We start from the raw sequence: 144,179 nt of genomic DNA, 5'->3' as shown, positions 1-144,179 counted from the left end.
AACCTCATTGGTTCTTGCTGAAGCTCAAACATGATGCGTAACACGAGAATAAACCTCATTGGTTCTTGCTGAAGCTCAAACGTTCTGCGTAACACGAGAATGAACCTCATTGGTTCTTGTAGAAGCTCAAACGTGCTGCGTAACGAGAATGAACCTCATTGGTTTTTGCTGAAGCTCAAACGTGATGCATAACACAAGAATGAACCTCATTGGTTCTTGCTGAAGCTCAAACGTGCTGCGTAACACGAGAATGAAACTCATTGGTTCTTGCTGAAGCTCAAACATGATGCGTAACATGAGAATGAACCTCATTGGTTCTTGCTGAAGCTCAAACGTGCTGCGTAACACGAGAATAAACCTCATTGGTTCTTGCAGAAGCTCAAACGTGCTGCGTAACACGAGAATGAACCTCATTGGTTCTTGCTGAAGCTCAAACATGATGCGTAACACGAGAATAAACCTCATTGGTTCTTGCAGAAGCTCAAACGTGCTGCGTAACACGAGAATGAACCTCATTGGTTCTTGCTGAAGCTCAAACATGATGCATAACACAAGAATGAACCTCATTGGTTCTTGCTGAAGCTCAAACGTGATGCGTAACACGAGAATAAACCTCATTGGTTCTTGCTGAAGCTCAAACGTACTGCGTAACACGAGAATGAACCTCATTGGTTCTTGCAGAAGCTCAAACGTGCTGCGTAACACGAGAATGAACCTCATTGGTTCTTGCTGAAGCTCAAACGTGATGCGTAACACGAGAATAAACCTCATTGGTTCTCGCTGAAGCTCAAACGTGCTGCGTAACACGAGAATGAACCTCATTGGTTCTTGCTGAAGCTCAAACGTGCTGCGTAATACGAGAATGAACCTCATTGGTTCTTGCTGAAGCTCAAACATGATGCGTAACATGAGAATGAACCTCATTGGTTCTTGCTGAAGCTCAAACGTGCTGCGTAACACGAGAATAAACCTCATTGGTTCTTGCAGAAGCTCAAACGTGCTGCGTAACACGAGAATGAACCTCATTGGTTCTTGCTGAAGCTCAAACATGATGCGTAACACGAGAATAAACCTCATTGGTTCTTGCAGAAGCTCAAACGTGCTGCGTAACACGAGAATGAACCTCATTGGTTCTTGCTGAAGCTCAAACATGATGCATAACACAAGAATGAACCTCATTGGTTCTTGCTGAAGCTCAAACGTGATGCGTAACACGAGAATAAACCTCATTGGTTCTTGCTGAAGCTCAAACGTACTGCGTAACACGAGAATGAACCTCATTGGTTCTTGCAGAAGCTCAAACGTGCTGCGTAACACGAGAATGAACCTCATTGGTTCTTGCTGAAGCTCAAACGTGATGCGTAACACGAGAATAAACCTCATTGGTTCTAGCAGAAGCTCAAACGTGCTGCGTAACACGAGAATGAACCTCATTGGTTCTTGCAGAAGCTCAAACGTGCTGCGTAACACGAGAATGAACCTCATTGGTTCTTGCTGAAGCTCAAACATGATGCGTAACACAAGAATGAACCTCATTGGTTCTTGCTGAAGCTCAAACGTGCTGCGTAACACGAGAATAAACCTCATTGGTTCTTGCAGAAGCTCAAACGTGCTGCGTAACACGAGAATGAACCTCATTGGTTCTTGCTGAAGCTCAAACGTGATGCATAACACAAGAATGAACCTCATTGGTTCTTGCTGAAGCTCAAACGTGCTGCGTAACACGAGAATGAACCTCATTGGTTCTTGCTGAAGCTCAAACATGATCCGTAACACGAGAATGAACCTCATTGGTTCTTGCAGAAGCTCAAACGTGCTGCGTAACACGAGAATGAACCTCATTGGTTCTTGCTGAAGCTCAAACGTGATGCGTAACACGAGAATAAACCTCATTGGTTCTTGCTGAAGCTCAAACGTGCTGCGTAACACGAGAATGAACCTCATTTGTTCTTGCTGAAGCTCAAACATGATGCGTAACACGAGAATGAACCTCATTGGTTCTTGCTGAAGCTCAAACGTGCTGCGTAACACGAGAATAAACCTCATTGGTTCTTGCTGAAGCTCAAACATGATGCGTAACACGAGAATAAACCTCATTGGTTCTTGCAGAAGCTCAAATGTGCTGCGTAACACGAGAATAAACCTCATTGGTTCTTGCTGAAGCTCAAACATGATGCGTAACATGAGAATAAACCTCATTGGTTCTTGCAGAAGCTCAAACGTGCTGCGTAACACGAGAATGAACCTCATTGGTTCTTGCAGAAGCTCAAACGTGCTGCGTAACACGAGAATAAACCTCATTGGTTCTTGCAGAAGCTCAAACGTGCTGCGTAACACGAGAATGGACCTCATTGGTTCTTGCTGAAGCTCAAACGTGATGCGTAACACGAGAATAAACCTCATTGGTTCTTGCAGAAACTCGAACATGCTGCGTAACACGAGAATGAACGTCATTGGTTCTTGCAGAAGCTCAAACATGCTGCGTAACACGAGAATAAACCTCATTGGTTCTTCCTGAAGCTCAAACATGATGCGTAACATGAGAATGAACCTCATTGGTTCTTGCTGAAGCTCAAACGTGCTGCGTAACACGAGAATGAACCTCATTGGTTCTTGCAGAAGCTCAAACGTGCTGCGTAACACGAGAATGAACCTCATTGGTTCTTGCTGAAGCTCAAACATGATGCGTAACATGAGAATGAACCTCATTGGTTCTTGCTGAAGCTCAAACGTGCTGCGTAACACGAGAATAAACCTCATTGGTTCTTGCAGAAGCTCAAACGTGCTGCGTAACACGAGAATGAACCTCATTGGTTCTTGCTGAAGCTCAAACATGATGCGTAACACGAGAATAAACCTCATTGGTTCTTGCAGAAGCTCAAACGTGCTGCGTAACACGAGAATGAACCTCATTGGTTCTTGCTGAAGCTCAAACATGATGCATAACACAAGAATGAACCTCATTGGTTCTTGCTGAAGCTCAAACGTGATGCGTAACACGAGAATAAACCTCATTGGTTCTTGCTGAAGCTCAAACGTACTGCGTAACACGAGAATGAACCTCATTGGTTCTTGCAGAAGCTCAAACGTGCTGCGTAACACGAGAATGAACCTCATTGGTTCTTGCTGAAGCTCAAACGTGATGCGTAACACGAGAATAAACCTTATTGGTTCTCGCTGAAGCTCAAACGTGCTGCGTAACACGAGAATGAACCTCATTGGTTCTTGCTGAAGCTCAAACGTGCTGCGTAATACGAGAATGAACCTCATTGGTTCTTGCTGAAGCTCAAACATGATGCGTAACATGAGAATGAACCTCATTGGTTCTTGCTGAAGCTCAAACGTGCTGCGTAACACGAGAATAAACCTCATTGGTTCTTGCAGAAGCTCAAACGTGCTGCGTAACATGAGAATGAACCTCATTGGTTCTTGCTGAAGCTCAAACGTGATGCGTAACACGAGAATGAACCTCATTGGTTCTTGCAGAAGCTCGAACATGCTGCGTAACACGAGAATGAACCTCATTGGTTCTTGCAGAAGCTCAAACATGCTGCGTAACACGAGAATAAACCTCATTGGTTCTTCCTGAAGCTCAAACATGATGCGTAACATGAGAATGAACCTCATTGGTTCTTGCTGAAGCTCAAACGTGCTGCGTAACACGAGAATGAACCTCATTGGTTCTTGCAGAAGCTCAAACGTGCTGCGTAACACGAGAATGAACCTCATTGGTTCTTGCTGAAGCTCAAACATAATGCGTAACATGAGAATAAACCTCATTGGTTCTTGCTGAAGCTCAAACATGATGCGTAACATGAGAATGAACCTCATTGGTTCTTGCAGAAGCTCAGACGTGCTGCGTAACACGAGAATAAACCTAATTGGTTCTTGCAGAAGCTCAAACGTGCTGCGTAACACGAGAATGAACCTCATTGGTTCTTGCTGAAGCTCAAACGTGATGCATAACACAAGAATGAACCTCATTGGTTCTTGCTGAAGCTCAAACGAGCTGCGTAACACGAGAATGAACCTCATTGGTTCTTGCTGAAGCTCCAACATGATGCGTAACACGAGAATGAACCTCATTGGTTCTTGCTGAAGCTCAAACGTGCTGCGTAACACGAGAATAAACCTCATTGGTTCTTGCTGAATCTCAAACATGATGCATAACACGAGAATGAACCTCAGTGGTTCTTGCTGAAGCTCAAACGTGCTGCGTAACACGAGAATGAACCTCATTGGTTCTAGCTGAAGCTCAAACGTGATGCGTAACACAAGAATGAACCTCATTGGTTCTTGCTGAAGCTCAAACGTGCTGCGTAACACGAGAATGAACCTCATTGGTTCTTGCTGAAGCTCAAACATGATGCGTAACACGAGAATGAACCTCATTGGTTCTTGTTGAAGCTCAAACGTGCTGCGTAACACGAGAATGAACCTCATTGGTTCTTGCTGAAGCTCAAACGTGATGCGTAACACGAGAATAGACCTCATTGGTTCTTGCAGAAGCTCAAACGTGCTGCGTAACACGAGAATGAACCTCATTGGTTCTTGCAGAAGCTCAAACGTGCTGCGTAACACGAGAATGAACCTCATTGGTTCTTGCAGAAGCTCAAAGGTGCTGCGTAACACGAGAATAAACCTCATTGGTTCTTGCAGAAGCTCAAACGTGCTGCGTAACACGAGAATAAACCTCATTGGTTCTTGCAGAAGCTCAAACGTGCTGCGTAACACGAGAATAAACCTCATTGGTTCTTGCAGAAGCTCAAACGTGATGCGTAACACGAGAATGAACCTCATTGGTTCTTGCAGAAGCTGGTTCTTGCTGAAGCTCAAACGTGATGCGTAACACGAGAATGAACCTCACTGGTTCTTGCTGAAGCTCAAACGTGCTGCGTAACACGAGAATGAACCTCATTGGTTCTTGCAGAAGCTCAAACGTGCTGCGTAACACGAGAATGAACCTCATTGGTTCTTGCTGAAGCTCAAACGTGCTGCGTAACACGAGAATGAACCTCATTGGTTCTAGCTGAAGCTCAAACATGATGCGTAACACAAGAATGAACCTCATTGGTTCTTGCTGAAGCTCAAACGTGCTGCGTAACACGAGAATGAACCTCATTGGTTCCTGCAGAAGCTCAAACGTGATGCGTAACACGAGAATGAACCTCATTGGTTCTTGCTGAAGCTCAAACGTGATGCATAACACGAGAATGAACCTCACTGGTTCTTGCTGAAGCTCAAACGTGCTGCGTAACACGAGAATGAACCTCATTGGTTCTTGCTGAAGCTCAAACGTGATGCATAACACAAGAATGAACCTCATTGGTTCTTGCTGAAGCTCAAACATGCTGCGAAACACGAGAATGAACCTCATTGGTTCTTGCTGAAGCTCAAACGTGATGCGTAACACGAGAATGAACTGAAGCTCAAACGTGCTGCGTAACACGAGAATGAACCTCATTGGTTCTTGCAGAAGCTCAAACGTGCTGCGTAACACGAGAATGAACCTCATTGGTTCTTGCTGAAGCTCAAACGTGATGCATAACACAAGAATGAACCTCATTGGTTCTTGCTGAAGCTCAAACATGCTGCGAAACACGAGAATGAACCTCATTGGTTCTTGCTGAAGCTCAAACGTGATGCGTAACACGAGAATGAACTGAAGCTCAAACGTGCTGCGTAACACGAGAATGAACCTCATTGGTTCTTGCTGAAGCTCAAACGTGCTGCGTAACACGAGAATGAACCTCATTGGTTCTTGCTGAAGCTCAAACGTGATGCATAACACAAGAATGAACCTCATTGGTTCTTGCTGAAGCTCAAACATGCTGCGAAACACGAGAATGAACCTCATTGGTTCTTGCTGAAGCTCAAACGTGATGCGTAACACGAGAATGAACTGAAGCTCAAACGTGCTGCGTAACACGAGAATGAACCTCATTGGTTCTTGCTGAAGCTCAAACGTGCTGCGTAACACGAGAATGAACCTCATTGGTTCTTGCTGAAGCTCAAACGTGCTGCGTAACACGAGAATGAACCTCAATGGTTCTTGCTGAAGCTCAAACGTGCTGCGTAACACGAGAATGAACCTCATTGGTTCTTGCTGAAGCTCAAACGTGCTGCGTAACACGAGAATGATCCTCATTGGTTCTTGCTGAAGCTCAAATGTGCTGCGAAACACAAGAATGAACCTCATTGGTTCTCACAGAAGCTAAAACATGCTGCGTAACACAAGAATGAACCTCATTGCTTCTCGCTGAAGCTCAAACGTGCTGCGTAACACGAGAATGAACCTCATTGGTTCTTGCTGAAACTCAAACGTGCTGCGTAACACGAGAATGAACCTCATTGGTTCTTTCACACCAAGCAAGCAAGATTGAGCTTCCATTTATCATAACTGATGTGTGCGTTGATGAACATGTGAATAAAAGCCTAAATTTAATCTGTTCATCATAAAGTGACCATGTTTGTTCAGATTTTTTTTTACTAAACCGCTCAATTCATATGGATTAGTTTACGATCTCTTTATAAACTTTTTGAAGCATCAAAGTGGTAGTTTCGTAGCTGTCAATGGAGGGACAGAAATCGCTCAGATTTCATTAAAATATCTTCATTTGTGTTTCAAAGATGAGCAAAAGTCTTACGGGTTTGGAACAACATGAGGGTGAGTAAATGATGACAGAAATTTTATTTTTGGGTGAACTAACCCTTTAAGCTCTAAGGGGGCATATCTTTATGATCTATGCAGTTATACAATACAGAGAACAAAGACAGCATTAAACTAAAACAGAGCGCCTTGCAGTGTAGTTAACTACTTTTTCAAAAAGAAGTTTGCCTGTCAAACACTGTCAGTTTTGAGTAGATAGCAAACTACGTTCATAACTGCATTTAACATTAAGTAAAAAAAAAAAGAAGAAGTTTATTTTACATTAATTGTTTTTAAAAGAAAATTAGTTTGAATTCCGTTACCAGCCTCCTCTTTTCTACAAAACATTAAAAACAAACAGACAGCCAGAGAGTTAAAGATGAAGTTAATCAAGTGAGGGTTTCGGAGTGCTATGTGAACTTTGTTTTCAGTTGGTGGGGTTTCATCGCTCATTTTCATGTCTTTTGAAAAAGGACCCCTGCCATGCCACACAATTCACAGAAAAAAAAGTGAAGGAAATTCATGGCCATTTCTGTGGCGTACCGACCTCAGTTAGGATTACACCGTTACAGCTGGAAAGAGACGGATAAACAGACAGGCTAAAAAGGGGTGGGAGCCGGGGATGGAATATACTAGAGCATGGGGTTTTCCTTTTCCCCAGTCTCCCTCTGTTTAGTAGCGAGTGATGAAAGGATAATTTTCCCCTTGCCCTTTAAGCGCAGCATTGTCACAGAGTTCAACGGCCCTAGCGACAGATGAGTTTGAGCCCCCGAGGGCCCCGCTCTAGCCTCCATCTCGTGGGCTTTGTCAAGGGCCAAGCCACTGTCATATGAAACAGACATCTAATAGGTAAGCCTTTGTGTCCACCCCTTCACATCTGCTGACCCGCCCAGCCCCCAAAGAGCACTGGCGTTCTGCGAGGGAAGACAAACTCAGAAAGAGTTCACAAAGGGCCCTGGAGAGCTGATAAAGCCATGCCAGTGTTATTTCTGAATTGCGACCGCGCTCTGTGGTTTAAGGTTCATTAAAATTAAACCACAGGACGGCATTGTCTCATAAAAGCGTATAGTTCAAATACGCCTGGCAGTGTTGTGTAAGCATATTTTGGGTGGTATCTGTTGTTGTTGTTCTGTGCTATTTTAGGTGAAAGTACAAAAAAAGTGTTTAATCGCTGATGGTTTTGGAGGGTGTTTCAGTAGTTTTTGTTGTTCTCCCTGGAGTGCTGTGTGTGTATGTGTGGTAAGGTGGTGAGAGACTGTGAACTTGTGGTTCAAGTTTCTTTATTACTTCCCAACTAACATGGAACGTTCTCAGAACTTTGGCTAACGTGTTGCAAGGTTCTCTATGAATAATTATAATAATTAGACAATTACAGATTTTTTTTTTCCTGAAACATTACAGTTTTATTTGTTTCAGAATGTTCAGAGAGCGTTCAAAAGTAATGTTCTCATTATGCTAAGTTATAAAATTGAACGTTCCCTTAACGTTCGCATTTTTAAAACATTTAAAAAACAGTACGATTTGAACGTTCAGAGAACATTCAGAAATAACGTTTTCCTAATTTAATGGGAACATTAGAACTCATTCTTAGAACATACTTTTGTTAGCTGCATAGATCCAAATGCATGCCTTGAGATTTATTTTGAATTTAAGCCTGAAATTATATGCTCTGTCATAGTTATTTTAAATAGTTGTGATTACACGAGAACTGCACGAGTACACAAAGGCAGATGTGAATGTGTTACCAATGCATTGCCATTCACATACATTGTGATCCTTACATTTTTGTGGCACTAACAAATTCAGTACTCAGAGGGCAACAGAGTTACCTTCAAATGCCTGTGCTATTAAACTGTATGTTTTATTGGGTTAGTAGTTGTAGCATCCCTTGCGGCAACATTAATATTGCAATGTGTACTTGTGTTGCGTTATAAAGTGTAGTATTCACCGCTGTCAAACTGACAATAGAAGAAAACAATTTATGCTGTTTCTGTTTCCTTCTATATTGCCCATGGCATGTTGATAATGTGATGTGTGATTGTGTTGCATTATGAAATGTGTTCAAACTGCAACAATGGGTGAAATCGTGCTTGCGTATGCATTCAAAGTCTGATAAAGCCTGATACAGTTATCAGGCTGATAACATATGCTGTTTTATTGTGATAGATGACTATCCAGGTGACATACAGTCAAACCAAAAATTATTCAGACACCAGATATAATTTTTGATATTTGTTTTTACTAGTGGGTGCAGGACACTATAGTTCATTTATGTAAGTGAGGATAGCAAAATAAAGTAAACTGTGACATTATTATATATATTATATATTATACCCAGAAATTCTTCATACAGTGACTACCAGTAACATTTATATAAATTTGGGACCAAAAATGATTCAGAGACTTTGACCTGACCATGTTCTGCTGAAGTGTTTTTTCTTTAATTGCTAATGCTCTTTTTACACACAGACTGAACAAAATGAAGCATTGCTTGGTGATTGGTTTAGCTAAACTGGTATTATCTAATTGTGTAGTTAAATTTAACAGCTGACAGATATTCAACATAATTCATTTGTGAGACAGTCTAACAGAAGGATGGACAAAACCAGTGAAATATCAACTGATCTGATAAGAGTTCTTGTCATATTGTATTACTATATTCTATAGCCAATAAACTGTGATAATGTGATAAATGTTGAAGGTGCCTGAATAAATTTTGGTTTGACTATATATGATGTTTTTTTTGTTTTGTTTTGTTTTTTTTACAATATCCCCTTCTCCCAAAACCCGTGTGCATGTATGAACAAGGTACCTCGTGATTGTGAGCACCTCACCTGCAGAGCAATGAGAATATTGGGCAGCGCTTGACCGTAAGTGTCGTGGCAGTGCACCGCCAGTGCGTCGACGGGCACCTCTGTCAACACATCGCTCAGCATCTTGGCCATGGAGCCCGCGGTTCCTACGCCAATGGTGTCCCCCAGGGATACCTCATAACAGCCCAGCTCAAACAACCGCTTTGCCACCTGGGCCGGAACAGAGGAAAGCCATGAAAACACTATCCCCTCTGGAAATATAAACAAGATGAAGGCCTGCACACAGAGAGCTCATTCTGAGCGGTAGAAAAGCACTGCCGTGTTTCAAGCGTCATGCAGGCTTTTTAGCAAACATCGTAATAAGGGCCTTGTGGGACTATGAAAATTGTGGGAAGAAAAAAAATATGCAGAGAGCTCAACACCCAGTGAGATTTATCACATACTGGAAGTCCCATTTAATTTCGCTTCGGGCTGTTATACACTGAACAGTTCTATTCGGACCGAACGATGCAACGTCAATACCTTTGTGACTTGTGACGGTTTTACTTGTCCCTCATACGGACAGCCGAGAGCACAGGAAACGTACCTGGAAAGAAGAGAAAGAGCTGTGAGAGGTGAAGTTCAGCAGTTGTAGGACATATAGCTTCGTGCTCTTGTGCTTTGACAGTTCAAGCAGTCATGCGACATAGGGGAAACAATGCCAAGTGCTGTTTCATTGCAACCACAAGTAGAACAGTCCACAGCGGCCAGAACTGCTCTTGCAACGGATTACATCTATCACGGAATAAAACAAAATGTTCAGGAGCAGGCTAAACATATGGTCGGTGCCAAACGGTTGTGACAAATAGTACCAATAGTGTTGACAGTAGGAATGAGAAATTGTGGAGAGCAACGTACAAGCTATATGTGCTTTCCATATGTGACGGAAACATGTTCTGCTAGAAACAGTGAACAAATAAGTGAAAAGTTGAAAATGTTTCTCTTGGGCTTGTGGTCGTCAGACGATACTTCTGTGTGCTACCAGGATTTCCGTGGAGTCTCTTCTTGAACATTAGGCGTTGAGTCACATTTGCCAGAATGAGTTCGTCAGACTGAAGTGACTGCTCTCCGTCGTTCTTGTTTTTTATTCCGTAAAAAGCAGAGACTAAAAACTCTGCACACATCTGGACTTGTACTTGTAACTGATACAAAGCACCACACTGCATGCACATCTGGAACTTGAATTATTTACTCATTAATTCTGGAATAATTTCATGCTGCTCTGGTGCCCCATCTCAAAACCTCAGAGGAGAACAGTCCAAAAATATAAGTACAACAATAAAAGAAACCACTGGTTAAACCAAAGGAACTTGCTTATATAACGAATGGCTCCTGAAATGTCTCTACTCCAGTTATTCAGCACAGAGACAATCACCTGTATCAAGTGTCTTACTCAGTGTCATTATATTTTAGCTTGATTTATGAAGCATTCAGTTACTAATAGGAATTATGATTTTGCAGGAAAATCCTAACAATCAGCATTGCAGAACATACAATCAAGTGAGCAAGGGTCAAACCTACAGCCATCCAGTAACTACTCCAGACCTTCAGTTTGCCAAACCACCCCTTTGATTAACGGTGTACACAAAAAGCTCTGCCAATTTTGAAAAACATGCCATTTTCAAAGTTCCTCCAAGGGGGTTTTCAAAACCTGCTGACAAATCCAGCACGAATTCCATGTTGGTCCAGGTTGGTTTATGCTGGTTAGAACTGGTATAGAGCCGGTCTAGCTGCTCCGCCAACGGTCCCACTCCCATGCTGGGAACCAGCAAAGCAGCATCCCATGCCAAACATACCTTATGATGGTGATCAGCAGTGCTGGATTTTTCAGCAGAGATAGTCAATTCTGTTTTTAGCTGTTACATTATCCCTTACACTGATTATGAGTTTACAGTCTTACATTCCTTTACCAGTCCAGATCATTATTTGCTTTGAGTAACTATAATCTACAACACTATCCTTTCTTCCAGTCAACCAGTTTCTGCATTGGCTTTTGTATCATTGGCAGATTGTTGGCCTGATTGTCATTCAAAATTAGCGTTAAAGTGCACGTAATGAACACTAGCTTAGTCCTCAAAGAAAATACTGGGTCTATGAAGAAAACCCAACATACATGTCTTCCTGTTTGGTTGCAATGAAATGAATTGTTACACCAAAGATGAATTTCCAGAAACTGCTCATAAAAACAAATGTTTTCTCCTGTCTTAGTTAAGTAGTGTCTCAGTACAGGTGACTATCCCTGTGGCGTACAGTGGTGGCAGCTTATGGACAGACTCTGAAAGAAATCTGCAGAGCTTTATTTCTGCAAAAATGCAAAGTTCTACACATCCCTTGCACTTTCATTTATTAAAAATTCTGTAAACTTTGATTGTGTTCAATAGGAATGCTCTGGTTGATGCATTTACCATGTTTCATCTGTGCCCCCAGATATCCCTGTTCATCCATTTTTCTCTTCTTAAATATTAATGGTTAACAAATTTGGCTTTCTATCCTCAAAGGAGGCTCGAACCCGAGGCTCGGTTCAAGCTCAGAGCTCAACCCCCCTTTAACAGTACTACGTAGAGGGAGAATGAGAGAAATAGAGGAGGAGATGCGGACGTGGAGGGATGCCAGAAGAATTGTCGCTGGGACAGAGCAACAATTATATACGCTTGTAATTATGATTGACAGGACTGAATGATTAGGCTTCTCCCGAACCTACATTTGGAACTACTTTTAAATACATTCCTGGTCATTACCAGGATCGGAATCAGTACCTGACGAATGCTGACCAGGTTTTCCCAAAACCATCGTTCTAACAAACATTCACAAACAGCATCGCAAAGTTGTGTGTTTGGAGCGACAGCTCTTGACCTGTGGTTAGAAGCAGAGTTTCTTGTTTTCATGACATGTGGACTCAATAAATCCTTGTCTTGAGTAAAATAAGCAAGCTGACATTCAGTACCATCTATATCTCTTATTTAGAATACATACAAATGTAATTTACGTCTTTTAGTTTGTCAAGAGATTTAAAGTGTAGTTTTTGAAGAGTGTGCTTGAGCGAACGTGCTCTAGTGTGTAAGAACGAGCCTATGATTGATCCTGGAAAAAAAGCAAAATAACTTTATAAAATTTATAGCAAAACATTTAGCATTAATTCGTTCTCAAACAAATTAATTAACAGTACTTATTACTCCACCACCTGCGTGACATCATTAACCAACGTGGTTGAACGACCACTTTGCGACAATATGGTTTCAGGAAACAGTCGTGACTAGCTGGTTGATTTCTTCAACGATGCATCGTACTACGGTAGTGAAGCAGCGAGTTATGTTGTTGTACAGGAAACACACCTCTGATTTGCTTTCGATATTAGTGTCAAAGTGGAAGTGCACATAATGAGCACTGGCCTAAATACTTAGAAGGAAGCTGGTGTCCACTGAACACACCCGCGCACTGGAATGCCTTCATGTTTGGCTGCAGAGATGACCTGCTCGAACCTCTGTAGACTCTCCTCTATAGAGCAGTTGATGTTCTTCCAGCTAAAAGTCTCCGAGGCAGAACCAAACACTGCCACTTCAGTAGCTCCTGCTGCAACCTTTAACAGGAAACATTTAATCAAGTCTGTGCTTATAGATGTTGGCTTGTGAGTACAACTTGCTTGATTAGCAAGGAAAGCAATTAACAGAAATGGGCTAAACATTTACAAATAAATGGTACAAGATGCAAAGGTTGCTCACTTATGTAAGGTAAAGGGGCAGTGGACGCGTAGGCAGAGCGCATGCATAAATAAAGTGGTTTATTATACACGAAAAACATCATTGACCTGGCATGGAAGGTAAATTGGAAATGTCACTTGTAAATACATGTAAATGATGCAAATATTTACTTACAGCTGCCTGGAAGCCCTGAATATTGGGAGTCAGAACCGGGTATCTTACATCAGGAGACCTTTTAATCCCTTTCAACACTGCACTGTGGTCTGCCATCTGAAAAACAAACCGACAAGAAATTATGCTCAAACTTTATCCCACAAATACCGTTTTTTGAACTCGAATACCAAACCCAGTGCTTTTGTGCGGATAGAAAAGCCAAAATGCCAACACGGTCCCGAGGACCAACGCTGCACCTTATTACCTGAGCAACCCACTTTGAAGACACAAAGCTAGTGGCTTCGATGACAGGCAGACCGGTCTGAGAGAGCATGTCTATCAGCTGGATTTTGACTTCTGTCGGCACTATTTCCTGCAGAAACACAATGACACAAAAGTCTTGGGTTTCTATGAACACATCCAGGGAGCGTGCACATCTGTGAGCCACAACAGCACCACACTATTGAGATGAATAATTTATTTTCCACTATGACTGAATGAATCGTTTTCCTGTGAATATATACAATAAGACAGTACCTGCTAAACTCAAACCAGGCTCAATGGAAAAACATGCCTGTGGCAACATTTCTGAAAAATGATACAACATTGCTTCATGCCCATTCACAACACTTTCACAGTGAAATGTCCAGTGAGTGATGCCGTAAGCGTGTTCATTTTTATAAGTGCACATACAAATTTATATTAATATGTTCACAGCAGTTTAGAAATGAAATGTTAATGCTTTATCGCATTTAAAAAGAGACAACCTACATTAAACCCTACACTCTTAAAAATAAAAGTTCTATATTTGCATCCATGGTTCCCAGTGTTGGCGGCATCGCATTACAAGTAACTTGAGTTACCTAATCAGATTACTTTTTTCAAGTAACTAGTAAAGTAACGCATTACTTTTAAATTTACAACAAAATATCTTGAGTTACGTTTTCAAATAAGAAATAAGTTTTCCCATGTATTGACTGACAGCTCTCTTGTCCCCATGCTGAGAGGATCGTGAGTACTGAGGCGTTGTGTGTGAACATGATTGTTATTGTAGTTCTAGACTAATTGAGAGCTGGCATTTACTCATCTCACTTGCAAAAAAACAACAACAAAAAAACTAAAAAAAACAATCAGTATTACTCAAAATGAATAAAAACAGTGAAATGCAATCTCAGAATATTATACAAACCTAATTAAATATATTAAATTACACTAATATCCTTTATGTTCTTATTCTCACTTTATTAACTATGTATTTTCTGCTGGCCTTCGATGATCCACTTCAATCATACTAATAAGCAAAAATGACTTTAGATGAACATCAAATCTGTGTTTCATTTAAAAAAAAAAAAAAATTGGATTACTTAAGTCATTTTTTCTTTTTCTTTTTTAAACTGCACCCTCTACCGTACAGCTGTGAATTTGCATTTCCTTCAGCCTGAGGCTTATTTATTTCACTTCTGGTGTGAAAGGGCCTTTACATTTGCCAAAAATATAACTTTTTTGTTGTTATTAAAAAACAAACAAGCAAGCCCAGCCCAGGTGAGAAAAAGTAAGCAAAAGTAATATAACATATTACCATAAAAAGTAACTAAGTAACGTAATTAGTTACATTTTTATGGAGCAACACAATATTGTAAAGCATTACTTTTACAAGAAACTTTCTCTGACAGTGATAGTTCCATAAAGAACATCCATAGAATCTTTCCAATGCACAGAAAATCAAAATGGCATCTTCTAATGGCATTGTCATGAAAACCAAACATTTAGAGCTGGTTATGTGATACAAATGTCAAAAGCTATTCGTTTTCCAATCATTGCATTATGGTAAAAGTGTTTTAAGGTTATAATGTGAAATGCATAGTGTATTGAATGCAAAAATGAAGGTAGAGGCACATTTTTCCAATAAGCCTGTCTTGGCTAAATCATTCTAAAGATGTGTCAGAATAAAATATGTAATAAATGAGCTATCTGGTGGAAGTACATCATGTTTCCTCTATGTTTTGTGCTCACCAATGTCTTTATCATGTGAACCAGGTGTGATTCTCTGTTTGACACAACTGCTCAATACATTTATGCCTTTGGGTTTATGTTTCCATTTTTATTTTATTTGAAAGGAGAATGCTAATAAAACACATGCTACAAGCATTTTAGAATTGTGAAATCTCTACCTTCTCATTTTGAAGCCCATCTCTTGGTCCAACCTCCACAATTTTGACATGAAGTGGAAGCTTAGGCAGTTCTGAACACTGTAAATTGAAAAACAATGAGGAAGGAAGGACCATATAACAATTTCACAGAGCTGTACGGAAAATCTGAGATGTGGATTAAGACACTTCCTTTGTCAAATGGTGCGTTCAACTTCATGTTTTAAATCTGGTCTTAAAAAATCCTTGCCAGGTCATTTATGACATAATGTGCATTGGACACAAGCACTTCCTCTCTTTCAATGGTAAAACCAAAGCTTAACCTTTGAATTCGTTGAGTAGCATTACCACGGGCCAATGCTGTGTTTATAGAAGATTTGAATGGCTATAAAATCTTAGCCTCTTGATACTGAAACACTCACTTTGAGGAACCGCACAGTTTCTTTAGAGCCGAGTTTGATTTAATTGTGCTGTCATGGAGGGAGGAAATGGATGTGTGAAAGGAACGATAAAAAGTTCTTTGTAAGAAGTTTCTGGCAGAGGAGAACCGATGAGGTTTGTCCCGTTATCACCCCAGGCCTGCAGTTAGGACAGCCTATTAAATTCACTCATGAATCAAACTCGATCTCTTTTAACTCGCCGCTCAAGTCAGAAATACAGGCTCCACTAGAAATGGATCAAGCTTTTTCTTCTTATCAACTTAATAAATTAAACCAAGAAACTGTAGCTGTCTTTTGTATTTTTAAAACATTTCTGGTCTGCGTTTTCAAAAAGAACTTTCAATAAAAAATTTGAAAAAATTTGAAAAAAGTGAAATGACCGTAATTTTTATATTGGTCTAATCGAAAATCATGGTTTCTGGTTTAAACCTGTTTTGTTCAGTTTGTAAAAAAAAAAAAAAAAAAAGAGAATAATAGTAACACTCCCTATAGAAAAAAAAGAAAACATTCTGTTTAAATTGTATTTTTGCTTGACACTGTGTGCAGAACATATACTGGCTAGACTATACAACATATTTTCGTTTGTTTATTTAATTATTGTTTTTTGTTAGTACATAAAAGAAAATATGATGCATAATAAAAAGACATCACAAGAAATATTAAGGTCTTTCGAAGACAATATTCCTGTCTTTATCTATGCACTAAATAAATCATTGATAAAAAAATATATATTTTAGTTTTTTCTATTTGAAAATTCTGCTTCCATATTATAGCTAATTTATATTTTGTTTATGGTGAAATTAAGTTGAAAAAGTATAATTTACATCTGATTAATGTAATTCTTTCAAATCTGAATCAATCAAGTACTCACTGAAACTGTAGTTCCCTTTCATGGTCACTCCGAGTTACGTCATGAAGACGAATGGGGTTTCACTTAGAAAGCCTCTTACCTTCGAGTATACAAAATGAGGCAATGGCAAGAAAATGCCATGGGTCTGCGGAATTTGCATAGCGTAACTCCGCCCCACCTCGTGGGTATATCAGGAAGTATGCTGGCAACATGCAGTTATGTTTTCGCTTCGGAGCCAAGAGTTTTCTTCACTCCCACAAGCCATTCTGAATTATCTTCACTCTACGAGACGAGCGGCTCTCCAGTGTGTTGGTGCAACGGCGCGTTCCAGCGAGATCACATTGCCTGCTGCTGATCTGTGCAGTGATCTGCCGACAGTGTGTGTGCTTCTCCCTGGGCGCTTCAGCACTCTGCTGAGCTTTTTCCTCTCTCTAAAAGAGCTGCACGCGGCACGTCTTTTTCAAGACGGTTCGCCCGTGTGTTTTCTGGATGTGGGCGCGTGATCCATCTGCCTAATGGTCACGAGCGCAGTTTGGCATGTTGGGCTAAATCACGCTCGGTAGTGCTCATGGATGAGTCATGTTTTCATTGCGGGAACATGACCATCACGATGTTTAGATCGAGACTCAGTGATCTCCGTGTGGGTAGAGTCCCCCCCTGGATACTTTGGCTGGTGGCCAGGGTGATCTGAGGGTTACGGTGTGGCATAATAACCGACGAGTCTTCCTCGGGCAACGCCCCCCTCCACATCGCAAACCGTGGAGCTTCTGTGTGTGCCTGGTTCCTCTCGGGGACCCAGTGTTTTCATTCGGGGCTCCGGCGGATGATGTCATGTCACTCACAGCATCACAAGGCAGGCTTGATTCCTCTGGTTTCCTTAGTCTGCTTCCTGCCGAGGCCTTCTCCCCGAGCAGGAGGAGGTCGCAGGAGGGCACCACCCGTCTCCGCCCCTTAGCCGGCCAAACTCCAGGCTAAGCAGCACTCCTGAGACGGGCAGCTTGGAATTAGAGCTCAGTTCCTCTCAGGAGCTGGTAGCAGGAACACTCCTTCCCCCGGCCCTCTCCCCCACCGGGGGAGAATCTTCTGTTTTCTAAGAATGGATGCCCCTTCCTCTGAGCCCCAAGAGGCCATGGATGGCAGTGTGCGACGCTCTGCCTCGCCACTCTCGTCTACTTCTGTCGCCAGACCCCTGTCAGAGCAGGCCCCCGTGGAATGCTTGTCCTTCCCTGGCCTACTCTGTCAGGACGCGGCTTATGACCGTGCCCCCACACCGGGATGCTATGCCTCCCATGTCTGGGTCAGTCATTCCGCCTCGCTGCCCCATCGAGGGTACGTCTGTGGTTCGCATGACCTCGCAGGATCAGTTCTTGGGAACTTGGTTAGAGCTTCCCATTCTGTCTCGCTGGGCGATGAGAAACTTCAGTTTGCATGGTCTCCTCCCCACTTCCGGGGAGTGCGCTATACCATGGTTGGTGGCTATGCCCCTGTCATGCATGCGGAAGTCGCCACCCTACTGGCGAAGGGCGCGATCGAGATTGTCCCTCCAGCCGAAATGAAGTCCGGCTTCTTCAGCCCCTACTTCATTGTACCCAAGAAAACCGGTGGGTTATGGCCAATCCTGGACATGTGCGTCTTGAACCGATCCCTTCATAGGCTTCCGTTCAAGATGTTGACAGCGAAACGCATTTCCGAATGTGTTCGTACGGTGGATTGGTTACAGCGATCGACCTGAAGGACACCTACTTTCATGTCTCCATTCTTCCTCGATACAGACCGTTTCTACAGTTTGCTTTCGAGGGGCGTGCATATCAGTACGCGGTTCTCCCGTTCGGGCTAGCCCTGTCTCCTCGCATCTTCACAAAGTCAGTGAGGCAGCCCTTGTGCCGCTACGGTAACACGGGGTTCGCATCCTGAATTATCTTGACAACTGGCTGATCCTAGCTCACTCTCGAGACCAGGTTTGCGAACACAGGGCCCTACTGCTCTGGCACCTAGCCCACCTGGGCCTTCGGGTCAACTGGGAAAATAGCAAACTCTCCCCCGTGCAGAGGATCTCTTTTCTCGGTATGGAAATCGGCTCGGTCGCCATGTGCGCGCAGCTTACAAGCGAGCACGCGCAGTCACTGCTGACTTGCCTGAGACAGTTCCACTGAAGTTATTTCAGAGGCTCCTGGGGCATATGGCATCCGCAGCCGCAGCTACGCCGCTCGGGTTGCTTCATATTAGTCAATTGCCTCGAGTTGCTGGCGGTGCGTTTGGCTCTGCACCGCTTCCGTGCGTTGCACAATAATCAACACGTACTAGTCCGCTCAGACAATAACGCGACAGTAGCGTACATCAACCGACAAGGTGGTCTACGCTCCAGCCATATGTCACAACTCTCCCGTCACCTCCTCCTATGGAGTCAGAAGCATCTGAGGTCGCTTCGAGCCATTTATATCCCAGGAGACCTGAATCGTGCAGCTGACGAGCTCTCACGGTTTCAGCCTCTTCCTGGAGATTGGAGACTCCATCCCCAGACGGTTTAGCTGATTTGGGAACAGTTCGGCGACGCACAGGTAGATCTGTTTGCCTCAGTACATCAGTATCGTGCTTTCCTTCCTGCAAGATGGGTTGGAGCGAAGGCTGTCTCCCTCCACCATCAAAGTGTATTTTGCCGCTATCGCCGCACATCACGACGCAGTTGATGGTAAGTCCGTGGGGAAGCATGACCTGGTCATCAGGTTCCTGAGGCGAGCGAGGAGACTAAATCTTCCTTGCCTTCCTCTCGTACCCTCTTGGGACCTCACAGTGGTTCTATCTGCCCTGCAGAGTGCTCCCTTTGAGCCTTTGCAATCAGTCAAGCTTAAGTTCCTGTCATTGAAGACAGCGCTCCTGGTTGCATTGGCCTCCATCAAGAGGGTAGGGGACCTGCAGGCATTTCATTTGACGAAGCGTGCCTGGAATTCGGGCCGGCCTATTCTCACGTGATCCTGAGACTTAATTAGAGCTCAGTTCTTCTCAGGAGCTGGTAGCAGGACCACTCCTAAGTGACCACTCCGTGCCCAAGGTTCCCACCACTCCCTTTCGAGATCAGGGGGTGAATCTGCAAGCGCTGCCCTTGGAGGAGGCAGACCCAGACCCATTGCTCTGTCCAGTACGCGCCCTCCGTGCTTACATAGACAGAACGCAGTGTTTCAGGACCTCAGACCAGCTCTTTGTCTGTTATGGTGGGAAGCTGAAGGGAAAGGCTCTCTCCATGCAAAGGTTGTCTCACTGGATAGTGGACATCATTGCTTTGGCATACCAGCAGCAAGGTCGACCATGCCCCCTTGGTGTGAAGGCACACTCCACCCGGAGTTACGCTATGCAAATTCCGCAGACCCATTGGCTTGTTTTGTATACTCGAAGGTGAGAGGCTTTCTAAGCGAAACCCCATTCGTCGTCACGACATAACGTCTCCGTTCCCTACTCAGGGAACGGGGGTTACATATGTAACCAGGACGTTCCCAGCGCGCGCGCGTGTGTGTGTGTGTAAGATAAGAAAAGGGGGAGACTTGATAATGTTTAATGTTCAATCATGTTGTGATTGCAGCATTTTCTTAGGCTGAGGACATAAAGAATATGTTATTGCTGCTTAGTGCTTACTATACTTAAAATTGTGGACTTTGCATTTAGTATTCTAACACAGTATGTGCAATTGCTTGTAAACAGCCAGCTAGCTAATTGGATTAATGAAATCCTGCTTGGGGACCTTATCAAATCACTTTGAGACAACTTCATTTGATCACCTAACACTAACTTCATTTGATGATGTATGAAGTTATATTAACAAACTGTGATTATTTAAATAGTGTAAATCCAACACACTTTTTTTTCCACTGTATAGCCTTTATAAATAATAATTTTACTCAGTATGAATAAAAATGTTGGTCTTCAGGAAAATAAATATTTTTTTAATTAATATTGAATCAAAATGTAAGGTTTGAACAAATCTATAAATGCACCTTGAGAAAAAAAACAATCAAAAATCTTTTCTTTTTTTTTATTAAAAATAAATTTTTTTTCAGTGTTTCAATCCCAGATGAACCCTGTAAATGACTTCTGGGTATAGACCTGCCACCTTGTCATTAAACAGTGAAAATGCATAACTTTTGAAGTGGGAAACAATGGCATTTGGCATAAATAACATTGCACCTACTTGTGGAAAAGCACCATTTTGTAATTAAACACAAGTACAAAGAACATTTGAGAGCTCCAGTGGAGATGGAAAGTGAATAAAACTGATATATGCACAAATTATGCATATAATGTGTAGTTTTCTGCCTAACACTGTGTTTTACGAGGGTCAGATCATTTTCAGCTGCTCCTTTACGCAACTCCATTGCTATATTTCCATGTATAAATCTTGCACATGCAAAAACAGACCCCACCTTCTCTTCCCACAGGAGCCGTGGCAACCAGGGATGATCCCGCAGGAAAGTCTCATAGCTCAGACAGTGCTTGACCGCAGTGGAAACGTTACCCATCCGGCTAGCACGACTCGCTAGCCCAGCGCTGTTCCCGGATGACACCTGTAGAGATCAGAGCGCATATGCCTTTCAGCATCGCTTCAACGGGCACAGGATGACTCAGCTGTTACCATGGCAACCGCATCCCTGCCTCCTGCGCACAGTGATGTCAGGAGGGGGAGGGAAGAAGACGTTACACAGCATTTTGTTGGCTTTAGACTGACAGCTCCATGTGAAGTACGAGCCCCGCTGGGATTCTCGGCTCTACAATAAGGCTAACCACAAGCTGCTTATGTTCCTGCCTTCGGCTCCCCTTCCCAGCGGAAATCTCCAGCTCGAGGGAAATACGCTCTCTTCATTGATCTCCTGTGACTGAGGAGCTCATGCTTCTCAATGGCCGGCCGTGGCTCTCTTGCCAATGTCAACTGTGCTCTGTTATAAAATCTCTCTGTAAATCCCGGCCGCAATTTACTTGTGAAAGAGCCATTCTTCCTGGCCCAGGTGCTCACAATAGAGAGGTTTAAGGAAGCTCTTGTGCTGAACTCGTCCTCAGTAAGACGCTGGTGTGTGTCGTGAGAGGGTGTGTGTGTGTGTGTGTCGTGAGAGGGTCTGGCCTCTCTCTCACGGGGGGGAATGCAACCGGACGCATTTATTAGGTATCAGCATTTCTCGCATGGCAGAGGCTGATAAATCATAAAGAATATCATAACATGTTTGTGGTTCATCACTTCTTGGACAATGAATACATTTTCATTAAGTTTTTTTTTTAAATATAATTTAGATTTTCAAGTCACTGCGACCTGTAAACCACTTTGAAGACTCACTATGTTTGCAAAAAAAATGTATGCTGGACAAGATTTTGTGAAACCTTTTGTAACTAAGCAAGCTCGACGTGTGCTTTTAGTTGCATTAAATGTGCACTTAATATCTTATTTTTAAAAAACTGCAGATAACTTGCAGAAACAAAAGGCCACATAAGTGTCTATTGAAGTGTAAGTGTTAGAGAAAACACTTTCATGGCTGTTTCTAAGCAAACAAAGTGCATTTTGTTGCAGTCAAATTAAAAATGTTGCTTTAAAATTATTTTAAATCATTGTTTTAATAATCTTTTGTCTTGATTTAAAAAAGTACACTTATTTTGATTTATTGACTAACTAAAGCACAAGTCCTTGAATGTAATGTCATTCAATATTACATTTAAAGTTAATATGTTTTAAATTGCGACTTCATCATTACACCTACCTAAGTAGGTAAAAAAAAAAAAAAGTTTCAGCTATTTGCATTTAGTATAAATATAAACAGTAACACTTTCTATGAAGTCCATGCTTAAAACAAATTATAGCCCCATTTATACTTATTATAGTATTACTATTCTATAAATATATTATAAAGACTCATTAAGACCTATACTCATTAGTTAGTTACATTTATATATTTTTTATAATTACTTTTAAGTCATACATTTGCTTTTTCAGTGCACATGCTCATAATCCATTATACACTGATTTAAAAAATGATCAAATATAAAATAGATCCAGAGACACTTGCTGTACCAGTTAGTTATCAATTTGCCCCAAAATCCTTGGATCCACGAAAACGACTAAAAACGGTGTATTATTCATGCCAGGCCAGTAGATGGCGATGTCACTTTGTAAAGTAACGCTATGCGCCCATAGACTCAATGCATACTACACATACACATGAAGTCCTGGTTTTAACTAAATGTAACGGATTATTATTATAAACCCATCTTCAAAAGTTTGCATTTTCAGGCCCCGAAAACGCCATTGTCATGTAAGTCAATGGCCAAACGCATAAAAATGTGAACGTTTTTAGTTGAGAATGGTGTCGTGTAAACGGCCCCTTTGAGTTGTCACAACAATATTTGCTTGGCCAATGATATGAGGTTTAGGCGGGACAATCTGTTTGTCTGACATCACAAATTTTTTTATTGAATGCAAGGACAAACCATTATTCTTCTTAATTGCATTTACATATATAGTCTACATACTAATTTGCACAGACTTTCCTGTTTATCTATGAAAGCATGTGATCCAGCTGAGCCGGAGCTGCCGGGACCCTTCTGTGACGGGGTGTGTGTGTGTGATTCAGAATTGCCCCCAGGAGTTTGCCGTATTAGATCTGTGTCCCTACCGAACCATTTAGCGTTTCCTTTCCTTGAATGCTCTCTAACTAAAAGGACAAAAAGTGGACATTCATCTTGACAAATACCAGCTGTCGAGGTTTACTTCAAAGAGGTGAGCTGCACCTTCAGGGCATCCTGGGTAATGTAAAGTAACACAGCACAGGTGAGCGAGTGTGGGGGCTTTTCCCAACTTCTTTTATCATCCCAAACGGACTCTTGTCAACATTTAGCCGGTGAGCATGACAGCAGGATGAAATGTTAAATAAAGCACAATTTCATTAGCCATTACCTGAAAGCATGGGTTATTTTTGCTGTACCAGATGTTCGCCTCTTTTTACCGTATTCCCCTTGCAATTGTAGATGATTTAGGAGCAGACTCCTATGCGATGGCCTGCGTTTTGCACAAACAAATCCTGCTGGGTTAGCTTCGGGCCTCTCGCGAATTAACCTTTGCCTCTGTGAACTTAAATAGGTAAAATATTTATGCTTTGCTGTCTCTTGTAGAGTAATCACTGGTGGACTATCTATGGGGCGCACCGTGTGTTTTCCCCGCGGGCCGGTAGATTTGTGGGCTGGCTGTAGACACCGAATTTAGATACAAAGTAAATATGTAAAGATTTTAAAGGGATAAAAGGTCAGACATCACCAGGCTGGGCGACTGAAACCACAGTAGCGGATCCACAATCTTCTACATGCACTCTATCACACATTTGTGGCAGTTTTACGGGATTGTAAGGTTTGAATTTATGGACATTTTATTGCTTTTGTACACTATATAAAAGTTGTACTATGTTGGATCCATATTAAAGTGGTGATGATATGGATTTTTTATTTTTTTTATTTAAAATGTTTCTTGAGGTTCACTTATAATGTTAATAAAGTTTAAACAAATATATATATATGTGGAAAAACTATTATTTTCAACTCTCATTCTGATCGTCTGTCTGGAATGATCCGTTTTTAAGGCGCGGCTCCTTTAAGGCTTGTCAGTAAACGCCCACTGTTGTGAATAGCTAACGTCATTGCATAGAAAACAGTATCAACTCCCACTCTCTGTTGCAGTGAGAAAGTGATTTGAAAATATTATCCATATAAAATTGTAATTTATAGTTAAAGCATTATGAAATCATTTACTTTTTTGGCTGCTTCATCTTTCAACAAAAGTTTCTTAGTGACTCTCCATTACACTGGGCCTCGTTTACATGCAAAATGCTCAAGGGGGTAATCTTTCAGAAAAAACTGAAGCTTCCCCGGGCGCCGCCATTGATTAGCAGACCATCACCTGCTGTTAGCATTCCATTGACTCCCATTCATTTTGGCGTCACTTTGACAGCGAATAACTTTACATCTGAGGTGTTTAAAGACTCCATTTGTCCATTATTTATTTCTAAAGAAACACAAAAATGTATAAAAGGCTCCATTACCTTGTATTTTACATTATGGCCCCGTAGAAGCTGTTTTGGTAAAAATAGGCTAACGATTGCGTCATAACCACGCGACTCTCTGTCGCACAGTAGAGAGATTACCGTATAGACAGGAGGAGAAGCTCGCGGGCAATCGGGGGGACGTGGAGGTAAAATGACAAAATAATTAATCAGAATACTTAGCAAAAGTTGCTCCTGCTGCTGCTCATGGACAGCTCCTACTCACACTCTCCGTCTCTGCAAGATTCGGAAGGGAATGATTCAGATTTCTCTCGGCACAGCTACTAGAAGACAGACGGGTTGCTCACGTCACATCTACGTCGTCAAGCTCAGTTTGAGTCTGCGCAGTACGCTCAGCCATTAGGAAGTGAGTGCTTCTAATTGACTTCACTTTTCTCTGTTGAATCCAATGGGGTCGCTGTGTCCATTTCTTTTACTGTCTAAGAAAATGCTCAGAAAAACATATAATTTCCCAGTGTATAGGCAAATGTCAGCCATTAATCGACTGAACGCCAGTGGGTGGGGCCTGTGGTGCGATAATGTATAACTATTGGTCATTGTCCTGCTCTGGAGGTGGGCATATGCAAATGTATTTGCCCATGTGACGTCACAGATCCCCCTGTATCCAAACGAGTTGTTTTTAGAGCTTGATTAAATGCTTTGTTTATAATGGAGGACGTTTTAAACTATGAAACTTGCAGGATGATTTCTCATGTTATGACCCCTTTAAAATCTGTCAATTAAAACCACTAACGAACCATTGAACTGGGTAACAGGGCTGTTGACGAAGGCTGGCCCTGTAATGAGGAGGAACATAGTCATTGAGGGTCCACCCATAACATTTTGTGAACTGAAGCAATAGTTTGTGTTCCCGGCCGGTGAGTGTAACTGATGACATCACAGTGAGTCACACTCTCAGTCATTTTCACTCAATTTTTCACTCAAAGATTGCTTGTAAATTTCACAAACAATTACCAATAAATGGCAAGTAACACTTTAAGTCAAAGTGGCATTTAGAAGTAGAAAACCTGAAATAGTACAGGAGTGAGCAGGGCACAACCTAACACAGGGTTAGTTGTAACACACTTGTTTTAAATGCTTCCACACATGCCAGCATGACGGATCTTAGTGTATTTACTAGTTGCCATACACTACTGTATATAGGGAAAAAATTGTGCCAAAATGTAGCCATATTTAACCAAACATTTATTTAACCATAGCAAAAGTACATTTCTTACTTGTGTTAATTTTTCATCTCTGTTTTTTGTGTTTATTTAAAATTAGACAAGTCTGATATTATTTTAATCTCCAATCTGTTATTTAACAGTTGAGATCTTTCTCTAATGCTGATCTAACCAGCAGAAGACACTCGCCGGGTTTAAACCCCAGTTGCGCAGGTGGGGCATGTTGTCACACTGCGTTACAATGAGCCCCTATTAGAACTATTATATCTCAATTCTATTGAGAAACCATGAGAAAATGGTGAATAAAGACTGAGAGTCAATGTTCAAAAAATTATTGTACAGCTGTGGTTTCCAGTGTGTTCATTGTCAAACTGATTTTTTTTTTTTCATTTTTAATTATTAAAAATTGCCATTGTTTAATATGAAAAAGTTAATAATTGTATTTCATTGAGAAAATATTTTAGTTTGTCTTGGATAATTTTTTGATTAGCTCAGAAAACATTTTAACCTGTTATATGGTCGTTACAATTTACCCCACCTATGGGGCATGTTGTCACAGTTCACTTCCATTCTTTCGGGGTAAATCAAGAAAAAAGTATACACTGTACTAATGAAGCAAAACCACATAATTGTACTAGACATGTGTGAAATTAATGCTGGAAAAAATAAATACTCAGAACCCTAAGTAGGTTTACACACACTGAGAAAGTCAAAAAGTGTTAGGTTGTGCCCCGCTCTCCCCCAATAATCTTTGTTTTATTTACAACTTTAAAAAAAAAAAAAAATTCTGTGAGACACTTCCAGGGTTTGGGTGCTGGATCTCCAACTAAAAATAAAATGCTGTTAACAGGGACAAAACTCTTTCATTGTCTCCCAGAGCATTAGTTCCAGTGAAATCTAGTAAACAACACCGTAACAAACTTTCCCCATGACTAAACCTGGCTTTCAAATCGGTCGGAAGACTTTAATGAGGGAAGAAATGGAGCCGTGGATGAATTGAAAGATAAATGGCAGATGCGACGAAGCCTTCTTTGGATGTTTTATTTGGAGTGCTGGTGTAATCTGTACCATTATGTCAGTGAAAGAGTTTAGTTCTTCCCTTTTTCATCCTTAGCATGGAAACAGATGTGAGAAATATGCGTTACGGGGAACAGGTTTAGATGAAGCATCAAAGAGGTTTTAAGCCATCAGATAAATCCTGAAAACATAGTGAACTGCTCAAAACTCAAGTCAGATTTGATCAATTTGCGTCCATACGATTTCAATTGTCCCATAGAAGCTGCTAGAATAGATTCAAGCTTTGATTGTAACTTCAAAAGCTCAGTGTGTCCACTTGTGGGGAGTGTGTGGACACTGCAGGCTGTATTCGGTAAGAGCTTGTGGTGAGTTCATTGTAACAAAAGTGTTAAATGCAGGTTTACACCTAAAGCAATGAAGAGTATTTCTGGCAGGTATGTTTAGAATGATGTGATTTTTCTCTTATGAAGCAAATCTAATGAAGCCTATAAAAAAAGTTTTTCTTTAAGGTTGGTCTGTAAATCAGTTGTTTGGCTAGAGCAAGACTCCCTAGATTAAATATGAAATCGGACATTTACTCATTGACATAGTTATTTTGAAGCATGACATTGACTGCGTTTACATGTCCACCAATATTGCGTTTTTTTGTTTGTTTTGTTTTTTAATCTCTTAATCTCAGTAAGATGTTTACATGACACGAGCAAAACTCTTCACTCTTGTTTACATGCAATGTTCATTATTATGATTATTAAAAGGGGGGGAGGTTACCACCATTATTGGCATACCCTAATGCACAGCAGGAATGATGAACTCACATACAGTAGGTCTGTCACTGGCCACTGAGATGCAACAATACGGAGCCCCTAAAGGGACATGTGGTGGAAAAATTATATTATACGGGAGGAAAAATAATTAGACAATTCTTTTGCATTCTCGCAAATGTTTTTCAATCCCCCGAGAAACTTTACGTTTGCGAGCGAACAAAGTTTCTCAGGGGAGCGCAATTGTTTGGCGAGCGAACGAAAAAGTTTTAAAATAAATATTTTTCCAGCCATCTCATATTTTTTTCCCACAGGGAAAATTTCAGAATAATGTTTTTTAGTTTGAGTTTAGGAACAGTGTACAAGCATACCAAATCCTTCTCTGATAAGAACCAGAAAATGCTTATATATCTTTCCGCCTATAGTCTCTAATGGCCTAACATGAAAAACTACCAAACCTGCCATGCTTATTAGTTTCAGTGACATTTATTCATTCATTTTATTTTATTTTACTCAACAAACTCTCTGTTTAATCTGTTTTTAGGAAGGTTTCACAACTATTGTTTCAGAAATTCAATTCATTTAGTTGGTTTTATGTTGTGTAAGTTAGCTTTAGGAAAATACATATGACTATTTCAAAAGAAAATTTTATTTTTAAAGTAGTTTTAGGTAAATTATCAGTAAAATTGTTTGATTCAGATTCAGTTAGACGGTCAGTTAACACCCAGATGGTGCAACTTACCCACTGACTCGGATCAACACACCCCTAATCTGGGGTAAATTGAGCCACAGGAACTCTTTATTTATAAGAAGCCATATTTTTAGAACCCTTTGTCATAGATGTATTCTGATCATTTAAAATGATAGGAAACATCCTGAAATTTCTTTAGATACTTTCATTGAACTTCTGCCTAATTTTCTCTTATCTAAGGACCACATAAGTAAAAAATGGCTCATCTTACCCCACTCTCCCCTGTGCATGTAAATGTAGTCAATGCTGATTGGCACAGCGCAGTCAAATACTAAACATTTCATATAATATCTGAATGCATATATGCATTTTTGGTTACTGCTGTCAAATACATTTTGAATTCCCCAACATAATTTGTGATAATGGACCTCTGTATTACACTACAATGTGTTCACCTGTTCATCCATATGGTTTACCTCTCCAAAAAAGCTCTTTTTCGATCCTGTCAAGCATGTGTGGAAGTCCAGCTGGTTCTGAAAAACTAATAAAAATGTAACTTTCTGTGTCCACCACATCACAGATTGACCATAACATTCTGCATAGTTTGCTTTTGGATTTTTGGATTACTTCGCTAGAACACTGGGTGTTAACACATTTTGACATTGATACATGTGGACAGATGTTTTAATGTGCTTCTAGATGTATCGCTTGGAACTTTTAATTGCACCATTGAGAGATCCTGCTGGCTCGCTCCACACAAAGTACAAATCCAATAAGTTCAAAAAGGTTTCAGATATATTTCAGCACTCCATTTACAGGAGCGATGTGAAAAAATGAAAGAAAAAAAACAGCTGCCAACGGCTGAAGTGTGAAAAAGTAACTCTATACAGAAAAGGTCTTTTCCTGATCATGCTAAAGTATTTAGACCAAATATTAATCAGCCGGACGGCTTTAACTTCAGAATAATATACGGCCCTCTTGGAATGAAATGTAGAGCGCAGCTGAGTGTGAACCATCTAATTTAATGATGTTTGCATGAAATAAAGAATCAAAGTTTTAAAGAGCGGCACAGAGAATTCCATGGAAAGTCCCTTCTCAACTCCAATGTGCAGTGAAAACATACGCGCATGAGAGGGAAAGTAAACAATGCGGAAAACGTGAACCCTTCCACATGGGATGTGAGGTAATATTTTTGTCTGCCTGCCCTTTTTGAAAGGACTCTTGTCTGCGCTGCCACGGCTTTACTCTTAACGCGCAACGCTAAACATAGACACACAGGCCTGGTTTCACAGACAGGGCTTAGATTAAGTCAGGATTAGGCCTTAGTTCAATTTAAGTAGCTTTTAAAAATGTGCCTTAGAAGAAAAAAAAAAGCATTACTGGTGTGACATGGGACTAAAACCTAAAACTACTTACCTCAAGCTCCATTTGCAAGATTGGCATGCCAAGTTGGCCTCCATTCCCAATCCATGACCTCGTTCATATATATTCCTTTTTCACATCCTCCTCTATTTTTTCAGATTCATCTTGCATTTGTTTAACACTAGCACATGCCGATAACATTTTATTCTTCTATACTAACTTGCTTCGTAGCCTACGATTCAATGGGTGTCATCATCGTGCGTACATATGTCGATACCCAAGTTTATTAGATCCATGTCGTACAGTGTGATTTGTAATGATCTTATAGGAAATCTGTAGCAATCACTGGGAATCAGCGGATGAAAGGCCGGCGAATACAGGTGTTTCTTTTTACACAGATTGAATGAGACTTCTGGGGTCAAATGTAGTCTTCTCTCGCCTCTTTCTCACCAAAACAAGCGTGCGCACACACATACAAATAACCCTGGACTCAGAACACATCCTCCGTATTCTGAGCCGTGACCTTATCCTGGTAACTAGCGTGTAAAAAATGTGACCCAGATGGTTGACTTGCTCAGGGACGTCTGATTGAGCTGTAATAAGGGTCTAGCCCACCCACTGAAGCCAAATTAGAAAAAGGGTATGTGGAAAGATGAAGAAAGTAAACTGGAAAACATTTTGATTAGATCGAGTTTCAGCAGCGTTGTGGGCCGACTGCAAGCGGACACTTTCAAAATAAACTATGAGGCCAGAGAAAAGAAAAATGTTCTAGCTTAGGATAGGGTAAAGCAATGGGAGAAGAATTTCACAAATAAATATGACAACGTTGATACTTTACGAGAGTGATTGACATTTGATTTATTTGTGTCACCAGTTTTTTTTGTTTTCATTAATTGGCCACAAACAAAACAAGAAAAAAGTCGTTTTTTTACTGTGTAAAATCACAAAACAAACTCTTCCCTGCCTTTAGGTGTTTCACATATTTCTACTAATGTCACGTGGGTTAAGAATCATGTGTTTTCCATTCATTTAAACAAAGCTTTGCACGTGTGGAGATTGTGTTCTCTTGGGGTGTAGTGTCCTAAATATTTACCTAACAAGATAAAACACATCCCTAATCATGTTAATGTGTACGGAACAACAGAACTGCATTTTTAGCAGCGTTTCGTGTGTAGTCCACTGTAGGTTGTGGTTTTATTTCAGCGTAACATGAACATGACTGACAATCACCCCTTTGAAAACACAAAACAACGAGCATATGAAGTTCATTACTACAATGAACTCGAAAAGCAGAAACAGCGTGGCAATTTGAGCAAGAATCGAAACGTATGAGGCACAGATTTGCGGTGCGGTGTGAGTGTCCACTGGTTTTATGGTTCAAAAAACATAAAATCCAAACTCTGAACAATTTCATCAAGCATGTTTACACGCACAGCATTTTCCGATTAACTTCCATAGTCGGGTTAAGCCTTTAATCTGGGGGAAAAAAGTTTAAAAAATAGTCTCCTCTTTGCTCTAAAAATGACCTGGATCTGTAATTTTTCACAGCTGCCTGTGCCTTGAGTCACAGCACTCATAATCACTTTCATTTGGACACGCACAGATTTAAATAAACAGTTGATATTCTGGTAACACTTTAGGAACTCATTTGTTAACAGGTAATGTATTGGCTAAAATGAATTAAAAATGATCAATATATTTGGGAACACTTTATTTCGATTGTCCACTTTAGATATATTCTACTAACTAGAAGTACTGCTTAATATCTGCTAACACTTTATTTTGATGCTTAACAACAGACATTCTACTGACCAGAAGTAACTACGTCAACTTCTTCTATTAACCCTAACCTTAACCTAACAGTCTACTCTAATGAGAGTTAGATGACATGTAGTTGACAACTTACTCACAGTTAGTAGAACGTCTAAAGTGGACCATCAAAATAAAATGTTATCATATTTTTTTAAAGCATTAATAAATCTTTGTTAATGTTAGTTCATTGTTTGTTCATGTTAGTTCACAGTGAATTAATTTTGTTAACAAATTTTAATAGTGTATTAGTAAATGTTGAAATTAGCATTAACTAAGATTAATAAATGCTGTAGAAGTGTTGTTCATTGTAAGTTCATGTCAATTGTTACCAGAATATCCGTTGTTTATTTAAATCTGTGCGTGTCCAAATGAAAGTAATTATGAGAGCTCTGACCCGAGGCACAGGCAGCTGTGAAAAATCACAGATCCGGGTCATTTTTTAGAGAAATAATGAGACAGACTACTTTATTTTATGTGTTCCACTAGTTATTGATATTCATTGACATGTTTACGTGACACGACATGACTACACGACAATTGGGTTAATATGTTTCAAACATGACAGCTCTCAGAGTGAATTATTTAACCAGCATTTATTGGCAAATGCTTGATATTGGCGTACGAGATCTGCTGCTGCTAAGCACATATACAAGAATTTGCTCAGCTTAGTGAAATAACAGGCATAAAGGACATTCTGCTGCATGAAGATACTGTATTAAACCCCAGTAGCAGATCTCTACAGGTGGTGCTGGGGAGGAGGAGGGGTAAACGCAGCAGGCTAGGGAACGGCCACGTGGTTTCGTACATCTGGTTGGCTAATCCACGGCAGTAGAGGAAACAATCAGTGCTAGGTTAGAGATTCATGACTGAAAGTATACAAACCAGTCTGATATTAATCATGTAAACGTTGTTATTTAGGTCGAGCGTGAAGATCAGTGTGCAAAACCTGAAGAGCCCCAGTCTGATCAATCGTGTGCATTCGTGTGCTGCTCTCTGCAGGGAACGGGACAGTAAATCCATCTCTTTCCCCTTTCATGTGGCCACAGGGCTTATACTAAGAGAGCCTGCTCACTGGCACAGGATTCCCTAAAATAGCAGCATTCATACTGGGCCTGCTGTTGTAGAAAGGAAGACATTTAGTGGAATTGGACGGAATCCATGATATTAAACAGTAGATGGGATTGTGAAGCAGCGGGAGTAACCGTGCAGGGCAGCAGGCCGCAGGAATGCAAATCATCCACACCGCTAGAAGTGAGGTTAGCAGGTGGCCTCCGCTATTCATGGGACGTCAACACTCTTTTTAGATCGGGACCACATAACCCTGACCACTGCTTTGAATTAAGTCAAATACAGTCATTCAGTTTTCTGGCATTCAGCAAAAAATGTACTTCATAAAAATCTTTGTGATCAGCACAGATTTGCATGAAAACATATGTCTAAATTATTTCGCCACAGAATTAAAAAATACAAAAGGTAACTGTGACTTTTTTTTTGCAATTGTGAGATATAAAGTCAGAATTGCGAGATATAAACTCGCAATTGTGAGAAAAAAAGTCAGAATTGTAAGATAAAAAGTCAAAATTAACGGTTCATTTTTTTACTCAGTGAGCCCAAAAGCAGTAATGGAGCAAAAAAATAAGTTTTTTTTTTAGCTAATTCATGTAAATCCTGCAACAAACTTGATGAGTCAACTGTGGTAGAGAAAGACACGGAAAAATATATTTGAAAATAGATTTAATGACATACAAACATGATTCTAAAATAATAAATGCAATATTTTCCAAAAAATATATATATTACTCAGAGTACTAATACAAGTATATAAGGAGGAAGAATATTTGCTCAGAAAACCTTAATTTTGCATATCCACGCACTGATATCTAAAGCAAACTAATATAAATCAGCAGTTGTGGGCTGCAATACTTTGGGCTATTTGAGGAAATATGTATAGACATACTCAGTGCTTTTACAACAACACTACACTCATTTTATTAACAAAGAATTATTGTTTATTTATTTATTTTTGCTAAATCCAATATGGCTAAATCCAAAAAAGTAAATGGGTGATTAGAGTTTAAGGCCTTTACATGTCTTTTGTAAAATAGCAGCAGTTCTGTTTTTGGAGTGGTTGCTTATGAATTTATGACATGTGATCGAAAGAAAGAAAATTATATTTGATCCTCTAGTCTACGACTCTCTCTAACTGGTCTAACTCGTTAACATCTTCTCAGAGAAAGAGCAATCAGCGATGGATCTGTGGTAAGAGTGGTAACTTTTAACTACATCACACATTTAAAAAGTTATTACAAAACAAAGCCAAATAAATAAGAGGAATTGTGAGCTAATATATACATAATACTGTACATCAAATGTCAAAAACTATTTCTTTTGATATGTTATTTATTCCAGCAATATGACACAGACGCTCCTCTGCCCTCAATGACATCCACAGGACCTCACCACCATATTCCTGTACTTTTTCAGAATTACATTTGAGCTGTCATCAAAATACAGCACTGATATGGCATTCAGTTTGGTTGGTGCGCAGCAAGGCTTTGGCACATTATCAGGAAACATTAGATGGACCTGTGATGGGAAAAATGAAAGAAATCTATGATATGTTGGACGAAAACCGGTGGGTTTTGACTGGACAAAAAATGGTATATCATACAGTAAGTAAACAAAAATATCTTTCAAACTTGACACTAAAACTAAACCTAACAAAGATCAGTAAATACTGTAACAAATGTATTGCTCATTGTAATTTAATGTTAGTGTAACGGTTACGTTCTTCGTGTGGTTCCCATCCTTCCTTCTTGTGTTTAGATTCTGTTCCTGTTGCTGGTTTCTATGGTTACTCATTGGTTAGTTGATTATGTTTACCTGAGTCTTGTTTGGTTCGTCATTTAGGCATGTATTTAAGCCCTCAGTTTGATTCTTCTCTTGGTCCTGTATTGTCTTTACATGTGTGAAGCTGTTAACTGAGTTTTGCCTTCTGGTGTGCCTTTGTTTGTGTAAATAATTTAAATCTGCAGCAATTTAGATCCTCTGCTCCTCTTTTCTTGCCTACGACCTGACAGTTAGTTCATGTATTAACCAACATTATTTAGTGGGACCTTATTGTAAAGCGTTACCTTTAAGCCTTATTTGCATTTATTTGCACAAAACTGTGGCTAATTTTTTGAACCCCTACTACAAACAATTCTAGAAATATTAACTCCTTCCTCGCCATTGACGGAATTTTCTGGCTTTCAGTGTTTTCACTGTTATAGGGTAGGGGGCGCTATTACACATCTTCTGAAAGAGTACAGAATCTCCTGATCAAAACACAAGAGAAGAAGATAGCATATGTAAGCAGATGCATATGTAAAATAACACGATCATCACCATTAAGCAGTGTTTAAATCAAGGACGAGCTTTAGGACTGTGAAGCTTTGGGGTGTTGATGGACTTCATCTGTGTTTTGATCATCATTCTGAATCCGATTCGATGTAGTCTTTAAAATTCCCCACATTCAAGTGTTGATAAAAAAGAATGAATGAAGCTAGAATAAAACTTCATTTTATTTTTTAAAGCAGAGTGACATATTGCATGTTCAGATATTCCAACAACAAAATATTCTGGGGGCCATGATCAAAAATGTTGGCGCTGGCTGAAAGAGTTAAATAATGAAACAATGGACACTCACCAAGGTCTGCACAATCGCATGGTTTGTCGCGTTCATATGTGCGTTCAGTGGAAAAGAACATTCTCCATCACAATAAAAGGCTGCGTAGCCCTCAGGAGCAATAATCCAATCCTGAAACGAGACAGAGACAGTGATGTATGTTCTGGCTGAATGGAGTAATCAGTCCTGTAACTGATGTCTAGCGAGTCGCCACATGCGCTTACCTGCCATCCTAAGTCGCGGAAGCTCACGTAAAGTTCATGCTTCTTGCAGGCTTGCCTCTGTTCACTGGTGTTCTGATCTAGATAACGGCAACAAAACGGACGTTGAGCCTTCAAACACTGAAGTAGTCGTGTTGTTTAGTCTAGGAGTGTGTGTGGGCTCAATGTGCTCTATGTTTGCAGCTGGCAGGACGTCTTTGTATATAGACTCTAAATGCAGTAAATACTCAGTGATTTGATGGCATTAAAGAGCCCTGAATTCAGAAAACATCAGGTAAGCTCAACATGCATTCTTCAAGTGACTCATCTATGAAGGACAGAAATGTTGACAACTGCTACTTATTAAATACAAAATAAAGATGCAGTAGTTATTTTCTTTTTATAGAATAGTTTGCAGAAAATATCACTCAAAAATCACAGATGTCACTGAACCCTAAGGCCTTAGCTTTGTAAATGGCAAACAAATTGTCCATGGGCTGATATTGTTGAGCTTCTTCAAGATTGTGAGGTGCAATGTAGAGCCACAAGCTTTGGTCACTGAGTTTTCACCGATATCTGGAACACGCTACCAACTAACATTAGAAAGTGTCCCACTTTTGCACAATGTGTTGCATCTGAAAATATGGCTAAAGATGAGCCAAAACATGTAATAATTTAACGACTTGCATTCTAGTGACCTGTTGTATTGTTGAGCACTTTTTAACAGTCTTTCAGATGTAATATCATCATAGTGCAACTTACTTGCAATTGCATTATTATTACTAGGATTGTATTTTTTTTAATTAGGTGTGATGTTTTAAATTGTAAAGTGTTATTTATCGATGAATGTTTTAACTATGCCATATTTTCCCTCTTTTCCTTCCTGGGACAGCAGATGAAATTTAGCTCTGTACAGTAGCTGATTTTGGGTCAGTCATTGTCCATTTAAATGATAAAAAATGCTAACCAGCTGCATTCAGAAGACAGTGAGATGCACTCTTCCTGTCAGGCATTTTGAGCATTTTGAGCATTTTGGTTTGCTGATTTTTCCGCATCGCAGCTTATTCAGGCCAAGCACTGGCCACTTAGAAACAATAACCATACTTGTGACTGACACAAGTAATGTGTTTTACCATGTTGTATCTGAAACACTTGATAGCATTATATTCAACTGGTGTGGAAAAATAACTGAAATAATGGTGCAAAATTCTCCACAAGTTATACAGAAAGCACCAAAAAAAAAAAAAAGAAAAAAAAAAAGGAAAATTATATGTGAATAACACTGATGTAGAACCCTGGTTGAAGGCCTAAACTTGACATGTAAACTTGTTTCTAATCCTTATCTTTATCCTTAAAAAATGTGGTTGACTGGAAGGTTGTTCCAGGATCAACAAAGATGTTGATCCAGTAACATGTTGTACTTGGTGAAATCACATTCACTGAAAAAACATGTGTTAAACTCTGCTCCTGGAGGGCAACTGTCCAGCACAGTGTACAGAAGCTCCAACCAACTCCAAAACTACTGCACAGAAGTTTAATACTGAAGACACTGTTTAGCTGGATCAGGTGTGTTTGATCAGGGTTGGAGCTAAACCCTTGCAGGACAGTGGCCCTTCAGTTTGTATGTAGATGTTTTGATCAGAATATCTGTTCATCCAGAAATAACACAGATTATTTCACAGACAACTCAAAAAAACAATGGTATTTCTAGTTGAATTGATGTTTGTTTAATGCCACTATCCTGACAAATTTAGAAAATCCAGTGATCATTGCATTGCATTGCACTTTATTTTACAGCACGTAAACATCCAGTGTCCTTACTAGAAGTTGCACGACCCCAGATTTAGACGATATCGACTACTCACTAATGACGTCATTAATAAAAACATAAGAGATGGGAATGCTTTGCAACATGCCACAATTTGCAACTAGATCCTAAAGTTTGTGAACAAACGTAATGTTGACTTGGGTAACCTGAACCTTGAGCCGAGACTCAGATTCGGGTCGCCAAACGTCAGAACGCTGCCCATGCGCTATTGCTCCTACATGACACCTTATTTTTCAGTTATTTTGTCTATGGGTCATTGTATTTCTCACAGATTTCTGCTCATTCGAACTCAGATACAGATAAAGTAGCACAGTAAGATTTGAAGGCGTTAGTGAGAGAGTGATTGTCTGTGTTAATGAATCCTAGCTGTCTGTACAGCGCCTCTAATGGTGAAGCTGTGGGTTTTAGTATGAAATCAGAAAGCAATATATGCTGGAAGTTTCAGTTTCTAAGAATAAACTGTTTAAAAGGTGCATTTACCTGATCAATATTGAGTATCCATTTGGTATAAACAAACATAACAAGTGGAGCACTCTTGGAGTATACTTTTATTTATCATTTTAACTGATGGAAACGGAGTATTAGAGTGGACAAAGATTTCTTATCCTGCATTAGTATTACAGCCAGTGTAAATCAATGGGATTTGTGATCGTAATTCATACAAAAATATAACTCCGATCAGTTAGAAAGATATAGCACACTAAGTCAGAACAGTCTGAAGGTCTTCTGCAAGGCGGCTGTGTTATCAGTGTCAAAATCACATGATCAGCGACTAGTCGACGTCAAGTTTAATGCGTCATGTGACATGTTGACTAGTGTGTGCAACCCCTAGGCCTTACCTAAGAAAGCAATGGGTAATACAATGTGACTACATGCGTTTAGGGGTAGGTTCAGGGTTAGTACTTAGAGTAGTACTTAGTACTTAAGTTAGAGAAATGGCTAACATTGCTTCAGCACCTTTAAGGGGCAGCTCTGAATGTTTTGAATTTTGGAAAACGGCACTGTACCTCCACTTTTAAGAGCTGGTGAAGATTTCGGTTGTGCTTTGCTTTTGTTTCTGTTGTGACTCTTCCTCTTGCCTCCTGCTGCTCTTACAGAACGAAGCAGAACCTCGCTGGCTTTGAAAAAAGCGACCAGGAACGGCTGTTTGGACTGAGGTCCGTTCCTTCCGATGATGCCAGCAGATTTCATGTTGATGCTTCTACCTGAAAACCCAACAGATGCATGCATCCGATTACAGAGATCAATGTTAGACCAACAGCCATGATTAAGACACGAAAACCTCGTCCTGGGTGGCTAAATCACCACAACTATGTATGACATTTTCTATGGTCCGCACGGATGCTGTAGTGATTGTCTGAATGTCAAACCGAGAGGGAGAGGACTGAAACTGATCCTAAAAAGCTGACAACTTCATGGCATCAGGTTCCCATTTAAGAAAGAGGAAAAACTGGGTGTAGTCGTGACTCAAAGATGATACTTCTGTGAAGACTCACATTGGTAAACCTGTCTGTTTTGAAGCCAATATAATGACTATGTGAATGAAAGTTAAACCAGCTGCATTTCATGGTTCTTATTTCCAGTAAAAAGGGAATGCAACAATAATTGAAAACAACAAAGTGCCGTTTGCAGGAAAGAACACTAAAATATGACAGCGCTATTAAAGTGACCAGTGATGGTTATTATTCAATAAATTCCCCAACAAATGAGTAGCACAGAGTAGCATTAACCTGGCAGACATCCATTGTAAAGTACCACTAAATGCAAAACACATCCCACATTCACAGTTTGCGTTTCTCATACCCTGTAGTATAATTCATCGACGGAGAAATCAACTGGCTAGTCTCGAAACCGTAGTAACTTTGCATATCCGTCATTCGAACCACACTGGTTCAACAATACAGAACTGTCGTTTATGACTAATTACAACTGTTAAATAACCGCTTTGAGATTTAATTCATGTCAGATTATTGCTGTAAATAACAAACATGGCTTCTGAGGACAACTTCATTACTTTTGATCTTCATTGTTTTGCTTTATTTCCAGATGTTTGATTCAGTTGGTGGTTTAACTCTTCATAAAAGGCATTTTAATTCTCTTGACAACTAAAGGACGTAGAATGAAGTTTATATATGGGATGACAGACATAGATTGTATTGCATGTTAGCTTGCTTATTATGGCCAAGATCATGATCCATTCAAGTCCCACATGTCACAAACTATGTTTCTTGCCACAGGTCGAGAGCTTTATTTCCAGTGACACTTTATTTTAAGGTGATGTATTTACTCGTTTCTACATGTACATACTATAGTCATAATAGTAAATGATGCATAATTACCAGTAACTAACCCTAACCCAAACCAAACCCTAACTGTAAGTACAATGTAACTACGTCACCTTATAATAAAGGGTTACACTTTTATTTTAAGGTGTCATTGTTACAGTGTAATTATATATTTAAGTACTGAGTAATATTAAGCAACTACATGTACTTACTATAGGGTTAGGGTAGGGTTAGGATTTGGTTGAGGGTTAGTTGCATGTAATTATGCATAGTTTACTGTTATTACTATGGTAAGTACATGTAACATGTAACAAGGACACTGTAAAATAAAATGTTACCTAGTGTAACCATAGTTTCAATGCTTTTGCATTCCCTCGCAAAATCTTTTGCATTCGCACTCAGAACATTTACGAGAGAATCCAAAAGCATTGACATAATTTTTCATCCCATCTAATTTTTCCCCCATCACCATGTCCCTTTAGGGGCTCCGTACTTCCTCACACAAAAACTTGAACTGAATTGAGCTAGATGATGACTATTGTCTTCTATAGAGCTGCTTTATAAGTACATCAAATTTGTTTCATATTTGATGAATTTTGGAACATCAACACTGAATTATTAAACTGAATTGAATTGACTCGAGATGAATAATGACACTATTGTCCTTTAAGAGCTGCTTTACAGCAGAAAAGTAAATATGGCTCATATTTGACGAAGCTTGCATCATTGATTCTGTTCTTTACCTGTTTGTTACTGTGAAGCTGCTTTGAAACAATCTGTATTGTATAAAGCACTATATAAAAAAAAATATTGTATGACTAGTACACAAATTGGGATTATTGTAACTTTGTTTGCAACACTTTGACCATGTGACAATTTGTCTAAACAGAGTTCGTACAAGGTGCTTAAAGTATCTGAATTTGACTTTTTGACAGCTGAAAAACAGTCATTTTTATGAAGAAGTACTTGAAAAGTGCTTGAATATATGGGACATTTATTTTTAATTTTATTGATAAAACAATCTTTTCACACATTATTAAAGATGCAGTCCGTCCGATATAGATATAAAGGCATTTCGTATGGCTATGAGCGTAATATTACTCTTATAAATATCCAAGTATATGACACAGCTTTTATTCTTCAATTCAATCATATATTCATGGGAGAAAAAATCAGTTTGAATAAGGGAAGCGATATCTTTGTCATAGTATCCTTTCACTGGTTAAAGTTTCCACAGTCATTGCATGTGCTGCACTGTATTAGCACCATTTTGTTTTGTTAGATTATTTTTATTAATCTATTTGCCTTTTTTAGAATTGAAAGATAATAAAGAAAGATATTGTTCGATAAATGAGATCTCTGATTGTTGCCCTTGAAAAAAAAAAAAAAAAAATGAAAAAAAAGTAGTGCTTGAAAGGTCTAGATTTTGACTCTACAGTGTCTGAATGAACCGTGTGTAAAGCTCCGTCAGAGATTTCTCCAGTGTAATGTGTGGAGTGTCTCCACCCTCATGTGAACCGTGGATCTGCTGTGAAGGTCTTACCGTCAGTGGTCTCCACGCAGAGCTGAAGGCCCATGTTCTGCTGAGGGTTCAGGAGCCAGTGGTTGCTGGTGGCCGTGATGTCAAACACCAGCCACCCCCCATCAGTGGCTCGAACCTTTTTCCAGTCCAAGAGAAATGTTTCAGAATCCCTAATGAGACAATAAGAATGCACTATGATTTACATTACATTTTGGAATATAATATTTCACTCTCCCACGTAAATAGATAAATGTTAAACAGTGATGACATGTTTAAAATCCGAGACGAATGAGTTGGATTTTGCTAATTGCAGTCATTCTGCATGTTAATTAGCAGTGTTGATTATACCATACAAAAACAAATATTGAAATGTGTGCAACCTAGTTCTCTCTCAACTCCTCCTTTTCATCTCGACCACAGTTTTGTCAACAAGCCATTCCTGTTCATCTACTTAACTGATGTTCTACTAAAACAGCACATGGGCCACACAGTGAGACAGCGGCCCTGATCTCACAGACAGAGACGTGATCAGAGACAGTGTCATGTCCCAGCATGCCACAGTGAGGGCGAGCGCCACACCACAGTCTCCGGCGTCCCTGTGACATCTCAGGGTTCTCGTTCTCTTTTTAACTTCAGCATGAGCAACTGAACACAACTGACACAAAGCAGACTCTCTGTGTGTCTACAGAGAAATGCAAAAACAGATTTTAACAGATGTTATCAAAACTTTCCAAAAAAGTACCATGGTATCCTTTGAAGTACCTTGGAGTACCATGGCTAATGGTAAATCATTCAGTTCCATCAAAGTGCCGTGATGCGACCATCTGATAACATTTAGATTCCACTGATGATTCTTTTCATACTTTAGTAAGAGCAACCCCAAGCCAATATTCATTTGTCCTCAACCAAATATTCTAAACCAAAACAATGGTAGTTTTTTCTGTATTTAATTTATTAAAGCACCATCTGTTATGTCAAAAACCTTGCTCTAAATGTCGTTTTTCAGCGACGTTGGTTTCAAAAGTATTTTTTTTTTTCCCACTAATTCTCCCATAGCGATTTCAAAAAGGTCTTTGTTATAAGCCATGAGCCGAGCCAATCAGCGACGAGGAGAATCATAACATTACAAACTTTGATTTAAAGCAAAACAGTTTTTGAAAATCAGACAAAAATACAAAGGTACAAGATTGTGAACTTTAGTGAGGGGAAGAATTACAATCCCATGTGTGTATATATGAATAAGTTTTTTTTGTTTGTTTGTTTTTTTGCAAAATGTACATAAGGCAGGGAACAACCAACAATATAAGACACTAGGAAAGGAAAGGAAAGGAAAGGAAAGGAAAGGAAAGGAAAGGAAAGGAAAGGAAAGGAAAGGAAAGGAAAGGAAAGGAAAGGAAAGGAAAGAACACACACAAAGAGCAAGGATGAAGACAAACAGGTAGCCGATATAGACATCAAAGGAAAAAATACTAAAATAATAAATATTTTGACAAAGAGAAACATTAAGTTTCAGACTTTTTTGTGTTTTTTTTTCTTAGCATTTGAAGCTCTGAAAAAGTTTAACAAAATCTCAAAGAAATATATAAAAGGAGGACTTACATTATTTCCATCTACAAGTATGGATAAGATATTTAACCATCAATAAAACAAAATTTACAACATTACCTGAGTACGTTAGTACAGGTAAGAATTTAAAAATGCAAAGTAAATTCTATATTAGTACTCAATTTAATCTTGTAGAAATGAAAGCGAAAATATCATCGTTATAAAATTAAAAACCTACTCAACTTTCTGAGACTGGTGTTCCAGTATTGCAGAGTAAACTTCAACTAAGTAGAAATTACTCAACAAAGTTTAACTGGCCAAGTTAAAGTTACTTAATGTCTTTGTTAGTTTTACTTAACTTAAAGTAGATTTTACTTAATTACTTAATTATTGTTTTTATTTTTTTCAGTGTATTTAAGTTTTTTACCAAATATGCATATATTATCAAATATTTAAGTATTTTGAGAGAGTAGGAAGACTTGCGGTACTTGGAGTGGGTGGAGCTAACAAGCTATTTTGGCACGTTTTTCTTGTTTCGACTCTGATTGGTTGAACTGTCTGTATAGCTTCATTGGTAATGTTTTGTTTTTTTATACAAATTCTGCTGTTAAACAATATTTAAACATTATTTTAAAACTAAGTTGAAATAATGTAGGCTGACGGCTTCAACTGCAGCAAATACTATCGATTAACAACCTCGTAGCTCACGATAAGGCTGATTTAAAGGTTTATACATTAATACAAATTGAGTTTTTTCCTCCAGAACCCGACTGTTGCGCTCTATTACACTGATTTGATTTAATGTAAATTTAAACTTCCATAACTTTTTCATACTTTAATTTTTTGAAGTGCTTTCACTTCAGCAATAATCTGCTATTTTTTCCCTTTAAAACAAGACCAAACTTAGGTCTATACTCCAAAGCATTCTTGAATTACAACCATTTAAGCTTGAATAGTGCATTTTAATGTCCATTCTCAAAAAGGGGGGTGACAGTTAAAGGGTTAAGAGCCTTCGGTTGAACATCACACATGACAAAAGTAATGAGTTGCGGTTCAGTGAAAAAAGAATGAGTCATTAGACTGATTCACACGAGTTAAAATGTCATTCAGTCATGTGAATTGGATTACATCGAACTGCAAACAACCAGTGAGGACAATGCAACAGAAACATGTGCATATCTATTCATTGCGTTAAATTCAGATTTTCCTTTCCATTAAGCTTATAGATACAGTCGCATCACAGATCAAAACCAGATCTGAATAAGAACTGGTTCTCCATTCCCAATCCCACTGCGGTATCACGGTTCTTCCACAGTATCGTTTTTGTAAAGGTGTCGTTTACCACCGTGCCATTAACACTCGCAGTGGGCACGCTTGGGCAGGCTGTATGAAGTGGGTGCTAAACGGTGAAACACTCAATTCCATTAATCACAGGAAAATCCAGAAGGGAATGTGAGAAGTTGTCGGACGCGGATGCCTCATAAACGCAGTCATGAGGTCCAGTGCTTCTGATGGCAGGATCCATTTTAAACCCTTGTTTCATTGCCCCAGGAGAGCCGTATCTCCACTTTCATGTCTCAGCTGCATTCATTCATGCTCCTGTCTATGAGGTGCCCGTGTATGACTCAAGATAAGTCACGGGTCTCAATCTAGATTAGAGGACCATTAGAGCCGTGAAGAGGCAGGTGGGCACAGACTCACTTTTAGGAAGCGCTGGAAGTCTATTAAGGCCAGATGGCCCTGTCTGGGGTGCAAGCGCTCTGACAAGCTGTCAAGATATGCAAGGAGTGATAACTGATGGACTTTCAAGACTTGCATAAGTGCTGGAACTTGCAAATGAGCTGTTAATGGAAAGCTTTATCCATGGCCATTACCAGCGAGTCTATCTGGTGAGACTGAGGAAGAACAGGTTTGCTCTGGTTCGGGTGGGCGAACATTTTGAGGTGGTCTAAACGTCACGGAACAAAGCTGACCTGATGTCATGGACTTTTAGTTGAGCCCAGCTGGCTATATCCTAGAAAATCAGCAAAGCTGGGGTAGTTTTCTTAGGAAAACTGTTCCCATACATCATTCCGCAATGGCTGTGCAATCTTCATCGTCTGCATTAACTGCTCAGGTTTGATCTCCCGTGCTTTAGATGTCGAGAAGGACTCGAGTTACTATTCTAACTCAAACCTTATTGAGCCACATTGACACGAGCAATGCAACACTGGAAAAGAGTGGTGACCTAAAAAAAACAATCGAAATTAACTGGTTTTCTTCAAGTCAAAAGTCACATCACTGAACCAAACTATATATACATTCTTATATACAAGTCTTTCCTCGCCAGCACCAATTTTTTTAATCATTTTCATAAACCTTTCATGGCCCCCAGAATATTTTATTGTATGATTAACTGAACATACAATTTATCAAGTTTCTGCTTTTAAACAAACAAACAAACACACAAAAAACTGTGTATTCTAATGCATTCTTTTTATCAACACTTGAATGTGGGGAAGTTACATTAAAAAAAGCAACATTTTGAACATTTGAATTTGTTGTCAAAGACTTCGTATGGATGGGATTCAGAAGTATGATCAAAACACAGATGGAGTAGATCGAGTCCAATCTTCATGGGTTCAACATTTCATTCAGTAACGGTAGTCAGATTTGATTTATATGCCGTTTAATGTTTGATGATGGCGTTATTTTACTTGGGCATCAGCAATGCATCCATCGCTTGTTTCTGCTTCTTCTTTACTTGTTTTTTTTTATTCTCTACTCTTTCAGTAGATGTGTAATAGCGCCCCCTACCGTTTAACAGTGAAAACACGGGAAGCCTGAGTTCTTTTATAGCAACAAAACTCATTTTAATGGGTTAAATCAGGTAGAAATCGCACTATTGCAGGTTACCACATTTTACAATGCATTTTAAATGTCTATAATATAATTGGTAAAACTTTACAATAAGGTTCCATTCATTAACATTATTTAATGCATCTACATTTGTTACAGTTTTTATTAATCTTTGTTAATGTTAGTTAATACAAATACAACTGTTCATTTTTAGTTTACATTCGCTCCATTAAATAATATTAGCAAATAAAACTGTTGATTTTAATAATGTATTAGTCAATTTTGTAATTAACATTAACAGAGATTAATAAATGCTTTAGAAGTATTTGTATTGTTAGTATATTTTAAATAATGTTAACAAATAGAATCTTATGGTAAAGTGTTTTTGAACAATGAATTTCCATGACAAATGTTCATGAATAATGGATAATTATTAAATTGCTATAAAACATAATATTTTAGAGCTATGATCTGAAACTAAATCATGCAAAACATTTCTTCATGTTATTTCAAAAGTACATATAATACTCGAGTATGATAAAGTTGTACAAACTAGAGCGCTCAAGTTGGAGACTCAACTGGACTATATCAATGCTATAATAAAACAAGCAAATAAAACTTTTGATTTTAATAACGTATTAAATATAAATGTTGCAATTAACATTAAGATTGATAAATGCTTTAAAAGTATTTTTCATTATTAGTATGGAATCTTATGGTAAAGTGTTACACACCTTTTACAATACACAATACATTTCCATGACACTTGTTTATGATTAATGGATATTTTGTAGAGGTCGAGCAATATTTGGTCAATATACTCATATTTTAGAGCTGAGATCTGAACACTCGAGTCTGATAAAGATGAACAGAACTGCTGCACACAACAGAGCGCTGGAGTTGCAGGGTTTAAGGCAGGAGACGGGGCGATGGATGGAAGATGTGGAAGAATCATCATGGATGAGCAGCGCAGCTGTTTATATACTCTTCTGTAATGATTGACAGGATCAGATGAACGAGATCCTCCCCAATCCTTGGTTTTAAAACTCCATAAAGTAAATCTTCTTTGAGGAATACTCAGAATGATAAAGATACTAGTCTGGTATCTGGATGTTTTCCATTCAGCTGCATAGTTACATATTAATAGATCCTGTAGTTAAATATGATAGCCAACAGTAGTTGTAAAAGCATTGTGTTCCTGAATAATGTTACACGTTCCAAAATATGCCATATTAATATCTGCCAAATGTATTTAACTTCCTCCACATATGTTCTGAAACTGCATGATGGATAATCCAAGGCAGTGCGTATATTGTCAGCTTTTCAATGGTGACAGATGACAGTCTTGACGCATGCGGTTTAATCGTCACGAGGGGAACCTCCAGACAGACTCCAGACTCACTCGTGTAAACAGGATGTGCTTTTATTTTCCGCTTGATTTCCTGCCTAAAGTGTTTCCCAGACCAGCTTTAAGAGACTTTCCAACAGGTTTAATTGGAAGTCAGGTTTCATTTAAACTCAGCGTGTTACTCTATGGTAAAAACAGCCGCTGATGCTTTGTTCAGCTTTAAAAGTGTTTTATTAACATCTCATCTCATCTCTCATCATCTCATCTCATTAGTATGCATTAAGCATGATTCATTTTATATGCATGTACAGTATTGACAGTATTTCCTTTTATGACATTTAAAGACAAATGTTTACAAATCCTCTGAGATTCACAGAATATATTCCAGTTAGTTTAGTGCTATTTGGATTCAGTTCATAAATAAATTTGCCATTAAAAGTGTCTTTTTTCTGATAACGTTTCTCCATCATGTAATGAAAGTCTCGCTTGGTCAAAATTTTAGGGACAATTTCAGACCTGAGGCCTGTTGCATGAAGCTAGTTGATCAAACTCTGAGTTTCAGGGTTTAGAGTTGACAAATCCATATAAATCCAGCCTGGTTTAGATCAGGTTCAACGGGCTCACAACGCTCGGTATAAACGTTATCTGTCGACTCAAGTTTAATCCAGAGTTTGAAGCGTGTGCGCCTGAAAGTGTGACACGTGCGACAAACAGCCAATCACGCGGGTCAGTTTGAGTCACTTCTCACGAGAGAGACGCGCAATTCACTTCTCTGCTGAAGATTACGAGATCATTATGAAAAAATATCATGAAATACAAAGCAGGAATAAACACTGTTGCTGCAGCGAAAGTTTGAGACGGCAGCAGAAAGAACAAACCTGACTATATCAATGCAAGTACATCAAACAAATAGGCCTTATAATTTATATAGTTTCACAAAGAGCTCAAAAGAATACACATGAGCTTATAATATAATATAATATAATATAATATAATATAATATAATATAATATAATATAATATAATATAATATAATATAATATAATAAAGTTTAATGTTAATTGTAAATTAATATAATAATTATAAAAACAGAGTTTGCTCAAACACCTGTAGCTATTCCAGTTTTGGTATACCATGGTACACTAGTTTTATATGAAATATATCCATTTTTCCAGCAAGGACATGTTAAATTGATCTAGAGTGACAGTAAAGACATTTATGATATTACATTTCTAGTTCAATTTAATGCTGTTTTTTTGAACTTTCGGTATCCACAAAACTATTAAGCGGCACAACTGTTACTGGCTGCTAAAAAGAAAGAAATGGTATTTATTTATTTCTAATAGAAAACAGTTCAAATTCAATATTTCACAACACTAATGTTTTTATGGTGTGCAGCCTTGGTGAGCACAATACACTTTTTACAAAAACAAAAATCTTACCAACACCAAACTTTTGAACATTATAATCTATTTCATAGTTTTTTGTGTTTGGAGTGTGAAAATATAGGCGGATTATTTTTACATAGCAAGCGCTTGCAACGTGATCATTCTTTGACCATTCCACACCACCTGTCAAAATACACATCTAATTCTTTATTTATTTTTTTACAATTTTCTACATTTTAGAATAACAATAAAGTAATAAAAACAATGAAGCTGACACAGGTTGGTTGCTGAGATGAGAGTAGTTGCAGGATCTATTTGCAGCAGTCACTTTATCTCACAACTTTAGTCAAATAACAAGCACATGAAGGAGAAAAAGAGAAACCAACCAAAGAACCAACTCAAGAGAAAAGCAAAGCAACTAAACGGCTACATGAACGGACAAAGAACAACTCAAACAGGACTATACACAAGTTAACTGAGGGAGAAAACAAGAGACAGGTGGGGCTAATCAATCAAACAATGTTACTATGACAACAAATGAGAAGCAGGAACATAGGAAACAAAGACAATACAAACATAGATCTGACAGAAACAAACTGTTTGAGCTTCTTCATAGCCACTCTTTGCCTATTTTCTAGCTCTGCAAACTGTTCCTTCTCACGAGGTTCACTCTGGGATGCTTTTTAAACAGATCTGAAGAATGCACTAATTTGCAGCTTTTCTTCACTACTCATCCAGACAGTTTGAATAAATGTTGTGGGAAATTCCCTGAGAATGCATTATTTATAGCTAAAAGGAGGGCAAAATCTGTGCTGAATGCAGTTGTTCTGAATCGGCTCCTTAAAAAGCCAAAAGTGCACGACTGTAGGTGTAAATGCACACAATTATCTATTTTAATTTAGTTCTGTAAAGAAATCCAGGCATTCTACAAAACTCATTTTAGGAACAGGATCATGCGGAACTTTTGAATGCTCTGACTTTTGAAGAGTACAGTGTAAAATGTGGTCTCACCTGTTTGGATATTCTTTGATGACTTGGTATATGGTGACCTTGAGTGTGATGTTCTCATATCTGACGGGACTTTGATCCTTATAAATCCTGAACTCGGCCGCGGTCACCGCCTCACCCTCGGGAATCTGAGTCAGGTCGAAGCGAAACTCCCTGTAGTGTCGTCTGTGATGGGAGAAGTCCTTATCCCTCTCCACTGCAAGGAAACACAAGGCGCACAATGAGAAGCTGCACATTGGTTTCGCACTGTAGGACTATCACACACGTTAAGCGTCGAGAGCTGCTTTCTTTAAAAAGTCATTCATCAAAATGGTCAACATTCCACGCCTAGTCCAAACATTTGGACGACCAACAAAAGCAATATCCAGTCCATTAAAGCAGGCATCTGAGCACAGGTAGCAGCAGTACAGGCCTTTCCCTGTGTTCGTGATGAATGAGCTGTCAGGGAAGAAAAACAGGCCGGCGCTAATAACACACTGCCTGAGCCGAGAGAAGCTGACAAGACACAAATTCCATGTTTTTGTGAACAATGTATCACAAGATTTCTGACCTCCCAAGATTCTCATTTCTAATCTGCAGAAAATCCCATGTGGGTGAGAGGTTATCACTGTCAGAAATGTAGTGCTACCTCTTAAACATGTCCTAAATGGTAGAGACCTTAACGAGAAAATAATTTTGATATATAGGAAGTGCCTGGTAGATAAGGCTTTCTCCATATATCTGGAAACTGCTCTGCCAGATGGCTATCAGACACTGCATTCCCTCGAGCAGGCCTGTGAACGTTCAGTAAAGCACCACTCATACAGTATTCAGTCTGACTGTGGCATCTAATTATCAGTTCTAATTATCAGTTCAGTTTTCAACATCATTTTCATTCCAGGTTGTCATCAGCAGTGAAATAAGTCATTACATGATCATTTCCTTCTTTTTTTTTTTTTTTAAGGCAAGCACATGTTTTCTGAGCTGATACCAATAATGATAATAATAATAATATATTTATATACACTACCGGTCAAAAGTTTTAGATCGGTAAGATTTATAATGTTTTTAAAAGAAGTCTCTTCTGCTCACCAAGGCTGAATTTATTTGATTAAAAATACAAACAAAAACAGTCATATTGTGAAATATTATTACAATTTAATAGAATTGTTTTCTATTTGAATACAGTATATGTTAAAATGTAATTTATTCCTCAGATGAAAGCTGAATTTTCAGCATCATTACTCCAGTCTTCAGTGTCACATGATCCTTCAGAAATCACTCTAATATGATGATTTGATGCTCAAGAAACATTTATGATTATTATCAATGTTGAAAACAATTTTTTTACATTTTTATTTCATGATGCTATGATGAATAGAAAGTTCAAAAGAACAGCATTTATCTGAAATCTAAAGCTTTTGTAACATTAAACACTACCCTTCAAAAGTTTGGGGTCAGTGAGAATTTTAATTTTATTTTTTGGGGAAAGAAATAAAATAAATCAATACTTTTATTCATCAAGGATGAGTTAAACTGATCAAAAGTTACAGTAAAGACATTTATAATGTTAGAAAATATTCTATTTTAAATAAATGCTGTTCTTTTGAACTTTCTATTCATCAAAGAATTTTGAAAAAAAAAAATGGTACACAACTGTTTTCAACATTGATATTAATAATGAATGTTTCCTGAGCATCAAATCATCATATTAGAGTGATTTCTGAAGGATCATGTGACACTGAAGACTGGAGTAATGATGCTGAAAATTCAGCTTTCATCTGAGGAATAAATTACAATTTAAAATATATTAAAATAGAAAACAGTCATTTTAAATTGTCATAATATTTCACAATATTACTGTTTTTTTTTAATATTGTTTATCAAATAAATGCAGCCTTGGTGAGCAGAAAAGACTTCTTTTAAAAACATTAAAAAAATCTTACCGATCTAAAACTCTAAAACCAGTAGTGTATATATATTATTACTGTTATTACTGAACTTCAACACAGAGGATCTAACTATCCGTAGCCTGAAGCCTTGCACTGATGTACAGCACTGCTGATGGAGCGCAGTGTGAAGTGTGTTTGCGCTGCGGTGAAACAGCGCAGCTCGGCCTCTCTGATAGTTTATCTACAGTGAAAGTCTGCAGTTACTTAACACGCAGAGGTCAGAGGTCAGGCCACAGTTACAGCAGCTGGCCAGACTCAACTCCAGCATCCTGAATGCTAATGAACAACAGAGGACGATGGGGATATCGTGCTTCCCGGCCAATAGACAGATATTCTTTCATTAATTCAGAGCATTTATTTCAAGAGATCATTTAAAGCAAAAGTATATTCTGAGTGCATGGCAATGATCCAGCTTTTATCTTTGAACAGAGGCTTAAGCTCTACTCATAGTTGTTGTTTTTTCTTTTTTCTTTAAATTTTTCTTTCCTATGGCTGTACTTTCTGATCATTCTATTGTAGACGAGCTGTTTTTATAAAGCCAAGAACTACAACATCAACTAATGTTGTCCTGAAATGCAAGAGGCTGCAGTCATTTCAGCAGTGGTGTGCAACGCAGTCATGACTACTAACTAGACACATTGGCAGGCTGAATTTTATATATAATGTATACAATTTTCAATTGTAGTCTTTTAAAAATGCATCTGAAATAATAAACTAAGTGCAATGTAGTGTTGACAAAAATATATAAAATGTCTGATGCATGTCGATACTGAAAGATCTGAAACGCTTCCAGTACTCATTTCCTCAGAACAGACACACGAGACCAGCTGCTCTTTCTCTTTCTCTCTCTCATCTCTCCGACAGCGAGTTACACACAAACCCGCCTCCACTCACTCACTCGATTCATTCGCTCCGGATGAATATTGTTGCTGTTACAGGGCTTGAATTTTGCCGTGGGATTGTGTGTATTGCGCATAATTTTACTCATTGCACTCAGTGCACACACATCACCACTCAGTGCTAAATTTAGTTATTTTTCGCTGCTTATTGCACTTAAACATTCAAATACACACAAATTAATGACAAAATGCCTGTCTTGATGAGTATTCACATAAACACAGTCAGTTATGTTTAACGTAAACAGTTGAGAAAGAAAATGAATGTGTAACAGTATAATGGATCCGTGCGTCAGGTCTTAAAGTGACAGCAGACTAATATACCGGCTGCAAAATTATGAGAAATATTAAAAATATCTATATGGAAATTTCCCCCATGGTATCAATGTTAGGGTGACCATACGTCCTGTTTAACCAGGACATGTTTGGCCAGGATTTCGAGATCACCCAAAATGCCCAGGATTCGGCTTTTGCTTTCTACAGTCACCATTCATTATGTTTACATTATTACATCATTTGACACTGACACGTACGTGCCAGCTTTGCTGGTCATGCATTCTGCTTCACACGGATCCCGATCGAGACGAAAACACAGGAATTTTCTTAGCAATGCTAAAACGCACATCAACCGATCACTTGTTTAGCGTTCATGTAAACACTACATTCAGATTCACCAATCGGAATTAATTCAGTCCTACTGAATCAAAAGTTGTGCATGTAAACAAAATGAATGGCGACGATAAAGCAAAAGCCGTATCCCGGATATTTTGGGCGATCTCGAAACCCCGGCCGGACATGTCCTGGAATATGGTCACCCTAATCAATGTCAGAATCGTGGCCAGTGAAAATGCCGAGTGGCTGGTAACTTTTAGCCACAGTGACTGGTGAGCAAAAACGTCAACGTCAAGCCCTGGCTGTAATTCATCCAGAATCTTTTTAGTGTAGATGGAAAGAGCTCCAGCGCTTTAAAAGCAGACGCTGCACAAGCCCTGATGACTGGAAACACGCGGAGCGCAGTTCAGGTGATGATGGGGACTCATAAACTTTGTTTATACTGAACTCCCTTTTGTATTTGTCTGACATATCCATAAAAACCGCTAATTCATTCACATCTTTTGTGATTCATCCGGGAATAAATTTCTATGCTGTGGATAAATTACCTTCAATGGAAGAACCAACAAAAATATGGCAAAACCAGCTTCTAAGGCGTAAATTAGATCTGCAAAGCAAAAAAAAAAAAAAAAGCCAGTCGCTACTGGCACCAGATTAGCAGATTTCGAGGAAAAGCGGCCTTTCTTCAAGCTCTTTCCTCTGCTTAACAACAGGAAGTAATTAAGGCAAATTATCCTCAGGTCAGACAGTCACTCGATAAGTTTACATGGACTGTGAGGTGAGAGGTCACAGCCACTGAAGTTGTATACAGTTCAGTCTTATCACAGCATTCTTCAAATAACAGCAAAAAGCAGTTATTACTAACGACGGGATATTAACAAACCCCGCATGTAAACGTCGTGCGTAATTTGCTTCATACTCGTTTCACCACGGTACCGTGCATGCAAGTGTATTCAGATATAATAACACTCTTTATAGCCACATTTTTATTTTCTCTCTAGAACCTGCAATTGCCTCAGAGTTTCCAGTAACCATACAGTCCTATATATATACCGTTTATAGGGATTTCAAGGACAGGGTAAATGTGGAGGACTATATTCCAGTAATATGAAAAAAAAAGCACCTGCTATTTTAACATTCATAGAAATTCATTCAATAACATCCTTTGGAGTCACAAGAAGGCACTATGTTTGAGATCAAACAAGATATTAATAGCTTTGAAAGAGATGATCTCAAGGACAAAAGTGTTTAATAACATAAGACAAACTTGCTATAATATTCTAATATAAATTTACAATCACTTCAGTGCACAATATAATCAAGTGAAGTCAAAGTGCAATATATTGTTTGCAATTTTATAGAATTATTTTTTAACTCTGCACTCAGATAATGCATTAATTCCTGTACAATCTAGCTTTTTTTTCTTTCTTTTTTTTTTTCTCAATAAGCTGTTTTCACTTCAATATCCAGCAAATGGACATCATCTAAAGGTTTGTTTCTTTGTTTGTTTAGCAAAACTTGAGAAGTTTGTTTACTCCTAGACTCCAGTGTGTCTGCTACATCCAACAGGTTATAATTTTACATTTTATAAACTTGGTGAAGCACTAAATCTGTAATACTGCGACAAACCAAACGGTAGCTGGCAATTATCAATAATGAGCATTTTAAATCAGGAGCTGGGCTGTAATTGCATTCCTTCTGTAAACGAGCACATATTTTAAGTTTAACCTCCGTGTTCTGGGCTCTGAGAGACAGTGAGGCCCTTTCCGTCTAAAACATATGCATCAGATTGGTATTTCCTAATTTCCTTGCTTTTATAAAAAACGTTATAAACAAAACTTCACAAGTCCTGCACATAAGACCCCAGATATAAAACAAATAAATGCAATGAATCTGATCATTCTCTGACTGGCATTAACGCTGTAGAAATGCACACCTGCTAAATGTTTATTTGAATTTGTTTTACTTTTTTTTCCTATAATGTGACACAATATGTGAGCAGTGTCACTGTACAACATTCACATTTCTGATAAATGCACAAACATATAGAAATGAGGGTTACACTTTATTTTAATGTGTCTTTGTTGCAGTGTAATTATACATTTAAGTAATGAGTAATATTAAGTAACTGTACGGTTAGGATTAGGGTTTGGTTTGGTTTAGGGTTACTTGCATGTAATTATGCATAATTTATATGTTATATAAATGTATAACAGTGTAACAATGACACAGTAAAATAAAGTGTTACCGAAATAAGTAAAACAATGGGGATACATATTCAAATTTTTATTTTCCCTGCGGTTTTGATTAGATCAGAGGAACAAATTTATTTTGATGGTCCCTTTTGAACATTCTGTTGACTATAAGTAACTTTCCAACTACATGTCAGCTAACTCTCATTAGAGTATTAGTGTACTGTCTGCTTAATATCTGATAACTCTTTATTGTGTTGGTCCTCCAACAGACTTTCTACTGACTATAAGTAACTTTGCAACTACATGTCAACTTATTCTACTAACCCTACCAGTCTAATACTAATACACTAATACTCTAATGAGAGCTAGTAGACATGTAGGTGCAACGTTAGTCAACAGAATGTGTTAAAGGGACCATCAAAATAAAGTGAAACCCAAATTCCAAGTAGCCTATTTGAATTGATAGTAAGTAAAAACAAATACTATTATTATCGAACATAATTCTAAAGCATTATTGAACACTCAATTCTATAGCATATACCTACCTAGATTGACAAAACTCATCACCATGTCGGCGTCATTCAGAAAGTTGTTGTCGTGCGCGCTGGCCAGCGGCGGGCTCTGACTGGTCAGTGGCGTCGCGCGGTACGGCTGATGCGCGGCGCGCGAGTATCCAAGTGGAACTCCAGACGCGCTTTTACGCGGTTTCCCCGCGAGCGCCTTCCCGAGTATCGCGTCCTCCTCGTCGGTCGTCATCGCGTTGTACAGGTCCAGCATGAAGAGCGGTGCCGACGACGCTTGTTTCCCCGGGGAGAAGGGCCGGGGACGGTGCGGCAAGCCCAGGATGGAGAGGATTTCTCTCTGGATCTCGCGCCGCTCGTGGTTGCGCAACCGCCTGTAAATAAAGCTCGAATGCACATGGTTGTCTCCTAAACCGCACTGAACCCCGTGAAGAAAACCGAGACAGCTCCACAGAAGTCCAAATGTTGGCGCTCTCATCTTTCTCTCTCAGGATGATGCGTTCACCAAGCGAGTGCTGGGTTGATGATGGCGCTCTCCATGGTGCACCATTAATAACTTTGTTTCAGTGTCTTTACTAGCCTAATCAAGTCTTTTACTCCGTATATTTTAGAAGAACTGCTTCTTAGATTTCAAAGTGATGCCTCAGGTCATGGCTATTGCCACTGTTAGGCAACATCTTCACTAATGCCATTCAGTTGCATTCTCAATTGAATTATTTAACATCAAACAAATACGAGAGAGAAAGAAAAACTTACAAGGACTCTTTTCCCCTGTGCATTTACTGAGAACAGCCAGTGAACAGAAGCGCGCACTCGCGGGAGTCAGTGCATGAACTGGTGAAGTTGAGCGCGCATCAACACAAGACTACATCCCTGAAGAAGTGCTGAAAGCAGTAGTCCGTCCCACACTCTGGAGGCTTTGCATCAACCTCTAGCGGCCGTATATAAAACATCGTTGACCTGGGGCATGAATGCAAGCTCACCGTGAAATGAGAGACACTTGATATATGAGACCTTTCGTGATTAGTCAAAGGAGAAGTCCAGGCGGGCAAACACCTGTCAGCTTTATTTCAACGTTGCTCGGTCTATGGCTTATATTGCAGCTCGCAGCTATCGAGTGCGCTTAGTAGTTCGCTATGGCAGTGCCATTCTCTGTACAAGGGCTATTGTGAGACTTCTGCGAGTTTGCAAACTCCCATCTTGTAAACGATGGCTTTACTAGCTAATACTGAAGGATTATGATAGGATTATAACCTATACATTGTACCCACGTATTCATTTCTTTACAAAACTTTACAAATTGTATTTTTACTTTGAGTATTTAGTGAAGGACAATAATTTAGTTTTAGTTTTTTTTTGTTATTAGAGCATAAGAAAAAAATGGGGAGTTTTTTGTTGTTGTTGTTGTTGTTGTTGTTAAGCATAGCTGGTTATGTAATGTCCACTGTATAGTGAACACCAGGACATGAAATGACACATGTAGGCAAAAACAATGGGATTTTTTTTTTTTCATTCACCAATCAATTTTTTAGGTTTCAGGATTTAAAAAAAAAAAAAAAAACTTTGTATAAAGATGATCCTCAACCATGTTATATACAATATAGCGGAATTAATTGATATACCATTTTACTTTATCCAATAAAATGCCCATACTGTAAATGTATATCCATACACTGTATCTAATTTGCATATTAATGTGTTCTTGGGGCAACATGTAATGATAAAAGAAGTAATAGAAGTAAGTTTGAATAGAAGAAATTTGGCAACATTTCTCATAATAATATCTAATATCTCATAGGAATATTGATATATAATTTATTTCCGTGTCTCTAAAATGCCTGATTAAACATGCTGTGAGTCCTGCTGTCTCTGCATGTATGAAATGAATGCCCTGTTCTGTTACAAGTCATATTTTGATTAGAAACCCCAGAACATTTTCCTGAGATGTTGATTTATGGCAAGCAATTTGAAAAATTGTCAGATTTACATTGGCATGATGATTGCAAAAGATTATCATATTTCCACAAGAGTGCTAAATTTGATCACTAAATTAAAGTCAGTCATGATGCTCCTGATGAAAACCCCAGGATCCGGATGGAGTTGACACTGTTATGACGTAGCCTGCTGTACTGTAAAATGCTGTAGTGTAAAAATCCACTGAATATCGGCTCCCCGTGAGGACACTTACACATCAGGTTCGGATGAAGACCTAGCAGGAAAGTCTTGTCAGGGAACATCCTAAATGTTAGAAAGAGCAACAGCGCCACCTAGGACTGGATCTGGGGTTAAAAAAGGTTTTAGCTTTAATGCTGAATGTCACATATTATATCATGTAATCAGTAATACTCCATAATCTCAGACTAATTTGATTAGATTGCCTGTTACCTAGACAATTTATTCACCATGGACACATTTAATGTTATTATATATTAGAGTAGAACATTAAGAAATGTCTCAATTACAATTAAAAAAAGTGATCAATCCATTGCAGGGCATAGATGGCAGTCCAAAAGTATATTTTTGTTCCTCACTTTTAGGTTTTTCCGGTTTCATTTATGACCCTGTTATGTGACACTATAAGAAATAGGGATGATCACCTGGAAATTATAGTACACATTCACAACATCATATATAATACTGCTTTTGTAACAGAACATGAAGCAACAACAGCAACAAAAAATAATAAAAAAGGTTTTAATTAATATCATTAAAAGTCATTCAAACACATGAATGTTATAAAAAAATAATCACTGCAAAAATAAGGAAGCGCTCTCACAGGAGAAGCTGTAACTGATATCAGTTCTTATAAATAACAAAAAAATTATACATTTATTGGAAGGTGTGCTTTATTACACTCTTCTACACACCCTTTATCAACCAAGGGTAAAAGAAAGAAAAACATCAGAATTGTGTCTCATTTGCTGCAGAGAAAGGCAGATTAAAATGTATACGATAAATTTGTTCAATTTACCATTTCAACATTTAATATAGATATCTAAGCACACTCACATGTGTAATCTGAAGACTATGGACAGCCTGGAAATATCAGAGGCCTGGAAAAGGTGTGGAAATGAGTAAAATCTTAAACATTCATGGAAAACTCATGGACATTTCTATAGTGAATATATACTGTTTCTGCTCTAAAATATTACAGGCTAGAAATTACAATTTGTTTTAAATAGATTTTTTTAAATGTTTCCTGTAAATCACAAATACCAGGAAAAGTCATTGGTCACAAAGATGTGGGAACCCTAGCAATATGTAAGGGGATGAGGACTAGAGAGACAGAAGGCATGAAGCGTTGCAGAAGAACTCCCACGACAAAAGCAGAGGGACAGTAAATCTGGCATCATAAATACGACGAGACGCTGGGCTGGTGATGGTTGAACGCCACTCGAGGGAGCAAGAGAGCCGACGAAAGGAAGAATTTCTCCTCACACTGGATGCTTTTCATTCCTCGTGACAAACAGCGTGAATAAATCATGGCACATCTCAGCTTGTGACAGTAAGTGTCGAATCGAGTTGTGGACAATCGCTGGTGTTAATGTATTATTTACACTTTAAGAGGTACTTCATGTGTCCGTGAGTGTGAGACACTCTTGATCGTCCTGAGATTGGAAAGATTCGCTGTTTTCTCTCGTTCACTGACTGTCTGCCTCTTTCAATAGTTTGGCCCTTTACTGTAAGCGTCTCTTCTCATCATTGCAGCGTAGCACATGTGAGGATGGCACACTCCTGGCTGGCCGGGCTCCCCGGGGTGTCCTCTCTTCCCCTCCTCTCCGCTGTGACCCGGCGACCCCGGTTTACCGGCCGGTCCTGGTTTTCCCACTCCCGACGGGCCCATCGGACCTGGAGTCAAAGAGATTCTGTGTCAAAGTGACATTCTGACAGAAGAGCATTCAAGCTCTTTGTGTGCTCATTTTAAACTGCTGTCCACCATGTAAATAATTATGCCTGCTTATAATGTCCGCCCTGATTATTTAACTCTTTCCCTGCCAGCGTTTTTGAAAATGCGTTGCCAGTGAGCGCCAGCATTTTTGATCATTTTCACAAAAGTTTCATGGCCTCCAGAATATTTTGTTGTATGAATATCTGAACATGCAATATTTCAACAGAAAGAACAAAGCCTCTGGCTTTAAAAAAAAGAAAGAAAATCATTTAATTCTAGCTAGGGCTGGGGGAATTAACGCATTAATCTTTGCGATTAATTTAAAATGTTTAACGCGTTAAAAAAAAATAACGCAATTAACGCAGCACTTTTTTTTTGCCTCGTTTTAATGGCTTCCTGTTGCGGCTGCTATTGAAAAGGCCGAAAATATGCCGTCCCGCCCCTCCGTGTTCGGCGATCAGGTTTCATTCTCGCGCAGCTTTCATGAGCGGGTCTTTTCCGCTCTGTGTGTGCGCCGCGGTTTCCGTTCCGTGTGTGTGTTTGTGTGTGTGTCGGCGCGCTGCGCTCTCTGCTCAGTGTTCCGCTGTGTTTGCGCTGCGCGTTCTGCTCTGTCGTTAACGGCCCAAACGCTCCAATCATGTACCGATCATAAACTGGAAAAGCAAAGTCCGCTCAAATAACGTGAAATTTCTCTGAAGTACACTTCTGTTCGCAAAAGCCCTACTGAGCTGGTATAGTCATGCTGGGCAACAATGGTAAAATTACCTGCTCTGATCACATGCTCTGGTAATAATAGCTTTGTAGGACTATATTTTATTTTGATAATTAGTATTAAAAAAAATTTTTTTTTAAAATCTGTTAAATTATGTTGATTGATTATTGAAAAAGAATAATACATTGATATATTGATGTTTAAGATTATTTTAATATAGGGCTATTTTCTGTTCCTTTTTTCTCCTGTGTTGTTTAATTTAATTAGGTGATTCTAAGTTTAAATATTGATGATTACAAGCTTGGGGGAAATGCAATTAATTGCAATTAATTACAGCAAATTGTGCAGTTAATTAGTTAATTTTTTTTAATCGATTCCCAGCTCTAATTCTAGCTTAATGCATTCTTTTTTTATCAACAATTGAATTTCATAAAAAAATGATACAATTTGAGCACAAATCTGAGAAAATCGTGTTTTTGTCAAAGACTACATCTGAAAAATAAAAAAGGTAATTTCGACTTTTTATCTCACAATTCTGACTTTATAACATTCACGCAATTGTGAGATAAAAAGTCAGTCTTTTTTCCCTTAGAATTGGACTTTATAACTCACAATTATGAGTTTATATCTCACAATTCTGAGAAAAGATGTCAGAATTGCGAGATATAACCTCACAATTGCGAGAAAAAAAGTCAGAATTGCGAGTAATTGCTGGTAAATAATGGTAAAAACACTGGGAAAATTCCATCAATGGCGAGGAAGGAGTTATATATATATATATATATATATATATATATATATATATAAAAAATGCTAAACATTGTATGATAATGCGATGGGAAATGTATTTGTTGGTCTGATTTTACCAGTATATTAATTTTCCAGTAATATTTACCAGTAAAATAATATTCTACATTATTTTACTGGAAATCAATACTTTTTATATTTAAAATGTTTAAATGCATGTCATCAGCGACACCGCATCCATTATGTATCTGCTACTGACAGCTGGTTGTGGAGCGTTGTTGCTCATTTCATGGCAGTTAAGGCCAGAAAATTAAAAATGATTTGGAATTGGAAAATTATCTCAGGGCAAATGTGATCTCAGGGAAAAACTAAAATAATAAAAAGTATATGACCCTTTTAATTCGCACATGAATGGCCTGTTTAATAACTAGTGTTAGTGGTGGTTAGCATCTGCTCACCTGGTGGTCCTGGGAGACCTGGGTCTCCAATTTGTGATCGTCCTTGATTTCCTTTATCACCCTTTTCTCCTGGATCACCTAGACATAGCCAGAAAAAAATCATTTTGTGTGCTTCAAAACAGACAAACTAAATGAATATATGTATATGTATGCTGATACAGATTTCACTTTGGAAGCTTTTAAAGGGTTAGTTCAACCAAAAATGAAAATGATGTCATCATTTATTCACCCTCATGTCGTTACAAACCTGTAAGACTTTCGATCATCTTTGAATGTAGTAAAAACATATTAATTTGTCTTTCAGAGACATTTCTGTCCCTCCGTTGACAGCTACGCAACTACCACTTTGACTGATAAGGTTTGTTCTCGCGTGTCATGCAGGTGCGGTTGAGCTTCTGTTTATGTTCGCTGATCAATGTTTATTTGTGAATAAAAGTCTAAATTCAATCTGTTCATCATAAAAAGCGATCGTATCTCTTCGGAAAATTTGGACTAAACCGCTCAATTCATGAGGATTCGTTTTACGATCCTTTATGAACTTTTTGAAGCATCAAAGTGGTGGTTGGAGGGACAGAAATCTCTCAGATTTCATCAAAAGTTCTTCATTTGTGTTTCAAAGATGAACGAAAGTCTTACCGGTTTGGAACGACACCAGGGTGAGTAAATGACAGAATTTTCATTTTTGGGTGAACTAATCCTTTAACCAGCCTTAAGCTGACAAACATACTTTGCAACTTTAATCCCTTCCAAATCTGTTTAGACTGTGCTGTGCCACGGAACACAAGGAACAGGTGCAGTGGATCAGTTAGCCAACAAATAACCATAGCAACCAGTGACCAGGGACAAAGGAAACATGAACTAATGCAGGTAAACTTAGGCTCCGTTTACACAACACTGTTTTCAAATAAAAACTGAAAACTTTATGTGTTTTGGCCGTTCATTTACACGACAACGGCGTTTTGAGGGCTTGAAAATGCCCCGGACTGTAGAAGAGGGAACGAGACGCTGCGTCGATTGACACTGAGGGAACGGTTCACGTGATGACGTCTTGAACCACATGTGAAATCAGTCTAATGGTGTGGTGGAACGTCAGAGGCAGGTGACATCACGAAGCAGAAAACTATAAAGCCTGCCCAAAACCAAGCAGCGCTAGCTTCGTAAAAGTCTGAAGTAAGTCGCTGACAGGCACGTAGGAGATATGGCAAGGTGACGCAGCGTCTCGTTCCCTCTTCAGGGAACCGAGGTTACAGTCTTAACTGTGGTGTTCCCTTTCAAGGGAATTCGCACTGCGTCGATTGACACTGAGGGAACGTCTATGCCAATGCCACCATAGCAAGAAGTGACTGTCCTGTGTGAAATCGAGAAGAGCAGCACTAGGATGAGAGCACCTGGGATCCTGGTGTAGAGTCCAGGTTCAAGGAGTAGAACCTAACAAATGTGTGCGGTGAGGACCAGCCTGCCACATCACAGACATCTTGGAGAGCAACTCCTGACATAAGGGCCTTGGAGGCCGCCACACTCCTAGTAGAATGGGAACAGACTGACATAGGAGAAGGTTGTCCGACCGACTCATAAGCAAGTGAGATAGCCTCAACTATCCACTTGCTCATTCTCTGCTTTGATGTTGGGGACTTTTTATATGCCACAGGGCCGCGTTTCCACTGTCGGGCCAGGGCCGGGCTGTGCTAGTGCGTGCCAGGGCCAGTCGCGTTTCCACTGTCACTTCCGGGGCTTGATCGGGGCTTACTCGGGGCCAACGGCCAGGATTTCTGGCCCGTCGAATACCTTGGGCCAAAGCGGGCCAGCTCGGGCTAGAGGAGTGGTTACCAACAGAGGCGGAGTTCACCTGAGTCGGGAGACGGCAGCGCCGGATGATTCTGTCAGCATTAAAGACTTCTAAAATAATTTAACTCGCGTTCATGTTTGAATGCCTTCTGTTTGTGATGCAAAAGACTATGCGCGCTAACCGTTACCATAGTAAACATAGTAAACGCTTGAAGATACGCATAGTAAAAAAAACATAGTGAACGCTTGAAGAAATCAGACCAATATTAAAGGCTATCACAGTCATGTTTTTATTTTATCTGTCAGTAGCCTACGTCTCGTCTCTTTATACCGGACTATCATAAAATAAAGCAACTTTTTTTTCAGGAGCTTCCTCTGTTTCTCTGACTGAAAATATCTGTATGGGAGTCGAGAGAGTGCTAAAGCTCCAGGTCGTATGGCATATATTTGTAGAAATTATCATTCTTTCTAAATGTGATGTAAATATGTCCTGTAACTACCAGATAAAGAAACAGACGCGACTGAAGAAGTGTGTCCTCTTTCTTTTGTGAAATAGACCTAACAGTAATTTATTTCTGAGTGACTAATGTGCAATTTTGACATAAATTAATTCATTATGATCAATGTATCACTTTTTATTGTAAACCTGTGGTAAAACATTGATGCTTGGGTTTTAAATATTCAAGTAAACAAAAAAAAAATGCCAGCAAACGGCCGCTTTTATCATGTTTGTTTTAAACGCTGTTTCCAGTGATTTCTGATTAGTTTTCTGATAAAACTTCCATTTGTTGGTGAAATGATGGGTTAGTGTGACGTTGTTCCAGAGAGGCGTGTTACGGGCGTGTTTTAGTGAAGCGCTGTGGAGCTTCTGGCCCGACAGTGGAAACGCAGGCCTGGTGCTATTAGCCCGGCACGGCCCGTTTAAAGCCCTGGCTCGCACTGGTCCGACAGTGGAAACGCGGCTACTGAAGGACAATGGCCAGATCCCATGTCGGCACCCTGGTACGAACTGCAGGCCTCAGCCTCAGAGTACCACTGAGGGAACAAGATACCAAGGGGTGTCTACCCAACGACATTCCACCCAAAGGAATGTGGTAAGCAGCGATGGCCGCCACATAAACCTACAAAGTGGACGGGGATAGACCTAGAGTGAACCGCTCCTGCAGGAACTCCAGCACTCTACCAACCGGGCAGTTAACTGGGTACAACTGACGGTCACTACACCAAGAAGTAAAAACTCTCCACTTCAGGGCATAAAGTTTCCACGTGGAGGGAGCTCTGGACTGTAGAATGGTATAGAAGCCCACAGGCTTCACAGTTCTGGACGGGGGTGAACAATCGAGCCCCCTGCTTGGGACAGAAGGTCCCTCCTGACGGGTAACTCTAGAGGAGGCCCGTCGAGGAGAGACACCAAATCAGGAAACCATACTCGGCCCGGCCAAGAACTTGGTCCCTGCGAACTCTCTCCAGAACTCCCGGGAGAAGAGCGATCGAAGGGAAAGAGTAGCCTCGACTACGTCTGCACCATCTCATCCAGTCCCAGAGGAACTGGATCCGTGAGGGGAAACCAGAGTGTACAGTGAGACTTCTCTCGAGAGCAATTATATAAATCAATGGAAATCTGTGAACATTCGGAGATAATGTACAGTGCTGTAGACACAGGCCTTGTCCACACTAATACGTTTTAGTTTGAAAACGCATCTTTTTCTCTCCGGTTTGGCCTTCCCTCCACACTAAGCTTTTTGAAAACGCTCTCCAAAGTGAATACCCTTGAAAACGCTGTTTTCGCGTTGTAGTGTGGACTGTGAAAACGGAGGTATTTAAAAACGATGGCATAAGTTTAGTCATGTGATGCATATTGAACCCATAGATATTCATGTTTATACCGGTATTGTGCCTATAATGAGCTGTTCACTTTCACACTGTTGCTAAAATATGTTACTTCACACACTCTTCCTATCACAGTCCTGAAAAGATGACAGAAAATTCACTCACATTTGCTGTCCTGCTGCAAAACATAAAAGCAGTTGCGTTTTACACCAAACATATATTGGTGTGTGAGTGCGGCCTTCAGTGAATGCTGAGATATTTTGCTGAATAAAATGATCCTGCCAGAAGAATTGCGCGATAACTTTATTATTTATTTTTCAGTCTGTATCATCTCAGTGAGCTTTTGTGAGATTTTACGCATGTGCAGTAAGGGGAATTTAGCGCTTTTCAAAAATTTCTCATCCACACTGAAATGTCGGAAAACGGTAGTGTGGACGGAGGGCGTTTTTAAATGAAAACGCCGTTGTCAAATGTATCCGGATTAATGTAGACGTAGACACAGTGTGATGTGTGTTGAGCATGTCTGTACCTTGCATGCCAGGAACACCAGGCCGCCCAGGTAAACCCCGCTGCCCTTGCAGCCCGTTAGAGCCAGATAAACCTGGGAATCCTCGAGAGCCATGAGGGCCCGGTGGCCCCGGAGGCCCCGGGGGTCCCACGCGTGTGTAGCAGTGCTCGCAGCTTCTGTGATGATTGTGCTGGCTACTCAACAGAAGAGTAGGAATCTCAGCTGTAACCACAAAACAGAATCAGACACAGGAAGGCTCTGTCAAAACTCGTGTATATAAACGTTCAGCGTTTAAAATTAACTTTGGTAGCACCAGTTTAGGGTACAATTCTCACTATTAACAAGTTGCGTATTGGCATGCATATTAGTAGCACATATTAATGCATTATTCTGCATGATATTCTACATACCTTAATCCACCCAATACATAAACTTAACCTTATTAACTATTAATAAGCAGTAATTAGGAGTTTATTGAGGCAAAAGGCATAGTTAATAGTTAGTTAATAGTGAGAATTGGACCCTAAACTAAAGTGTGACCTTTTTCACTCACCAGCCAATTTGGCTACTACCTTTAGTTAACTTACTGGCCATTCAGAACTTCTACTAGCAAAAACAAAAATTTCAGAAATAAACTGCTTAGATTTAAATGTATTTATTATTAAATCAGATTCTGAATCATTGAGTGCCTTTTAGTTTTATTACAGTCACTCACTGTTTGCAGACACCATACAAATAAAATAAAAAAAGAGATAAAACAACTCAGTGGCTTCTCTTATAAAACAGGATTTATTTTGTTGTAATTTCGAAATATATCTGACTCCAAAATGAATGTTTAATGGTGAACACATTGAAGATTGACAGGCTGTCAATTCATTAAGTGATCAGCTGTTTCCTCACAAGAGTCAATGTACTGGATTTAATGTTTTTAAGCCTCATTAAACATCCTAAAGTGTCCTTGTGTCCAAGGAATCACACACTGGACGCTTCATACTGTACTCGCATTCAAGATCAAGACGGCTGTTCAAAACAGATGTAATTTAAGGGAAAACTGTGAGTTGCACTCTAGTCTAGATCTACAATAGAGATCATGTTCACACACAACGCCTCTGCACTTACTCTCAATTTCTCTCAACATAAGTCAGTCAATACATGGAAAAACAATGTAACTTGAGTTACTTATTTGAAAATGTAACTCAGATAATTTGTTGTAAATGTCACCCTCCAGAAAGCTACAAAATAAAACTTAATAAAAAAAATCTGTGCACATATCTGTGATGGATAGGTTTAGAGCTCATATCATTAACCTGATATAATATCAATCAATCAAGTCTATGCAATATCCTTTCTAATATAGTGAAACAAACTTGTGTGTGTGTGCTTGTGTGTGTACTAAGTTTATATATATATATATATATATATATATATTTGGGTTATTGATGGATACAAAATGTTTTTGGAAGGTGGCCTGAACAGGATTTTTTTTTTTTTTTTTTTTGTGAGATTCACTTGTATACAATAGATTAAAAACGCCAGATAATTTTGGATACTCACATCGAAGGATGTCTCTGCAAATCTGCTGAATGTGTTGCTCAGAAAACTCTCTGCCCTGCAAAAACACAGAGTTTCTGTTCAACTGTCCATGCAATATTGGTAACACTTTACAATACGGTTCATTAGTCAACATTAGATAATGCATTAACTAACATGAACTAAGCATGAGCAATACATTTGTTGCAGCATTTATTAATCTTTGTTAATGTTAGTTAATAAATATACAGCTGTTCATTGTGTGTTCATGTTAGTTCACAGTGCATTAACTAATGTTAACAAATACAAACTTTGATTTTAATAATGTATTAGTAAATGTTGAAATTAATATTAACTAAGATTAATAAATGCTGTAGAAGTATTGTTCATTCTTAGTTCATGTTAACTAAAAATAGTTAAGTTAATGAACCTTACTATAAAGTGTTATCATAATATTATATCCTCCACTGACTAGATGATCTTACAGGAGAGGAAGGCACACACACACACATACACATACACATACACATACACATACACATACACATACACATACACATACACATACACACGCACACACACACACACACACACTGAACAATACAGTAATTAGGAAACGTATCACATACAGGTCGTCCCTCGGGTCCAGGTGTTCCCGCGGGGCCGGTTTCTCCGGTAAGTCCCCTGGGCCCCGAGGGTCCCGTCTGTCCCGGCTGTCCCGGGAGCCCCTGCTGGCCGTTCGGGCCCCTCTGACCGGACTCTCCTGCTGGCCCTTTCTGACATGCACACAAACACAGCTCAACACACTCACACTAGATCTCATGGTGACGGTGCGTTCAGATCAGAGATGTGCTCACCTCTCCTTTCTGCCCAGCTGGCCCAGTTAAACCCTGTGTGGAGACAAGACACATGTACCAACTGGGTTACAAAACAACAAAGCAACAATAGCTTTTACAAAAACACCTGTGTGATTTGGCAAAATATTATGTGATGCTAGTTCTTGTTAAAACGGACAGGAAATTAGTGATTTAAACACCTCAATAAAAATCTGTAAAATGCTGCAAAATCACTAGATCACTAGATCAAAATCTAAATGCTTTGTAGTAAATCCATAAAAAGTGTATAGTATATTTTTGCTGTCACTGTATTTCCCTACACCTGTTTGCAAAATGAGTTAAATAGTGTGGCTTAATTGTCCAAATAGTTGGGACTTCTTCACTGTAGTTTGTTTCTCACCCTTAACCATGAAATGAAAACATAAAATGTTATGTTCTACTTAGTTATTTTATTTTTTATGCAAAATACTACTGTATGCAATAAAAGTGTTATAAAATGTGCCTTGCAAATGGCATTCAGCAAGAGAAACTACTCCACCTTGTGGTTGATTGTGTAATTTCAGATACAGAAATTGTTACTTATTATTAAAGTGTTTATTTTTATTTATTTAATCACTTCATCCAGTCCTGTAATTCCTAAATGTATAAAATTGAATGCGCTGTAGGTTTTATTTAAAAAAAAGTATACATTTAAAAGTTACATTTTCCATAAATATAATATAGTATTACACACACACGCAAACTTACATGAACACCAGGTCTCCCAGAGTCTCCTCTTTCACCTTTCATCCCCTGTTCAATTGCATAATTTTTTTTAGTAACATATACATATAAATATGTGGACCTATTCGACTCTAGGACATCTTAGGTTAGTGAACATCTAAGCATGTCCAATGAAATCACTCATATTGAATGCAACATGGGCCACTTCTGAAGTACTTGAAATCTTGACAAATTAAACTTCTTTGTTTCATATATGTCAAAAACATTTATCATATACCCTGCTTTAAAGATCTGATCAGCATGAATTCTAAATTCTAAAATTTACAAATAAATACCAAGATAATATATATATATTTTTTTTGTAATGCTTAAAAATAAATTAGAATACTTGATTTTTTTTTTACTTTTTCCTCATTTAAATTTCATAGATTTTTTTTATTTTATGCTGCAATAATATTCTTTTTTACACTGTATTCATCCTAGAGACAGAAACATTCTGCTCCTTGAAAAATCATCCATGAAGTGAATGAATTTGACTGCCAACTGAATCTGAAATAAATGACAATCCTTCTTGTCACAGAGATTTACCTTTTCATACAGCATTTTCAAGATATATTAGGGCCCTAGGAAATTAGTTTCATTTTCCCCATATTCCATATTTCCTCTCTTTCCTTTCTTTTTAATGGGTTAATAATTTTTTTTTTTTAAATCAAAAAGGAAATCAACTGAATTAATAAAACTTTGACACATTTATAATTTATTAAAATGTTAACAGAGCCTTATGAAATGTCTTTTTTCCCCCAGAAATTCTGTTGACTTTTTTAATTTTTCTGGATTCAGTATTTTATAATACAAATTCATCAACAAAAAAAAGTGGTAATTAAACGAATGCATACATCTTCAAAAATGCAATTAATCTCTTCATAATCATATTTAAATATCAGTCTTTATGATTTGATGAAGTCTGCAGCCCTACATTTGATTAATTCATCCAAATGTTGCCAAATTCCATTACATTCTGCGTTATACAGTAAATTCCATTTTTATGAGTGGATTTCATGATTCCAGCCGTGTTTTCCTCGGACCTCACTATAGTGACAAAAGCAACATCTTACATGTCATTGTAAGTATACTGTAATTAAATCTGAAAAAAACGTTTAGTAGAACCAGCAAAACGGCCACATTTTCCACAGGGATACAAGCCAAAAGACATTTGCCAACATTTACTAGTGATCACATGTAACAAAACTCTAAAAAGTTAGAGAAGGTTCCCTTTTAGTTTAATAACTGAGAGATAAGAACACATTTCCACCAAAATCCTTATCCTTAGCTTTAGCAATTATTTCCCCTTTTTTTTCAGTAAACCACAATTGTAAATGGTTAACTTACATCAGCTCCTCTTTCACCAGCATCTCCTCTTTGACCCTGTCAAAAACATTCACAGTATGGTTAGTTAGAAAACCATGCAAATATACTTACAAATGAAATTTTAATTTCTATAACTAGGCAAAAAGAATCCAAATAAAGAAAGCTTTCTATTATTTCACATATTTATTGACATAAAATGTTGGAGAAAAGTATGAGAACCTCTAAGGTCATCAGTGGTTATTAAACAGGTAGTGAAGTTTTGATGAATGGGATAAAAGTCAGGAGTGTGTTTATCAAGCCCAGCCCGACTGAGAGAACAGAAACCTGGTAATAGTCAGGTCCTTTCCTCATCATGCTTCAATCAGAAGATATTTCTGAGGACTTCCCAAAAACCATGCTGAAATGTTTTTTTCGTATTTGTCATCCTAAAAATTCATTCCGCACAGAAACCTTGCACACTGAGTCCGATGCATATTAAAATGCAGAGAATCGAACCCGATCCGAATTTATGTTATGACGGACTAAAGTTTCGGAGGCGGTGTGTAAACATGATTGACACAACGTGAGGTCGTATTATCTATTTTTTAACGTGCAAAACTTTCAGACAAGAATTTCTCAGTATACGAGGACCATAACTTTGCAATTTTGCTTAACTATTTCTAAATTAGCAATACTGAGTATTGGTATAAACACTATATGGACAAAAGTATTGGGACGCCACTTAATTGTTGATTTCAGTTGTTTCAATCAGACCAATTTTCACAGATGTATAAAATCAAGCACCTAGCTATGCAGTCTGCATTTACAGAGATTTGTGAAAAAATGTGCTCAATGAATTCAAGCACGGTGCTGTGATAGGATGCCACCTTTGCAATAAGTCAGTTCATGAAATTGTATCCCTGCTAGATATTCCACGATCATCTGTAGGTGGTATTATTGGAAAGTGGAAGTGTTTAGGAACAGCAGAAACTCATCCACGAAGCAGAAGACCATGTAAACTCACTGAGCGGGGTTACTGTGTCTAAGGGTGCTCTCACAACTGCCTCATTTAGTTCTGTTGAATCGCACTAGAGTTCGTTGTCCTCCTTGGTGCGGTTCGTTTGGGCAGTTGTGAATGCGGCAATCGCACTCGGGTGCGCACCAAAAGCGGACCAAACAAACGTAGGTCTCGGTACGCTTTCAAACGATCTCTGGAGCGGTTCGTTTGTGGTGAGAATCAGACCTCGAACAGACCCAACTGCCAAAGAACTGCGCATTTTTGGACTAAACCAGCTGCCGTAGTCAGCTGCACTGTGCATTATGTCACTGTTTAGCAACATTAATGCACGCCTCCTCCTGAAGTGACTTGCGATGTGCCTTCGCCGCATGCAGTGCATTAAAACATTATTTTCAAGCCGCATCCTCGCTTCATTCTCGAATTTTATTGTTTGTCTAAAGTGGTGTAGACAAACTATATAATAAACTATGACCAGGGATACAATCAGCCCACGCAGTCATCTCTCCATAGTAAAAAGCGGCGTGTTGTCTGCCGGATTTTACTCCTCTTTGTTTACTTCTGGGTGTCCTGTTGGAATTTTCCGGCACGTTAATTCTGACCAATCAAAGTGCAGTAATGGAAATACTTTCAAGACACATCTGGCCAACGAGTGATGTGGATGTTGTCACGTGACTGCATTTTGGTTCGTTTCATCAACTCATCAAATGATTCGGACCAGAGAAATCAGTGTGGTGTGAAAAAGAACCAAAATGCCTGAAAAATTATACAAAGTATAATTTTTCGTCCTTGGTCCAGAGCAAATGAACCTAACTACAGATGTGAAAGCATCCTAAGGTGCATGGTGTGTAGTCGCCAAAAGTCACCAACGCTCAGATGATTCTCTTGCTGAAGAGTTCCAAACTTCCACTGGAATTACTATCAGCATAAAAAAACTGTGCGGCGGGATCTTCGTGGAATGGGTTTCCATGCAAGACTCACGTCACCAATTACAATGCCAAGCGTCAGATACAGTGGTGTAAAGCACCACTGGAGTGTGCAGCAGATGAAACATGCTCTGACGGAGAACATTACCTGTCTGACTGCATTGTGCCAGCTGTAAAGTTTGGTGGAGGAGGGATGATGGTATGGGGCTTCTGAAGGGAATGGGGTTTACAGGGGTTGGGCAAGGCCTCTAACTTCCAGTGAAGGGAAATCTTAATGCTTCAGCATACCAATACATTTTTGACAATGTTATGCTTCCAAATTTGATGGAACAGCTTTGGGGAAGGCCCTTTTCTATTCCAGCATGAAGTCCATAAAGTCATGGTTGGATGAGTTTGGAAGAACTTGACTGGCCCGCACAGAGTCCAGAACTCAACCCCATCCAACACCTCTGGGATGAACTGAAATGGAGATAGCGAGCCAGGCCTTCTCATCCTGTGCCTGACCCCACAAATGCTCTATGGGATGAATGTGCAAACATTCCCACAGAAGCACTCTAAAATCTTGTGGAAAGGCTTCCCAGAAGAGTGGAAGCTATTACAGCTGCAAAGGGGGACCAACTCCATATTAATGTCTATGTATTTCGAATGTTATGTCATTAAAGTCCCTGTTGGTGTAATGGTCAGGCATCCCAATACTTTGGAAATGAACCATATAGGGCCTTAAAATATTCAAAGTTAACCAAAACCTAAAAGGATATTAAGAGATCTTTAATTCTTCTTGAGTTACTATATGCAAACTTCAGGGGAAACAAACTCAAGAAGTGCTTTTTTCCATTTTTCAACTGTCACCATTGGCATATAATGCAAAAAAGATGGCTAAAGTCAAGAGATTTTACTAACAGACCGACCAGTAAAATAATGATGCTGCCATCTTTCTAAAATCATTTGTACCCCCCTGTAATTTGGCTCAATTTTGACAAACATCTTGGATTACTTAATAAATATTCATCTATGCTTTATTCTTCATTTATGTATGTCTTTCACCAGAAAAAAATATGAACAAAATAAAAAAACTGAGCTGGGGATCTCTGGTTGAACCATATACCAATACTCATATAAACAAACAACTACAACAAAAAATTGTCATTCCATTGAACATTGGCCTTTAGATCTATATATCTGCTCCTTTATACAACATGCCAACGGGGTCTATACAAAGACCAAACAGCACTTACATCAGGTAGCTGGTTCAGAGCTACTTTGACTAAAAATAAAAGTGCTTATAGGAACTCATCTATCTTAAAGAAGGCAAAAAAAAATCTGTCTCCACTTTTTTTAAATACTGTATGTAGTTTCAGTGACACGATTGGCACCTAGCAGAATTACAAAATAAAAGAAATATTCGTAAGCTCTTGCCACAACTAATAAAGCAATTCTTTACATATGCACCTGGAGGAAACCCACGCAGACATATGGAGAACATGCAAAATCCACACAGAAAGGCCCCCTGACAACAACCATTGAGCTACTGTGCTGAGCTGTGTGTGTGTGTGTGTGTGTGTGTGTGTGTGTGTGTGTGTGTGTGTGTGTGTGTGTGTGTGTGTGTGTGTACTTGTACAACTATCTTTGTGAGGACCAGTTTGAGTTTTAGACCATTGGAGTGAGGACAAAGAGAGTAAAGTGAGGACATTTTGGCTGGTCCTCACTTTCTGAGAGCCTTTAAAGTCCTGTTTGAGGGTCAAGACTTGGTTTTAGGGATAAGGTTATAATGAGGTTAAGGGTCAGTTTAGGGTCAGGGTTCGGGTTAGGCACTTAGTTGTGATGGGTAAGGTTAGGGTAAGCGGCTTGAGGTTGCATGGTGATTCTCCAAAGATGAAATGAGTTTCTAAGAAGAGCATCACGTGTAAAGTACCATGTGTGAGGCAGTTACTGCTACCGTTTTACCATCTTTGAAATCATTTTCAACAGACTATACAAAAATTCTGAATGATAGATTCATAACAAACTTGCCACTTCTAACAGAGGGCAAACCCATAGTAATTAAGATTTAGCTCTAAATTTAAAAACAGCTGTCAATAATTCATGAAGTTTCACTGAAAGCGGCCAATGCTTGTAAACCACAAGCAACATTTGCATGAATGCTTTTCTTGTTCGCCATGGTAGATCATTACCTTACTGAAGTTAATAGAGCTACACTTGGAAAATCTGCTCACCATAAAGTGGGCTTTCGCCTCCAAGACTGACCAAAAATGCAATGTCAGTTTTCTTTCTCATTAAAATCAGAAGAAATAAATGCAATTTGGATGCAATAACAAAATCATTTTCAGAAAGTTTCATAAATGTATGAGACATCCAAATCCCAGATGTAATGTGATGAGGAATCTTTATGAAGTGGACATTAATTATTCACCTTCTGTCCCTGTGATCCTGGCATTCCTGGATGTCCTGGCTGGCCAGCGGTCCCGGGCTCTCCAGGCTTGCCCTTCATTAAAAAGTATAATAAATAAAGTTAAAACATATAAAGATGCAGTTCATCAAGTATGTTTCCTCGTCTTTCAACCACCAGATAAGGTTTAATTTGAATATAATATTTTACCTCATGCCCTGGAGGTCCTGGTTGACCGGGCCCTCCACTTCCCCCTTTAGTGCCCTAATAATGGAAATTCAAGTTTGGGTGTCAAAGTTAATCAGTAAGAACTTTTATTAAAGATCCCAAAGGCTTGAGGAGAGGCTTGAGGAGTGGGAAAGGAGTGGAAAGGCTTCAGGAGTGCGGTTCTCTTTCATGTGTTGGAATAAACCTCATTGGTTCTTGCAGAACTCAAACATGCTGCGTAACACAAGAATGAACCTCATTGGTTCTTGCGGAAGCTTAAACATGCTGCATAACACAAGAATGAAACTCATTGGTTCTTGCTGAAGCTCAAACGTGCTGCGTAACACAAGAATGAACCTCATTGGTTCTTGCAGAAGCTCAAACGTGCTGCATAACACAAGAATGAAACTCATTGGTTCTTGCTGAAGCTCAAACGTGCTGCGTAACACAAGAATGAACCTTATTGGCTCTTGCTGAAGCTCAAACGTGCTGCGTAACACAAGAATGAAACTCATTGGTTCTTGCTGAAGCTCAAACGTGCTGCATAACACAAGAATGAACCTTATTGGCTCTTGCTGAAGCTCAAACGTGCTGCATAGCACAAGAATGAACCTTATTGGTTCTTGCTGAAGCTCAAACATGCTGCATAACACAAGAATGAACCTCATTGGTTCTTGCTGAAGCTCAAACGTGCTGCATAACACAAGAATGAACCTCATTGGTTCTTGCTGAAGCTCAAACGTGCTGCGTAACAAGAATGAACCTCATTGGTTCTTGCTGAAGCTCAAACGTGCTGCGTAACACGAGAATGAACCTCATTGGTTCTTGCTGAAGCTCAAACGTGCTGCGTAACAAGAATGAACCTCATTGGTTCTTGCTGAAGCTCAAACGTGCTGCGTAACACGAGAATGAACCTTATTGGTTCTTGCTGAAGCTCAAACGTGCTGCGTAACACAAGAATGAACCTTATTGGCTCTTGCTGAAGCTCAAACGTGCTGCGTAACACAAGAATGAAACTCATTGGTTCTTGCTGAAGCTCAAACGTGCTGCATAACACAAGAATGAACCTTATTGGCTCTTGCTGAAGCTCAAACGTGCTGCATAGCACAAGAATGAACCTTATTGGTTCTTGCTGAAGCTCAAACATGCTGCATAACACAAGAATGAACCTCATTGGTTCTTGCTGAAGCTCAAACGTGCTGCGTAACACGAGAATGAAACTTATTGGTTCTTGCTGAAGCTCAAACGTGCTGCGTAACACGAGAATGAACCTCATTGGTTCTTGCTGAAGCTCAAACGTGCTGCGTAACAAGAATGAACCTCACTGGTTCTTGCTGAAGCTCAAACGTGCTGCGTAACACGAGAATGAACCTTATTGGTTCTTGCTGAAGCTCAAACGTGCTGCGTAACACAAGAATGAACCTCATTGGTTCTTGCGTGTTAAGCAAAGAAAGTCTGTTCAGAAAATTTGGACTAAACCACTCGATTCATATGAACTTTATGAACTATGAAGTGGTAGTTGCATAGCTGTCAATGGAGGGACAGAAATCTCTCAGATTTTATTAAAATATATTTGTATTTTGAAGATGAACGAAAGTCTTGCATGGGAGTAAATGACAGAATTTTCATTTTTGGGTGAACTAAATAAAGTTTAGTGTCAGTTATTTTTTTAAAGAAATTAATCATTTTAATCATCAAGGATGCATTAAATTGATCAAAAGTAACAGTAAAGACAGTAAATAAATGCTGTTTTTTCGAACTTTGCTAGTAATAATATTTTTTGTAATAATATTTCACAGTAGTGTTGTTTTACTGTTTTTCTGATCAAATAAATGCTGCCTTAATCAGCATTAGAGACTTTTCAAAAACATTAACAAATCTTACAGTCCCCAAACCGAGGTAAAAGTTTGGGGCCTCTTTGGAAGTTTTCAGGATTTATAGTATACAATGTAACAGTGTGCACATATTTCTTTCCTCTGCACTCATTTTCTTTTAAATGAAAAATGTCCATTTAGTGTCATAAAGTGTTCAATAAGTCATGAAGAAAAGCGTTGTTGGCTAGCATTCTGAAGTTTGATGGGAACTGCACTAGAGATTTGAAATCTGGACACGCTTTGTTTTCTCCTTCCTTGGACACAATCTAAAAAACATGATTTGAAGCGGAACAAGTTTGAAGTATCATAACCATTTATAATCTATGGCTTTTGTTCTGCACAATTACACATCACATGTAGCAATCCACATGCATGTCTATACAAATGATGAAAGGCGACTGAGAAAAACGGTGCAAACGGAGCAAAGGAATTTCGCCATCTGTCAAGCAATTGTTTTGAAATCACTATAATAATATAATAGTGACTCCAACTCAGTAATCAATACCTATAATGTTTTCCATATGAATTACAACATTACAAAGGGCAAATACATGCATTGTGACCTTAGGGCCAGGTTGTCCACTTGAACCAGGCATTCCAGGCAATCCCATCTCGCCCTGTAGAAAGACAAACACAATCAAATACACGTTCTTAACTTTACAGCAGTTAACTTGCGATCAGAAATCACTAATTTTGTGTTTTTTTTTTGTTTTTTTGTAACTTATGTAACTTAAGCCATATTTTATCAAAATGAAGTTGTTCTGCTTCTGAAACAGAGTTTCTCTTTTTCTTTTCGGCTGACATCCAGTTGCTATATGGAACACCCACTTTTCATGATCCAATCAATTCCTGATTGATAAAACCTAGTCCTGCCCTGATTTTTTTCTTGTTGAATATCCTTTTCACTCAAAAATGGGTCAGTTTGGTGGATTTTATGTCTCCATCAAACAATATGGCAAATTTTATGTAAATTGTTACTCAACTTTCATGCCACGTGGTTTCCCATGCATAGTACCCCATTACCCCATTAACAAAAATCAGTAACACTTTAGGGTCCCTTATGAGTACTTATAAAGCACATATTAATGCATTATTCTGCATGAACATATTATATATCCCTGAATCCTACCCAATACCTAAACTTAAAAACTGCCTTACTAACTATTAACAAGCAGTAATTAGGAGTTTATTGAGGCAAAAGTCGTAGTTAATAGTGAGAATTTGACCCTAATCTAAAGTGTGACCAAAAAATCATAATGATTGGCACCTAAAACATATTTAAAAAAAACCCTCAAAATAAAGGTTACATATACATTTCTAAATGACCAATTAGTACTGTATAATTATAGACTTATCTTTTGAATAGACTTGAAAATGATGTTGGCATTAGTGGAATTTTATTGGCATGGTTTAAATCATACTTATCTGACCGTTATCATTGAAACCCTTTATAAAGTCTTTAGTCAGGTCAATTCCAAACTTACACTGTTTTCACACTCGGTTCAAAAGCTTGGTCTAAACATAAGAACGATTCTTGAACGCTTGTGATTGGTCAAGGTCTTCGAGTGTGTTTGGGAAATGTCCCGCCCCTTACCATAACCGCCAGTTTCAACACACTACTAACTAACTCAACCAGGCCCGGTACTGCATATGAATTATTTAAATGAGGAATATTGTGACGTGTTCGTTCCTGGAAGAAACTCAAGACTACAATAGAGGCGTTTCAGGGAGTTCAGAAACACTGACACTGATATAGAGAAGAACTGGAGCTTTTGCATGATCACACAGCAACACTACACACTAAAGAGAGATGAACATGGGAAAAAACACAATTTTAACAACTTTAAATATTAGGTGCAGGTACACTAGCTTTGAGCATGGATATCAGCAACTGAATATGATGACATTATCTAGGGCTTCTGTTTTTAATAACCACTAGATCACAAATTACAGGCAAATTCAAAATGTCAAATATTTGGTGTATTGAGCCAAGAGATCAATAAGTGACATTGACATTGTCAATTGGTAAAACATGTTTTCATCATATACTGTATGAATTTGCAGGTTCAGCAAACATTGGTACGGAGTACAATCTAAATCTCTTCACATGTGCGAGTGTTTCCTCTCTCTCATGTTTGCATGCCAACGAATGGAAGCGATTTGAGCACAAGGGTCACCACAATCCTAGCTAACTTGCTCATTGTCCACTGAGAATAGTCCTATTGTCTCCAGCATTTGTACAACAAATAATGAGATTGCCTCTTTGGTTTAATATTTCTCTCTCAGTGATGTTTTAAAGGAAAACACAAATGTATTGCATTATGATTGGATATGATTTGACTGATTGGATATAATTTGACTTGCAGTGGACATAATCACAAACATATTAAAAGTTACACTCACTTTTGCATTGTGATTTTTCAAGTGTTTACTATATTTTTAGATTTACTTACAGAATCTCCAGGTATACCTTTGGCTCCTTTTGGTCCTGGCAGGCCATGTTCACCCTTTAAAGAAACCAACAGATGTAAATTTTCAATATGTTAGGGATAGCTTAATTTATACCATTTACACTGGTAGCAAAACTATATTTGGAGACTTTAAGAAAAAGTTAAATGGGTTTTGAATGAAAAACATTATTGAGAACATTCCACTTAATTATATTTATAATTAATAGAATTAAGTTGCCTATAGGTACAATAATAGTGTTGGACGTGCACTCATAGTGCCTGAAAATATTGCCCGTGCATACAGCACTAAGTTTTGTAAAAGAGCAAGAAGCATAACCTCTATACAACAACAAATGAGAAATAAACTGTCCACATGAGCAAAGAAAAAGGGAAAACATCACCTTAATTCCCATCTGACCATCATTTCCAGGTATACCAGGCATGCCCTGTTAAAAAACAAACTTGCTCAATTCTTGTTTAACAATGAACTACTTAGAAAAATCCCCAAGAGACTTATAACATTCATTAACGGCTTTAAGCACTAGAGACAGAGTCGTTACACTAATGAGTGCATTTGAAAACCCAGTTACTGGATGTAGTGAGTCTCTGAGGTACGTGGTGAACACAGCGCTGTGTCGGGACACCGGTGGGTTTTCCTGGCCTCTGATGAAGCTAACATGCATGGGATGTCTGGATTAATCACTTATGAAATGCATCCCTCCTGGCATCTTGAAGCTTTGTCAGTCAGAGAAAGTAATAGTTTTAACAGGACGTTGTTAAATTCGGAGCTAACACCGGAGATAACATCAGGCCAACCTACACAATCTGTAGGAGGATTAAGATTTAAATCTCAAGGTACTGCAATTTTATCTTTCCTGTTATAATAATTAAAGTGCTAGTATTTTATATAACATTACAATAATTTATAAAAATATAGAATAACAATAATGTTTTCAAAAATTGATCTAGCAGAGAACTGAATGCACACAAATGGGCATTTGTTGAATAGCTATAACCTTTGGGTTGCTAATTGCAAATTATAACCATTAGGCTATGTTAAGCATTAGCTCTATTTTTTAAATAGTTTTCATTGTGTATACTTTATTATTATTATTATTACTATTTTAATGTAACTGTATCAATTGTCTATGCAACTGCTTTATTTGTCTAATAGTTTTCCTCAAATGAGCTTAAAAAATGATAGAGTAAGTTTATAATGTGTTTTACACGGTTGAAACCATACTGTAAAAGACATCTATGAGTTTAATGGTTTGTCATTACTGCTTGTCTATATGCAAGATTAATCTATATGCAAGATTTTTGGATTAAAATATCCAAAAACCACTAGAACAATGATATATATTTTGTTGACTTGTGTATTTACATTATCCCAAATGTTTCCATGTTTCCAATAATGTTTAAATCCAGAGAAACTATTTGTTATATAGCTCAACACAGTTAGTCTTATTGTTTGAGTCTCTTGTTTTCTTGATTTAACGCAAGTAACATGTTTGTATGAAGTGGCTAACATATTATTATATTATTTGTAGTAACAATAATACAGCATTTTCTCCACCATTCAATACATTTTAAAATTAATTGCATGCCATTTAACAACACAAGTCACCTAGCTTTTATTAATATGATATTCTAATACTGATCTAGCTTACAGAGTAATGTTACAACATAAGTTTCAACACACTCAAATGTATTATTAGTATGATTGTTTTGACCAAGTAAAACAGCGCCTCATTACCCCCACAAGTTTAATTTGTCAAATAAATTGACCTGTATGAGTAGTAATTCAGCACTTGCGGCTATTTCATTAGAATGAAATAAAAGAATGTGAATTTAAGTGATCAAACGTAACTGTAACAAAGTTCAAATTCAGGGAAGAAAGATGCAGACGTTACTTTAATCATAAAATAAACAAACAACAAAGCAAAAGGAGTGGCAACGTTTGACTGCCGTTTGTCTCGGCCCGCCCTATTTCATACCACAGTAATGTTAATAAAACTTTAATACATTTGCTCATCCGTGAATATGAGTCCCATCAGATTGCTCTCCATCGGCTGTGGAGGTGAATACGACAACTCCCAACTTCCACACTCATTTAATGCATCACCAGCAAACTGCACCTGTTATTGTTTTGAATAAGTGACCTCTAGTAGTGAAACTTACATACTGTGCCTTTAAATCACAATGTACTGCAGTACGTTACTATTCAATCCTGCATTTTACTTTTAGGCAAATGCTACTTCCCTGGAGGCACACCAACACCACACATGTTCAACTCTTCCTAATCAAACACACCTGAGTCAACTCATCAGCTCAGTAGCAGAGACTGAAATAGAGGAGTCGGATAAGAGAGACATCCAACATGTGTGCCTCCAGGAACAGGGTTAGGAAACAAGACTTTTTGTTTCAATCGGAATAAAAACAGAGTTTCCCGGTGTTTGCGCATACTTAGCCAGGCTACCATTGCTTATTTTCTTTGTTTTAAAAAGCAGACTTAATATTTACCCATTTAGGAGATGACGAGCACATGAAGCCATTACTTCTATTTATCAAGCAGTAAAAGCGCGGCCAAAACAAGCCGTCTGTGGATGAGAGTCTGAAACTTCACAGACCATGAGTGAGAATTTTAGAAAAATCGTTCCTTCAACAACAACAAAAGCTTGATCCGTGTGTCCTACGCCATTACACCTTTTTTCCAACTTTGCAGTTTCAGTTTTCAATCTGATCAAGTGTTTTCATGCCTCATCAAATGGATTAGAAAAGGTTTATATCATCCCTTATAATAAATTTAGATCAAATCTGGCCAATTTATTCCAAATGACATGGTTACATTACTTTTTTGCTCTGACAATGCTAAAAGTCCAATCACAAACAGATAATTAGAGTCCAAGTAAACGGAGCTACTGATGTCAACAAACCTGACCCAAAGTATTACACTTCGACATGAAACTCTTCTACATTTGTGCTTCAGACAATGAAAGGGATCTTAGGTCAAGCACCTTGTTAAGGAGATGTGTAGACTGAAATTCACTTTGAGGGTTGCTAATGGATCAGTGAAGGTTAATGTCATATTATGTGACTACGTATTACTTGACAGAGAGCTTACAGCCTACATTCAGCCTTAAGAACAAATGGTGCAACCAAATAAAGTAGGCCTATGGAGCCTATAGTTAGCTAGTATGGCTAGCAAGTAGTTACTAAGCCTCTAGTGTGGACTTGAAGTAAGAAATGACCCTTGGGACACACTGCTCTGCACTTTTCACATCTTCCTTATCTAACACACTTGATTCCCATCATCAGCTCATTAGGAGAGGACTCTATCAGACTGTCAGTCCAAATCCGATTTTTGTGCACATCCGATCAGATTTAGCTAGTGTGAACGGCCAGAAATCACATGAAATGCGATTTTAAAAAATCTGTTTCGAACTACATTCGTATGTGGTTTGAAATCCTATTTCTGTTTTCCTGTTTGTTGGTGTAAAGTCAAGATGATTTGGTCAAATTAAATCATGTTTTTCACTTAAAATCAGTTGATTCAGATTGATTATTTTGATGACAAAATAATATATTGCGCTATATTTTGTCTACATAAAAAAGTTATTGATGTGCTAATATATGGTTTTGGGCCTATTTGTCAAGAGAATATTTCATAGGACTGACTCAACCCAGCCAGTAACAAAATTATAATTTGAAGTTTTAGATAAATCAGATACTAAGAAGCACTCGTTTTCCCAAAACAGATTGACTGTCATTACGAGACCTGTAATCGTTGCGGGAATGTATCATGCAACAGATGGTGTATAGACCATAAACCATTACTATTGTTTATTTTGGCACACTTTTGTCTCTGGTTGTCTTGGGATGACAACGCAAAAATGAGAAAGATTAATTGATATTGAACGTAATGGTCTAAATAGCCTAAGTGGTCAAAGGCTCTCGTTAATTTACAAAGGGTTCAATTGATTGTACTACTAAACAATGATGCTTTATAGCTGAATTGAACTCACTTCATAATTGATTAACTTTACAGTTATTGAACGGACTTGAATCAATACTAAACAGACTTCAGCTGAACAATGACGCTCTTTCTAGAGCTCTGTTGAAGCATTGAACTCAGGATCATAATTTTCCTGTTTATCATTTTAAAAAAGCTGCATTGAAATCTGTATTGTATAATGCGCTGTAAAATAAGGACTTGATTCGACTTGATTGGAAGCGTGCCGTAGAGATTAAAGTACAATTCATGTGCTACTAACAATGGTGTTTTCGGAAACAGCTAGTTTGTACTGTAAAGTAACGTGTAATTATAAAAGTGTTACATTTATAATTATTTCATCATGTTGAGTGCATTGCGTTGTGGGAAACAGTGTCCTCAGATGCATACATTAGATTTCAGCAAATGGAGTATAATCTGGGAATTCCATGCAAACAGAAAATTCAAATACTATTCACAGTATCCACATTGCATTCTGCAATATAGTTGGACATCTTGCCCACCCTGTCAGATCCAGGGACATAAATATATATATTTTTTTATATATACAATTTTCTTAACTTTAACAATTCTGCATGAATTATTTGAAATGTGTTTGTCTTGCATTAGAACACTGTCCTAATGTTAATAAGTATATGCAAATTCGTCTCTTCAGTTACGTCATGTCCGTAATGTTATGTTCTTCTTCGCGCCAATATTCGGATTCCAACTAGCAGTAGCAGCGCCCTTTTTATGTTATTACAAAAATGGCTTAATCACTATATGACACATTTGAGAAATGTGAATTACGCAGATCATTTGAATTACGACGATAGCCTATTATCAACATCTTAAATTCATAGCCCAGCCGACTCCGACTTGTTTAGAACTCGACTGTACAAGGTAAGCTATGTTTTTTTTTTTTTTTTTTTTTTTTTTTTTCTGGCCCGCCGTGGCATGATTATGCAATATTTGCATTTAATATTTGTGACCAAAATGTTTTCTGAAATGTACATGAGCGGTTTAGCAATGGCAGGGGTGTAGGCTATTCCAGAAAGCAAGGTTATCTTGTCAAACATACCCTAAACTGTCGGTTGATTAAACCAAACCTTGCTTACTCGAGGTATGCTGGTTCCAAAAACGCGTCCTGGAGTAATAAGTTCATGCAACTCAGAGTATGTTCATGGTTAACACACCAGATAGTCTCAACAGAGGACGAATCACGAGTCACCAAGGAAACGGACATTAAGAAACGCGCCATTCTACTTCTTTCGTTAAATGCTGCTTTACACACTTAGTGTAGGGTGACCATATTCCAGGACATGTCCGGCCGGGGTTTCGAGATCGCCCAAAATATCCGGGATACGGCTTTTGCTTTATCGTCGCCATTCATTTTGTTTACATGCACAACTTTTGATTCAGTAGGACTGAATTAATTCCGATTGGTGAATCTGAATGTAGTGTTTACATGAACGCTAAACAAGTGATCGGTTGATGTGCGTTTTAGCATTGCTAAGATTCCTGTGTTTTCTTCTCGATCGGGATCCGTGTGAAGCAGAATGCATGACCTGCAAAGCTGGCACGTACGTGTCAGTGTCAAATAATGTAATAATGTAAACATAATGAATGATAATTTTTGTTGTTGTCATTTTGCTTCCACATTGCTTGAAAGGTATGATATATCATATATCATTTCATATCATATCTTTTATTATAGCAATACATTATAGCATAGAAAACGTCCTGTTGCAAAAATAAAAAAAAATGTCTGGATGCAGATCAACGATGTGTGAGATGAGAATTATATAGCTAAGTTATATATTATAATAAAATTAACATTACCACGTTTCAGTGGTGCTTTATTTATCGACATAACAATTTGTGCGCACTCTGTCCCACTAGAGCCTCATCAATAGGACACGCAAGCTTTTCAAAGCTTTGAACCAATTGCTTCGTAAAATGATTAACTGTCAAAACAGTGTAAATGCAACAAAACCTTTTTTATTTTAAAGTATAATCTATCAAATGCAATTAGTCTACCTAATCAACTAATGCCAGTATGAAGTATCTGTATAACGTGTTCTTTTATCAATTTTCAGGGCTTGTTTTGTTTGTTCTTTGGATGGCTCAGCTAAACAGGCCAATAAGAGACTATTAACTACTATTAGGCTATTCATTTTAATTATACCAATGTCCCATTAAAACGTCTACAAATGTAACTGATCAGAGATCAGGTAAAAACCATAGAGGCTGTTCAATGGTTCGCCGCTGGGAGGCGATCTCAGTGAATCTGCATTATTCATGTCTTCACAGATCATCGCCCCCCAGTGGCGAACCATTGAAATCTGATACGTGCTCTAAACCACTGATTCGAAACTAAATATTTCGTAAAGGTTTCGAAGCTTCATGAAGCAGTGTTTCGAAAGCGCCCATCACTACTTTTAGCTGTGTAGCTATGTGTCATGAATAAGCAATTAAATAGGCAACACTCTTTCTAGAGCGAACACGAGTGTCACGCTTATAATAAATCCATCCAACATATCTGCACATGACGCGCAACAACTATTTGAGGCTGTTCACGCTGGACACATCAAATGAAACTTAATAAACTGGAACATTTGTCTTAATGATCGAGTGCATGAAAATGTTGTATTGAAGCGTTAGGCTAATTGTAGCACCTTGCAATGCAATGCCCCGTTTGCTTTGACATGTCCATGACATGTTTAATCTTTATATTAGCCTACATACTTCACCTTTAAGTCATGGGCGATTATAGTGCCGCACAGGGACCAGTCCGTCAAATTTTTTTTCTTCCAAATTAAGCTGGTTAAAAATAGTGATGTCCCGATACCACTTTTTCACTTCCGATACCGATGCCGATGCCGCAGCTTTGGCTATTTGCCGATACCGATATCAATCCGATATTTTTATTTTATTCTTGAACTAATACAAATAATAATAAAATATATGGAAGCACTTTGCTCAATTCGCCACATAAAAACATCTCACTCAAATGGAGAACAAATACTTCTCCAGTATATAGTCCACAACAACAGTTGATAATGAAAGACTGCCACCCTTTATTCAAAAGACCTTGAGATATGTTTGGTAATTGTACCTGAATGAATTTAAAATTAATTTGCTATATTTCAGATCAATATATTTGTTTCATTAAATTTTTAATTAACTTGAACTTTATTCTCATCTGAATTATAAATAAGTTATTTCTGTATAAAATAATACTACTATTAAAAACACATTTGATTTTCTTTTTTAATCAGTGTAGAATGTGTAACTTAGTGCTCTGTTTGAGGACAAGAAATGAAAACCAATGCAATATGATGAATGTCCAAAAGATGAGATCATTTTTGCTTTTAAACAGCGTGTGTGTGTGTGTGTGTGTGTGTGTGTGTGTGATTTTGGTTGGGTGACAGTTGTAGGTTACAGTTTGACAAGAGTTTACAGTTTGACAAAAGCACAAATATAAGTAGGCTAAACACTTTGCAGTTTTAATGATGTCCTGTATGAACAAAATGACGGAGTATGTTTTTATGTTTCCACTGTTCGATCGCGCCCGTGCCTCTCTCTCTGACACACACACATACACACAATTCCAGCATTGCAATCTTGACATCGCAGCCTGTTCATTAGCCTATGCTGCGTTCACACCAAACGCGAATAGAGCGTCAAGTTCACATCTATCGCATCTAGTTCGATGCTTGAACATTTTGAATCTATTCGTGCGTCCAAAGCGAATAGGACGCGCGTATAAAGTGAGCGTTTGAAGCGAAATAGACGCGCGTTCAGAGCTAAGGCGGGGCTACAGATTAGGTGTCCCTAAAGAACCCGCATATGTCTATGCGCGTATCTAACAGTAGTTCCGCATTACATTAATTAATGTGCACGCGAGTTTTATTTATTTTTATACCATGTATTCTCCGTGTATGCACCGAACCGTGACGCACGTAGCCTACCATTTCGGTTCAATACGAATACATGTACCGTTCCACCCCTAATAAGTATCGGATCATATTTTTTTCTCCCCTCCGATCTCCGATCAAGCATTCTGGGCCAGTATCGGCACGATACCGATGACGTGGATCGGATCGGGACATCCCTAGTTAAAAAGCATGGGGTGATGCAAATTATTCTGGCCCACCCACACTTTTAGAGGCCCACCCATCATCCACTTTCTGCATCCTCCACTGGTTGTATGGTGGTATGCCATTTTGAACACGGCTTCCATATCGATTTCAGTGTTCTTGAGTTGCATTTAGCAGATGCTGGCAAATATAGTAGCTCATCCAGGTATTCCATGTGTAACCCCTCCGGTTCTATTCGCCCTGCTCCAAACGGGATTCGAACCTGGCGTTTCAGGCATGGGAGGCGGGTGTGCTTACAAGGACGCTAAAGACCGCAGCCTCTAGCGTCAGTCATTAACACACCTCCTGAGGCCAGGGGAGTGAGGTTTACATGCAGCTGGCTTCCGTTACACATGAATACAGAAAATTTGGATACAACGCACACTACTGAATACTGCAGAAATAGAGTAGTATGATAGTATGCCATTTTGTACACAGCCATTGAGAAATACTGCACTAAGGGAAGGATACAAGACACTTCTACTGCAGAATTTCAGAGACTTGGGTGTGAAATCTTCTTGACTTGGCCTAATAAGCAACCACAGAGTAATGATCTGGCAACCACCTAGGTCACCCTAGCATTGTATTGCCAAGATGGGCCAACATATTTATGCTATAACAGTATGCTAGTATAAATGTTATAGTGCAAGTGGCCCCACCAATAAAATACAGTGCAAACAAACTATCGTTCCCGGCAGAAGAGCCCCTGATCGCCCCTCTCTGTGCAAAGCATGCACCTTGTTACTTACGACTGACTCTCACATCATTTCGCAAAATGTTGGGACAAATTTTATGTTATGTACACACATCCGGATTGTCCTGTTTCCCCTGGAAAGTGTTTGTATAGCCTAATGTTTTACTGGCTAGGTTACTTTGTTTGCATGATAAAAAAAAAGAACAAAAATGAAGAACAAACTTTCTCAAAATCCCAAATACAGACCATTGCACAGAGTGATGGCTGTATTTGCTACTTTTAGAAAGCGTGACATTTTAGATCTCTGGAAAGTTTAGGTTAACTGCAGAACATGGGCCAAGATTCGTCATTCTATCTTTTATAAAGCATCTCTGTGGTCAAGCACATTTCCTCTTTGAATGCTTCCTCTTCATGATGTATGTGCGCTTCCATGTAATCTGCAGAAAACATTTCCTTCACTTCCAAGTTTTACAGCTGTTCAAGCTCTGCATTCTATTTTTGTATTAGTGAAAAAAAAGAAAAGAAAAAAAAAAAGTCAGCAATGAGCCTTAAAAAAATAATCAGGACAGTAGATAAGCAGACTTGTATTTTCCTGAAGTCAGTAAACTATTAAAATCAGGACTAGCAATGCCTTATTCACAAAAGCATGTAAAGGAGAGTACTTGTTATGAGAAGTGTTTTACTGTGAGGAATCGCCAATAATTCGACATAATCGAATAATAACAACAACTCTGGAGATTAGTATGGTAATATAGATTGGCATGGTAATGGATCTGGCAATGATGATGTATTTGGTCTTGACGGAATAGATCTGCTACGCTGCTGCTGTGCTCCAGAGCAAGTACCGAGACTTACTACTGTGAATACCATTCCAGACACTGCTGTGTGTTTTCTCCTGATGTTCCAAGCAACTGAAACTTCTTGTAAAATGTCTGAAGAGCGAATTTTATCTTCCACAAGGGCAGGCATTTAAGCTTTTTGATTTTGCACTGCCAGAGAAAGCGAAACTAAAATCTCCCGCGTGTGTGAAACACGGTTTACAAAACTTGACGCGCCTTACCATGTCTAATAACAAGCAACAAACTGTGTTAAAAAGAATTTGACGTGCAAGTAAAAAGGTAGGCTATCTGTCCTACAGCGTTTTTCTACTTTACCACAGTAAAGAATGCGAATCATAATCACGATTATTTTGGTCAATGTTGAAATCACGATTATTTAACACAAAATCAGGTGGGTGATATGATCAAAGTCTTATTTCATGATATGAGTAATTTTAAATGTCAGTGAAGTTTCACAATTACAAAAAAATAAGTAAACAGTCACCAATACAATAAGAACAAAAAAACTAAATTACAATCAAAAAAATACAAATTTAGGGTGTGTTCACACTTGGCATCAGCGTTTTTTTTTTTTTTTTTACATTATAATCCTATGAAGTAAACCGTGTTTTGAAAAAAGTCCGGAGCGCTTTTTTTAAAAAGCCACCGCGTCTTAGCGAGACCTGTCATTTCCATAACAACAAGAAAAAATGGTGAATGTACAGGTAGGCTAGATGGACTTATTGTAGTGTCGTAGCACAAGGAGTTATGACATGAGAACAAAACTCTACCATAATACACCAAAAAGAGGCTGTGTGGGCACAGATTGGATGGATCCTTGGTTGTTCAGGTAAGTGTATCATCTACATAAGGGATAATGTAGAGCGAGGCGGTTGTTATAGCGAATACACCCCGACAGGCTGATCGGGTCCCCGACCTCGCTCTATATTATCCCGCTTATTACATGGCTACCCACCAAATAAATCAATAATTTGACACAAAATATTGATTTAAAAAGGAGTTTATTGATTTAAAAACGATTGTATTGCTTCCGCTAAAGAAAATAGTCCGTTCCGTCTCTACGGTTAGATTCTGGCGTCCATAGCAACACTCTGTTTTTCATGGCAACGGTGTGTTATACTTCGCAGCGGTCTGTTATCAAGAAATAACAGATCGCATTCTACATTGGAATTCAACCAAGCCATGTAATAATACTTGTTAACAAAACTATCTGTTAACATTACCTAACATTATCGTTCGCTCAGCAACAGTTAGCCTATCAATAGCCTACCGTAACCAGCTGATGTCACTCCCTCACGTTTCTTTTTTTAGCACAATTCACACCCAGCGGTAATTCAGGAAAAAAATCTCTGAATGCTCCAAGGGAAACTTTGGTTGCTTCCCCCTTTTACCATTGTGTCAATTCTCAATTGATTTTGATTAATATGCTCGAGGAAGAGAGAGCGATACAGTTTGAAGACGGTGAGAGTGCCTTGTTCTTTAGGTTAACATGCGCAGCAGTCATCTATTACTCACCGATCAAATAACGTTAAGGCTTTGGCGGGACAAAAATTTGTTTTGGCCACCGCCCAAAAAAAAATATCAATGCAGGAAAAAGTGTGATTTGGTTTGGGCTTTTAGGGAGGCATGAAAGTGCACCGCTGTGAATGAAAGGAAGGCGCGTGGGACAGAATGCAGCACGGCACAATAATCGTTTTGCATCGATTATCTTGTTTTCATAATCGTTGGAAGCCAAAATCGAAAATCAATTCCGATTAATCGCACAGCCCTAACTGAGAACCAATGAACAAGTGTCCGTGGGTTTTACCTGATCTCTGATCAGTTTTATACACAGTTGTAGATGTTTTAATTAGACGTTAGTGTAATTTAAATGAATAATGGTAGTTAATAGTCATTCATAGAACAAACAAAACAAATTCTGACAATTGATAAAATAACAGACACTTGATAATCTTATTAGCCTATATGATCTTATAAGGCCATGTTTAGCCTGGGCTTTTTTTTTCTTTTTTTTTTCATTTACACTGTTCTGAGCACTAGGGGTCGCCGTGGAGACTGGTGTTGGATTGTTTCGAAGCCTTGACACAATAGGGCACATTTGCTTCAACTGTTTCAGTGTTCCACGAGCCTCGATCTGCCCACCACTAATATAGAACAGCAGTGACATATAATAGACCGCTGCTGCATAAACATGTACAATAAACACTGCTGCTTATACAGTATGTTTCAGTGATTCGCTTGTGCACTGTTGACATGACGCTAGTTTAAAACATTTCTAACATGAAGCTAGTTTAAAACTTGTAAAGATTGCTCCATTTAGGAATTAATAACCGGACCAAACAATATGTGCAGAGATGTGTAATAAAAGACCATTTTTACTTATCTTAGATGTTGATTCCAGATGCGCTCTGAAAGCGCGCTGCAGACAGTAACAGCAAACAATGCCAAGTATTTGAATGTTTGAGCAGCAAGCTCATTGGCCGCTGATTCAACAGAAAATCAAACACACCTGAACCAGCAAATCAAGGTAATCAATACGTATGTAACCCTTGTTCCCTGAAGGAGGGAACGGAGACGTAGTCGACGTGTCGACTGATTGGACAGTCCCTCCAGTTTTCCGTGATTCCGCGATCGCTGAATACAACGCAAAATCAACAAAATGTCGCATTTTTTTGCAATCCTGCATAATTCCTAATTTAACCGCAAAATAATCACAAAAATGAAAAAGACCTCACAAAACATTAAATTATAATCACATTATAATCACCCAATTGAAATATCTCTAGTTTAATTAAACTTTCAATGCATTTTTATGTGGATACAGATGTTGCGCACGCGTGATGTCTGTGAGCGGTCTGTCAGAAACATGGCGAAAGAAAATTTGTCTCACCTGCCCTCTCACATAAGCGCCAAGGACCGGGCTAAGCAATATCCTGATATATTGCACGAGAGTGGGGGTAAATTGTTTTGCAGCCCGTGCAATAAAATTTTAGACCACAAAAGAAAGTCTACTATCGACTATCATCTAAGTGGGAGCAAACATCTCAGACAAACAGACCTGTGGAATCAGAGGAAACGCAAGCAGCTAACCATGTCGGAGATGGCTTCAAGGATGACGGCCGCTGGACATGATCGAAATGAAGTAAGCAAAAGTGATTCTTGTGTTGTTTTATATTGCTGTGTGGTATGACGATTTAAAGGCAGGGTAGGTAGGAATGGTCTAAAAAACTTCTTTTTCAAATTTGTTTAAACTTTATGTACATATCAATACATAATTAAAATGTAAGTACTCTGAAAAAGAAAGTATAAAAATCGAGTGTCTGTAGACCTCTCAGGACTGTTTTAAAGACAGTTCATTATTTCCATTCACTCCACCCCCTCCCTTCTGGGCTCCTTCCAAAGCCACGCCCCCAAAACACATGAACGCGCGACTCCAACCGCTGAGCTGAAGACGCATTATTTACCTGAGACAAGCAGAGAGGAAGGAGCACAGTGCATGTAGTGACATCATGTCAGAATCACATGTAATAAAAAAATCTAACGCTAATTGCTTATGAATATAAACAAATAAGATGTATTTTAGTACTCACTATCAAGCTAGCATATTGATATTGGTAAATTTAAAATATATATTTTTTGATTCGCTAACGAGCTAGTTATATAAGCTAAAAACAGGTTGCATTGATACACTTTTTTACATTACCATCAGTTATATTGTGATGAAGATGAATTTCGTGTAAGATTCATAACATATATGGTGTTCTGCATGTAGGGGTGGGAGATATTGACAAAAATGAATATCTCGATATTTTTTTCCAATATCTAGATATAGATATTCAGGCGATATTTTTGCCATCCTTCAAAGAAATGTGAGCAAACTGGCAAAGAAGGTCCAGTTGGTCTTTTGACTTGCTGCATTTGACCTATATTATTCTAGGCTATAGAAAAAACAATAAAGGAGCTAACTAAACAGAATCTGTGGCACCCCCTACTTTTTCCACTTACAAAAAAAAAAAAAAAAAAAAAAAACTTAACTAGGCACTTCTTGCAACAGTGATTATTAAATCAAACAACAATATTGTTGATGATCAATTCAAAGTAAAAAAAAATTAACATTTTCAAAACGGTATAAATCCATTCATTTTTCCCCCAAAACGCTATAAATCCATCTTTTTTTTTTTTTTTTCTAAATTTATGGTTTGTCTTTTTAAAAAAGTTTTTGTCTTTTATTTTTCGTGTTTGCATTTATGAGGAAAAAACAATATTACTTGACAGTTCTCCATTATGGACGCGAGCGCTCTGAAAGCTGCACTGAGACTTTCAAACTTTAACAGAGACCTCAAAACAGAAAGCACAAAGCCTTTCTTTAAAACGAATTTCGTTTTGTATTAATTGTATCTTAATTTTAATATTTTTTTTTTTCATTAATTCATTAATATTTTCATTCCTGCATTAAATACATAAAGTAAATATAGGCTATCAATCACAACATAAGGTGCTTGAACTGGAGATTATATCATCGTGAACCGAACCGTAGCCTCGCCTCACAGGCCTAAAAAATGTGGAATATATTTACAGAAATCTGGTTCTAAACAAAACCATCCAAAACAAAATAAAACTATGTAGCCTAAATGTGCATTTCTCCGGTGCATGCGTTCACTAGCCTACTGCGAAGATCGCGAGTCAAATATCGTCAACTTCATCTTTGCAGCCGACACAGAAATTAATAAACAATTAAAATGTCTTATTGCAATATTTTACACATTCATAATCATTACTTTTGCTGGTTCTTTGAGGCAGCTTTTTAGGTTTATGGCGTTTTGGAAAAGAGCTCTTCACGTACAAACACCGTTTCACCAAGGCACAGCAGCCCTTCAGCACATAAGAACAAAAAGAGAAAAAGCACGGACTTACTAATTACGAAACTTTGATGTGGTTGAACAGCTGAAACAGTCACAAATTCCTCTGCAACTCAAACCTTCTCAGTACGAGTTATGAAGAAAGAGAACAGCATTACAGTTTTCAGCGCGTCCTCCTTTGATTGCTGTGTTGTGACTGGAAAAGTGCATGCAGGAGCACATGCGCAAAATGTAGGTTTGTAAAATGTCCTTTTGTAAAATAAAAATAATTTTAGGGCGAAGCAGAGGAGGTCGTGCAAGAGGCCGTGGCGTGCAACTAGGGTCCGAGGAAGTAGAGGCTGAGGACGGGGTGGTCGCTGGAAAGCTACGCCGATATTGACACGCGTTTTATTTCTTTGTTTATCCAAAGACTTTTTGTTCATTACCTTTTCTTGTACTGTCTTCTTTTTTTTGCCTTGTTTGCCTTCACTAACTGCATGCCGGTAATGTGAATTTTGATTGCTCTTTCTCTGCCATTGTTTTGCTATTCCTAGGTTCAGTGCCTCTCGAATTCCTCAAATCAAACGTGCGCGCGGCCGCGCGCAAGTGGGCAGATCCCGTGGCAAAAGGGTTGTTGCCATGGTTGCGAGAGAGAGTGACAGTCGCCTAAGCCAATCCTTTGATTCGTCCCGAATCGAAATAATGAGCTGTGTTTAATACAGATTAAACGGTCTAGAGTCACTTGATTTTTATACTCTTTTTTTCAGAGTACTTACATTTTAATTATGTATTGATATATATAGAAAGTTTTAACAAATTTGGATCTTTTTTTTTTTTTATAGTCCTACCTACCCTGCCTTTAAGTGTCAAATCGCTAAAGATTTTTTTTTTTTTATATACGGCTATGTAGCTGAATCAGCCGATATCCAAACAGTTTTGATTGGGCAGTAGGCTGCGGCAAACTTATTAACGCGTTTAACATGATTGAATGACATCACAAAAAGTATGATATGCTTGATGCTACTAAAAAGAATTATTAAAAGCGCAGTATACCGCGAAAGAGAACTAATTTCAGCCAGTCGAGTGACAGTCTGTCTCTGACTGAGTGACTGCCTGACTGCAGTGTGTGTGTGTGTGTGTGTGTGTGTGTGACTGACTGACTGACTGACTGACAGCGTGTCACCGCCTGTCAGCGTTAGAGTATTGAATTCTCTTTATAGTGCTTGAACAAATACACATAGCTACAATTACTTCAAAATATTCATCTTGGCGAGTATTTACGTAAAACAATCAGTAAAAACTGATTGGGACGTTTGTCATTACTGTAGTAGGTCTTAAAGTGACAGTAACCTAATTTACCTGCTGTTGTCAGTGTTGTTAATGTTAATCAAGCAACAACAATACAGCACAATTAAAAAAACAACAAAAAAAACGTAAATGATCCACTGTTTGTAACTGTATCCTTATATTTATTTGTCCTGTTTTGTTTCTTTTTGTTATTTGTTCCTTTGTTCTTATTTCATTACTGAGTGTTTACTTGATTATTTAAATAATTACTTGGATGTTCCTGGTCTTGTGTTGTACAAAAAAAAAGAAAACTTTTATTATTCTTTCAGATTTGTGAAGACTGGGTAAAGCTGTGCACCGCACTAAATATCCCCCTTTCCAAGTCTGATCATCCCTTAGTGAGAAAGTTTCTAAATGAAAAGGTCACAAATGGTGGAAGCAACCCCTAAGTCCCACCAGCTCCAAGAGAAATACCTGGGAGAAGTGTACAGACAGGAGAAGGGGAGAAAGAAAAACTTTCAGGGGAGCCAGTTGCTGTCATCTTTGATGAAACTCCAGATGTGGAGGGAAGATGTGTATTAAACATATTGATCGCACCACTAAAAAAAGATGGGTCTGGAAGAATCCTTGCACATCTAGTGAATACAGTCTTCATGGAGAAATGCAATCACTCCACTGTTTCGATGGCTGTTGTCAAAACTCTTCAAGAGTACGACATTGCCAATGAAGATGTCATTGTTTTTGATACAGACAATGCGGCATACATGCTGAAAGCATACAGAGAAGCACTGAAGTCACTTTTTCCTCATTCCATCCATATTACCTGCATGGCACACATTATGAATTTGATTGGAGGTGCCTTCCGCAAACCCTTCACAGACTTGAACACCTTTATGATGTACTTCAGTCAGATGTTTTTCATGGCAGGGGGTCGCAAGAGAAGATACCTGTCCTACTTGTCTGGCAAACTGAATGGCAGTAAACCAACAATGGCCCCAAATCCATGTGATACTCGTTGGAACTCCTGGTTCTCTGCAGCGCAATATCATACTGAGCATTTCACTTTTTACAGGGAATTTCTGCAGGCAGAAATGCAGGTACGTTTAAAAACCTGAAATCTACAAGTTAAATATTTATTGTTGTGGGCACATTATAAAAAAAATAACAACCCTGAACCCAACTCCGCCCCCCTCTTTTCTCTCTTTTCTCTCTCAGGTGTGTGGGCGCAGTGCTCCAGCTTCAGTGGAAAATCTGAACAAAATGCTGGAAGACCATGAGTGTGCAGAGACCCTACAGGTCCAACTGAACATTGTGTCTGACAAGTGCAAGGTGATCCTGCAAATGTTGGACCTCTTTCAGAGCAGACGTCCTGTCACAACAAAGGTATTTGATTATCTTGAGGATCTACAGATGAACTGTGGCAAACAAAGAGCTCTGTGATGAGGTGTGTAGCCAGTACTTCTCACAAATTCTTTTGCCTCTTGAGCTCAAGACGAAAGTCTTAAATCAGGTGCGAGCAGCATTCAGTTATGCTGATGAAAAGCTAAGTAAGTACATGCAGCATGGACAACCTGGCATTGAGTTTCTCAAAGAGGTCAGAATTTTTGAGCCACGATGCCTGGCATTCATGGATGACAGCCCCAACAGCTACAAAGCCATCCCTGGCTTTTCCTCAGTGCCTGAGGATGAGATGACAAGGTACATGACTAAGCTGGGTCCAGAAGCATTTCGAGCTTTACACCTTTTGGGTAGGTCTGCAGGATAGGCTTCCTGTACTGAGCAAACTGGCCCTGTGCTAAAAAAGATGCAGTTTCCAACTCTGCAGATGCAGAACGCTGCAACAGCATATATAAACTTATCCTCTCCAACCGAAGGCGTTCCTCTACAAGCAGTAACTTGAGGGCTCTGGTCTTTCTCTATTACAATCAGAAAGTGGAAAGTGGTCTTCTTGAAATGGATAGTGACAGTTAAATGTAATTGCCTCTGCCAAATGTGGCAGCACAAAATGTTTGTAGATTAGCATATATGTTAATATATTAGAATGGCAAATGTTTGCATTCTATTTGTTAGTAGTATGAGTTTATGATAAAGTTTTGGTTTTGGTCAGTGAATTACAGATCGATTTTAATGTCACCTATTTTTTTTGCAAATGTATGAATTTGATTTACACACAGTTCTACAGTATAAATTACTACACCTGCTATTAATATTTACATAGGTCAGGTAGAAAAATTGCCCATAGGTTGTTTTAAATGTTAATTTGATGAGAATTTGATTAGACCAAAATAAACAAGCTTTATGCATTTTGTTTGTGATTTGTGTCATGTATGACTATTGTGCATCTGACATAATACTATTATGGTAAATGTGATGTCCTAATTATAAAATATAAAAATCGCACATTTTTTCACAAATTTCTGGAAATTACCACTCAGTCATTTTGATCGCAAAAATCACACAAAAAATCTTGAAATCCTGGAGGGACTGATTGGGATCACGCTAGGGAGCCTGTCATCTTCGAATATTGTAAAAACAAGCCAATGGACATGGCGTGCGTGAATTGCTTCACACCCCGCCCTGCAGTGCGGGTATAAATACAGAAGTGGATGCACGCACCAGTTGTTTTTCACTGAGGAGCCGAGCGGAACCTGGTCAGCGGTTGTACAGCAATAGTGGCTGGGGGACTACGTCTCCGTTCCCTTCTTCAGGGAACGAGGGTTACATGCGTAACAGAGACGTTCCCTTTCAGTCGGTCACGTACAACGTAGTCGACGTGTCGAGTGATTGGGATCCCTACTAAAATGCCACTAGTGCTGCCAGTGCTGGACAAAAGCCTCCTGATCCTCCCGCATATTGAGGCGGATATAGGACAAGGCTTAGGCCAGGAAAGTCACTGCTGTTCCACAGGACCACTGGGAAACCATACCTTTCGTTGGAAGGCATACACTGCGGAAGCTACATCCTGCCCGAAGGAGGTAACGTGGAGAATACAAATATGGACTGAGCAAACTTAGCGGGCAGTACAACATATGGAATGTCACTGAGGTGGCTCCAGCCGATAACAGGCGGGAGACGCAACCAGTCAGTGACAGCAGAGCAGGCTCTGCCAAGGGAAGACACGGGCTTGCTGCAGGGAGTCAACCCATGGAAGAATACACATATGGGATCGCCGTAGGGATCACAACATATGGTCCCCACCTAACACAAGTTACCAAGCATACAAGTGATAGGTCTAGCACTGGACGCTCCGCCACGTCCAACACCGAAGGGGTGAGGAGGAACTCAACAGGGTTCGGAAGAGGGAACTCAACTGGAGCAAAAAGGCGCACTTATCCAGTCCATAGGAGGGGAATGGCGCAGCATGCTGACACTACAAACCGGGCTACGGTGAAGCTGGCTTTGTGTGAAGGGAGCCCACGGAAAGCAACCGGCTCGACACATAGGCTATTTTCCTAGCGAATGTGCTGGTGTCGCCCAGCCCACAGCTCTAATTTTGTCAGCGAGGCACTCATGTCAACGCCCAGGAAGGAGCTACACTCTCTTTTTGGAGGAGCTCACTACCCAGGTGGGCACGGTGCACCTTGGGAAACTCAACAAGATGATGGCAACACTAATCTTTTAGTGGGCCAACCTCTGCATGGAAACCACCTTCCCTTCTGCTAGTTTCCGAAACAGACGAGAGCTGGAGAGGTCCTGTGACTTTAAATTCTGTCCTGAAAAACTGCAAGGTGGGAGGAACAGAGAAAAGTCAGGGCTGGATCCGCCTCCTCTGGGGCAGCGCTTGCAGGCTCACCACCTGGTCCCGTTTTAAGGGAGAGGTAGGAACCTTGGGCACATATCCAGGCTGGGGTCTCATATTAGTGAGAGTTAGCCGGCCTGAAACCAGGCACGATTCGTTGACCGAAAATGTGTGCAGGTCCCCTACCTTCTTGATAGAGCAAGCAAACAGGAGAACTGTTTCTTAAAAACAGAATTTTTAACTCAACTGCCTGCAGTGCTCAGGGGAGGTCTCAGAGTGAAGTAGCACTTGAGATAGGTCCCAAGCAGGTATAGAGGGGGCGCAAGGAAGAATTCATCTTCTTGCACCGCTCAGGAACCTGACGATCAAGTCGTACTTCCTATATCTCGACTGCATCCTGATGACGTTAATATAAGGGCATCATAATTTTGAGGGTGGAGCGGAACAGCCATGCTCCGACCCATCTTCTGCAGGAAGGAAGCACAGAATTGATCAAACACTCGGGGGTCTTCCCGTGACAAGAACACCAACAACGAACAGGTTCTACTTCAGATTGTAAGCAAGCCTCATTTTTTTAGAGGGAGCTCTCGCAGAAGATATAGCATCTACGTTCTTTTAGAGGTAGATAGCTGAACCACCGCAACGGAACCTGGATTTCTCCGGTTCAGTGCGGGTGCCAACGGTGCCCCATCCCTGAGAAGTCTCAGAGGAATGAGTCAGGAAGGCTGTCTGGGGAACGAGGTCCTAGTTGGGCCATTATGGGCCAACTAAAAGAACCTGCTCCTTCTTACCCGACTTGTGATGTGCAAGAGGGCTCACTGGGTAATTAACGCATTCTGCGAAGGCCCCGGCATCAGCTGTAAGCCGGTGTCTCCGTGTTTAAAGAAGTAAACAACTGGCAAGGGGACAAGATCAGAGTGGCAACAGATGTAACTGAGTGGCCCCGAAGATATCCCGGACAGCTGGACCGCCTGAGGATGGAGTCTCCACTCTCTTCGGCAACGGGCTGTCGTGAGGCCATATGGGCGGCACGATTGAGCAGGCCGGAATTTAAAGTGGAAGAAGCGACCTCAGAAGCTTCTGACTCCATTGGAGGAGGTGGCGGGTGAGTTGTGACATGCGAGGGAAGCCTATGAGCAACGGTCACTGTACTGGGCGGTGCATCTTGCTGAGCAAAGGAAACTGCTATTTTCAACTCGAGGCAATTAAATGCCAATGCAGTGTGAGGTATACCCAAGCCCTCCTTACTGCATGCCCGTTATATGTGGCCCCTGAGCTAGTGTTTAGTAGACACTTGTTCTAGGAGCGATTAGCCCGGAGAAATGAAAAGGCCTGAACACTGCTGAGAGTTTGGCAGCATACCAGGTGTTGTTAAAACATGGAGCGTGCTGCTCTGCCACAGCCACCTAGGGACTTAGTCATGAAGTCAGTGCTGAAGCGGTCATCATATGGAGGAAACCGGCTATATGCGGCTGCATCTACCATATGCCCCAGGAGCCTCTGAAGGTTATTCAGTGGGACCCTTTCTCACTTTTAAGCACCGACCGGACACGTTCCAGTTAACCCTCTGGGGTCTGAGGTGTTTTTGGGGCCCTTGAGATGTTTTGACATGACCTGACATTTGTGCTTATTTCAGCTACTTACAACATACTATTGGCCAACATGTAATTTTGTTGTATTCAGCACAAACTCTGCTACAATAATATGTGAGCAAAATGGATGTACATGTTTGCATTTTATAGAAAAAAAATATTATGTGTGATTAGTATGTTTTGGGAAAAACATTGTCACTGCAATAAGGCCATTTAACACATACTGAATAGTTGTCCACAAGACTTTGGAATTACTATTCTTGTAGGCTAGAATTTTTTCTACAAAATGAGGTGAAAATCTTTCTGACCACTCTTTCACAAACAACAATATAACGTACTGCTGTATGCGTGGGCCATGAATATTAATGTGATTCACACCAGGGGTGTGACTAAAGACACTCCCCCCATGGCTAATGGGCCATCAAGGTGCTGTGAGGCAGCCTGAACAAAGAATGAGGAACTAAGAATGATTCACTGATGAATAAAAAGTTAAAAAGAACAGCAATTTTTCAAAATAGAAATCTTTTCTAACAATGGAAAGACTTAAAGTTATTACTATCACTTAATACATCCTTTCCAAAAAAGAAAGAAAAAAAGACCAAAGTTTTTTATAATTTTTTATAAACAAATATTTTTATTCAAAGAATACACCTCCGAACTGGAAAAAAGCTCCTCAGTCCGTGGACAAGTTACTCCTTGAAGACCCAACTGGCTATGTAGCACTCGAAGGGAGGGACTTGTACTGAGACTTCGACCCCTCAACGCAAGACACAGGATGGCCCATGTTTGCAGAGGAGTGGATATCTGAAGTACGTGTCCTTCAGGTCCCACGCTGCAGACCATTCACGGGGATGAGCATTAGTAATGCATACTGTGTTGTAACTTGAACGGAGGCTTGAAAAAGGGCCCGAATCAAGCACACAGTTTCACTATAGTTTGAGTACAATGAAGAACAGGCCTCACTTGGAAGCCTATCTTCATATCGGCTGGAGGAACGGCTCGATCCCAACCTTCGCCAGTACATGGGCGGGTGCCGGACGAACTGAAACGTCTTTAGCCGAGTCTGATGATACAAGAACCGGCTGAGTCGGTTGGGAGCACCTTTCAGTGCTACAACGGACCAACACAGGGGGCCCAAGGTATCAGAGTGAGGCAGCGGGCTAGAGAACAGGGACCCAGCTCGGAAGGCCCGAAGGCGGCCCGAAGTAGGGTCTGAGTGATTAACACCTGTCTCTAGTTTTTGTAGCGGCAGAGAGTGCGTGAGAAGGCATGACCGGGTCCTCGAACACACTCAATGCTAGCTAATGAAGCTGAGTCTGTTGGTACGGAGGAACCGCTGGATCAGCCAGGAGCACCGTGTAGTGCTACAACTGAGCGATGCAGGGGAACCACGGATACCACAGACTTCTAGGTAAAAAAGAAGAGGTTCTGAGTGTGTAGTGTGACTCTTACCTGTCTGTTCATGGCGGCAGAGAGTGCATGAGAAGGCGTGACCGGGTCCTCGAACCGCACCCAACTGCCAGCTGGTGATACAAGAGGTTGCTGAGGGGTGCAAGGCTTTACAGGGTCGCACACCGCCAGTCTGGCCCTCTTTGAACACAGGAACAGAGGAAACTGCTCTTTCTTTGAAGTGTGGGTACCGCCGGCTTCGCCGTTTTTGAGCGCCAGTGGCGGAACAGTCACTCACATACAACAAAGCCTCCACCCGGCCAGGGGTAAGAGTGGATCAGACCAACTCCAAGAGCATCCTCCTCCATCCCTGAGTGGCCCGCTCAGGAACGCTTTTGCTGTCGCTTGCCACCTGGCTTGGCAGCGCCTAGAGCGGCTGAGCGCCCCTACTCTGGCTGGCTCTCTGCCTTCTTCTCTGACTGCGCGCGCACCTCCCCAAGTGGACGAGGCATTTTATGCTTGACGTGCTCGCCGTATACTATTCTTTGAAATGACAGCGGGCGACTCGTCCTCTAAACCATCAGGAATCAGCAGTGAGAAGAAGTAATTAGGTACACTCGTGAATGTTGATTTAAAGCGGTTTACCGCTATACCGCGGGAATTTCTTGCTTTTCAACCGCGGTAAGAAAAAATCCATACCGTCCCAGCCCTACTCGAAAATGACAGGCTCCCTAGCGTGATCCCAATCAGTCAACACGTCGACTACATCGAATGTGACCGACTGAAAGGGAACAGGCAGTTATTTGAGTAATGCTGGAGCAGGGTTGGAACTGAAGTCTGCAGAAAGGAGAATAACAGGGAGCTGAGTTGGCTTACTGAGTTGGATTTCTGCACACTCGCGAATCCTCTCATTAACCTCTCATTTGACACAATGTAAATAATTAGGGAAGCACCGATATGAAAATTTTGGCCGATATCGATAATAGGGGTGGGCATACTAGCAGCATACTTGTAGTAAATGAATACATACAAACTTCAGCATATATGCTTAAGTTTGTATTCATTTACTGAATCTCTAGCTTTTAATAATAGACTTCTAACCAACATCCTCCTGTTATTTCCAATGAGAAACATAATCCTTCAGACTAAAAAAACAAAAACATTTTGCTGTAGCAAAATCACAAACAGTTTTCGTTCAAAAATATAGGATTATGTACCAGCAGCTCTCATACAAACATAATGCTTGTGGACTTACGCATATTCTGAATAATTAGTAACATACAAAGCCGCTCTTATACACAACTTAATAATAAAGAGTTATGACTTGAAATGTTTGCTGTATACCACAATCAAAAACAGCTTATACAAAAAAAGTGAATGAACATCTGCAGAGAGCACAGTCAAAATGTAACTTTTTGTGACTGGCATTGCACTGATACACACTGTGAGTGTGAATCTCTAGCATTTAATAATAGACTTCTAACCAACATCCTCCTGTTATTTCCAATGAGAAACATAATCCTTCAGACTAAAAAAAAACAAAACAAAAAAAACATTTTGCTGTAGCAAAATCATAAACAGTTTTCGTTAAAAAATGTAGGATTATGTACCAGCAGCTCTCATACAAACATAATGCTTGTGGACTTACACATATTCTGAATAATTAGTAACATACAAAGCCGCTCTTATACACAACTAAATAATAAAGAGTTATGACTTGAAATGTTTGCTGTATACCACAATCAAAAACAGCTTATACAAAAAAAGAATGAACATCTGCAGAGAGCACAGTCAAAATGTAACTTTTTGTGACTGACACTGCACTGATACATACTGTGAGTGTGGAGGGCAGTGTAACGTACGTATAACAGATCGATTTACAGCATATAGCATGTGAAAACTAAACAATACAGAAACAAATACAAACTCTCATACAAAAAATACTAAATAGGTCACAATGAAATTGCCAATATTCCATACGTTAGCTTTTAACGAAGAGGGTGCCGTTCGAGTTTGGCGCTCAGCCATCATGCTTCTCTGTTATGTGCACGCCACAGACTGTCCATGCACTGCATGTCCACTTTAGAGTTCCGTCAATATTACGTTATTAGAAAAAAAATGTATTTTAGAAAATCTATTTTTGACATTTGTGAATCGATTCAGAATCGTCCACGTCCGCAACGCGATGCATCTAAGAATCATTTTTTTCCCCCACCCCTTATTGATAACGTTAAGTCTTTATATTTGAAAGCCGATAACTGATATATTGGCCGATAAATCTAATTCCAAGTTTTTATATAATTTTTGAGAGCCTGATTACGAAAACAAAAATCGTACCATTAAAAGCCATGTCCCAAACACACAATTATAATGTTCTCATTATAATTTTATGTAGCCGATATGACAGACTTGTGCTGCTCATGTTGCACTGAACCGAATTTCCCTTTTTTGAAGTGATTCCAATCATATTTCAAGCAATACAAATCCATCATGGTGAACAGTGCGCATCTGAAGTGTTTCAGCTGAAGGAAATAATACATTATTTATCGGCTTTAATATATCGGCCAAATTTTCTTACCAGGCTGATAACGATAACAGTAAAAATGAACATATATTGGCCGATACCGATATGGTGGCCGATATATCGTGCATCCCTATAAATAAGAGATTCATTGTGCAGTGTAGACAGATTCATAGATTATTACGGAACTTGGTGAGATCACAATGAATGAGATGAGTGACAGCTTTTTAGTGATTATAAAGGGAACACACTTTGCGGCTATACTGTATATAATCCATTGAATAAAGGTTTTTTTTTCATGCTGCTAAGAGGACTGATGGCCCATTTCATGCTGCAAAATTTTGGAAGTGTCATCTGCATATAAATGCAGACTTCATTCTCAAAATGGCAATGACTGACATAGTGATAACTAGCATAGGACAAAAATATGGCATGTCAAAATAGATATGCATTAAGCAATGTAAATGCAGACTAATAGATTCACAGAATTTAAAAAAAAAATTATATTCCAATAATTTGTAAAAGTAATGACTTGTAAATAATCTTAAATGTCTCACTGTACATTGCTACTCTTGTTATGATGGAGCGATTGCTTGCTTAGTTATTACATCTGCACTTTACAAGAGTACCCTTGCTAATTTCAGAAGCACCCTTGACTGATTCTTAATTGTCCATCTGACAGTAAAATTTAAATGTGACTTTTTAGTAAATTTGAAACGTCTCGGTTACCAATGTAACCCTCGTTCCCTGAAGGAGGGAATGGAGACTTAGTCGATCGTATACCGACTGTATGGGATAACGCCTAGTGAGCCCAATCACAATGATTACTCTTAAAATCAAGCCAACAAGCTTTGGCAGGTGCGTAATCAATGCCCCGCCTTACCCTACGGGTATAAACACGGAAGTGGATGCACCTACCAGTTGTTTTTCGCTGAGGAGCAGATCGTGCTCCAGTCAGTGGTGGTCCAGTAGAAGTGGCAAGGGGACTAAGTCTCCGTTCCCTCCTTCAGGGAACGAGGGTTACATTGGTAGGTGGTGACTCTGGAGGTGACTCTGCCGAAGGAAGATACAAGCTTACCGTAGGAAGCATGCCGTAGAGAAATACACATACGGGATCACCGTAGAGATCACAACGTATGGGCCCCACCTAACACAAGTTTCACAAGCATACAAGTGATAGGACTATTATCAGACGCTCCGCCACGTCTACTACCGACAGGGGGCTCGGAGGAACTCAATAGGGTTCCGTAGAACTCACCAGAGTAAATTTACGCACTTATCCAGTCCAAGGAGGGGAATGGTGTAGCAAGCCGACACTAAACTCAGGCTAAGTGAGGCTGACTTCAATGAAGGAGCCTACTAAGCCGTGAGTTCAGTACACATTAGTGTAATGTTGCCCAACCCCTAACACAATATCTGTTCAGCAAGGCACCCATGTCGACGCTTAGGAAAGAGCACACGCTCCAGATGGAGGGACTCTTAACCCAAGTGGACACGGTGCACCTTGGACTTCCAACAAGATGATGGCCACACATTCCCACGTGGGCCAACCATCGCACAGGGAACCGCCCTCCTTTCTGCTGGTCCCCAAACAGACAAGTAGTTAGTCCGGCACCGAGACTTTGTGTTCTGTTCTACCACCGCAGAGCGAGAGAAGCAGAGAAAAGTCAGGGCTGGGTCCATGAGAACATCATCACCCAGAAAGGTGGCGCGGAAGCCGCACCCCACAATTCTAGTGCAGGAGGGAAGTGACAAAATGACCGAACATCTCAGGGGTTCTTATTTCTAAGAACACCAATGAACCGGTTCTACTTCGGATCGCAAGCAGGCCTCCAGTATGGAGGGGGCTCACGCAGAAGTACAGACCCTTTCCAAAAAATTAGGATGCTTGAAGTCCAGTGTGAAATTTCCACAGTCTGTGTTGGTTTGGGGAGCCATGTCATCGGCTGGTGTTGGTCCACTGTGCTGTCCACTCAACGCAGCCGTCTACCAGGACATTTTCAGAGCACTTCATGCTTCCTTCAGCAGACAAGCTTTATGGAGATGCTGACTTCATTTTCCAGCAGGATTTGCACCTGCCCACACTGCCAAAAGAACCAAAACCTGGTTCAATGACCATGGTATGTATCACTGTGTAATTACTGATTTACTGATTTCATGTAATATTCAAATTTTTTGAAATTCTGTTTTCGTGGGTTTTATGAGCTGGAAGCCCAAATTATGTACAAATAAACAACTAAATACTTGAAATTGTTTAAGTTGTGGGCCCTGAATCTATAATCTATGGAAGTTTAACGTTTTGAATGGAATTATGGAAATAAATAAACTTTTCCATGATATTCTAATTTTTTGGAAAGGGTCTGTATTGGTATCCATAGCTCTTTCAGAGGTAGATACTGAACCACCACAACCAAGCTGCCGTTTAGGGCTCAGTGCGGGTGCCATCGATGCCCATCTCTGAGTGACTCAGAGGAAGTCAGAAGGCTCTCGAGGAATAAGCCTAGTTGGGCCAGAACGGGGCAACTGAAGACTGTTCCATTCTGACATAGCACAGCTGACGTGCAAGAAAGCACACCGGGGAACGCCCTTAGCGTGAACCCTGACGTCAGTTCGTTCCAATACAACCACTATCCCCAGTGAGTAGCAAAAAGATAGGGGAATACCCAAAGCAGCACGGATGACCCAGTGCAGCCCCGAGAATCCTCCCTACTGACACCTAGGGGGATGGGGTTTCCACTCTCTTATGGCGTTTGCTATCATGAGGCCCTGAGGCGGCATGATTGAGCAGGCCAGAGTTCTACTGTGGAGAAGCGTACCCAGCTTCAGCCTCATCGGAGGTAGTGGCAGGCGAGTTTGGACCAGCGAGGAAGCCCTTGAATTATCCTCGCTGAAACTCTAGGCGAAAAGACGCCAATGTAGTCTGACACACCCAACTTAACTGACTACATGCCCGTTATATATGGCCCCTGCGCTCATGTCCCCAGATCTGGTCTAGAGTCGCTGACACGAAAAACAAGACCTGTACACGGCTAAGGGTTTGGTAGCACACCACGTGAGTGTGCTACTCTGCCACGGCCACTAGCGAATCTGGTCATAAAGTCAATGTTGAAGCGGTCAACACATGGAGGAAACCATCCAGGATGGCTGTGTCTCACACATGCCCCTAGAGCCTCTGAAATTAATCAGTGGGACCCTTTCTCACCCCAACACTGACCGGACATGTCCCCTGAGGAACATGTAAACCAAGTTCACCTCCAGACTAAGAAAGGTTCCTCTCCGTTTAGCAAAGGAACCCCTCTCAGTTGACCTGCGAACCCCACTGGCTATGCAGCACTCGTAGGGTAAGGACCCGTACCGAGACCTCCACCCCAGACGCCAGGCACGGGATGACCCATGTCTCGCGGAATAGTGGAGCCCAAAGTACTGATCCAGCAGGTCCTTCATTGCAACCACTGAAGGACCACAGTTTTACCTGCTGTGTGAAAACTGAACAGGACTTTTTATCTTCCAAAAAAGGCCCGAACAGTAAACACAGATCCCAATGAACTCACTGTAACCCAAGTATTACAGAAACGGATCCCATAGAGACCCGTTTCCATATCGGCTGGAGGAATGGCCTCACCGCAACCCTCACCAGTGGGAAGCGATGACCACACTCGTCATGGTACTACCTGCACACATAGTGACACAAGCAGCACCAGACCGAACGGGTGCCAGACGAACTGAATCGCCTTAGCCGAGTCAAAAATACACAAACCAATCGAGACGATCAGGAACACTTTTCAGCGCTACAACTGACCACCCCAAAAGGCTCAGCGTACCAGACCTACTCAGAATGAGGCAACGGTTCGGAGGCAGAGACCTAGCTTCAGAGACCAGGTCTGCCTCCTTAGTTAGCAGCAGAGTGCGTGAGAAGGCATGAGCGGGTCCTCGAACGCATTACTGCTAACTAATGAAGCTGAGTCTCTAGCATAAGGAAAAAAGCTGAAACAGCCAGGAACACCTCACGGCGCTACACCAGTGAATCAACAGAATTCCAGATACCATCAACCACAACTTCAGTAAACAGGGACTCTACTCGGAAGGCCCGTAGGCGGCCCGAGACTGAATCGTGTACATGTAATTGCACTTACCCGTTTCCCTCGTTTCAGAGGATCTCAAAATAGCGTGGGACACCCAACCGATACCGAATCACCATAATGAGGGCTGGTGATACAGACGTGGCTGTTGATGTCAGGCTCCTGAGTTGCACACCTACAGCTCATCTCTGCTAATGCTCAGGGATAAAGAAATTTGCTCTTTCTTTGAAAATGTAGGTACCGCTGGCCCCGATTTTACGGGGAGCCAGCAGCGGAACAGACATACACAAACAAAGACTCCCCCCGGTCCTCCACCGAGGGGAGGGAGTGAACCGGTACCATCTCCAAGAACAAAATCCCATCCCTGGACCACCAAGGTGGACATCGCCAGACCGATTGCGCGAGCTGCAACCTTTGTACCCCGGAGGGCAAAATCGGTTGCAATGCGGAGCTCACCCATGAGCTCACGATCTGCACTACTCTCGTGCATGTCCATGAGTGCCTGGGCCTGGTGGACCTGAAGCAACGCCATGGCATGCAGCGAAGATGCGGCCTGCCCACAGGCCTTGTAAGCTCTGCCCGCCAAAGCAGACGAGAACTTACAGGCCTTAGAGGGGAGACGAGGTCTCCCTTCCAGGAGGTAGCAGTCGCTGGACACAGTTGCATCGCAACAGACCGCTCCACTGGGGGATCGCCTCGTAACCCTTATCCGCACGTCCATCGAGGGTAGTGAGGGAGGAGGGGCTACCAAGCCTGTTTCTGGCAGAGAAAGGTGCCTTCCACGACCTATGGAGCTCCTCATGCACTTCAGGAAAGAAAGGTACCAGAGCGGCGGGCTGAGAACCAGACCGGCCCTCTCCAAGAAACCAATCATCCAACCGAGACGGTTCGGGACGCGGTGGAGTATTCCACACAAGCCCGACCGCCTCGGTGGCCTTCTTGAGCATAGCCGTCATCTCAGGATCAAACATCGGCGTCGCCACCCTCCTGGAGGAGGGCAATGGCACGGAGCATGGAGTCTTCCTCCGTCAAATCAAGCTCCCCCTCTGATGCTGCGATGGACATCCCATCGTCCGGAGTCGCCCCAAAAGAAATGTCCGGTCGGTCCATCACAGAGGGACCGGCGCATTCCTGCTGAGCTTCCCCCGGCTGCGATGCCTGAGAAACGGGAGGGATCCACGGGGCCACGCCGGGTGGATTACCCCTCACCGTAACTCTCAGATCACCCGTACCCTGCAGCATTCCAGGTTTCCCCTGGGAGGTTAACCCAGGGGGCGCTCTAGAATGGGGCAAAGACACAGGGACTACACTTCCGAGTTTAACGGAAGCGAGTCTCAATCTTAGCACCGAGATGATCATATCCCCGCAATGAGGACATGAATCATCCACAAGAGCCGCTTCAGCGTGCTAAATGCCCAGGCACGTGACACAGCTTTCGTGGCCGTTAGAGGACGACAGAGACCGACCGCACCCAGAAACGCACGGATGAAATGGCATCTTGAAAAAGACACACAAATCACAACCGTGTTTGCTCTTTTAGAAATGGGACCCGTCACCAGAGCCGGAGCACACAGGGGAACAACCGCGGCAACACTCGAAAGTGAAGCACTCACTACTTCAGAGACCATCAGAATGAACCGATCAGCTCCGAAAGCGAAAGACAACTGGTAGGTGCATCCACTTCCGTGTTTATACCCGTAGGGTAAGGCGGGGCGTGATTACGCACCTGCCAAAGCTTGTTGGCTTGATTTTAAGAGTAATCAGAGTGATCGGGCTCACTAGGCGTTATCCCATACAGTTGGTATACGACCGACTAAGTCGAACGTTACCCGACTGAAAGGGAACTAAAGTTCTAGTAAATGTCTACTTGTCCACCTGACAGTAAAATTAGGCTAAAATGTATGAAAATTAAAATCCATTTGCATAATTGTGATTATATCAATGGTGAACAATGGATTGTGATTTGTATCACAACATGTGTATTTGTTATGATGCATACATCTCAATTTTAACAATGAAAAGTAATATACTGACAATGATGCATGTGCAACAACAACGTGCATAGTTCTGATTGTCTTAACATATTATAACTATCACAATAGGGTTGGTTTCGATTAATATCGAAAGCTATATGCTTCATATGTAGATCTGTTTGACATTTTGTATCGGGAGTCGATACCTAAGATTCCTTGCCCTGAAAAACGTTGAAGACCCCTGGTATATGTGCATATTGTGAAAGGCCTCCCTCCACCCCAACACTTTTAAAACTAGCGATGTTTTGATTATCTGCATCTCTTTCTTTATATGCTGTTTCTTTGTGCTGTAGGTCTGTAAGAAACTGAGAAACAGCTGTCTTGATTTCATCTGCCAGGATTTTGGCAGTGCCTTCTGAACATCGTCTTACTGAAGTTAAACAAGAATCAATGCATAAATGTTTTAAGCAACTATTGCCAAGTACAATGTTTAGACGTCAGTACCGCAAATGTTATGCTGTAAATTGTTATTGGCAGGTCCTTCTTGAGCAGGGCATAGAACATTATCCACAGTGGGAAAATATAGGCTAACATATACAGTGGCGTGGCCCCAAACGTATTTTGACAAACGCATGAAACGACAACTGCCATTTATTTTAAAGTTAACTCAACAACACTTTTCAAAGTTTTTCAAATATATCAAAGTAGTAGGTTTTATTTGGACTGTATTTTTTTGTTTGGTAGAAGTTAGTGAAACATGTCCAAAGTTAATGTGAGGAACTACACCTGTTGTTACCCGTTACCCTGCTAGGACACCTGTGTGAACTTGAGGGGAACTGCATTCATACATGGGCTGTGTCCGAAATCGCCCCCTATACCCTTAAATAGGGCAGTATTTGAGGGGACAGCCATTTGTAGTGTTGTTCGAAACCATAGTGGACGTTACTGAGTGCACTCATTCAATCCCATATTGCATCTCAATAATGAGTGTACAAGCGATGTGCGCTCAACAGCTAAAGAATACCCATAATGCACTATGAGTCATGCACCGAATGAATTCCCGCGTCTGACCATAAGATGGCGCCCGCAGCTGAATCATCCATCTATCCATTTTCCAAACCGCTGTGGCTACAGCATAATATCATACAGGTATATCTTCCTTTTTAATTGATTATTAAATAGTTTTCATAAGGTTTATCCATGACAAGAGTTCAAGATAATCTTTTCATTACTCCTGGAGCTGCCAGTTTACTAAAATTCTAATGATTATTAAACAGCAAGTACAAGCTATGCAAAAGCAACAGCCCTTCCGGCACACTCAGTGTCCGAATTTACTCACTCGTTTTCATTCACTCCTTCAAGTGAACTAAATTAGTTGAGTAATGTATAGGGGATAGTGAATGAGGGTATAGGTGGCGATTTCGAACACAGCTATACACTAAAATCACACTGACACCATTTGGTTAAAATTCATTGTAAAAATTGCTCAGAAAAGTTAGTTCAGAGAAAAGTTATAGCCTCACGCAGTGTAAACTGAGTGAAGGCATCCGACTTAGCTAACAGCACACTCTATGCTTCTTTCTCTGACACATACGCAAAGAGATAGAGATATTCCTGTCAAAATGACAGAATTAGTTTGGAATTAAAGCTTTTATGACTAAGCAGAAGCCACTGCCGGCTAAGTCTGGCAAGTACACAAAAAATTACAAGCCAATGGGGATTCTATTGTCAGTGTGTGTAAAGGGTTGTTGTTTGCTTCTTGTTTTTCTTTTTAAGTTTTAAAGTTTGTCATCGAATGCAATGAAAATCATCTAATTTAAGTGAGTAAATGTTTAATTATCCTTGAACAATTTCCAATAAGGTTCAATTAGGTAAAGCATAAGATATCATGAACCAACAATAAGTGTTACCAATTTTGATCATTCTTTTTGGGGCCATTGCATGTTTATGATTCATTGTTTAAGGTCTAAAGGTAGTATTCATTTAAATAGCCTCAGTAAACAGTAATAAACAGTTGGTGGTTTATGAATGAACAGCAAAATAAACAATGTTTTACAATTTTAGCATATCCAACAAAGCCACCTTGGGCATTTTCCATGATAAGCGGAAGCAGATGTTTGGTCTGAGTTTGCTCTGCAGGGACCAGTAAAAGAACATGGAAACTTGTTGCAAAAAGTACCTTCCATTGCTTTGAGGACATAAATTCTCATGTCACTGAAAATGACCTTGGAAAAGAATAGTACAAGATGTAAAAACTAAACTTGGCTAACAGTGAGTGTTAATGTATATAGTGCATGATTTCCCCCCCCAAACTAGTTAAGCACCAATTATCAATTACCAATTACCCGTGCAATGCCCAAGCTTTGACAACATATTTCTGTTTCTGTAATGCCAGTAAAGTACTAAAATTAAACTGAAACTCAATTAATTGAACTGAATTAAAGGAGAAGTTCACTTTCAAAAAAACTTTTGCTGATAATTTACTCACCCCCATGTCATCCAAGATGTCCATGTCTTTCTTTCTTCAGTCGCAAAGAAATTAAGGTTTTTGATGAAAACATTCCAGGATTTCCCCCCATGTAATGGATTCTATTGGGACCCAAACGGTAGAAGGTCCAAATGACAGTTTCAGTGCAGCTTCAAAGGGCTTTAAACGATACCAGACGGTGAATAAGGGTCTTATCTAGCGAAACGATCGGTCATTTCCAAAATAAATAAAAAAGTTTAAGTTTTATAAGCACAAACGCTCGCCTTGCTCTGTTCTGTGATGCGCGTTGAAGACGTCACGTAATATGCAATTACGTTGAAAAGGTCACGCTTGACGTGTTTACAAATGTGCGGAAGGAGGACCATATACACATTTTCAAATGTATTTGTGTCAGTTTATCGTTTAAAATGCCCATTCGTGTGCGTATCCTGGGTGTTTTAATATTAAAAAGCCAAAAAGAACATTTTCTTCAGGACAGAAATTTTTCAAGCATGACCTTTTCAACGTAATTGCGTATTACGTGACGTCACGAACGCGCATCACAGAACAGAGCAAGGCGAACATTTGTGCTTATAAAACTTAAACTTTTTTATTTATTTTGGAAATGACCGATCGTTTCGCTAGATAAGACCCTTATTCATCGTCTGGTATCGTTTAAAGCCCTTTGAAGCTGCACTTAAACTGTCATTTGGACCTTCTACCGTTTGGGTCCCAATAGAATCCATTACATGGGGGGAAATCCTGGAATGTTTTCATCAAAAACCTTAATTTCTTTGCGACTGAAGAAAGAAAGACATGGACATCTTGGATGACATGGGGGTGAGTAAATTATCAGCAAAAGTTTTTTTGAAAGTGAACTTCTCCTTTAATTGCAATAGAATCTCACTAATTACTGTAGTGACCAAATTACATGACCAAAAGTAATGTCTGCCAAAGGAGAACTGACATTTCCAAACTTTAAAATTTTGTGAAATATAGTTGTGCTTGGGGTGTAAAACTCATTTAAGTTGTATGCGCCATTTCAATTGTTTCATTTGTGAAATGCAGTGAAACATGCCGAATTGTGCGGACATCTTTTTTTGCCGTGTTAGCCTTATTATTAGCAGTGGTGTAAAGCATTTGAGTAAATGTAATTAGTTACTGTACTTAAAGCATAACTTTTCAACTTTTTCAGCATTTTCAACCCTGTATTGTTACAATATCAGTAGTATATGTATGAACAATGTTTACTCGTTCTCTGCATTACCTGGACTAAGAAATTCACGTTTATTTGTCAGCAGAAGTCCGCTGGATGACGTGCTTTGCATGTCACCCTTTTGACAGCTCCAAGGCTTTTGTGAAATTCTCTTTCTATTGTCTAGGCAGTCAAGTTTTATTGAAAGCCCATTTTGCCAGCGGTAAAGTAGGCTACCCCTTTAAGTATCTTTTTGGCTACTTTGTATCTGTGTTTACTATATTTACTGTGTATCAAAGATATTAGACACTTTTCTCTCTACTTGACTAATTTTTTTAAATAAGTATAAAGACTTTGTGATGAGTAGTGCAGTTACTCATTGATTATTAGATATATTTTTTTGTGTTTTAGTAAAAATGGCCAAGAGCAAGGAGCCATCCTCTGCAATTCACTTTGGATATTGCTTGTTTTCTGGATTTGAATGGTTGCAATGTCCCCAGAATAATGATCTGGTACCATTTATTCGATTTTTGTACTATGTTGGGTTAACCACTTGATGTTCAATGTAAAATCTAGATCCTGAAGCAAATGCTGAGAATGAACTAAATCATCTAAAATGAGAGGCATTGTACTGTATACATTTAGTCTGCTTGCTGTTTATCCCAAGACCAGCTAGATGGCTCCAGTTAGCAGACTTTCATTATACCCAGTAGAGCCACAAAACTATGGCTCTTAGAGCCCATTTCTCTAAAGAAGAGTTCAACTGCCAGCGCTAGTCTGTTGAAAAGCATTGCTGAGTCACTCATGGTTTTTTCTAAGGCTACATAGAAATATTCTTCTGTCCTGTCCAGGTGCAAAGACTTAACCACCAATAAGACTTCAAATCATGTCAATTCAGTGAGCCAAACTGGGAAATTGTATTAGATGCAGTAAAAAGAGTGTATTTCTCACGGGTTGCTATGCTCAAATGCTGCCTGGTATTATTTAACAGCTTGCACTTCAATGCGGTCCACCCACTAAAACACCTGGCAATGATCTTAGCTGTTTTAAGATATACTCACAGGATGTCCCTCTCTTCCATCCACTCCAGGAATTCCAGGCGGTCCTGGATCTCCCTGAAGAGACAAAGATCACATAGTCAGAATAATAGTGCAACTTTGCACTATTATTGGATAGGAGTGTTTGAAATTTATTGGAAAGTAGTCAATATTTTTGTATTTCAATTTGGTGATGCAGACAATAGGCTACACACAGGAGAAAAGGAATTCAGGAGACATAATTGTTCTAAAACTGAGCACGTTTTTCATGTGGAGAACATTACATTTCACTTCAAATGCATCTTTTTTTATTATAAACAAGATGCTGGAAAAAATGGCATGCCACTGAATCTGCTGGGAATCAAATCAAGAAAGCAACCGTGTGTTTTGCAGATCTTGGCGTCTCATGACTTTGAGAACATGAGGCACTGCAAAGCATTATTAATGTCTCTTAAAGCAAGGGGTATGATAGACAAGAAGGTGTGTAAGCAAGGAGTACTTAATCATGGCAATTTTGTCAACATAATGATTATAATTATGTAAAGACATTGATAAGCTGCCCAGGGTGCGTATATTACTTTTCTCTAGCTAAACTTTAATGGAGTAGTGCATGTTTATAGAATATCTGAAACTAAGCATATAATCCAGGATTTATCATATAGGCAACCACCAAGATGTTGACGAACAGCTTGGTTTAATATAAGCCATCTGCAAGCCTGGAAAAAGACAGTGTAGATCAGCATGAAAGAGGAAACAATGGTGCAAACCTTTTTATGGCTTTCCATAAGGAGATTCTGTACTACCATAATTTTTCATGCAATTCTGTCAAATAATACAGCATTTTAGGATCTTGCGTATCCTCGTTTAAGTGAGCTTGCCAAATATTCTCAATGGTCCATGTTCACAGTTCAAGGAAGCCAATAAACATTTTTTTTACGGTGAGAAGAACTAGATCAGTACAGACCTTTAGACCAATTCCTCCCGGAATTCCGTCTTTTCCATCCCTGCCAGGTGCCCCCTTGATAAACACACACACACACACAAATGGCATTAAAGCATAATTACTGACCACTTACAAAAATTAAGAGAAATTCAGTGATATACATACAGGCTCTCCTGGATATCCAAGTGGACCAGAAGGGCCTCTACTCCCTTTTTCTCCCTAAGACAGACAGTATGTCAGTTAATGCAATAAGTTATTGGAACACAACAAACGAATGAGGTTGCAATGCTGTTCAAGTCATTAACAGATTTGTTTTGTGAAAGATATTATTATATTTATCCAAATGTCCAATGAAGAGCTGAGGCATAGTAAAAATCCAAAGTCAGTGTTTCTACAAACAGTCTTAGAACAAGACCACAAAGCATTACTGCTCAGGGCTGCGTTTCCAAAAAGCATCGTAAGCCTATGTTGATCGTAATCGTACGACTGATCTTAATATTATGGTCTGTTTCCCAAAAGCATCGTAGCTTAAGTAGCACTTGAAAATCTTCGTAGATCTACGAGTGCTCTGGAGTAATCGTACATCCCCAAGTGCATCGTAAGAAGACAGATTTATGAGGACACCCGCAGGACAACCGGCAGATTACACCTTTAACTTTATTCAAATGCAATGTGATTATAATATAAGGTTTTGATTGTACTTTATTGAACACTTTATTACTCTTTTTTTGTTGTTGGTTAAATTAATGTATAAATTAAATAATTAAAAAGGTCAGAAAACAAAACAAAAAATAGAAATAATTTAATCTAATAATTTTAATCAAAATTAAATGAATGAACAAAATAAATAAATAAAATAAATCCTTTAAATCTGTTAAAAATAACATCTTTGTTTCGCTCTATCTCCTCTAAAAGGACATTAATTTCATCTTTTTGAAAGGTATCTTTTCTTTTCTTTCTTTTTTTTGTTTTTTTGTTCAGCCATTTTGTCAGTGCCTCCGCCTGTAGGTGTTTTATATAGACTTGTCTTGATTGCTAATCCACAACAGATGACAATTATTAGGTTAAACGTTCAGAATACGATTCTGGACAGCGACTCTTAAGTAGCACATAGAGCGCGCGTTCATGTTAAGTACATTTTTGGGAAACGCTCGTGGAATTGCTGCGGGCGTTCATAACCTTGCACGTAGAAAGCGCTCTTAAGAGCTAAGATACATCGTTATCGGGAAACCCGGCCCAGGTGGTGACATAGAGAAGTATTTACCAAATTTTTCCTGAATGTCAAGTGTAACAAATTCTCATATCAACAGGCATAAATAAAACTTCCTTTGAGAGCTGGAAATAAAAAGGGGAAGCTCTATGCTCTGTATGGAATTAAGAAAATAGGAAAGTAACCATACCACTTGCCCATCTTTGCCTGGTGGTCCTTGTATACCTTGAGTACCAAAAGATCCCTAGTGAGAAAACATAACATAATGTAAAACATTTATTTTCAGTGTAAATATATATTTTAAAAAAATGTATTTGGGTGACCTTTATTTAAAATTGAGTTCAAAGTCAAACCGGTACATAAAGTTATACAGTGACCTCAACTAGTATTTGGACAATTCTAAATCACGCATAAAAATATATGAATGTCACTACAAACTATTTGGCATCTGCGAACATCCCCTCAAGTTATAGACATGTTCTACTTTGACAGCCAGGATACACAAAACTTTGTCTTCATTTGAAACATTATACTGTTTTATCATTTAAACCATGGAATTGTTTTTTGTGTGCTTGTGTTATCTTTCTTTAAAATACATTCTGCTTTGTTATCAAATGCTTCAGTCTTACATATTTACAGTAAGGATCCAAAGGCTATATGTTTAAATAAAGATATGGAACCTGTGTCGCGGTGTGAGAAGGCAGAATCGCGACACACCCCTTCCAACTCCCAGAGTTATCCTTCCCATCCAGATCCAATGCTACCACATCTTTAAATTACTATTAGTATTACTTGAAGTTAACATAAAATACGTAGACCCACACCACAAAACTAGTTGAGGATAAATTCTTTCAAATTGGGCAATTCCAGCGTTATGGATGTGACATTTGCAGTAAAAACTTGAAATATAAATTCTCAGAAAATGCATTTAAAACCAATATATTGAAACGTCTATTTATATATCCATACTCCATTAATAAAGTCCAGATATTAGAAAAATATCAGTCTACACATGCGTTTTATATTTAATATGAGGGAAATACACATGCGTTACGGACGTGACACAAAAAATCTTTAACTTTTAGGTGGCAAAATATTTTTTAGTAATTCTGTGAATTACACTGCGCAAACCAAAAGTGATACTACCCACCGGATGAAGAAGGGTTGGCTCTCCACAGAACATAAAATATTCATTTTATTTTATTTTGCGTGTTCGCATTTATGAGGAAAAAACAATGTTACGGACAGACGAGACCGCTCTGAAAGTGGCACTAAAAGACTGCTTTAAAACTTTCACAGAGACCTCAAACAGAAAGCACAAAGCCTTTCTTTAAAGTGAATTTTGTTTTGTATTAATTGTATTTTAATTTTAATCAATGTTTCATCAACCAATTGCCTGGATTTAATAAACAAGAAGTAAATATATCAGACGTTAGATAATTCCACATGGAGGCGCTGGTGCGTGAACTGGAGCTCATCTCATAAATGAACCGAAACTCAGCGTATAAGGTAGCCTACTTGCCTCACAGACCTGAGAAATATATCTATAGAAAGCTTGAAATGTCTACTTTTAAACAGAACAATTAAAAAACGAAAGAAAACAGTCTGGTCTCTGCTTATGTAATCCGTATGAAATGTGCATTTCTCTCTGGCGCGTTCACTACTGCGAAGATCGTGAGTCAGCATCCTCAACTTCATCTTTGCAGCCGACACTGACACAGAAAACACTTGTTTATTAATAAACAATTAAAATGTCTCCTTGCTATATTTGACATATTCATAATCATTACTTTTGCCGGTTCTTTGTGACAGCTTTTAGGTGCTTTATTGGCAGCGCCACCCTTACATGTTACATGAACGCGTCACCACCGCATCAGCACCGAAAACATGGAGATTTTTTTCAATCCCCAAGTCTGGCTTCGGGTGGCAAGGGGTTGTGCCCGGCTGCATAAAGCACCTTAAGTGTAATTTTCCCTTAAGTTCGCCCTTATGTTTCCCTTAAACCTAAGGGTGTTGCAGAAAAAAAAAACTTAAGTGTTACTTAAGGGTTTCTTTAAGTGAAACGTCATAAACACTTAGAATTTCCCTTAAATGCTGTTTTTTCACTTAAAGGGTTAGTCAGTAATTACTCACCCTCATGTTGTTCCAACCCCGTAAGACCTTCGTTCATCTTCGGAACACAAATTAAGATATTTTTGATGAAATCTGAGAGCTGGATCACTCTTCCATAGGCTTCTAAGACATTATAACTTGCTGACCCAGAAAATGTATTAAAGACATTGTTAATATAGTCCAAGTGACTACAGTGGCTCAATCTTAAGTTTATAAAGCGACAAGAATACTTTTTGTGCGCAAAACCCCCCCAAAATAACGACTTTATACCACTTTTCATTTCCTTCTCTCTGGGCCTCGAGTTTTTTCACGTGTTAAAGTGTTTTAGCGCAGTGCGTCTGTGTTGCACGTCACACGCATCACACACATGATCAGCGTCGGCCAATAGTGAGCCTACGTGTGACGTACAACACAGACGCGCTACGCTAAAACACTACGTGAAAAAACTCGAGGCCCAGAGAGAAGGAAATGAAAAGTGGAATAAAGTCATTATTTTTGTTTGTTTTTTTGCGCCCAAAAAGTATTAAACTTAAGATTGAGCCACTGTAGTCACTTGGACTATATTAACGATGTCTTTAATACATTTTCTGGGCCAGCAAGTTATAATGTCTTAGAAGCCTATGGAAGAGTGATCCAGCTCTCAGATTTCATCAAAAATATCCTAATTTGTGTTCCGAAGATGAACGAAGGTCTTACGGGGTTGGAACAACATGAGGGTGAGTAATTACTGACAGAATTTTCATTTTTGGGTGAACTAAACCTTTAAGTAATCCCTTAAAAAGGGTTAAGTGTTGCATAAAACCCCTTAACGGTCATTTCCCTAAGTATAACTTAAGGTTTGGAAATCGTAACCTTAAGAGTAATGCGAACAAAAATAAGACGACATGGCTGAATTTATGGAACCAGCTGAAGATCATTATGTGCCAAGAAGAATTTTTAGGGATAGGGAGAACCCTTTGGACCAGCTTAGTGATGAAAAATTGTTGCAAGAATACCGATTTGATCGACGCGCAATATTTGACATCGCTAACAAACTAGACGGCGACCTTGACCATGTCACACATCGCAACCACTCTTTGTCTGCGGTGTTACAACTGCTTATAGCACTGCGTTTTTTTGCAACTGGGAGTTTTCAGATGGTAGTGGGAGATGTTTTCCACGTGCATAAATCGTCTGTCAGCATAGTGGTTCACCGGGTTGCGGGGGCTCTTTCCTGTCATTTAAACGCAACAGTCAAGTTCCCGCAGTTACATTAGGATTTAATTTGCTTTTCAAAATGTTTTTTTTTTTTACCATATTCGTCAAGAAGAATGCATTTCTCCTCCTCTGTCCAATTAGGCTTTCTTTTTTTGTTTTCTTTATCCATTCCGATATCCTAGCCTACTTTATTTGATGAAACTGCGAAATTGCTAGTGTTAGTGTTTTGCGTATCTATGACAACAGACTTTTATAACGTGAATCCAGGATCGCTGTCGTGAAACACTTAAATGTTTCCCTTACCTAAGAGAACCGTTTAAGAGATTATATGCAACACCCTTAAGTTATTCTCTTAGGTAAGGGGACATCGCCCCTTAAGTATCATACTTAAGGGAAAAACTTAAGGTGCTTTATGCAACCGGGCACTGGAGTTTCATGAGCGGCAGGTTGTTGCACTGGGGCGGGAAGATCATGCTCGTGTTGTTGTGAAGAAGAGGAGAAGTGCTCTTTTTGTGAAGGTGTTTGTTTTTTAGTTTAGTTTTTTTATCCGCTATAACGCACCCATCCGGTGGGGCAAAGCCAGCACTGGCAACAAATATAATGCCTCCAACACCCAGAACTGAACAAGGGGTTTGGGGACGAACACAAAACCATTTAGCCTTCCCCTCTTCACACCTGTTGCATCAGGACTGCTTCGGCTGTGGCTCAGGATCCAACACTATCTTAGGGCGTGGACCCTGGCACTTGGGAAAGAGGTAATGCTAAGTATGTGTATAAATATATGTTGATTATTTGTCTATCCAGAATGACTTATGAGCAGCAACCTTTTTATTTTGGGTATGTCGTTTATGCCCCACGTGCCAAAATGGGGGGTGTCTAGTAAGGGGTTAAAACTGACCTTTTCACCTGGTTTGCCAGGTGGCCCGGGTAAACCTGGAATGCCGCTCTCACCCTAAAGACAAAGACACACACACTGAAAAAAATCATTTCAGTAAATTCTATATAAAGGTTGTACAGCCATTGCCAAAAACATTGGCAGTGACAAATTTTTGTGTTTCACAAAGTCCTCTCCTTGAAAACTATAATAAGCATTTAATAAGTTTTAAAGGCTTTTATATGCAAAAAAAATCAATATAGTGTTGACCCTTCTTCTTCATTACCTTGCAATTCACTCTGGCATGCTGGATATCAGCATCTGGGCCAAATCCTGACTGATGGCGATTTATTCTTGCCTTATTATTGATCATAGTTGATCACAATTTGTGGACTTCTGCTTGTCCACTCATCTTTGTGGACTGAACACAGTTTGGAATTAAGATCCGGGGAGTTGCCTGCCCACGGATCCAACATTTCAGTGTAATGATCTCCTCAACACTTCATTATCACTCTTGCCTTGTGACATGGTGCTCCGTCATGCTTGAAAATGCATGGATCATCAGAAACAAATGCTCCTGGATTGTTGGGAGAAGTTGATCTTGCAGGACGTTTTGATAACATTCTTTATTCATGGCAGTGTTTTGGGGCAGAATTTTGAGAGTGCCCACTCCCTTGGATGAAAAGCAACCCCACACATGGATGGTCTCAGGGTGCTCCACTGTTGGCACAACACAGGACTCATGGTAGAGTTCACCTTTTCTTTTCTGGACAATCGATTTTCCAGATGTCCCAGACAGTTGGAAGGGGGCTTCATCAGAAAAAAAAAAAAGTCTACATCATTTTTCTGCTGTCCAATCCTTGTACTTCCTGCATAATTTCAGTCTGTCCTTGATGTTTTTCTTGGAGAAAAGTGGCTTCTTTGTTGCCCGTCTTGACACCAGGCGATTGTCCAAAAGTCTTGGTCTCACTGTGCAGATGCACTCACACCCACCTGCTGCCAAGTTTGATTAAGCTCTGCACTTGTGGTAACATGATTCTGTTGCCGACTCCTTAGGTGGAAACAGTCATGGTGCTTGCTGGACACTCTGGGACGCCCTGAAGCCTTCTTCACTGCAGCTGAACTTCTCAACTTGAAGTTCTTTATGATCAGTTAAATGGTTCTTTGGGTTCCAATATTCTTTGCAGCAATTTTCTTGCATGTTGAGGCCATTTTGATGCAAAGCGATGATGGCTGCACCTCTTTCTTTGTAGGTAACCATTGCTAAGACAAGTCTGCTCTTATAATCCAATCAGAATGATAGAGTGATTTCACCTGCCTAGTACTCATTCATATGATTAGTGAAATGACAGTGAAATTTGTGTTTTTGTGATTTTTTTTTTTTTTTTTTTTTTTGGCCAATGAAGCTTTTTGCAATTATTTAAAATGCATCTGATCACTCTGCACAATAATCTAGAAACAATGTCAGTCAACCCCACAATAACTGAAGCAGCAAACTTTGCGAAACACAAAATTGATGGCACTCCCAATATTTTTGGCCACAGCTGTACAGTACATTAAAGAAGTTTAAACATGAACTTAAATGTCAGTCACAAATATTGACTCCAACATACAAAAAACCCTTCAATATGCATGAGGTTTCTGGGAGAAACTGACTTTGTTTAGGCAAGAAGTAGAAAGATTTGAACCTAATCTTTTGAGATTTTAGATATTTTTTAGCTAATTTTTCCTGAGCTGTCATAAGTAACTTTGTTTTAAATATCACTTGTTTATGCCAGTAGGTAAAAATGACCTTAGATTAATTTGCTGTATTTCATTTTAATCTTGAAATAGATTTTATTTAATTTTATCCTTGTGATGTTTTGTCAAATAATCTGCATGCAAAACTTGCAAAATAAGTAAACTTATGAAAACAAATGTGAATATGTGATGACTAAATATGTTGCCATAATGAAAATGGTACATTTAAGGATAAAAGGGACAAAAATCTATAGCTCCTTACTGCTTCCCCTGGACTTCCCTTTTCTCCCTTACGTCCATCAGCTCCATGAGGGCCCTGCTCAAACAGAGATTGAAAAGTAGCATCATCAAGTGTAGAGTGACGTTTTTTAGGGTATGTCTATGACACATGCACTCATACCTCCATGCCGGGAGAGCCTTGAATGCCAGGACTTCCTCTAGAACCTGGGACACCCTTTAATAAAGAAAGAGTCTTATATTAGTCTGACCCACAGTCATACAAATGAATATCAAGGTCAAATTGTAACAAGTAACAAAAAAGTAACATCACAGATTATGATCTGTTCCCACATAATTTTAACTCTCAGTCCTTCTAAGCCCATAATGTGCATTTATTGAAACTACTGTAAGCTTCAAAAGTGACTTGTGTTGAACTTTATGATGGCAGACGTTAGTGCATGAACACGTGACTTAGCTGAATAACGATTTAAATCTAAGTTTCTTACCAATACCTATTGTATGGCTTTAGATGACTATGTGAATACTATATGAATATATATAGTAACATTTCCCATCCACTGTTATTTTATGGAACATGTTTATTGTTGCTAGCGTGTTACCAAATGTTTGCTTACTGTCACGTTTGAAAAGAACCAAAGGTAGGATTGTACTGCATATTAGCTTGCTTATTTTGCATGATCTATTGGTAATACTATTTCAATAGTTATATTTTAGACATTCTACTAACTATAAGTTACTTTACATGTCAACTAGCAGTCATTAGAGTATTAGTAGACTGTCTTTACTTAATATCTGCTAACACTTTATTTTGATAACCCCAACAGACATTTTACTGACTATAAGTAATTTTGCAATTACATGTCAACTTATTCTACTAACCCTAACCTAATTGTCTACTAATACTCTGATGAGAGTTAGTTGACATAGTTGCAAAGTTACTTACAGTTAGAAATAAAGTGTAATCTGTATGTAGGTCCACGTCACACTAACAAGAAACTATGCTTTTAACCACAGAACTTGCCCCACAACTTTGACCCACACAACTTGCTGTTTGGGAATGTTCGTTCTGGAAACATTGATTTGTTGAACTATTTTGGTAACAAGTGAACTTGTGATCTTGGTTCGCTGTAAAATTTATTTTGAAAAGGACATTGTTTTTATACACAAAGATAATAACTAAAACAGCAAGTTCAAGAGATAAATTTCATGTGAAGATTTTTGTCATGAGTATTATTTATTATTAATGCGTGCAGTCTGTACGCGCCTACGTGAAACATTTGTGCAGACTCCAGCTGGACGATGACACTCATGTCTTTGTTTTTGGGACATAAAATAAACCCCACTGTTTGTTTTTTTTGTTTTTTTTTAAATTCAGACCTTTTTGAAACTATTGTTGACTTGTGAGAATATTGCACGCCTCTCTGAGAAGACTGTACACAATTGACAAGACTGAAAGGGCAATATATTCATAAGATTCTTCTCAATAGAATTCTTTTATTGATTTAAACAGTTAGCTTTACAGTTATTTGACAATAGACATTTTCACAAAAGAGGGTGGAAAAGGTTATCTGCAAATACTATAAGTATAATGAGAAAACATGAGGTGAAATATGCTTTACAACACTAAAAACCTGCTGTTTATTGACTAAACATGCAGGCATATGTGCATAATGTGGACATGTGTTCATAAAGATATGAAGACTTGCAAGTATGGCATCCAGGTGTTGTATTGCACATTCACCTAATGTTCAGAGCTCTTCCGAGGGTCATTCATCATTCATGCTCAACAAATTTTTTCAGTCAAACTAACTCATGCTGAGAAAAACTGCAGCTGCAGTCCTACAAGTGCCCACAAACCAGGGGCGTTTCCTTCGAGGAGGCAAGGAAGGCAGTGCCTCCTCAAAAAATTGGATGAGAAAATAATCCACATTACAAAAATAAAACAAAGATAATATGACATTAAAAGTGTATAAATCACATATTAGGGCTGGGACAATAAATCGATTCATCGCGTTTCATGGATTGATTCCAATATTTTTCGAATGCATCGCTGTTCTCTCTCGAATCAATTCTGAGCTTAGTTTTTAACAGCAGATGGCGCTCTAGGCTAGTTTTTAAGCGCACGCTCAAATGCTCACAAAGAAGAGCGCTCGTGTGTTCGGCTGAGTCTGAGAATGCACCTCAGAATACTTTTATGACGCAAGATTAATGTAAACAGCCCACTGCAAACACCCTTGTAATTCACTTTAACCTTTTCGAACTTCATGAATGATTATTTTATAGAAGTTTCAAGTGGTGTGTGCGAGGCATTGGAAGCAAGCAGAGTATGGCTTTTTCTAAAGCACGCAGTGCCATCTGCTGTCAAAAAATACGCTCAGAATCGATTCAAGAGAGAATTCACGATGCATCGATTTATTGTCCCAGCCCTAGTTTTTATAATGTAACACTGTCCAACAGCAACAGCAGGAGTCCACGTCTCTCTTGCCTCCCCTGAGCCCATTGAGTTTTAACAGACACTCTAAAGCATTCGCTGAGTTTAGTGGAGGGTAATTGAGAATGAATGTGGGAAAGTCACATGCGAGGAGGCAGTGTCTCCATCGTGCTATGATTGGATATGATTGGTTTGTGTGATAAATCCTGCCTCTTGTTTTCATGTGTAAATCAGTCTGAATGAATGGAATAATGCCGTTAATGGGAAGACTAATTAAAAATTAAGTAAACAACACTTAGAAATCACGCTTTATGTCAAAATAAAACTTGAAATGGCCTGAAAACATGATGACTGCGGGGCTTTTTAGTGAGCGATCAGCTTGGTGAAATTAAAGATACATCTTTGTCCTATCACCACTCATCTCATACAAGCCATTTCCATTTCAGTTGTACCCGCACTCATTCATATCATCAACACCTCTCTTCACACTGGTATTTTTCCCACAGCATTTAAGCAGGCTCGGGTAACCACACTGCTTGAGAAACCCACTCTAATTCCAGCACATCTAGAAAATTACAGACCGGTATCCTTTCTTCCATTCATTGCTAAAACACTTGAATGGGTCATCTTCAACCAAGTCTCTATCTTCGTTTTACAGTACAGCCTCCTGGACAACAACCAGAACACTCGACTGAGACTGACCTGCTCTCAGTTATTGAAGCTCTGAGACTGGCAAGAGCAGCTTCCAAATTCTCAGTACTCATCTTGTTGGATCTCTCTGCTGCTTTTGACAAAGTTAACCCCCAGATCCTCCTGTCAACCCTCAAGACAAAGGGCATCTCTGGAACCGCACTCCAATGGTTCAAGTCTTACCTCTCAGATAGGTCCTTTGGGTTTCTTGGAGAGGTGAGGTGTCTAAGCCGCAACATCTAGCTACTGGGGTGCCTCAGGGGCTCAGTGCTAGGACCACTTCTCTTCTACATGTCATCACTGGGATCTGTCATTCAGAAATATGGTTTTTCCTATCACTGCTATGCTGATGACACACAACTCTACCTCTCATTACAACCAGATGATCCAAAGGTAGCTGCTCGCATCTCAGCCTGCCTGACAGACATTTCTTGCTGGATGAAAGACAACCACCTTCAACTAAACCCTGCGAAGACAGAGCTGCTGGTGGTCCCAGCCAAGCCAACACTCCATCACAACTTCTCCATTTAGCTAGGTTTGTCAACCATAACTCCATCCAGAACAGCCAGGAACCTTGTGCTGCATCTCAATTCGCCTACTTATACTTTACCCTAAAAGTATGTACTCTTTTTGTGAAGAAAAAGTACATACTTTTGAGTGTGTAGCAGAAGAGTAGGAAAGCGTTTGGGACATACTACTGCGTCATCTTTAACGGACATCTCTCTGTCGCTTAGTTACGTGCATCCTGCCACTGTTTAAACAGCCCTGTCAATCATCTTGTGACAGTTAAAATCATCCACATTCAATTTAATTTAATTTCCTACCATTTTGGAGAGAAATGTAGTAGCATGTTGATCTGCCAATCGTTGGTCTTTCGAACTTGTCGAACTCTCTTCTTGTGTTTGCAATTTGAATAATGATGCATTTAAAAGTTAATGGCCATTAAAAGTATCATTACAAAAGTTCACAATGCTGTTGCAGATTAAATATAATGTGGATAACATTGAATAAATATTTTTTTCGTCAGGTTAGATACTGATAATGTCTAAACCTCTACTTAACTGTCGGACTCGCATATCAGCCGTGTTTGTAGTTTTTTAACACTTTTTTTCCCCCTGTGTTTGTAGTTCTAATCGAATCCCCGTCCGACGCGCTGATCTTTAACGAGCCGAAGAGAGCGCATGTCATACTTCTCCTCCTAAAATTGCACTGGTTGCCAATCGCTGCTCGCATTAAATTCAAGGCACCGATGTTTGCCTACAGAACAATCACTGGCTCTGCACCCCTATACCTAAACTCACTACTTCAGACCTATGTGCCCTTCAGAAGCTTGCGTTCTGCAAGTGAACGACGCCTTGTGGTGCCATCTCAAAGAGGCACAAAATCACTTTCACTGACCTTTACCTGGACTGTTACCTGCTGGTGGAATGATCTGCCTAACTCAACCAGAGCACAAGTCTTTAGCCATTTTCAAGATACTGCTGAAGACGCATCTCTTTCAGCAACACTTGACCCATTAATACTAACACTTACTATTCTATATCTATTGAAAAAAAAAAACCTTGCTACATGTACTGTGCTAAACTAACTGGGACTGGTCACAGTACTTGAATATTACTGCCCTGTTGTTGTATTAAACTGATTGCTTCTATTGCTCTCCTCATTTGTAAGTCGTTTTGGATAAAATTGTCTACTAAATGATTAAATTTAAATGTAAATGTAATGTGTCTGTGACCCGTGTCTCTACTCTTTTTAAAAGCTTTCACTGTCACTGTCAAACTCGCCTACAGTAATTGAGCTCCTGTACTAGAAATGAATACTATCATGTTCAATTCTAAAACAAATATATATATTTACTTTTATGTAGGGGTGAACAGTAGGGTCATATGTTTGAAGGAAAAATCAATAAAATAACATGAGTTCAATATAAAAGACTCACAACAGTACAACTAATATTTTAAAATGGACAGGTTAAAAATGGCGTATGACCACAGTTACCACACACATGGTACAAAGTACCCTACCCATGTGAATTGAGAGCCCAGTACTGACAATAAATGTAAAGAACTAGTTTGTAATATTAACTTATCCTATTTATTCATGAAATTAAAAAAATAATCACTGTCAGGAGGACAGATCATAAAACTATTAGAACTATTTTATATTAAACAAATTAATAAAAAAAGTTTTCAAGTGAATGATTTGAAAACTTAAAATGAATCAACAAAGTTACATTTATTGTATATGAATTCTATATTAATGCAACTAGTTGCAATGCTGTTTAGTAAATATAAATGACTACACTCTGCTTTATTCCTAAGGCTACGTTCAAAATCCGATTATTTGTGTATCCGACTGGAATCTGAACTAAAATTATTCACTGTCCACATTGTGTATTTGGGGGTTTGCAATACAGATGTTGTCTTGTTTACAACATGACAATGTGTAGCCGGCGCGCTGGACTACTGTGTCTTCTGATGCAGAAAAAAAAAAAATGTCATTAATGATCTCAGACTTTTGGAACTCAATGTATATTTGCTGACACATATTAGCTCATATTACCAGACATACTGTCTTGTATCCTCTTACATTCTGTACATTCTTACATTCATAATGAGAACACCAGAATTCTTGTAAGGTGAATTTTGTCATTGACAATTCTATCCAAACAAACTTGTGGGAATGTTAATGCATGTTGCAGTTCTGGATTCTGCATTGAACACGACACGTGCTCAAGTTAATTTGAGGTTGTATTAAACTGTGTAGTACTCACAGGCTTACCATCAGCACCAGCTGGACCAGTTTGACCCGGATCTCCTATTCTGCCCTGTTCTCCCTAGAGAATGTACAAGTGATGCATTGTAAATAGTATTTACATAATTTCATTACAAAATATTGATCAAAGAACATAAAGGCTTATCTAACTATTTGTATCTTTGCCAATGATTAACAGATTAAATACATTTTCAAGGGCACCATTAAAACCATTTAACACTTAGTTTATTATTTCAGGTGCCTTTATAAAAGACTACAATTGAAAAGTGTAAACATATTATATATAAAATTCAACCCGCCAAAGTGGCTAGTTGGAGTGATTGCGTTACACGCCACTGCTGAAATACACCCACATTTGGCTGGTTGGTGGAAGTTAATGTAAAGCCCTGCTTATATTTATTCATAAATGCTTTGCTTTATATAAGAATATTTTTTGGTCTCTTGAATGAGAAAATGATGAATGTAGTAAATCTGTCTGTAACTTCAGAATTCTGTTTATGGTGATCACCTGCTGAAAAGCAGCATGTGTTTTCAAGCATAGGCATGACCTTATAAACTTCAAACTTGCCTTTTGGAGACTTTTATGTGCAATGCAATGACTTCTGATGCAATGAAGAGATTATATAAGGTGTTCTGTTGTATAAAGCTGCCAAAGGGGTTGAGGGATAGGCTATATCGTACCTTCATTCCTGGGGTACCTGGTGGCCCAGGTGGACAGATGCAGGGCTCTGGGGTTGGATCAATGTCACCTGGTCCATTATCACACTAAGAAAATAGAAAAACATTGTTTACTATGCTGCATTTTATAAAACATAAAGCGTCAGACATTTCCTGTTTGTGGCATAAGCTAAACTTGCAGTATTCAGCAGTACATTCAGCAGTACGGCACAGTAGTTTGGAAATAGAAAAACGACAATAATAGAGACAGCCTACAGCACAACACTGTTGAACCTGTTTCACGACATTAGCAATTTTAAAGTCAACATGATATCAAAATTGACAAATCTTATTTTTATGGAATATTGCCATGTTTATTTTTTTTACGCATTCATGTGCTCTTGTAATCTTTAATAAAAAAATGGCTTTCCCTTGCCCTCGCAAGGACTCGATCTCTTCTGATGGCCTGTGCACCAGAGTGAGGACGGGACAATAATCCCTGCCTTCAAGCAACCTGTCACTCACATCAATCGTATCAATTAACTAACGACAGCGATTCAGTCTATTCCTAATGGTCTCACCCTACATTTATTCTTGTTGGAGAAGCCGACATATGTTACAATAGGGAAGAAAATACAGTTGCAACTTCCATTTCATGCTGACTTTAAGTGCCCATGTGATACACTAAAAGGTACAGAGATTTAGACATGGTACCATGACAATGACACAGTCCCCCTGTGGTGAAAATCCAGCTTTTAATGTTGTTTATGTGTCTATGTGGTGTTTTTAATATGCTTTAAGACAAACCATGTGCAAATTCATAAGTCGACACCATTGCTGAGTATTTTCTCCTTAAAACTGCAGTGAACCAAAGACAGTCTCAAAAACACGCTTTGAAATCGCTGGTGTTTCTGACGTCACAAACTACCTTGTAAAAAAATCAGTGTGTGATCGTCAACGAGTGGATCTCTGAGTGAGTGGAGGCGGGACTAATTTGTATACTCATAAAATATATACTATGTAATATAATATATAAATATACGCGTATACTAAATGAAGCAAGGGTGTAGATTTACATTCAAGCTATTTTAAGGAACAAAGAAAAAAATGTCTAGGAAAAAAACATTTAAATATGTCATTTTGTTGATCAAAGCTGAGTTTTAAGGGATAAGATTATTGACTACAGGGGGACTTTAAAGTACGGTGGAGAACCATGCCACTGCCAAAGTACTTTATATACAAGCAGTTTAACTTTTTTTCAGCTTTTGTGAGTGAGAAGGTCCACACCAGCATCGTTCAGCCATACATTCTCAAAGCTGCTGACAGTCCTTTGAAAGATTTTCCAGCTATGACAATACTTAGACACTCCAAAAGAACATGAGGCAAATCTTACCTCTGCAATTCAAAATGAGATAAGCAGTTACTTTTGAAAGCGAGCAAAGCCATCTTCAAAAGTACATACCTCTCCATCCTAAAAAATGAAAGGAGTGAAAATACATGAAGGGGCCAGGGCAAAAACCACAACTTTGCTAAGAGGTGCAAGGCATTACATGCGCAAGTAGAAAAGGAAAATAATTTGAAATAAAGTGTTTGCCACAGTGTTTATAAATGCCCTACATCTCTAAACAGTGAGTCTGAAAGAAATAGTGCCAAGTCAGGCAAACTGAGTTAGTGAACTGAGAACAATGACAAAGCCGGTGATTGACTTTCTAATAAACTTTTCTAAGCAAATGTCATGCTCTGTTTGAAGCTGAGAAGGTGCTTTTATCTTGTTAGTATAATTGAACAGATTAGATCAGATTACATACAGTACATTAAACACATTCCAAAACATGGTGGACTGGAATGACTGGAATTACAAAAATAAATATAAAATGAACAAATTCCTTTGTGTTTTACTTATCAGTTTTTAAAGAATGGTCTGGTAATATGATCAAATATTTCAAATATCAAGTCACTCCTAATCTGATGTGACATTAATAGGTGGAATTTATGTGAATAGGCCAAAACAGAAAGATCCAAGATTCTGGTACTTACAACTCCAGGTATTTCACAGGCTGTTTCCCTGTTATTCTGCTCAGGGTCACAGTAGATTCTGAGTTTTTGAATTTCAAACTGTTCAGGAAGAGGGAGAGAGTACAAATTACAGGTAGTTTTAGAAAAGTCAAGGCCTGGGGCTGTAGGGAAGGGGAAAGGTGCTCCCTGTTGCAAATAAAACACATTTGGTGTCAACATGACATGGTGTCTGCTTTTCCACAAGAACACTGCTGTGTTGCACATGTTGAAAATGTTCCATGATATGTTTATTCTTTGGCAAAAGATCACAAACACACACACACACACACATTCCAATAACCTCCAATATTCCTTCAGACAATTATATAATAAGCTTTGTCATCATTTTGTTTGTAGTCCAAAACAAAGTGTAGTCAAATAATCAAAATAAAGTTTAAGTTGAGACATATGACACACACAAAATTATATTAAAGGGGCTATATGTAGAATTCAGAAACTTTTGTTATTAGCGACACCAGTGGCTGTTAAGTGAACTGCAGCCAGCATTATTATTATTATTATTATTATTATTGCTAACATAACGTACAAGCAACTGAATGTGATTCAAGGCCCGATATACTCACGGTGACGTTTTTTTTTTTTTTTTTTTTGTTCTTCGCTTAGAAGTAAAAGAAATACCTTTGCAGTGATATATGTTTAGATGAATAGGTAAATATGTGCTTTGCACTTTCCTCTCAATAACAGCAGTTAAGAAAGCATCTGATCAAAATGATGTGGATATGTTTGCACCAGCTCATGTCGACAGATGAGGTAATTAAAATTACACTGTTATAATAGTTTGATTATAAAGTATATTCAAGACTATGAACTATATAGATCTGGCTATGTGATACTATAGTTTGAATTAATATCTTTACTTTGATACTTTGATACTTTGATAATGATTTTGATGACAAAGTAGCTGTGTTTCCATTACAGATTTGTGCAAAACGCTATTTGCTATATTTTCTTATATATTATATATATAGGTTTATGTATATCCCAGCCACTGCACTAGTCATTATCTTTAATCAAAGGAGACGTAGGCTTGTTATCCAAGCATTAATGGCCAGGAAAGCCACTTATACTTGGGACGGCACGTATGAGATGTTTCTCCCTCCTATCTGCTTCAAGGTCTTGATAAATTGTGGCATTTATTTGTTGTTTAGAATCCAGTATTCCTGTAATATTTTTGTCTTTTATGAGTTTAATGTCTCGTCTTCTGTCCAAACATACCGCGTCATCTTTAAAGAATGATCAGCTTTTACATACGCCAGGTGACCTGTAAATGTGGAAAAGCTGTTTCAATGGCAGTTTTGTGAAATATTCCTTTTTCGAATTGCCTGAAACCCATCTCATGCGAGCATAAAAACTTTTTTGCAATATATGGGAGTTTTTGCGAAATTGATATGTTTCCATTGGGTGTATTTTAAATTTTTAATTTCAATTTGCACAATCTGAAGGGTAATGGAAATGTGGCTAATGATATTACAGTAAAGAATAGCTCTTTCTGCATTATCCTGAACATTGTATAAGCATTCGTTTCATGTGTCATTGAAAAAAGGCTCTCGGGAGCGCACCTAACTTCCTTTTGATTTTTTTGGCCAGAACATCCTGAGTACTTAAAAATCAGTCCACAGGCTTTCAAAGACCAGCTAGGAAGTCGGGGAAGGTCTCATTTTTTACATTTTGTTACAAGCTGTTCAAGTATCGGCAATAAAAAAGCGTCTAATACATTAAAATTCTTATATATAGCCCCTTTAATGTTAGGTTTCCCTTATAACAGTGTTAGAATAAGCTAACTTCAACAATCAAAATACAAATAAAAAAACAGAACAATAAAACTCTAAATGCTCCTACTCTTGGATTCACCTGAATGGACAGGCATCACCTCAACATCACATCTCCACAGCACCAGCCAATGTATTTAGTGAGATATTCAGTAAGAAAGTATATTTAATTGGTGCTTATAACAGGCAATAACTCACACTATTTGAGTAAGATATTGGGCCCTATCTTGCACCCAGCGCAATTGACTTTGTACACTGACGCATGTATCATTCCTATTTTGCACCCGCGCAAAGCGCGCTTTTCCCTCCACAGAAGCACGTCGCTAAACTAGGGAATGAACTTGCGCTCCCTAGGCGGTTCAGCGCAAAAAAGGAGGCGTGTTCCGGCGCAAACGTTCCTTCATGCTATTTTGCAGGTTTAGAAAACAATTGCGCCACTAACCAGGAAAAAATAGTTTAAAGTCAGTGGCGCGTTGTGCATGTTATTCATATGCTAATTTAAGGGCGCATGCTTGGCCATAATCAATGTAGCGTGTGCACAACGCGCATACACTTTGATTCTCTCATCTACACAGAAGCAGCAGTTTTCATTTTTGCAAATCATACATTATTATGATAGATAGATAGATAGATAGATAGATAGATAGATAGATAGATAGATAGATAGATAGATAGATAGATAGATAGATAGATAGATAGATAGATAGATAGATAGATAGACAATTTACCCAAATTATCATACACCTTTTAAACCGAAGTTAATTTGGGTGGGTTTCTCCATCCCCAACGTCCCTGACGAGAGCGTTGCTCTCCTTGGCTGTGAACAGCTCCTGGCGCGCGTCTGGCAAATCCGCCGTTATAATAAGAATCCGCTTTAGAACAAACGCGCCTGCTCTTAAAGGGAATGTGAGATGACGCTCTGATTGGTTTATTTCACGTTACGCCCAAACCACACCTATGAATAATGAAGCTACTTCAGACCAACCCATTTTAGATTTGCGCCTGGTGCAAGAGTCATTTATCCCGCTGGGAAAATAGCAACAGCGCCAAGACCCGCCCACAAAGTTACTTGCGCTTTGCGCTTTGACACTTGCGTTTCAGATCGTTAAAATAGGGCCCATTGAGTGATTATTTGTCATTTAGTAATTCACTATAATGTAATACAATGTATACAAGTTTAAGCAAGTCTAACATAACCATAGAGTGCTTCGCTAACAAAAATAATATAATAAGAGTAACTACAGAGTAACAACATAACAGTGAAAGTCTGTAAAATGAGATCCAAGAAGTCATTAACATACTTACAGGTACAGTTGTTTCTTTGCTGACGTACTTCCCAACCTGTGTTTTTCCGTTAATAAAAATACCATCAGGAGGCTCTAGTGCCAAGGTTTCAATTTCCAGATCATCGACGTACAGAGTGACATCTTCCTCTGTTACTAGAAGACGCAGCTGATGCCATTTTTCATCAAATAGTTTCTGTAAAATACATAAAACATAGCAGAATGCAGATGATGGTGTTTTACATTAAATTTTTACATTAGTACATTTACTTTATATACAATAAATGGGATTTTATGAGGAAGATAAGAACGTCTTAGTAAACTGTTATTCAGTAGCATTGGCATCATAAAAGAAAGATTTATGTAAACGTTAAATAATAAACACACTAGGGCTCTGTGTCACTTAACTTTGAGTGCTCATAATTTAAATAATAAGGAATCATTCCATAAAGTGTATTGGAGAGAATATAAAGTATATGAAAAAGATCAAGTTTATGATGTATAAAAATGGTTTCAGTATTTCTTTTCCAAATTCCACCAATTTTTTATCCATATGGGACTAGTAAGTCTGGGATCCAATTTACTTGGCTGCCTTGGGCTGTGAGTCCACTGTTAAGGGATGAAGGTGTGAAATTTGTCTGAAATTGTAGTATCCCTGCTAAAACCAGCTTAGGCACACATTGATTTTCAGGCTGGATAAGTGCTGATATAGCTCATGGACCAAAACATCAACCACCATGGTCTTTTTGGTGAAGCTAGTGAAGCAGAACCATTGAAACATAGCACATCAATTGAGGATCCCAAGCATCCAAAACACAAAATTTAGTATGCTGGTGATGATCAGCATGGATTTTCTAGGTGTATGCCATGGAAATTTGAACTGATGGGGAATGAACGATTACACTTTATTTTGATGGTCCACTTTAGACATTCTACTAACTATAATTAACTTTGGAACTTCATGTCAACTAACATTCATTAAAGTATTTGTAGACTTGAATGACTTTAAACTCAGGGGTGCAGAGAGGAAGTGGCATAAATTGAAAGATCCTACTGACCTTGGTCTTTATCAATCCCTCCTCTCTTCCTTCTCTGCTAATATCTCTACTGCTAAAATGACTTACTATCACAACAAAATGAACAATTCTTAACAATTCGCATGCTTTTCAAAACCTTCTCCTCTCTTCTCAACCCTCCTCCTCCTCCTCCATCAACCCTAACAGCTGACGATTTTGCCACATTCTTCATAAATAAAACAACCACCATCAGCGGCCAACTTACCAATCCACAAACTGACACACACATTTTACCAGCTAACAGACACATTCTACCCTCCTTCTCTCTACTTTCAGAGGCAGAAGTCTCCAAACTCCTCCTTTCCAATCGCCCTACTACCTGTCCTGATCCTATTCCCACTAACCTACTTCAAGCCATTTCTTCCTAAGTTGTACCCGCACTCACGCACATCATCAACACCTCTCTTCACACTGGTAGCCTTCCCACAGCATTTAAGCAGGCTCGGGTAACCACACTGCTTAAGGAACCCACTCTAAATCCAGCATGTCTGGAGAATTACAGACCGGTATCCCTTCTTCCATTCGCCGCGAAAACACATGAACGAGTTGTTTTCAACCAGATCTCTTCCTTTCTTACACAGAACAACCTCCTGGACAACAATCAGTCTTTCAAAAGCGGACACTCAACTGAGACTGCCCTGCTCTCAGTAATTGAAGCTCTGAGACTGGCAAGAGCAGCTTTCAAATCCTCAGTTCTCATCCTGCTGGATCTGTCTGCTGGTCAGCCAGGAACCTTGGAGTTGTAAATGATGATCAATTTAACTCACACTCCCCCTGCAGATTTGCCTTGTACAACATTAGGAGGATCAGGCCCTTCCTATCAGAGCTACACATCTCCTTGTCCAAGCGCTTGTTCTATCCAGACTGGACTATTGTAATGCTCTCCTGGCTGGTCTTCCAGCTTGCTCTGTCAAGCCTCTGCAACTGATCCAGAATGCTGCAGCTAGAGTGGTCTTTAACAAGCCGAAGAGAGCACACGTCACTCCTCTCCTCACAAAATTGCACTGGTTGCCAGTTGCCGCTCGCATCGAATTCAAGTCACCGACGATTGCTTACAGAACAAACACTGGCTCTGTTCCCTTTTACCTAAACTCATAACTTCAGACTTATGTGCCATCCAGAAACTTGCGCTCTGCAAGTGAACGTCGTCTTGTGGTGCATCATCTCAAAGAGGCACAAAATCTCTTTCTCTGACCTTTACCTTGACTGGTGGAATGATCTGCCTAGCTCAACCAGAGCTGCTGAGTCCATAGCCATTTTCAAGAAATGGCTGAAGACGCATCTTTTTCGGCAGCACTTGATCCAGTAATACTAACACTTTCTCTTCTATTCTATTTCTAAAAATTAAAAAAGAAGGGTCATAGCACTTGCATGTTGTCCTACTGTTAGTTTAACTGCTTCTATTGTTCTCATTTGTATGTCGCTTTGGATAAAAGCATCTGCTAAATTAATAAATGTAAAATGTAAATGTAGGCTGCAGTTGACTGCTAGGTTAGGGTTAGGTGTTAAGGTTCAGGTATGTAGAATAAGTTGACAAGTCGTTACTTATAATCAGTAGAATGTCTGTTGGGGAGCATCAAAATAAAGTGTTAGCGGATATTAAGCAGACTGTCTACTAATACTCTAATGACAGTTAGCTGCAAAGTTACTTAAAGGTAGTAGAATGTCTAAAGTGGATCATCAAAATAAAGTTTTTCCGAATTAACTGATGGATTTGACTAATTAGCACACAGAGTTCATGAATTTGTTTCAGTGTTCTTTTCTCATGCTCTGTATTTACCTTAGCAGGTGATTTTGTGAAGACCACAGTTTGAGTTCCGCTTGGTGTACTGCTGGTGGTGGTGGTGAATATCACTGTTCTGTCCAGACCATTTAGAGTTACAGCCATTTGAGGCTTTTCATCCTTAGTCTGTATCCGCCATAGATCCCAGTCCTCCATAACCACAGAGCCTTTGTACTTCAGCGTGGCCACAAAAACATAGGATGGTGGAAGTCCGCCTGGAAATAGCATCCTACGGACATTAAGTTGAAAATGATGTTTCAAATCAAACAGAGTATTCTTGCAAGGACATAGAAGCTTGATACCATAAATACCTTTACCTAGTGTTCTCACTCAGGTCAACTCGGGATGTCACCTGGTAGGCTTTGCTGCCATAAAATGATCCTTGTGTCTTTTTGGCTTTTTTAGCCAAGTTGAGATAGAGGAGAATGTCAAATCCTTTTGCATCCCCAGAATTAAATGGAATCTTTGCTGGACATACAGTCTCTATGGTACATTAAATAGAGAAAACAAGGTAAATTGCCACACTGCAACAAATAATGCCTTAATCAGAATTAAGCTAACTAAGCAATACCCTATCATTCCTCTGCCTTGAATTTGCTTTGATATTAATATCCCAACAACGTGCACAGTGAGAAAAATGGCTGAAAAGGGTTAATTATTTATGGAATGATGTGGTTTATTTTATTTGGCTTGAAGACTAGTCTAAAAAAATCGTAGGAATACCTTGGAGTGGGACACTGGACATTGTGCAAATATGCAGTCTGACTGAAGAATGTCCCCGACATTGCAAATACCAGACAAAAGATGACCTCTTCTATCATAAAGTGCCTTAATCATTAACTTTTCCAGTGTCCGGAAAGACTTTCTATCATGAGCTTCAGGAGTCTTAGCAAACTTTTATGGAGGCCTGATTTCCAACCTAATGGCTATATTGCACTCCAGTTTTTATTTTCGCTTTTTAACAAGTCTGTCTGGAGTTGTTGCTGAGTAATCCATTGGAAGAACAGAAAAGTGCCTTGGGAAATATGCTTCCTCCCCATTTCAAGAATTGCGGTTGATCAAGTCTTAATATTGTGCTACTTCTGCTTTACTGCAAATCCAAGTCACACCTTGCAGTAATGAAATAATTTTGGTTGGAGGGAACTATACAAACTTGACATTTGCATCTGCCAAAACTGGATTAACTGTGTATACGCATCTCAGAATTACTGGCCTTTTGCAGAACTTTCAAACAATCAGACTGGCTTGTTTGTAAGCTTGCTAGAAATTGATGTCACAATCTCTGAAACGTGCTCAGCAATGCATGACCTAATTTCACACTTTTAGACAATTTATAGCCACCTTGGTGAACTCATAACACCTGGATGTTGTAGGACATAAATCAAACTGTAATTCGTGCATTGAGGCGAGAGGCACCAAATTATGCATGCAGCTCAAACATGGAGATGCCATAAACCTGTCTCCACGGGTACATGACATGCTAAAGCAACAAAGTCGTGCTCCCCTGCTGAAGCTCGTGGCCATAAAACTGTATAATTTCAATGTGACACCTGTGAAAAATATTAGACAAATGAGTGAGATATGAAAGCCTAGAGACATAGAGGAACATGGAGGCTTACCTTCGCACAGCTTCTGCCTAATAACTTCACGGATCTTTGCGATTGCTTTATAGTCTTCCACAGAAAAAACATAGGCTGAGGATGGTTTGTTGGCAATGGCCCTGAGCTCTGCCTCCTCGGTCTCAGACCCGACGCCAATTGCGAAGAGAATTATCCCCTTTTTCCTTGCAGCTTCTGCAGCTGCCAGCACTTCATCTTGTGACTTCCCATCCGTCAGAACCACAGCAATTTTTGCAATGCCATTCGGACCTCGCTCGGACAGGGCAAAGAGTTTGTCGTTGGCAAACTTGATAGCCTTCCCTGTGTTTGTGTTTCCACCCATGTATTCTATGGACTCCATGGCCTTGATGAGGTTATTGCTTGAGAAATGTTTTCCCAGGGGTATATGTAAGAAGGGGTCGTCGCTATATTGCACCACCCCAACCTGGGTGAACTTCTGACCGATGTCGAAGCTCATGGTGATATTCATCAGCCACCGTTTGACAATCTCAAAGTTTATGTCATCCACACTCCATGATCCATCGAGTATGAATACTAAATCACTTGGTGCTGTCCTACAACCTGAAATTGAGGAACGAATACAAGATTTTGCATAGCGTGAGTTGACCATTGGACCAAGGCACATTTTGGACACTTGACTCCAAAGTTCTATCTTTATTGTTTCTATGTTTGTGATAATGGTCATGTTATTAAAGTATTGACAATCTGCCTCGTGTTCCCAATTGGATGACCAAATTGCTCTAAAGAAGTTGCAGAAATTGTTGCATTTGCTCTGCATTAAGACAGCCACAATGAACACTGCATCATTAGGTCATGTTATTATCTGAGTCAATAGTCTTCATGCAACATTCACTAATGAAGATGAAAGAAGCACGCTTACTTAATCTCATGTCCTCATCTTGTGCTGTGCAAAACAAGTGAAGGAGCATGAAGTAAAGACACCAAAACACAAAATGCATGGATCTCATTTTGCAACCCATGTTCCTGAAGTACCAAGCTCCAGTTTAGCACCTGAAGAGAAATGAAGATAAGACATGCATTTCTTAGATGTCCTCACATGAATGCCATTGGATTTGCAGATGTTTAGTTTTATAGTTTTGTTAAATGAATAACATGCTTTTTGTAATCAATGTAAACATCTCAACCAAAACAATTGAGAAGATGCAGTTTTGTTGCATTTGTTGCGCACAGGATATAATGCGGTTAATTCGGTACATGCTAACAAAGATGGTTGTGCATTTCTAGGCCTGGCTATGAAAACCATAGAATGGAAATTATGGTAGTGTGTAACCTGTTTGTGCATACTTCTTTATCATTTGAGCATCTAAATTCAAGTAATGACATCACATAGGCCTAAGTGTCCTTTTCAGAAAGCAAAAATCAAGCTTATGGTGAGACACTTAAAAATGGATTTTGGAGCAAATGTGACGTTTGTGGAGCTTGTATGTGAAGCTTTCAGTTTTATAAAAGTAAGTTCATTCATCTGTTAAAACGTATTACTTGAGTTGCAAGGTTCCTGTTCTTTTTATGTTTGTTTTATGGTTTTGGACATTGTGTTGTCATGGCAACAAAGTTGTAAAAATGCATAGAACTTTACACAGAAAAGTAACAGATTATTCTCACTACAAACATGTCAAAGTGCATATTGTTTACATTTTGTGGCTATGCCATTGCAGCAGTAAGCATTTTTATGTTTGCCCCATTCACTTCAAAATTGACTTTTGTAATAATCAACATTATGCCACAAGTGCTGTCGATTGAGCTTAACTTGTATTGAACACTGAATAGTCCAGTTGGGTGAATTTATTATTAGTGTTATTATTTTAGCCTAACAATCTCACCAAGTAGAATCATGTCATGTTTTGAAACAGTTCTTCATCTAACTCTGGCTGCTGGAAACTGTGTGCTGTTTCCAGCAAGAGAAAGAACTGCAGACATTATAAAAAAAACACCGTAATAAATGAAGACCAGATATGCTCCCTTTGGAAGGGGTGGGGGTGTTTTTTGGCCTACTGATTGCTGCGGTCAAACAAAGATTCCCAATGCAAGTTACCATCCTCACCAGCTGAGAGATCATGAGCAAGACTGGAACACGAGTGAAACTTGTATATATCCTTCAACCTTGACTAGTTATGTGACTGGGGTTTTCCAGTCTTTGACCGGGAGGTGTATCATAAGACAGCCATGGTAGAATCAGTCTTAGCACAGCTACGGATTGTTGGCTAATCGTCTGATGCATGAGGCACACAAAATGGGAAGCACTTTAGGAGTTTTGAAAGTCGTCATCTGATTGGTTGAATAGTGTGTTGTGTTCTTTAATGGTCCGCCTAGAAACAAAGGGCAAAATGACAAATGCCCTCATGGAAGAAGAGCACCATAGTTTTTATTCCTGACAATGAGCTCTAATCAGGATCAACTAAACGCTGGATTTTCAGAAGTATGTGAAGTTTGTGACTCCATTGTTGCAGGAAACTTGCACAACGTTCTTGAATTAATTATTTATTATTCATGCACGCTGGTCTGTTATCCTAGGGACATTCATACCCCTAAACATGATGCGGAAACAAAATTAACTGTGATTGGTTGCTTTACATGTCAGTCAGACGTCTTCCTGGGCAGTGAAAGGATGTCCTAGACCTTCAGTCTGTTAGAACTAGCCCTCACTCCAGTGCTTTTCAGAGCCCAGCACAAGGGGAGGTATGTGGAATGCTCCATTATTTTCACGAGCATGTCTGCATGCTAAGCACCCAAGCCCACGCCTCCCCACACACTATTCCTTGGAACTGGTTATCTTTCTGCCAGAGAAATTATTGCTCTGGACAATGACCAAGCTCAAGTTCATGTGACAAAGCCAAAGCAACTTTAGACCAAAAAAAAAAAAAAAAAAGACTGTGCAGAATGAATTTGAATTGACTATTTGGTAATGCACCATTACTCTCACGGAATTAATGACTACAAGTCTTGCACAAAAACTGGAAAGACGTATGTCTGCCAGTCTCAGCCTCTAACCATATGGCTTTTCTCTGCACCATGACCTACTCATTGACCTTGGAAGTTATTGGGGACCTTCAGACAGTTTATGGTTCCCCAGGTCAAGATGAAGGAGACTTTGGAACGGTAATGTAGCTGGAATGCAACGTGTTTAAACATTCTCTGCTACCAAAAGGAATTTCCCCCTTAAATTTAGCCGAATGGATCCTCCGCATGTGTCTTCCAAAACATGACATTTAAATCTCAGTGGAATTTTAGCATGAGTAATTCATCGTGTTTGTAGTGATACTTGTTTAAGATTTATTACACGTTGATGAGTTTTGTCCAACTGGATGTGGGAGGCAGGAAACTCTTGTTGAACAGCTGATTCCTCCCTGTCCTCCAGATGAGGCGTTAACCTCTCCGTATTTTAGGCTAAGTGGGAAAGCTGCCAAATATGTATGCTTTATTTAGTCGGTTTCCCAGGAAAGACATGTTTCATGTAGCTCTAATTTGGCTCCGCATCTGTAGTTACTCTTGATTTATTGTGTATGGCTTGTCTTGGATCAGTTATCTTCATGTTTTCTAACTGGCAGCCATTGTCTTAGTAAAACCTTTCTGCCTGTTTTCCATTGCACAGCTATAAATGTGCTATTGTAATCCAGTGGTTTTCAATACCAAAATCAACAACTGCTGTAAGGCATGTTCAATTAGTTTGCCAACATGAGGGGAAAATAAATGGGGGGCCAAGTTCCTTAGGCTCCAATGGAATAGCCAAAACATTATATCAGAGAGACCGCTGAAACGATTTCACATAATCAAGACCGTAAAGGCAACAGTCTACCGAGGACAGAGCTGTTACGAGGGAGTTTCCACCAAGTTACGTACGTGATCAAAATACATGTCTTACGGTTTGTTAGAGAATCTCCCTTTTGAGCCCTTTCCAGCTCTTCTGTGCAGCCTTTTTTAATCATAGCTGTTACCCAAACAAGGAAACACAACTCTTATGAGTTAAAGAAGGCTATATTGTTTCTTAACTTTCTTAACATAACTTTTCTGCACATTTACCCGTAAACCGGCTGCCGGACAAAGCCCTGTTAAATAATTCCATTCATTCTTCACTTGTGACAGTGGCACAAGTCAGGAACTGATAACCATTTCTTATAAATTTACTATGCATGATCAAAGATTTGCAAAGCTGTCAGAAAGGACAAAGCATGTGAGATTCTATGCACATGCAGTTTTCTCTTGCATCTTTTTTTAGATGTTTTCAAAAGGAAACACATCAACTCAACCCTCCATAGACAATAATGCACACCACCATCAAATAAAAAAAAATAAAAAAAAAAGGTTTTCAAGAAGCCCTGGATGAATTTCAAACAAGCATTTTTAATGACCTAACCTGTTGGGGTATCCTTCAGATAATGAGATGTGAAACAGTATCTTCTACATGCTGGTTGCAGCCAGAGGAAAAATTGCAAATACCACAACAGTAAAGAGAATCAATGCATTGTAACAGTTAAAGAAAGAAAAGACAAAGATTTACCAGAATTTGATGTGCACGGAGCTGGAGTCTTATTGAATAAAATCCCCCTTACTCACTCTGTCTGGTGTCCCATGGCCAGGGTTGTGCAAAGCACAGGGTTGGAGGAGGTGGGTTTGAGGAGGCTGCAGAGTTGCAGATGTGAGCCTGCCCTCTCCATTCACCTTCCAACTCTCTCTCTCTCTCTCTCTCTCTCTCTCTCTCTCTCTCTCTCTCTCTCTCTCTCTCTCTCTCTCTCTCTCTCTCTCTCTCTCTCTCTCTCTCTCTCTCTCTCTCTCTCTCTCTCTCTCCTCCCTCCCTCTTGGTTACAGAGGTTGAAATAAGACGCAGATAAGGAGAACTTCACTAAATAGAAGAGAGAAGTCAGCCCCCTTTTTTTGTGGAAGCAAAAGGAAAATTATAGTAATTCCAATATTCTTCCAAGGTTTGGATTGTGTATGACAGCAGAGAGGATAAATATTGTGAGGGGGGCTTTAGGAATGAGTCAGAAGATTAGATAAGGGAACATGCTTTCACATTCTGTGAGTCTAATTTGCGAGGTGAAAGGTTGTTGTCTGTTTGTTGCTTTGTACAGTATGTTGTTCATTTTTGGACAATTTTCCTTCAGTGTGTGTGTGTGTGTGGTCTTTTGTAAGTCGTTGATAATGATGGAGGAATTATATGCTTTTGACTGTAAACTGCATTTCTTGATACAACTGTTTTGTTTTGGTAAATTTGCAGTTTGC

General features: G+C 39.3%; 3 protein-coding genes across 5 annotated transcripts in view; all 3 read right to left on the bottom strand.

Annotated features, from left to right (window-relative positions):
- Positions 1 to 21,420, bottom strand: part of hmgcll1 (3-hydroxymethyl-3-methylglutaryl-CoA lyase like 1) — a 47,882-nt gene extending 26,462 nt beyond the window's left edge. For both annotated transcript variants that reach the window (XM_084093599.1, XM_084093600.1), the window contains exons 1-7: positions 21,202 to 21,420; positions 15,524 to 15,601; positions 13,618 to 13,725; positions 13,374 to 13,469; positions 12,930 to 13,078; positions 9,985 to 10,048; positions 9,484 to 9,672 (exon numbers count right to left, since the gene is read on the bottom strand). In XM_084093599.1, coding sequence (XP_083949725.1) covers positions 9,484 to 9,672; positions 9,985 to 10,048; positions 12,930 to 13,078; positions 13,374 to 13,469; positions 13,618 to 13,725; positions 15,524 to 15,601; positions 21,202 to 21,297 — 780 coding nt within the window. In that variant the 5' untranslated portion in view covers positions 21,298 to 21,420. The remainder of the gene's footprint in view (positions 1 to 9,483; positions 9,673 to 9,984; positions 10,049 to 12,929; positions 13,079 to 13,373; positions 13,470 to 13,617; positions 13,726 to 15,523; positions 15,602 to 21,201) is intronic.
- Positions 21,421 to 33,400: 11,980 nt separating this feature from the next.
- On the bottom strand, positions 33,401 to 56,345 carry bmp5 (bone morphogenetic protein 5). The gene is made up of 7 exons (XM_084092367.1): positions 55,485 to 56,345; positions 49,309 to 49,501; positions 41,200 to 41,348; positions 38,379 to 38,576; positions 35,568 to 35,644; positions 35,365 to 35,475; positions 33,401 to 34,262 (listed from the first exon to the last, which is right to left on the bottom strand). Exons 1-7 carry the CDS (start codon positions 55,936 to 55,938, stop codon positions 34,113 to 34,115), a joined length of 1,332 nt encoding a protein of 443 aa, XP_083948493.1. The 5' UTR covers positions 55,939 to 56,345; the 3' UTR covers positions 33,401 to 34,112.
- A 1,793-nt stretch (positions 56,346 to 58,138) lies between these two features.
- col21a1 (collagen, type XXI, alpha 1) lies at positions 58,139 to 143,644 on the bottom strand. Of its 2 annotated transcripts, none has more exons than XM_084092266.1 (29): positions 143,514 to 143,644; positions 139,822 to 139,952; positions 138,942 to 139,502; positions 137,640 to 137,805; positions 137,320 to 137,551; positions 134,486 to 134,659; positions 131,373 to 131,450; positions 129,360 to 129,443; positions 128,677 to 128,739; positions 122,943 to 122,996; positions 122,805 to 122,858; positions 120,827 to 120,880; positions 116,810 to 116,863; positions 115,575 to 115,628; positions 115,431 to 115,484; positions 114,491 to 114,544; positions 79,085 to 79,129; positions 78,687 to 78,740; positions 76,797 to 76,850; positions 74,363 to 74,416; positions 74,177 to 74,248; positions 69,868 to 69,903; positions 68,503 to 68,547; positions 67,777 to 67,809; positions 67,549 to 67,695; positions 66,944 to 66,998; positions 65,411 to 65,611; positions 61,267 to 61,344; positions 58,139 to 59,309 (listed from the first exon to the last, which is right to left on the bottom strand). In XM_084092266.1, the coding sequence occupies exons 2-29, from the start codon at positions 139,919 to 139,921 to the stop codon at positions 59,122 to 59,124; spliced, it is 2,898 nt and encodes a 965-aa protein (XP_083948392.1). In that variant the 5' UTR covers positions 139,922 to 139,952; positions 143,514 to 143,644; the 3' UTR covers positions 58,139 to 59,121. The 2 variants fall into 2 exon arrangements, with proteins under 2 accessions (XP_083948392.1, XP_083948391.1); XM_084092265.1 differs by having other exon boundaries at positions 143,458 to 143,561.
- Between the last annotated feature and the right edge of the window lie 535 nt (positions 143,645 to 144,179).

Source organism: Abramis brama (assembly GCF_963993115.1).
Source record: "Abramis brama genome assembly, chromosome: 19".
Lineage (NCBI taxonomy): Eukaryota > Metazoa > Chordata > Actinopteri > Cypriniformes > Leuciscidae > Abramis > Abramis brama.
Note: the sequence above shows the minus strand (reverse complement) of the source record. Positions and strands in the feature narration are given on the sequence as shown.

Bases quoted from the DNA above. Each gene is read 5' to 3' on its own strand.
- bmp5 (XM_084092367.1), bottom strand. From the start codon at position 55,938: ATGAGAGCGCCAACATTTGGACTTCTGTGGAGCTGTCTCGGTTTTCTT. The intron at 41,349-49,308 runs GTGAGACCACAT...TTGTCTCATTAG, and splicing joins ATCAAAGAATATCCAAACAG to GGATTCTGAAACATTTCTCT. The intron at 38,577-41,199 runs GTAAGACCTTCA...TTGGGTTTTCAG, and splicing joins CTGCGTGGAGACCACTGACG to GTAGAAGCATCAACATGAAA.
- col21a1 (XM_084092266.1), bottom strand. From the start codon at position 139,921: ATGGGTTGCAAAATGAGATCCATGCATTTTGTGTTTTGGTGTCTTTAC. The intron at 122,997-128,676 runs GTGAGTACTACA...TCTTTATTAAAG, and splicing joins CTGGTGCTGATGGTAAGCCT to GGTGTCCCAGGTTCTAGAGG. The intron at 116,864-120,826 runs GTCAGTTTTAAC...TTTTCTCACTAG, and splicing joins CTGGCAAACCAGGTGAAAAG to GGATCTTTTGGTACTCAAGG.